We start from the raw sequence: 114,437 nt of genomic DNA, 5'->3' as shown, positions 1-114,437 counted from the left end.
TGATCAGGTGTTAAAAAACAAGCCACAATGATGCAGGCATACAATTTCAACGATTCACTCGTGCGTCAGAATTGGTAATGTGCTGCTACTCAGTGAAAGATACATACATGAAAGAACATCTCACACCTAGTAGGAACATCACACGAGAACATCACAAAACTCACCAGGAACAGCACGTTGAACACGTGCATAAAACACTTGGTCATGTCTCCACACATGGTTGTCTGATACTAATCCACACAGAAACGACACCAACAGATTCAGCACCCTCGATCACAGTATCCCCTTAACGACGCCCTGCTTCTGACACACTTACACTGACTCGTGTCTACCGCGCATGTACCGGAGGTGTGTTTATTGTGAGGATCACCCGAAACCCACTGCGCATGATCAGTATTTACACGACTGACAACACCCGCCAGGCTTTCAGTTCACCTGCGGGTACAGTCAGCGTGACCTGACCCGTGTGTGATATGCAGTAACAGTCACGGTACTTTTTTAACTGCTCTAATGCCTGTGTCGACTATTCAAAACCGGTTTAGGCGCGAGGCGGGAGAGTCGGTATTTTTATACCACAATATATATTGAAGCTGCCTCACACTTTCACTATATTTAATCGGATTTCTCTTTCTTAGGCTTGGAGCAAGATCGGGTTTGAGAAATTATAGAATTTTGGGTTTTTTTTCAGTACTATTATTGTTGGTTAGCTACCATTAACATCACAAATAATGCCGCCGTAACCGTGCTTTGTGTCTTATGCTGTCACTGTATTGTCACATCAATATGCATATAGTTAATTTTATTTTATACTACTGAAACAAATTAGGGGATATTGGATTTAAGAGATTGATAAGATTGCAGATGACGAAGCCAAGGAGGAAACACATGACGAAGCGAAATTAAGGCAAAATGTGACGACGTGTTCCATTAATGTGGAAATGTTTCATCTGTATGGATGAATAATACTTTTTCTCATATGCATTGTCTCCTACTTCTTTAATGGCATATCCTACTTCTTTAATGGCATATCCTACTTCTTTAATGGCATATCTCCTACTTCTTTAATGGCATATCTCCTACTTCTTTAATGGCATATCTCCTACTTCTTTAATGGCATATCTCCTACTTCTTTAATGGCATATCCTATTTCTTTAATGGCATATCTCGAATACGAATGCATTGTATATTACAACTATTCACCCTAATGTACACGCATATGCTTGTTTCCTACCCCTATGGCGAAAAATAACCAGCGTCCTGTATGTCATATGTGCCTCTATCACTTTCACCTTGCAAAAGTGTTTCTACTGAAGTTGTTACAGAATTAAACGAAACGTTAGAGAAGAGGACACTCACAGATGCTTACATTGTTTCACTGCACAAATGTACACGAACAAAATGGATAATGAAATAATTATTACTGTTGATTAAGAATGTTACATGACTTGATATTTGTGCAAATCTAGGTATTGGCCTCCTCTCGCGCGGGTTATACAAAATCTCACACTGGTTTCGTATTAGTCGTACACCTACGTGTGCAATAATCTTAAATATTTCACTGTTTATCAAGCTATAAGTTACAACGTGCGTTGAGTTATACTTTTGCAAATATGTATCACTCTTTAATTCGTTAAATTAGAAATTGAAGAGTCACATTTAATTAAAAAATATTCTACTCTGACATAATTACCCATACGTAACAGCTCTCCAGAGAAACAGAACCTTAGATAAACGTTACAGCAAAAGATGGGGGTAGGTTTAGATAAGTAAATGTTTAATACAACAACAATGTGTCATGTTACCATGGATACGTGGTCTTTACTTAAAAACCCATGGAGGAATTGGGGAGTAAGAGGAAGTGATGCGCGTGTATGTGTATTTCTGTATCTGAGTATGGTTTCCCAGTCGGACTCAGTTCTGAGTGTTATGCTGGGGTTTGGGTGGTGCGCATACGCTACTTGGCCTCTGACAAGTGTTGGGAATTAATCACAACTCGGTGTCTGTACTGCCTTGTCAACGAGTAGGTGGTTTTATTGTTCTTGGGTAAAACGATTGTCTAAATGTTTCTGGTTATAGTTCCTAGTTCTGGTCGTGTTGGGTTCCGAGTTTGATGTTTTGGTGCTGCCTCTAGTCCGCTTACTATCTTGTAAAGTAATACAAGTCTATGTTCCCTGCATCGTTCGTTCAGTGGTTTTAAGCCAATATCGTCTAGAATCTTAGTGACACTACTGTGTTGTGAATAGTTTGATGTTATGAATCTGTACTCTCTCTAGAGATGTAATGTCGACTTGATGATAAAGGTCTGATAAAGTTCAGAAATATTCCAGTAACGATCTTACAAGAGATTGATAACCTCTACTGTTTAGTGTCCTGGGGCACTGACGAATCAGAAAACCGAGGATTGAGTTTGCCTTACTGACAGTTTCATTAATATGTGTACACCACTTCAGAGCATTACTAATGATTACACTTAGATAAGGATTACCATTAACTTCTTCTAAGATGGTATTGCAGCGTAGATAGGCACTTGGAGCATTTAAACTTGATACTCTAAGAATAGAGTACTTCTTGGCATTAAAAGACAGTCCCCATTCCTTGGCCTAGTGTTCCAATGAGTTGAGGTCCGCATGGAATTGATTGTGATCCCCAGATGTATTAATACCTCTACAGAATAGGCAGTCGTCCGCAAATAATCGCACTGACGATTTAATGTGTAATGGCAAGTCGTTAATGTGAATGACGAACCAAACTGGTCCCAGACAAGTTCCTTGTGGTACTCCGGACATGCACTGAAGATGATGCATCTCCGTCTACAAGGCATTTAGGTCCTGTTGTTAAGAATGACTTAATCCATATTAATACATTGTTATTGACGCCGTACGTAGCTCTCCATTGATAGGGAATGTGATAAGGAGCAGCCATGGGGTCTCCTAGAATCACATTAGTCTGAGCTGTGTTTTCAGTTGCCATCAACGGGTCTCCTTTACAGGTTCATGTAAGTGGTGACCAACTATACCATAATCTTTATATTTTCCTGAAAATATATAGCTATTAATGAAATTTTGAAATTCTCTGTACTTTCATAAACAGACTGTATGTAAATGAATTGAAGCTATCTGGACCTACATCAAAAGTATATTGAAGATCGGAAACTATCATCCCTTACATAATACTATTAATACCATGAAAGCCTATTAATAACCGCATACGTTCCCACCAAGTATCGCATTCCGTTTACTTGTTATCGTCGTCCACTCTAGGAACCAAGCGTTTATATGACATTTGTCATGTGACATAATGAGGACACACAGTAGGTAGATACAACTGTTCACCGTAATAACCCAGCTTGGTAATACTTGACATTAAATCGGAATGTAATTCTAGTGCTTGTGAGGGATTGTGTGTGATATTACGCCTCCTTCAGTAATATTATACCGACATGAGGAAACCAGAAATAGGTTATACAAATAAGTGGAATCGAACTCAAAAGAGCGAACGCTGAGCCGTTTGGCTATCCCCAGCGAGGGCAAAGGTAAACAGGATTATTATATTGGTAGTGCGTTTACATTATTCTTATGTTTTGCAGATTAGGATAGAATGCAGGAGAAAGGGTTTTGGTGATCCTGGCATAGTCAGGCTGGTAAAGCTCATCATCAGCACAGGGCCCTCACCCCCTCTACACGCAGCCCAGGCAGCGAATGGGACTTTTACCAGGAAACTGCCTAGTCGAACCCACCAAGAACTTTTCGGAGAATATGGAGGCTCCCCAACACTGCAGCCCTCTGCATTACCCAGATTGTCAGAAGGAGAACCCGGGCACTCTCCTGATATTATTACTATCATTATTTTTATTTATTATATGACTTAATGATAGTTCAAGTAATAATAATGCCCAAGACCAGTGTTGTGAGTTTGTGACATGTGATATAAGTGTTACACCGCTGTAACACGATACCAAGGTCAATGTTATCGCCGGTACAACTTGTACTGTGTATACCATCAGCCGGCCTGTCCTCCACACACTGACGTCAGCACCAGAGTCAGATAACACAATCACCTATACTAGTATATCACACAACCTACTAATATAATCCGGGTGTAATGACGTAGTGACGTTCAACAATGCCATGGAAACCGCGAAACGTCACACCCTGCCGTATATATTATGTATATTTTGTAAAGGACACCGTTTCGCAAGACAGGTTATTCCGGGAACATACATTAGTTTCACATAGAAACCCATTTTATACTAATCACTAATCGATCAATCCTCTTTAACTCTTTAATGTCGAGCTTTCAGCAAGGTAACAACAACTACCATCTTCGTCGAGTTTTGGTACGGCGTGGGCGGGGATCAAACCTCGACCTTCCGCTCTCCGGGCAGGTGCTCAGAATTTACAGTAAGCGAGAATGAGATTGTACTTCGTAAGTAGAATTCCCTCACAGCGTGGGACATCGGCCATTGGCTGTTAGCACTGTACAAGTGTGGGGAATGAAACCTCTGACGAGCGCACGGTTTAGCCTACTCCACTATAGCAAAAACAACATTCTATATGTATATCTGCATGTACTGTGATTGCTGATAATATCACTCTCTATGTAGCGGAAGATGAGAACAGACTGCTTCGTTTACTTCTGCTTCTGAGTGAGTGAGTGAGTGAGTTTTACTTAACGCTGTACCAGCAATGTTGCAGCTATCTGCGACGACTACGTATGATAGTATTCCCGAGCCCTCACATGTTTTTTTTTTCTCTTTTGTTACGACATTGTCTCGGGACGGAGGCTTGCAGTGTGGTGTCGGGCGAGTAGTTTTTCAAATTCGGGTGGGTTGATACAGGTGGGGTAACACCATGACTACTATTGTTACAGACACGTGGTGTCGTCACTGTTTACAATTATCCACTCACACTGCCTCACACAGACATAGTAGGTGCTAGAGAGCACTTTGTACGCTCTGTAGTAGGCTTTAGAGAGCCCCTTGTACGATAAGTACTAGGATTTAGAGATCTGTAATAGGTGTGTTAGAGGGCTCTTTGTACGGACGTAGTAGGTATCTTGTTATCGAGCCCTTAGTAGCATCTGTATTGGAATTACAGATCCGTTACAGTAGGACATGCAGTATGCGGACTGATGTGAGATATCGTAATGACACTGATGATATAGTCATTTTCACATGACATGTTATCTCGCATCAGAAAAGGAATTGATATGTGCATATAGATACTTGCAGCCAGAGTTTCGTTGTGAATTAAGGCTGAAAACAATCGAGTTTTGACCAGACAGTTCATGCCAGCGATTGATCCCAATAATCAATACCTATCAGAAAACCTTTTGTCATCGGGATACAAAATCAAACAGTGGGCTACGACTGACCACTCCCTCCATTTTGTTCTCCGTTACGATCAGCATGGAGCAATGAGACCAGCTGAAACAATGGATCGTGACCTAATCTCTTTTACTGGGTGTGTAAGGCCATGGACCTTCTGCATGTCCTTGATAAGCTCAAACACTATGACATAACTGAAACTCGGCGTCACACCCAATTTAACTCCCTCCCTAAACTGTTTGAACTAATTCGCGTTTATCTAACAGCTGACGAACTAACACCGCGTGTCGGCAATCCTATTTGAAGGTGTTACCTCGTCGAACCAGAAGTAATCTAACACTTCCAGCCTAGCTACAGTAACTGGGGAGGTTTGACAGGCATTACTAGGTGATAGTAACAACAGTAACTCGAATACCCACCGTGCCCAGTATTTCCACGACAGCTGTCCTATCAGTTAGAAATTTATGTATGGTCACCTTGGGATTTTTGTTACACGTAAAAATATTTGTTCGCCTGAAAATACAGGGAATGTATTGATACAAGTCAAAATAGGGAATTGTATTGGACCTCGCTGGTCAAGTGATCGGACATCACTGTTCAAATTTTACCGTTTCCGCAACATGTGAACAATGAAGCTTATTGAACGCTTTACTAGGGGTATTGAATGTTGTGACCTTGATTGAACAACTTCTGATCGAGTGGGAAAATTCAGGAGCACAAAATCCCTCAAAAGCTGCTATAATCTGTCCCAAATTGTGAGGTAAAATGTTCATTTTAAACCACACCACTTCACATTACTGAAATAAGCTAGAACACTACGTTCATTATACAATACAAACAAAATACAGAATCAAGATACTCATCAAAATATTCCACGATCCTGGTCTTGGATCGTGATGTCAGCGGTGCCATCATGTCACTCGGGTGTAGCAGCGGTTGTTACTGACAAACCGTCGGAAACAATCTGTAGAATACACTAAAACCTATACGTGAGTGGAAAGTTCTATCAGTCTGACTGACAGGAAGAGCCTGATAATGGACACATGCCCCCAATACACCCGCGAGCTCGTCTCTAGGCCTCCACCACCTTATCAAATTGAATCAGGTAATTGCTACATATGTCATATTTGGGATTTCACTTTCTTAGTAAAGTACGAATTCTAGTACTTTTTTTTTTCGGTTGAGTCCCATCCGGGATTCGAACCCGCACCCTCAGAGTCAGGCACCTAATCGCCAGCACACAAAGTCAGCCGCCTAGCCCGCTCAGCCACCGCGACTTCCAAATTGCTGGTAATTGCTGGTAACGACGTATGGTGTCGTAATCGCGTTCTGAAATAACGGAATTCGTCGCAGTTTCCTTTTGGGGTATTTTCTGTCATTATTATAAAGGAGAAATACATTGTGTCATCTGTTGTGCAGTATCATTCCCATGGATCAATGTGAAATCCTTATGCTAATGTTTACACATTGGATTTAAGATCTCAAAAATATGTTAAGACATCTAAACAACATCAATGATACTTATCAAAATGATGCGTATATGAAAAAACATTTCTGAGTGAAACGTGGCCGAAACTATTGTTATGAGATACTAAAGCCCCATTCGTGAATATGAAAATCACTCACTACAACAAACCACCATGATTATTTTATATTGAGCGTCTGTGCTAATCCCATTTATGCAAAACAGACTTTAATGTTCTTTGGTCCAACTGCCTCTGCTGCCACTGATATTATTATTATCATGGATTTGAACAGCTGCTGAACCTCATCAAAGCCCTCACATTCATAGTCAACATGCGAGAGAGAGAGAGAAAGAGAGAGAGAGGGAGAGAAAGAGACAGAGAGAGAGAGACAGAGACACAGAGAGAAAGAGAGAGAGAAAGAGAGAGACAGCAGGGACCCATTTCAGTGTGTTCAGGGGTTGACGGTGATAACGAATGTCCATGACCTCCATCTGACATTCCCACTAGAGATACTGGATCCTACCCAGTTGGCTGGATGGCGGGTGGAGGCTCGACGAAGGGTTTAGATGGGCAGACATACCTGATGTCATAATTTGAAGGATTTTTTCTCTCGTAAATATAATCATGATGTTGCTTTCAGCCTTTGTTTTCAACGTTGGGGATTACTTTACGTACACACTGGTATAATATCTATATTGATATGCTGATATTGACATATTTGTCAAGCGTGATCAGAAGCTGGAAAGAGGAAATATCTGTTCTCCAGGGGAGGCTAGTTAAAGATTTCGGATTGACCTAACATAACGAATGATAACTTGATATAGCATTATGGCTCTAATATTGTTAACGGCTTCTTTAATATGTCACGTTGACATATTTATCACGTAAGGTTTTGATGTAAGAGGGTGATCGTTATAAGACGAACGTACAATTATTTGGACGAGGTTGTTACGAAGGAAAGACGAAACACAACTTGTACCCATATAGATTATTTCTAAATTTCAGCATGTTCTTAGACGTCTCATGAGGTCTCATGAGGCATCGGTTAACCGACACGAAATTCCGCCATGAAAGAAAATATTTACAGTTTTAAAAATCCATTTATAAGAAAATACTTAACTGATCGTAATCTCTAGTGTTACTGTGACCTTCTTTCCTCATACTTACTTCCTTTTCCATATATGACAGTTGATTTAGTCTTTAATATAACATCACACAAGCCGCCACTGCTACACATCAATAAGAATATACTCATATAAACACACTGATCGTAAATTAAGAGCATTCACAAATGATACCCGTATGAATACAATGATCACAAACAGCATTCACAGATACTCATACTCATATGAATAAAATGATCGTAAAGAGCATTCACAGTTGAGACTCATATGAACTCAATGACCACAAAGAGCATTCACAAACAATACTCACATGAACACAATGATAGTAGAGAGCATTCACTCATGATAGTCATATGAACACAATGATCGTTACAAGCATTCACAGTTGATACTCACATGAACACAATGATCATAAAGAGCATTCACAGTTGATACTACTATGAACACAATGATTTAAAGAGCATTCACAGTTGATACTACTATGAACACAATGATTTAAAGAGCATTCACACATGATGCTCATGTGAATATGAAAATGGTTAAAGTCATTTTTCACTCGAAATATTAACTAACAGTTACTAATACTAGCTGGTATTTCTGTGCAAATACTGTATGCCATGCTGATGCATTATTTGATTGTAGAGAGACTTATTCCTCTGTGATATAATTGAGTTATTACTTGGTGTTACATTTGCATTACGTCCGTGTAACTACATTTCAATTAATCATGTACATCAAAAGTATTTCTTCACGGTTGAATTATCTTGTTCCATGAAAACCCGGATTAAATATTCACCAGTACACTGCCAGACATGCAGGCCTGGCGCTGGATGTTTACCTGTGTCAAACTAAAGCAGTCCTAGGTTTGCTTGTGATGTTTTCAATACTTCCTAAACTGAGGTACAAAACAGATTTCAAGTTTACTTTATGGGTTTTCAAATTATTGTTGAAATTACGAATGTAAAGTTTCTTTTGCACGTCAATTTATAACTATCAAGTCCAGTTTATGTTATCTTAGGTATCAAAGCAGTTCAAAACCTATCGCGTATTTTATTTAGCAGTCTACAGTAAAACCCAGCTGGATACCTTATAATCCAAAAGCAGATTCCAAATGCTTGTAATCCGCTTTTGACGCCGATTATACACTGGACTATAACGCTATTTCAATGAAGGTCGTTTTGTCTTAAATAAGCAGGAAACCCGTCTTCCTTCATAGCCTTCAACTACGTATTCCTGGTTTCTGAAGTATTCCTTGTTCAGAGCTGATAATCTAGCTGAGACCACTCTTCCTTCAGCAGTCTCTGGAATTAAAGTCGAACGAAAATGTAGAGTTAAAGATTCTTACTGTCGAATCAGCCGCTGACATTAGAATCCATGTCGAAACATCGCCTCCACAGAATAAAATATGTTGTATATCCATAATATTGTCATTATTGTTAAATAACAAATGTTATTGTTAAAAATTACTGGATTTTCAAAACGAAATGCTCCCTGAAACCATTGACCACGAACAGATGATTGTTAAACTCTAAACCTATGAGTTTGAGGATAGCCAAGACTAGTGGCCTGCCAACTAGCTGAAATACTCCAGGATTGGTCGCACTGACCAAACGACTAGGCAATCGATCATAATCGAACAAAATAGATTTTGGAGGTACTGTTTTTGGTGTTTGAATACTTAAAGAAGGAACATATCTCAGAAGCTGCCAATGTTTTTCCTGAGAAACTTCACTTAACCTGCTGAAAAGCCATGACTGAATATTTATTGAAGATACTGGGAACATTATGTAGCAAATTGGACCTTTTTATACTGGATGTTAAATTCTCTCAGTTTCTAAATAAAAAAGTAACAACCTGGACAGGAAAAATCTGAACAATGATGCTAACCATTTTTTTCCGTTTGATTACTGGTCTTTGGTAATGAACCAATCATCATTTGTGAGATTTCAGCAAGTCCCAACACTAGCCAAGACTGGGTATTCTTTTGCGCTGTCGATCTATATTTACTTACTAGAATTCCCACGTCATGAAAAATGTTTTGTGTCTGTGTGTCTATGTATGTGTGTCTGTATGTCTCTGTGTCGGCGTCTGTGTTCTAAGTGCATTTGTACTATTCACTCCAAGAAAGCCCATGCCTCTCTCTCCAGCACTGCGTACAGACGTATTGACTCTAAGCAATTAATCAATAATTCAGGGAATCTCATTACAAAGTTAGTTTTATGTTTCAGATAAAGAGCAGTTGCATTTTATAGATCCGTGCCCAAGTAACCAACGGACCTCATATAGCATATGTCACATTACATTGATACGGATTTCCTAAGGCATTGCAAAACAAAGACACCAGACCGACCGCACGACCCCTACACACCCACCTTCGTCTCTCATTACAAAGTTGCCGTATGTATATTCATCATTTGGGAAATACCCACAGGCGGCGATCCGGGACCCAGCATAGATTATTCAGGACTATCTTCACATGGTGTACCGCACTGCAGATACTGTTACAGCCGGTGTAGAACAGAGAAGATACTGTAACTACCACTGTTGATGGTGGTTGCTATATGACAGTCCTACTTGATATATGGGATGGCTTCCAACTGGCTGGTGCTCCCGTTGCAGTAGAGGCTTGAAAAAGGACTCACATGGACATAGAAAACTTTCAGTGACAGTTTGAATTCTATCGGAATTATTGTCTTAATATTGTTCGCTGTCACTTCGTTACACTTTTGTATACATTTCATGTGGACATATACAAAGGGGTGTGTAGTAATATCACAGTAACGAAGTTGACGATGTTATGATGTATAACCTGACGTGCAAAAGAAAGTACACGGGTTGTCTTTCTTTCAATAAGATAAAAATAGCGAAACCTTTTGATGAAATGGACAATGTATATTGAAGCACACTGCAATACACGTGTTTTATCAGCTAAATGACATTGTAATAGCAATCAGCGGTGTAGTTATGACCACTATAAGTCACAGATTAGTTTTGAAACAGAAGGAAAGTTTATTGACCATTTATTGAATATAATGAATAATGCCACATTAACATATTCAACAAAACTACTTTAAACTTAAAGGTTACTGCTTTGATGCACACGGAACCTTTTCTTACATTTTCGATAAAATATCAAATATCTTTAACACAGTGGAAGAAAATTTTGAGGTAATTCAGCGCAACTACAACCACGTAAGAATATGCCATATTTACACTACAACGCAGCAAATAGTATCACAATCCGGAGATCGCTCATAGACACTACTACTACTACTACTGCTGCTGCTGCTGCTGCTGCTGCTACTACTACTACTACTACTGCTGCTGCTGCTGCTGCTACTGCTACTGTTAGATGACACAATATTCATGCACTTGCGAAAGTTGTAAATATTTTAAACAAAACGCACAGATAATAAGAATAACCACAAATTTCCTGTTATGGAGACACCGTGTGAATTATGACGAGGCCATCGCGACCAGTGGCATTTTTCTGTGCTATTCTTGTACATGTAATAAACGTCTTTTCCTGTGAAACCCAAATACATCATATAAGCGCTCGCACCTGTGTTACACGTAATAGGTTATTGTGTATAACATGTTCTTGATGCCCTCCAGCATTAACTGCAACTACTGTCATGTCACCACAAAACTACAGCTATTGTTGCTGCTCCTACCACCACCACCACTACTGCTACTACTACTACTACCACCACCACCACCACCACCACCACCACCACCACTACTACCACCACCACCACCACCACCACCACCACCACCACCACCACTACCACTACCACTACCACTACCACTACCACTACCACTACCACTACCACTACCACTACTACTACTACTACTACTACTACTACTACTACTACTACTACTACTACTACTACTGCTGCTGCTGCTGCTGCTGCTGCTGCTGCTGCTGCTGCTACTACTACTACTACTGCTACTACTACTACTACTACCACTACTACCACCACCACCACCACCACCACCACCACCACCACCACCACCACCACTACTACTACTACTACTACTACTACTACTACTACTACTACTACTACTACTACTACTACTACTACTACTACTACTACCACCACCACCACCACCACCACCACCACCACCACCACTACCACTACTACTACCACCACTACCACTACCAGAACTACTACTTCCACTACAACTACCACTATTTCTACTACTACCACTACTACTACTCCTGCTACTGCTACTGCTACTACTACTGCACTACCACCACTACTACTGCTACTACTACTTCTACTACTACTATTACTACCACTATTTCTTCTACTACCACTACTACTACCACTACTACTACCACTACTACTACTACCACTACTACTACTACTACTACTACTACTACTACTACTACTACTACTACTACTACTACTACTACTACTACTACTACCACCACCACCACCACCACCACCACCACCACCACTACCACTACTACTACTACCACCACTACCACTACCAGAACTACTACTTCCACTACAACTACCACTATTTCTACTACTACCACTACTACTACTCCTGCTACTGCTACTGCTACTACTACTGCACTACCACCACTACTACTGCTACTACTACTTCTACTACTACTATTACTACCACTATTTCTTCTACTACCACTACTACTACTACTACTACTACAACTACTACTACCAGAACTACTACTACTGGTACTGTTACCACTACCACAACTACTACTACCACTATGACTACTACTACTTCTAGTACTACTACTAGCACTACTTCTATTACTACTCATGCTACTGCTACTACCACTACAACAACTACTACTACTACTACTACTACACTACCACTACTACTACTACCACTATTACTACCACTATTTCTTCTACTACCACTACTACTACCACTACTACTACTACTATTACTACTACTACTACTACTACTACTACTACTACTACTACTACCACCACCACCACCACCACCACCACCACCACCACCACCACCACTACCACTACTACTACTACCACCACTACCACTACCAGAACTACTACTTCCACTACAACTACCACTATTTCTACTACTACCACTACTACTACTCCTGCTACTGCTACTGCTACTACTACTGCACTACCACCACTACTACTGCTACTACTACTTCTACTACTACTATTACTACCACTATTTCTTCTACTACCACTACTACTACTACTACTACTACAACTACTACTACCAGAACTACTACTACTGGTACTGTTACCACTACCACAACTACTACTACCACTATGACTACTACTACTTCTAGTACTACTACTAGCACTACTTCTATTACTACTCATGCTACTGCTACTACCACTACAACAACTACTACTACTACTACTACTACACTACCACTACTACTACTACTACTATTACTACCACTATTTCTTCTACTACTACCACCACTACTACTACTAATACTACCACTACTACTATTAGAACTGCTACTTCTACTACTACTACCACTATTTCTACTACTACCACTACTACTACTTTTACTACTACTACCACTACTTCTACCAGAACTACTACTACTGGTACTGCTACTACTACCACAACTACTACTACCACTACGACTACTACTACTACTTCTACTACTACTACTAGCACTACTTCTACTACTACCACAACTACTACAACTACTACCACTACTACCACCACAACTACTACTCCTGCTACTGCTACTGCCACTACCACTACAACAACAACAACTACTACTACTACACTACCACCACTACTACTACTACTACTTATACTACTACTATTACTACCACTATTTCTTCTACTACCACTACTACTACTACTACTACTACTACCACCACTACTACTACTTCTACTACTACTACTACCACTACCACTACCAGAACTACTACTCCTGCTACTGCTACTACTACCACAAGTACTACTACTGCTACGAAGGTTAAGAGGTTAAACCTGATCCCCCATTCTTTACCGGCGTGATATAAGTGGAATAGTGTTAAGTACGGAAATCAACATCTTATAAACTGCTGCAATAACATCTTTTTGCTTCTTTGAATAAACTACCGTTGCACCCATTTAGCTATGTCATTTAAGGGCCCGATGTCGCCAGTTAAATTCTAATAGCTTCCTGTTCAGGTAATGTCCAAGGATTCTTCTCAAGATGCTGGGTCCATGTAACGTGTGCGTTAGATAGAATGTACAGATCAATTTGAACTTACATAGATGGGTTACTGATGACGTCATGAGATTCAGAGGAAGCAGCTGTTGAGACCGACAAACCGTTGTTACAGCCTGTGACGTATAATAAACGGAATTGACATGGGTATATATACAACCCATCTTCAGTGCACCAAAATAACATTAATAGACAATTATTTGCACTGGGCAATCCCCATAAAATTATATACATACTCACACCTCCCAAACCATGTTTTTTCACGTTACATTAAAGATGATGTTTCCCACAGAAAAAAGGAAACTTCAGGAGCAACACCCAACATTTTGGTCTACGCCTTGCCATACTTTCATGTACAGTTTTTCTTTGTTTGTTTGGTGTTTTCTTTCAGAATTAAGTGCAACCTTCATCACAAAACTATTTATCGGGTCGCTTTATTTGATGGGATCTATCCTCCATATGGCTTTGTTGTGAACACAGTTTGTTTCAGAGTGAGTTGATTATATAAGGATCGTATGATAACAGCTTAAATAGACCACCTATTATTTCTGCGTACACTCTAAAATACTGCCAGTCATGTCCAGTTAGGAGATGTGTCTTCAACATAATAACGGTTCCATTTCAGATTTGACAGAAGTACTTGGTGTCCCTGGTTCTCTCCGTCATACAGGAAGTATCTGATCATGGACATATTTACTCAGCTATATCTATTCTGGATTTCTTTACATTCGTTGCAATGCCTTCAGGGCTGCAGTGAACGGTAGCGTGTTGAATATTCATCTACCATTTATTTACCTGCTGTTTCAGTATTTGATGAAAGAGATGAAAGATCAGAAAAGGATTTGGCAGCCACACTGATGTCATGGCAACACGTGTTGGACTGGTGGTATAAGCCTCACAAACGGCTGTGCACTAAATTGATAGAACATGTGCACGTTTTGATTTCTTTTCGTAAAATAGCAGGTCTTATCGAAAGTTTACCCAACTTATCCCAGCTGAATGGAGAATCCGTAAACCTACAGAATATACACGCCAGCATATTGAAACTGCAGTTTGTTGTATAATCTACATCTTCCACGATCATAATGGGGTGTTCATCATTGTCAATACCAAACCAACATCTGATTGGCTGTCCACCGTCGTCACAGGCGTCTGTGTCGACAGTGTTCCTGATGAGACGACATCTGCGCCAATACTGATAATGAGAAGTGACGTTACAGACTGAAAATCTGAAATAGAGACGAATGGTCGTTAATGTGCGTCTTGGGCTCATGTCATATAAAGCACCACGTATAGCTCTGTTTTGAGGACACCAGAAACTGGCCATGTGTACCCATGTGGAGATTCGAACTTCGTGCTTTAACCACAAGGCTGCCCCCAGGTTCCGACCCCAATGATACATAACAGATAGGTTTGATTCCTTGTGGAAATCACAGCCTGCTGAAGTACATTGTGCAACAACTCTGTCAACAAACTCAAAGAGGAATCGAGAAGTTACAGTTTGGGAACCGAGTGATGACCATAATATCACGGTTTCCATGGCTGCTTCAAGTATCAGTGGTGTTAGGTTTGCCTAGTGGTCAATAGGTTCGCTCGTCACGCCGACGACCAGAGTTCGATTCTTCCTGTGGGCACACGGTCTGAAGTCAGCTTCTGGTGTCCCCCTGCAGTGATCAAAAGGGAAGATACCAAACCCTATATAGTTATATATAGTAGTAGCAATGTTCCACAAATTCATTGCAACGTCCGTTTGTCACATAGTTTCAAACCGACTAGTTTATCTTTCAGATAATAACGTAAAATAAGGTTTCATGTTACATGTATATGTGAGCTATAGCATCAGAAAACGGAACGTAACACTGTATCATTATTCGTACTTTAGTACCATGCCAGAATGTTTGAATTTGCTAGAAAAATGAAACATAAAAACATAAAAAATTATTTGTTCATTCATTTATTTATTTATTTATTTATTTATTTATTTATTTATTTATTTATTTATTTATTTATTTATTTATTTATTTATTTATTTATTTATTTATTTATTTATTTATTTATTTATTTATTTATTTATTATAAAATTAAGAACAGCGAATAGTACACAAAAGTGAGTGAGTTGAGATTTAAAGTTACATCCTAATGATTTCAGCCATATCGTCACTATATTCAATAGGAAACAGTAGCTAAAGGCAAATCCAAACCTTAATCAAAGTCTATGACAAGTTATGTAGATATGTCAATATGATCCATTGTCCTTGTCGAGAGTAGTTCATTTCTCTCTGGAATTAATCATATCATCGATTGACCGTCACATGTCATCCTTGCATGTACACTGGCCAAACCATTAGTTACGGGGATGCAGGGATGATATCAACTTTATCAGTAATACTGAACACTGCATTCCAGCAAATCATATTACAGGTAGAAAGATATTCAAAGCAGTTATAAAAAGGAATTCTTTTATTACAAAAAAATACAGGCAAAATACAGTCGAATCGAAACGATTTCTCAAATCTGTTTGAGCGGCATACATTTCACTGACACAAAGGGAACTTAAGAAATACAAAATGTCAAATTAGTTTTTAAATAAATTGACAACATAAAAATCAAATGAATCGATCATGTAAGGCAAGGAATATTATCATACTTAGTTTATCATGTTACAACGAAGAAACCAAATGCTATATACGGGAATAATTCCACAGGAGTAGCCTAAGATGACGTTTGTTACACACCTGTACCTCAATAGTGTATATGGGTATGGAAAATATCAAAGCTGGCGAATGACATCAATCAATAACGTGAGCAAAAACAACCATGAGTAAAAAGATCTACACCCCACAATATCGATTCTTGGTATTATCCAAACATTGGGTATATGAATGCTCAAACAAAGCGAAGAGATCTACACCCCACAATATCGCTCCAAACCAAGTGTTAGTGAATAATATCAATAAATAACGATGAAGTGTGTGAACAGAGATCTACATCCCACAATACCGTTTCTTGACATTGGATATATTTAAAAAATAATGCTCAATCAAACCAAGTTTCAGCGTATGATATCAATAAATAACGATGAAAAATGAAGAATATAAAAAAAACCCGATGACCCAAACATTGAATATTTCGATGCTCAAACAAATAAAACCAGTTGTTATTGGATGATATCAATAAACAAATATGAATTACATGCGTGAAAAGCAGAGACACAACAACATAACCTGAATACATGGGCCATAAACAGATTCTTCTCAAGAAGCCAACATATGGATCTATATATAATGTTCGTCAATGACCAATGAAGATGTGAATTGAAGTATATAATGCTGGATCAATTGATCATGATATATATTTCACATCAAAAACGAATAAGGATTTAAATAAATAGTAGTTTCCAATGGTATCAACAAATAACGATAAAACATAAGAACTGAGATCTGCACTCCATCAAGCATCTCCATCATCAGGTAAATCAATGTCCACGGATTCTTCTCAAGATGCTCAACATCTGGATCCATGTATCGTGTGCGTTAGACAGAATGTACAGATCCCTTAGATCTTGTGTAGTTGGGTTAGTGATGACGTCATGAGATTCAGACGAAGCAGCTGTTGGCACTGACAAACCGTTGGCGACAATCTGTAAAACAAACATCAATACACACTCATGCTACTACTACAAAAACATTCTATGAAAAGTGAACCTCTCCAAACCACATTACAATTGCTCATTTGTTGTGAAAGGAACGTCAAAGGCCATTGGTTTGGATCACTAAATGTAATATATTACTCCAACACGTCTGAGCTATGGCACCAACCCCTATCCTGGAGACAATTGACAATATTGGAAACATGACGTCATTACTTTGTTATTTGAGTATCATATCATGACAACTTCAGTGCATCATTGATAGTTGTTGATTTCATGTTGTCATCTCAAATTTGACAAAGATTGCAATTCTCACCATTTGTTTCACAGTGAGTTGGAAACTGTCGATTCTGGTGGACAGATGACGAAGTAGACAGTACTTGGTGTCCCTAGTTTCCTCTGTCATACAGGAAGTATCTGATGGTGGACATATACTGCCAATACAACGTCGTCTCTGGGTCTCATTCACCATCTGTTCAACTTGGATCAGGTATTTGCAGCTTACAGAATATATTGTCTGAAGTTCCTTCTGATGTGGAATGAATGGAAGAGTTTCAAGGTTATGTTTCTCTCTGGTACATGTCTTATAAATAGAAGTAATGTACGTGTGATTCGGAAACATTTCTTATCCTAACCAAACAATATGTTAACGTTTTAGTGGGTTCTTAATATTGGATAAAATGTCATGCAAAGACATTAATGAATCTTCACTTACCAAATCTTCAGCTGGTGTTTCAGTGTTTGATGAAAACACCAGCTGAAAGGACTTGGCAGCCACACTGATGTTTTGGCAACACGTGTTGGACAAATGGTAAGTCTCACAGAATGTTGAGCACTGAAATAAATACAAACAGTTACATTGTACTTCAGGGTAGATCAGGGTAAATTCAAGTTTAATACGGTAATGAATGGCGTTAAACTCAATTTTCTCACTATGTGCAACACATGATACTGAATAATCAAGGACACAAACACAAACAAACGGGTGCAATATCTCATCTGGATAAAATGTGGTATTTAATAACTTATCGACAAAGTAGTCAACTACTTCCAGATAAATGGAGAATCCGTAATAAACCCATACAATATACACACCAGAATATTGAAACTGCAGTTTGTTGTATAATCTACATCCCGCAGGATCATAATGGCGGCGTTCATCCTTATCAGTACCAAACCACCATCTGATTGGCTGTCCACTGTCGTGACGTCACCAGGTCTCTGTGTCGACAATGTTCTTGCTGAGATCACATCGGTGCCAACACTAATGAGAAGAGATGCTACACACAGAAAATCTGAAATATTGAAGAATGGTATTTAATGTGCGTGTTGATATAGCATTAAACCAGTGGCCACAAACACAACGTATAACTGAGATGAAACATCCAAACTCACAAGTTGATTCCATTGTTGTATGATATTTCTTGAAACTTGACAGAATCAAAGTCCAGTACACGTTGTTAGATTATTAAGTGTCAAGTTGTAATGGAAAAGAGTTACTAGTGACTCCAAGTGTACTGACAGTTACAATTAAACTAATGATGGGTCCTATTCAATGCATGTCTTTTATAGTCAAAATACTAGAAAAACCTACACACCTGTATTTAGTTATGAGACCGAAAGGTTCTCGCTGGGCATTCCCTGTTACAAACAAGTGATTGCTGTGGACAGGTAACTCGTGGATGTCCTGGACTGCAATCTATCTGGGTAGCCCTGTGATTGACAGAGTATCAATGCTGGGAGAGGTCGCTTGGTATTGATAAAACTTAATGTGAGCAGTACAATATCAAATGACGGAGTATTTAGTATTTTCACAGGTTTGCTTCTGGAAATATCTTCCTTACTATAAAGGTATTTATTGCAAAGTTTGCAACTGACCTTATCCACCCCAGAATATTAATATATTCCCGGGAAATGTTTTTGCAGCATTATCCGTATACAGCTCCAGGGGGAAAGGTAAAGGCACTTGCCCAAATTTGTTGCTGGAACGATTAAATATTTGTGTAACATTTTTTAGATCTTGGTCTCAACAAGTTATAAAGTATTACAAACGCATACAGAAAACAATCTTTTAAGCAAACAATTATGTCTTATCTACGAATATCTTACAGTAGATCTATTATTTTACTGTTGGGTGTGTTGTTGAGGAAGATCACAAGTTATTCCCACGTTTTCATCGATTTATTAATACGTTCATACACGTTTTGTGTATTGTTCGGTGTTTTGTCCAGATGTTTTCTCAGTGTTATTATGTTATTATTTCACTAAATTAGCTGACCATTTGAATGGCAGAGATATTTCGTCCATGAAAACTTGATAAAAGGAGGTCCTATGCTTTACTATATTTGCTGGTCACATCTTATGTCCAAAGATATGTTTGGTGTCTCTGTGTACAGAATGGTGAGTTGAAAGCTGGCAGATGAACCTGAAAGTATCTCTGATTTGTAAAAGTCTCAAGTGCATAAACATGATACAGGCAACAGTCATTGATGATTCAACATTCAAACTGACATCATGTAGGAATTTTAAGATCCAATGATCAAACTTTCATGATCAAACATTAACTGATCAAACATTAACTGATCCTTAGAGAATATGGGGCGGTGGAATAGCCTAGTGGTGAAAACTTTCGTTCATCATGCCGAAGATCCCCCATGTTCGACTCCCCACATGATTACAATTCGTAAAGCCCATTTCTCGTGTCCCCCGAATATTGCTGGAATATTGCCTAAAACTGTACTCATTCACTCACCTTGGAGGTTATTGATATTTGTGATTTCAGGAACAAATGTTCAACTACCTCTTAAAAACGCCACTGTAAGTAGTATACTGGTTGTGTTTGGTGGATATGTTTTGTGTTTCTTCTTTGGGTGGGGACAAAACAAACAAAAACAAAACAGACTGTGTTTGTATGCAGTGATAAAGAGCAAAGCAAGCGTCAGTGCTGTTCGTGTTTCAATTTTAAATGTTGTTTCTCTGTAGAGTAATGCAATAACAACAACCAAAAACGGAGGAATTATTCAAACACACCGATAATAGTGTTTCTTATTTGACGCCGATAATTGCACATGTTCTTAAGTATAGTGGACGTCCGTCACATAGGCCGATTAGCGTGGAGGTTCAAAGTTCAATATTTACGGCCTATCAAGCGGGAATATCAGGCACAGTATCCGCCAGGACTGGGATAAACCCTGCCAACCTCTCTATCACATTAGGCCTAAAAATAATGATAGTCACAACTATTTAGCCCATTTCTTGTCATTTCACTAGGCCAATAAACGTCCGGTTCTGTTCATATACAGACTTACAGGTTGTTCATCTTGAAATGATCAAATTGACATTAAAACATTGCGTGACCGTGTCACAGCTGCTTGGGTTTATTAATGTCAAGGGGTGCACCTTTGCCAGCTGACTGTCAACATGTCCAAACAACCGAGACAAGGTCGCGCTTTGATATCTCAGTGCTGACATATCCTTAGCAATTTCCACACTTTCTTTAATCAGTGAGTTTGATAGTTCCTATATCGAGCTTTTAGGCAGCGAGCAGAGGAATCAGATTCTGAAAGGAACTGACTTTGCGCTGCAAAGTTAGAAACCCAAGATAGCTTATGACTGTGAAACAGTTCAGTTAAAACATGAAATAACTGTATTGGGTTTTTATCTGAAGAGTTGTTTTCCGGGACAACTTCTGTAACGAATCTATGTATGCATGTTTCGCATGAATGCAACAACACCATTCTCTGCTCCCCTATTTAGTGAAGTTAACTCAACCAGCATTCTGTGTCATTTGACATCCCGGGTCATCCATATGTAGAAAAGCTCTGGTCAAGCAGAACAACCTGTAATCCATCGTTTCTATTTCGTTACAAAAAAATCATGTTTGTGTACAAAACTGAAACGCATGGTCGTACATGGTTGTGAAGATAAATATGAGTTCCAGAAATTTAGTTTATATAACTCGGTTTTATAAAACATCATAGAAATAAACATAAAGTAACCAAAAAAAACATTCATTAGTTCATTTAATGACTTTATATCGTGTATTAGACTATTTATGCATTAGGGTTTTATCGTTACTTTATATTTATCCTAACAATGATAGTATTTTGCTAAAGATCTATTATTTCAGACTGATTTAATGTATATAGAATGATTCCTATCTAATAACATTATCTGATGCACCGGACACCATCCTTTACAAAGCACAAGAGGTGTCCCATGTATTAAGATCAAGAAGGACGGTGGGGTAGATTTGTGGTTGAGGCGTTACTTTGTCACGTTGAAGACCCGGGTTTCATTCCTATATAGGCACAATGAGTGAAGCCCATTTCTGGTGTCTTCAGGTGTGATACTGTTTGAATATTGCTAAAAGCGGCGTAAAACTAAACTCACTGAGACGGTTACTAAGATAAAACCGTTTCATTTCATGCTGTGTGTAAGTATGAGTCACAGTAACTATAAGTTTTATGCGTTAGTGAGCTGCAAGCATCATCTGCCCCTCATTAATCGGCTCATGAATACGACATAGGTGGTGCACCTATTCCTTCGAAGGTACGTTTCTGAGAAATGAGGGAAACACAATTTCATGAAAATATAACTGATCACCCTTCCGTCAATCGTTCCATACTATTCCCTTTCACATCCTCTTTGTTTCTGTTTCAGTCCTGGTAATTTTCTAAACAAGAATCATAATCACTCCAAATCTGGGTCCCCGTTTTCCATGTGCGTGGGCTAAACGGGACAGGTTGTTTAAATATGTCAAGGTGTAATATGACAACAAGTGCCGTCAGATGCAACACTTCGCTGAAGTGTGGTTGGTCTCAGGCTTAATCTGTTAAAGAAACAAAAGCGTTGTGAAAAATGGGATCGGTTTCCAAGTTCATTGTAAATATTTTCAAGGACGGCGTGGTAGTCGTTCCCCACGCCGAAGACCCGGGTTCGATTCTCCACATGGGTAAAATGTGTGAAGCCCATCTCTTGTGTCCCTGGTCATGGTATTGCTGGAAGATTGCTAAAGCAGCGTAAAACCAGACTCACTATATATTACATGTTTCAAAAACATTATCCTGAAACTATTCCTGAATCCAACAGGCCCTTTCATAATACATCGGCTCTTCCGTCACTAAACATCAATAACGTCACTTGTCAATGAGCTCTTGTTTCGGAACTAACGTTATATGTTTCGAAACCTTTTGTTTTGTGGTTCATATTTCTATGCTGATTCTGTTTAGGGATGGGTGTCGACATCATTGTTTTTTTTTATGTAATTCTATTTCCTGCTGTTTTTCCTCTGCCCTTACTTCTACATAGCAAACATCATCCGAGCGTATATGTCGAGGCAAGAGATTTTAGAAAACGAGCGATACGTTGAGGACTTTTGTATCGTCCGTGTTCAAGCCAACGGAGACAAAAAAAAGGATTTAAAATAGGTCAACTCATCATTCAGTTGGTAATGTTTTAGATGGCTTTGGTCAACTTTTGACAACACGTTTAATTCAGGTCTACTCTCATTAATAACACTGAAGGTGAAGTCGTGTTGTCAGTTGGTAGATGACTTGTAGAAAACAGAAAATACATATAGAAAGTAAAATACAAGATCCTTGTATGCATGTTTACCTGGGCTGATCAAAGCAAAGTCGTCAATCATTCAGGATTCATACTTAGATCTTGACTTGACCTGTGTTGGGATCAACCGGGATTCGAACCCACAATGGATAGGTTTCTTTTGTCTGCAAGGGGAGCAACCCTGCGCAGCGAAATGAGTGGCCTTAGACAACTGGGCCACCATGACACCTCGAGGGAAAGAAGTGACTGGGGATTGTTTCACTTTGACAAACAATCTCACTGTTTCTCTGGTAAGTCAGAGAACAATTGGAAAAGTGGTGGTATATTATAAATTTGCATTTTAGTTACTGTGGAAATAGGTAAAAGCCGATACTATACATCTATTAAAGCATAAAAAGCATAAAAGCATACTGACTCATACTATCAACTCCTAGTTTGCTTGTGTCATGCCTGGTATGTTACTCAAAAATACAATTCACTGTCTGATAAGATTTAGTTCAAATCAATAGTTTTCTTTCACATACATATTATGTACATGTACCAAGAACTTGCAGGGGTAGAGCTAATTATTTATCGAAGAATGGAATGGGACGATTAATGCACTCAAGTTAAGCTAAAATCGAATGTGTTATTAAAGGGGAAGATACGAAGTTATATATAGTAGTAGTAATGTCCCACAAATTAATTGCAATGTCCGTTGTCACATAGTTTCAAACCGACTCCTTTATCTTTCAGATAATATCTGAAAAAAAAACAAGTTTCATGTTACTTACTTACTTGCTTACTCACTCACTCACTCACTTATGTATGTACCTATTTATTTATGATAAAATTAAGAACAGCAAATATTCAACAGGAGTGAGTGAATGAGTTGAGATTTTAAGTCACATCCTAATTATTTCAGCCATATCGTCACTATATTCAATAGGAAACAGTAGCTAAAGGCAAATCCAAACCTTAATCAAAGTCTATGACAAGTTATGTAGATATGTCAATATGATCCATTGTCCTTGTCGAGAGTAGTTCATTTCTCTCTGGAATGAATCATATCATCGACTGACGGTTACATGTCATCCTTGCATGTACACTGGCCAAACCATTAGTTACGGGGATGCAGGGATGATATCAACTTTATCAGTTATACTGAACACTGCATTCCAGCAAATCATATTACAGGTAGAAAGATATTCAAAGCAGTTATAAAAAGGATTCTTTTATTACAAAAAAAAAAATACAGACAAAATACAGTCGAATCGAAACGATTTCTCAAATCTGTTTGAGCGGCATACATTTCACTGACACAAAGGGAACTTAAGAAATACAAAATGTCAAATTACTTTTTAAATAAATTGATAACATATAAATCAAATGAATCGATCATGTAAGGAAAGGAATATTATCATACTTAGTTTATCATGTTACAACGAAGAAACAAAATGCTATATACGGGAATAATTCCACAGGAGTAGCATTAGATGATTTGTGTTACACACCTGTACCTCAATAGTGTATATGCGTATGAAAAATATCAAAGCTAGCGAAAGACGTCAATAAATAACGTGAGCAATAATAAGTATGAGAAAAAAAAGGATCTACACCCCACAACATCGATTCTTGGTATTATCCAAACATTGGATATGTGGATGCTCAAACAAAACAAAACAAGACAAAACAAAACAAGTGTCAGTGAATGATATCAATAAATAACGATGAAGTGTGAGAACAGAAGCGATCTACACCCAACAATATCGCATTAACATTGGATATATGAAAGTTCAAACAAAACAAACCAAGTGTTAGTGAACGATATCAATAAATAATGGTGAAGTGTATGAACAGAGATCTACATCCCACAATACTGTTTCTTGGCATTTAATATATTTAATGAGTAATGCTCACTCAAACCAAACCAAGTTTCAGCGTATGATTTTAATAAATAACAATGAAGAATGAAAACAGAGACAATATTGCTTCTTGATATTACCCAAACATTGAATATTTCGATGCTCAAACAAATAAAACCAGCTGTTATTGGATGATATCAATAAACAAATATGAATTCCATGCGTGAAAAGTAGAGACACAGCAGCTTAACCTGATTGCATTGGCCATAAACAGATTCTTCTCAAGAAGCCAGCATATGGATCCATGTATAATGTTCGTCTATGACAAATGAAGATGTGAATTGAAGTATATAATGCTGGATTAATTGAGCATGATGTGTATTTTACATCGCCATCATCAGGTAAATTAATGTCCACGGATTCTTCTCAATATGCTCAACATCTGGATCCATGTATCGTGTGCGTTAGACAGAATGTACAGATCCCTTTCATCTTGTATGGATGGGTTAGTAATGACGTCATGAGATTCAGACGAAGCAGCTGTTGGCACTGACAAACCGTTGGCGACAATCTGTTAAAAAATATCAATAAACTCTCATGCTACTACTACAAAAACATTCCATGAAAAGTGAACCTCTCCAAACCACATTACAATTGCTCATTTGTTGTGAAAGGAACGTCAAAGGCCATTGGTTTGGATCACTAAATGTAATATATTCCTCCAACACGTCTGAGCTATGGCACCAACCCTTATCCTGGAGACAATTAACAATATTGGAAACTTGACGTCATTACATTGTTATTTGAGTATCATATCATGACAACTTCAGTGGATCATTGATAGTTGTTGATTTCATGTTGTCATCTCAAATTTGACAAAGATTGCAATTCTCACCATTTGTTTCACAGTGAGTTGGAAACTGTCGATTCTGGTGGACAGAAGATGCAGTAGACAGTACTTGGTGTCCCTAGTTTCCTCTGTCATACAGGAAGTATCTGATGGTGGACATATACTGCCAATACAACGTCGTCTCTGGGTCTCATTCACCATCTGTTCAACTCGGTTCAGGTATTTGCAGCTTACAGAATATATTCTCTGAAGCTCCTCCTGAAGTGGAATGAATGGAAGAGTTTCAAGGTTACGTTTCTCTCTGCTGCATGTCTTATAAATAGAAGTAATATACGTGTGATTCTGAAACATTTGATGGCCTAACCAAGCAATTTGGATAGTTCATTGATCCCATTCTGGGCCCATTCACTCACACACTTATCAATCCATCTATCCATGACATCTAACGTGTTAGTGGGTTCTTAACATTGGATAAATGTCATGCAACGACATTAATGAATCTTCACTTACCAAATCTTCAGCTGGTGTTTCAGTGTCTGGTGACAGCGAGGAAACATCAGAAAAGGACTTAGCAGCCACACTGATGTCATGGCAACACGTGTTGGACGGATGGTAAGTCTCACAGAATGTTGTGCACTGAAATAAATACAAACAGTTACATTGTATTTCAGGGTAGATCAGGGTAAATTCAAGTTTAATACGGTAATGAATGGCGTTAAACTCAATTTTCTCACTATGTGATACACATGATTCTGAATAATTAAAGTATACGACTCAAAAACAGAAACACAAACCAAAGGGTGCAATATCTCATCTGGATAAAATGTGGTATTTAATAACTTATCGACAAAGTAGTCAACGACTTCCAGATAAATGGAGAATCCGTAAGAAACCCATACAATATACACACCAGAATATTGAAACTGCAGTTTGTTGTATACTCTACATCCTCCAGGATCATAATGGCGGCGTTCATCCTTGTCAGTACCAAACCACCATCTGATTGGCTGTCCACTGTCGTGACGTCACCAGATCTCTGTGTCGACAATGTTCTTGCTGAGATCACATCGGTGCCAATACTGATGAGAAGAGATGCTACACACAGAAAATCTGAAATATTGAAGAATGGTAATTAGTGTACATCTTGATATAGCATTAAACCAGTGGCCTCAAGAACTACGTATTACTGAGATGAAACATTCAAACTCACAAGTTGATTCCATTGTTGTATGATATTTCTTGAAGCTTGACAGAATCAAAGTCCAGTACACGTTGTTAGATTATTAAGTGTTAAGTTGTAATGGAACAGTTACTAGTGACTCCAAGTGTACTGTGACAGTTACAATTTAACTAATGATGGGTCCTATTCAATGCATGTCTTTTATAGTCAAAATACTAGAAAAACCTACACACCTGTATTTAGTTATGAGACCGAAAGGTTCTCGCTGGGAATTCCCTGTTACAAACAAGTGATGGCCGTGGACAGGTAACTCGTGGATGTCCTGGACTGCAATCTATCTGGGTAGCCCTGTGATTGACAGAGTATCAATGCTGGGAGAGGACGCTTGGTATTGATAAAGCTTAATGTGAGCAGTACAATATCAAATGACGGAGTATTTAGTATTTTCACAGGTTTGCTACTGGACATATCTTCCTTACTATAAAGGTATTTATTGCAAAGTTTGCAACTGACCTTATCCACCCCAGAATATTAATATATTCCCGGGAAATGTTTTTGCAGCATTTTCCGTATACAGCTCCAGGGGGAAAGGTAAAGGCACTTGCCCAAATTTGTTGCTGAAACGATTAAATGTTTGTATAACTTTTTTTAGACCTTAGTCTCAACATGTTATAAAGTATTACAAACGCATACAGAAAAAAACTTTTTAAGCAAATATCGATTTGTTAATACGTTCATACACGTTTTTGTGTATTGTTCGGTGTTTTGTCCAGATGTTTTCTCAGTGTTATTATGTTATTATTTCATTAAATTAGCTGACCATTTGAATGAGATATTTCGTCCATGACAACTGGATAAAAGGAGGTCCTATGCTTTACTATATTTGCTGGTCACATCTTATGTCCAAAGATATGTTTGGTGTCTCCGTGTACAGAATGGTGTGTTGAAAGCTGGCAGATGAACATGAACGTATCCCTGATTTGTAAAAGCTCCACCAACTGCCAAATTTCAACTATACCTTGAGCAAAGCTGATAAACGTCTCAAGTCCATAAACATAATACAGGCAACAGCCATTGATGATTCAACATTCAAACTGACATCATGTACGAATTTTAAGATCCAGTGATCAAACTTTCATCATCAAACATTAACTGATCAAACATTAACTGATCCTTAGAGAATATGGGGCGGTGGAATAGCCTAGTGGTGAAAACTTTCGTTCGTCACGCCGAAGATCCCCCATGTTCGACTCCCCACATGATTACAATTCGTACAGCCCATTTCTCGTGTCCCCCGAATATTGCTGGAATATTGCCTAAAACTGTACTCATTCACTCACCTTGGAAGTTATTGATATTTGTGACTACATCAACACATTTTCAAGCACCTCTTAAAGACGCCACTATAGGTAGTATACTGGTTGTGTTTGGTGGATATGTTTTGTGTTTCTTCTTTGGGTGAGGACAAAACAAACAAAAACAAAACAGACTGTGTTTGTATACAGTAATAAAGAGCGAAACAAGCGTCAGTGCTGTTCGTGTTTCAATTTTAAATGCTGTTTAACTCTAGAGTAATGCAATAACAACAACCAAAAACGGAGGAATAATTGAAACACATCTCATAAAAGCCACACCGATAATAGTGTTTCTTATCAGACGCCGATAATTGCACATGTTCTTAAGTATAGTGGACGTCCGTCACATAGGCCGATTAGAGTGGAGGTTCAAAGTTTAATATTTACGGCCTGTCGAGCGGGAATATCAAGCACAGTATCCACCAGGACTGGAATAAACCCTGACAACCTCTCTATCACATTAGGCCTAAAAATATTGATAGTCACAACTATTTAGCCCATTTCTTGTCCTTTCACTAGGCCAATAAACGTTCGGTTCTGTTCATATACAGACTTACAGGTTGTTCAGCCTGACCTGATTAAATTGACATTAAAACATTGCGTGACCGTGTCACAGCTGCTTGGGTTTATTAATGCCAAGGGGTGCACCTTTGCCAGTTGATTGTCAACATGTCCGAACAACCGAGACAAGGTCGACGTTTGATATCTCAGTGTTGATAAGTCCTTAGCAATTTCCACACTTTCTATAATCAGTGAGCTGCATATGGTTTGATATGTCCTATATCGAGTTTTTAGGCAGCGAGCAGAGGAATCAGATTCAGAAAGTAAATGACTTTGCGTTATAAAGTTAGAAACTCAAATTAGATAGCTTATGACTGTGAAACAGTTCAGTTAAAACATGAAATAACTGTATTGGGTTTTTATCTGAAGAGTTGTTTTCCGGGACAACTTCTGTAACGAATCTATGTATGCATGTTTCGCACGAATGCAACAGCAACAACATTCTCTGCTCTGCTATAAAGTGAAGTTAACTCAACCAGCATTTGTGTCATTTGACATCCCGGGTCATCCATATGTAGAAAGGCTCAGGTCAAGCAGAACAACATGTAATCCGTCTTTTATATTTCGTTACAAAAAATCATGTTTATGGACAAAATTGAAACGTATGGCCGTAGATGGTGGTGAAGAATTATTTGAGTTCCAGAAATTTAGCTTATAAAACATGATAGAAATAAACATAAAGTAACCACAAAAACATTCATTAGTTCATTTATTCATTCATTTATCTTTTTATTCATTTAATTAATTTATATCGTGTATTAGACTATTTATGCATTAGGGTTTTATCGTTACTTTATATTTATCCTAACAATGATAGTATTTTGCTAAAGATCTATTATTTCAGACTGATTTAATGTATATAGAATGATTCCTATCTAATAACATTATCTGATGCACCGGACACCATCCTTTACAAAGCACAAGAGGTGTCCCATGTATTGAGATCAAGAGGGACGGTGGGGTAGATTTGTGGTTGAGGCGTTAGTTTGTCACGCTGAAGACCCGGGTTCCATTCCTACATTGGCACAATATATGAAGCCCATTTCTGGTGTCATGAGGCGTCATACTGTTTGAATATTGCTAAAAGCGGCGTAAAACTAAACTCACTGACAGGGCTACTAAGATAAAACCGTTTTATTTCATGCTGTGTGTAAATATAAGACTGTTGTATTCGTCAGTGAGCTGCAAGTATCATCTGCCCCTCATTAATCGGCTCATAATTACGTCATAGGTGGCACGCCTACTCCTTCGAAGGTACGTTTCTGAGGGAAACAAAATTTCACGCAAAATATAACTGATCACATTTCATTCAATCGTTCCATACTATTCCCTGTCACACCCTCTTCATTTCTGTTTCAGTTCTGATAATTCCCCAGTCGCATTAATGTTTCCTTACATGTGTCACAATATCGTCGTGGCAGTCACTCATTATATATATTATAGCCACCCCACAGTTGGCTCCCCGTTTTCCAAGTGCGTGGGCTATAGGCGACTGGTTGTTTAAATACGTCAAGTGTGGTTGCAACTATCTCAGGTCTCTTCAGACTGACAGTATAGTTGATAACAGGACTTGTAAATAGGTGCGCAAGACGGATGTGGTCTTTGAAAACAAAGAGTGGCAATTGAGAAATAGGGGGTTAACGACTTCGTCCAACACCATGAAAACCGTGGCATGATTTCCCCGTGGATAATGTAACAGAAGTACCCCCTAAGCTTCGCAGAGACCCTAGGAACCCGCACGTCCGTTTTAGCGCAAGGATAGTTTTGCTGACCAAAGTAGAGGAAAGGGGCCACAGGAAACGCATCATTTCCATCCTCATTCGTAGGAAATACGCTGTTAGGCTCTAGTCACGCCCCCTCCTATAGTATAGGTATGGGATTAAAGGTAGTTCCAAGTCTGTAGAACACATCGACACTTTCCTATCAGCAGCACAACTAAGGGACGCAGCACATCGATGAGACTAGACTCATCACGGGGAATGATTTTCTCGTTAAAAACAAAAATATATTACCACTGATAACTAAATTTACTGTAATGATGTGAAATCATTAGGAGATTCTCCATATTGAATTGTAAGTGCACGTCTTTGAAGGTGGGAAAGATGAGTAATAACTCTTCGCCACAAATGACAACGCCAGAGACCTGATGGTCATCAAGGCCCGTTCAACCACTAACATACATGTATACGAGAGGGATAACACTACTACTAAAAGGCGTACATAAGGCCGTATTACCCGCGCATGTAAGATATTTATCTTACCGCCATATTAAAGGTACGAAAGATCCACTTATTTTATTTTGATGATCGCTTCCGACTATGTGACATTTAAACGAAATGGCGTCTGCTGACTGGACTTTAAAATTAGTTAAACATATTCTGACAACCTTACAACTGCTATACAAAATGGTTGAATATATTGAAGTTCAGCGTGATACTGAAACTTATTCAAGTGCCACTGACCAATGAAACTAAAGTATTTCACATGAAGGTAAGATAATCTCGTTTGCGCACCATATACACAATATTACACGAGATCCATGTATACATGGTTACCTGTTCTCTGTTCAGCTAAGTCATCAGTCATTCAATATTTACATGTTGACCGACCGATGTGGGGGGAAACCCACAATGGACAGGTTTCTTTTGTGTGCAAGGGGAGCAACCCTGCACAGCGGACTGTGTGGTCTTAGACAACTGGACCACCATGACACCTGGGGGGAACGAAGTGATTGTGCTTTGTTTCGTATGTACTTTGACAAACAATTCCACTGTTGCTCTGGTTAGTCAGAGAACCAACGGAAAAAGGTAAAAGACGATACTCTGGCTATTATATCTATTAAAGCTATTCTACTCATTGTACATACCTCAATCAATAATGTTAACGAAAAGTTTTCATATTGTTAATAACTTCTCTAACAATATTAACAGGTAAGCGGCATAACGAACGTTTTTACTAATTTAAGTAATGATTACTTTTGACAGTTGTAGTACACCTTTTCGCTGCCAAAAATTCGTTTCGTGCCAAATATATAATGAAATACGGTTCAGAGACATATTTCGTTTCATTTTATTGACAGTTCTCCGTCAGAAAGGTACTGGCTATTTAAATTCCAAACAGCAGATAAACAAGGACTACTCATTGAAATTGTATTCGGGTCTCTCTCCATTTTGACAGTTCTACACAACGTGTGCAGCTCATTTCTTGTGTCCAGCACCGTAATAATAGTTGGCTTATTGTTATGATTAAAAAATGCCATTTAGAAAATGGTCAAATGGAACATACGTCATATTTGCCATTACACTTTCTTAGTAAAATACAAATTCTAGTACTGTTTGGTTGAGTTCCATCCGGGGTCCGAACACGGCCATAACAGGTAGCATTGTGAAGATTCAATAGAGCATTACATTTCTCTTTGGAATTATTTCACTGGCTGACTATTACATGTGTATTTTGCACTGCACTGGCCACACCATTAGTTGCTGGGGTGCAAGGATAATACGAACTTTGCATGTTGTACTGAATGCTACATTCCAGCCAATAATACTACAAATGAAGACATCACATTCGCAGTAGTAAAGGAAACATTTATTATAAGAAAAATACAGACATGGTCTATGAGACCGGGGGGATCGCAGTAAAACACTTTCTCAAATCTACTTGAGACAAATACAATACACAGGGAGAAAGAGAACTTAAGAAATAGTTACAAAATGGAACATTTGCTGTATAATAAATTGATAACATATCACTCAGATGTATTGATCATGTGAGTAAAGTTAATAACATAGTTACGTTACATGTTGTAATTCAGAAATACAATGATATAAACAGGAGAAGTCCTACATGAATAATATAACATGACTGTGGTTACACACCAATACTTCAATACTGTGTATAATTCTTAAAAGATCCAACCTAGTGTCAGCGAATGATGTGAATAAATAACGATGAAGCATGAGAACAGAGAGCTACATCCAACAATATTGCTTCTTGATATTACCCAAACATTCAATAAATGGATGATCAGACAAAACAAACCAAGTGTCAGTGGATGATATCAATAAATAATGACTATGTATGAGAACAGAGATCTACACCCCACAATATAACTTAGCGATACTACACAAACGCTGGATAAATGGACGCTCAAACAAAACCCAACCAAGTGTTAGTGATGTCAATAAATAATGACGAAACATGAGAATGGAGATCTACATCACTCAATATCGTCTCCTGATAATACACAAACACTGGATAAATGGATGTTCACACAAAACAAAAGGAATGAATTCCATGCGTGAAAATATAGAGACCCATCCCCATAACATGACTTCATGGGGCAAATAAGGATTTGTTTCAAGAAGCCAGCATGTGGATCTATGCATCATGTCCGTCTATGACAAATGAAGATGTGAAGTATATAATGGTCAGTTATTGATCCTCATATATTATACGTCAAATCGGGTTTTTTTCCTTTCCTTTAAATATAAATAGTAGTTTCCAATGGTATCAACAAATAACGATAAAACATAAGAACTGAGATCTGCACTCCATCAAGCATCTCCATCATCAGGTAAATTAATGTCCACGGATTCTTCTCAAGATGCTCAACATCTGGATCCATGTATCGTGTGCGTTAGACAGAATGTACAGATCCCTTTGATCTTGTATAGTTGGGTTAGTGATGAAGTCATGAGATTCAGACGAAGCAGCTGTTGGCACTGACAAACCGTTGGCGACAATCTGTAAAAAAAACATCAATACACTCTCATGCTACTACTACAAAAACAGTCTGTGGAAAGTGAACCTCTCCAAACCACATTACAATTACTCCTTTGGTGTGAAAAGAACGTCAAAGGCCACTGTTTTGGAATCATGCAGAACGTACGTTATTCCTCCAAAACGTCTGAGCTATGGCACCAACCCTTATCCTGGAGACAATTAACAATATTAGAAACTTGCTGTTCTTGCTTTATTATCTAAGTATCACATCATAACAACTTTAGTGGATCATTCATTGTTTCAGCGAACACCCTAAATTTCCTCAAATTGCCATTCACACTCTGTTAGGAGATCTGTTTGATGTCAAATTTGACAAAGATTGCATTTCTCACCATTTGTTTCACAGTGAGTTGGAAACTGTCGATTCTGTTGGACAGAAGACGAAGTAGACAGTACTTGGTGTCCCTGGTTCCATCTGTCATACAGGAAGTGTCTGATGGTGGACATATACTGCCAATACAACGTCGTCTCTGGGTCTCATTCACTATCTGTTCAACTTGGATCAGGTATTTGCTGCTTACAGAATATATTCTCTGAAGCTCCTCCTGAAGTGGAATGAATGGAAGAGTTTCAATGTTATGTTTCTCTTCGGTGCATGTCTTATAAATAGAAGTAATGTACGTGTGATTCTGAAACATTTGATGGCCTAACCAAGCAATTTGTAATGGGGGATAGTTCATTGATCCAATTCTGCACCCATTCACCCACACACTTATCAATCCATCTGTCCATGACATCTAACGTTTTAGTGGATTCTTAACATCGGATAAAATGTCATGCAACGACATTAATGAATCTTCACTTACCAAATCTTCAGCTGGTGTTTCAGTGTTTGATGACAGCGAGGAAACATCAGAAAAGGACTTGGCAGCCACACTGATGTCATGGAAACACGTGTTGGACGGATGGTAAGTCTCACAGAATGTTGTGCACTGAAATAAATACAAACAGTTACATTGTATTTCAGGGTAGATCAGGGTAAATTCAAGTTTAATACGGTAATGAATGGCGTTAAACTCAATTTTCTCACTATGTGATACACATGATTCTGAATAATTAAAGTATACGACTCAAAAACAGAAACACAAACCAAAGGGTGCAATATCTCATCTGGATAAAATGTGGTATTTAATAACTTATCGACAAAGTAGTCAACTACTTCCAGATAAATGGAGAATCCGTAAGAAACCCATACAATATACACACCAGAATATTGAAAGTGCAGTTTGTTGTATACTCTACATCCTCCAGGATCATGATGACGGCGTTCATCCTTGTCAGTACCAAACCACCATCTGATTGGCTGTCCACTGTCGTGACGTCACCAGGTCTCTGTGTCGACAATGTTCTTGCTGAGATCACATCGGTGCCAATACTGATGAGAAGAGATGCTACACAGAAAAAATCTGAAATATTGAAGAATGGTATTTAATGTGCGTGTTGATATAGCATTAAACCAGTGGCCACAAGCACAACGTATAACCGAGATGAAACATTCAAACTCACAAGTTGATTCCATTGTTGTATGATATTTCTTGAAGCTTGACAGAATCAAAGTCAAGTACACGTTGTTAGATTATTAAGTGTTAAGTTGTAATGGAACAGTTACTAGTGACTCCAAGTGTACTGTGACAGTTACAATTAAACTAATGATGGGTCCTATTTAATGCAAGTCTTTTATAGTCAAAATACTAGAAAAAACCTACACACCTGTATTTAGTTATGAGACCGAAAGGTTCTCGCTGGGCATTCCCTGTCACAAACAAGTGATTGCTGTGGACAGGTAACTCGTGGATGTCCTGGACTGCAATCTATATCGGCAGTCCTGTGATTGATGTATCCTGTATCAATGCTGGGAGAGGCCGCTGGATGTTGATAAATCTAAATATGGGCAGGATAATATCAGATGATGGAGTTCCTTGTATTCCCATTGGTTTGCTTTTTGAAAAACGACTGGTCTAAATATCTTCCGTATAATAATTTTGTAAAGTTTGTCAATGACTTTATCGACCTCTAAATAATAATGCATTCCCGGGAACTGTATTTACTACGATGCACGTTTACATCTCTGGAAGGGGCTCCTAATGGGGGAGAGGAAAGGGCACTTGTTCGTATTTGCTGATGGAACGATTAAATGTTTTTGTTGTTGTTGTTTGTTTTTTTTTTATTCAAACGCTTAAATATGCGTATAACGCTTTTAGATCGGACAAAATAGGCAAAGAGTGATGCTTCGTCATCGAATATGGTTTACTGTATTTTACTTTTATTGCTGGGTGTTATTGACAGGGGTCACACTTTTTCCATGTTTTCATCAATTCTTTAATTCGTTCGTTGGAGTCTTGTGTAGTGTTCGGTATTTCGTTCATATAGCATGTCGGTTATATCTTCTCGCATTTATTAAGGTAGCTGACCTTCTGATGAAGGGTGACAGAAATATGTCGTCCATGAAAACGGCATAAACGAGGTTTGAGGCTATGCTATCCTATATCTGCTTGCCCCGCCTAATGTATGATACGTTCGGTGTCTCTTTTCATAGAATCGTGTCTTGAAAACTGGTAGATAAATCTTAAATAAATCCTCCGTGCACCCCCTATCAAGTCGAAAATAGACCACTTAGTGTTCTTTGAGCAAAGCTAATATACACCCCATGTCCATGAACGTAATAGAGTCATTAATGATACAAGATTCAGACTGCATCATGTAGGAATTTTACGGTCCAGCGATCAAAGATTGCTTGATCCTTAGAGAATAGCGGGCGGTGGAGTGGCCTAGTGGTGAAAGCGTTCGCTCGTCACGCTGAAGACCTGGGTTCGATTCCCCACATGTGTACAATTCGTGAAGCTTATTTCTTTTGTCACTCAAAGTGATGTTGCTGGAATATTGCTAAAATGGCTCAACTTACTCACGTTAGAGGATGTTGATATTTGGCATTTCAGGAACATATTTTGAACCACGTTTTAAAGACGTCACACCAGGTAGTATACAGGTTGCAACTGGTGAATATGTTTTGTGTTTCTTCTTTGGGCGGGGACAAAACAAACAATAACAAAACAGACTGTGTTTGCATATAGTGTTCATTTTATTTTTTCTCGTGTTTCTACTTTGGACATTCACAAAGTAATAGTGATGTTTGTGTTCCATCTTTAAATGTTTCTCTGGACAGTGTCATCTTTCTTGTTTCTCTGCAGAGTGGCACACTGTTACTTGTGTTCGTATCCACATGTTCTTAAATATCGCGGAAGTTCGTCGCATAGGCAGATTAGCGTGGAGGTTCAAAGTTTAATATTTAAGACCTCTCGGTTGGAAAATATCAAGCACAGCATCCGCCAGGATTGGGGTAAACCCTGCCAAGCTATGTGTCGCATTTAGCCTAACAATATTGATTGTCTCACCTTGTCATAATAACAGTCACAACTGTGAAGGCCATTTTTCGTCCTTTCATTTTGCAAAAATATGTTCGTTTCAGTTGATATGGTGACCTAATCTACCGTTTGTTTCGTTACAAAAAATCAAGTTCATGTGAAAAATTGAAACACATGGATTTATGTAAGTTCGAGACGTTTTAGTATTTGTTTTTGAAGCCGACATGATTAAAATAGATATAAAGTAACCATAAAAACATTCTTTCAATTATTTATTTATATAATTGATTATACTATTTATGTATCACGTTTTTAACTTTACATTTCTAGAGCAGTTAATATTCCATCAATGATACTATTTTGTTAAAGGTCCATTATTTCGAAGTGAGATGATTACAACAAAGGTAAAAGTAGTGATCACTATTAATAAGCGGTAAACATCCGACATCTTGCCGATGTCAGCTTTGGTGTTCGGATATACGAGGCAAATTTGTATACATTTTGATGTTTCTTTAGCAAAATTGACCGTTCGGATACGGAAACCGAACATTCGGATATACAAGGTAAACTGTCACCAGAAAAATTCTGTTTTTGTGAAGAATGTTCGGAAACCGGGGTATTCGGATATCTGAAATTCGGATATACGAGGTCTGACTGTACTAGATTATCTAATGAAATTATCAAATACAAGCGACTTCTGAAAACGAAATATCGGATGAGGGACTGAATATTTTTCACGACACCTGAGAAAGATATTGAAATGTGTGAAAACAATTCAGGTAAAGAATTTATATTATATGCCCGTCTCCATAACTGTATATTCTGACAGTGTTTGTGGAACTTTGGACAATTTGATATAAGCCTCTTAGTCCACGAGAGTGGATTTCGTTTAAATAATGCATGGACCATGTGCGCGCACGCACACACGCACGCACGCACACACACACACACATCGTTTATTACGTTGAATGACGTTTCCATGTAGATTCTAACATCGTTATCAGGCTAAATGTGAATACAACCTAATAGTGAGCAGCTTTATAAACATGATATGTTGTGACAAACAGCGGACTAACATTAACAACAGCATGTGATAGAATAAACAAGTCGTGTACATACTTGGCAGAGGCCAGTATGGAACTAAACCAACAAAGAGCACTAGTGATGAAGTCAATTACGAGTGAAATTAAGTAGTAACAACAAACAGACACAGTTCTTAGATAGTTTGACTACTTCTTCATAGGCCGATGGAAGTGTCTTTGGACACTACTGACCACAGGTTTGTGGTGGCGGATTTCGATGGCTTCCAACGGTTTCCTTTTTGTGAAGTCATGGTTTTTGGTTGACAGGACTTCGAATTCGTCGAACTTAATCGATGAGTGGGGATTTTTTGTTGATTGTCTGAGAGGGCTGATTTGCTGTCTGTCTTGGCTGTAGATGTGTATTAAAGCACTATGACTGTTTAAAAAAACAATTAACGATAACAATGCACATATGCATATTCACATCAAACTTCGCGCTAATGGTTTAAGTCTCTATCATGCATTTCCTCTAGATCAAGCAAAGAATATGCGAATAATTCCAGGGCCTGATTTTCGAAGCTCTCTTAGCGCTACGACAGTCGTAAGTGCCATACTTACACTAACATTAACTTAGGAGTATCTTAGCGCTAAGTGAGCTTAGAAAATCCATGCCCTAGTTGTGTCCCTACCGTTCACGTTCAAACAATCTCTCTGGTTTTCTTGTCATTCGGGGAATACAGAAACAAAAAATATTAGAACTATTGCAAATTGAGAAAGGTGTTATTTGTATCAAGATCAAAAGGTGGTAGGTGGCCTGTTAAAGTGTTCGCTCGTCACGCCGAAGACTCGGGTTCCATTGTTCACATTGGCACAACGTGTGAAGCCCATTTCTAGCGACCTTCATATTGCTAAAAGCGGCGTAAAACAAAACTCATCAGAAGTACTTTATTTCATGTAGTGTGTATGATCAACGTCTAATGTATGAGACTGAATACTGTTTCATGCGTCAGCTGCAAGTATTAGCCAATCCTCATTAATCGGCTAATGCGACTTACGTTGGGCACCTATTCCTTCGAAGTTACATGTTCCTGAGAAATGGGGACAACAAAAATTCATGGAATGTGACTGATCACATTTCAATTGTTCCGCAGATTTTCCCCGTTCCCCTGACATCACGTCCTCTTCGTTTCCGTTTCAATCCCTAATTTCAGCGAATTAATGTTTCCTTGCATGTGTGGCAATATCATCATAGCATTAACTCGCGAGTTTCTAAACAAGAATCATAATCACTCCAAATCTGGGCCCCCGTTTTCCATGTGCGTGGGCTAAACGGGACAGGTTGTTTAAATACGTCAAGGTGTAATATGACAACAAGGGCCGTCAGATGGAACACTTCACTGAAGTGTGGTTGGGACTATCTCAGGTGTCTTCAGACTGACAGTACAGTTGATAACAGGACTTATTAACAATCGCAGGGCGGATATAGTCTTTGAACATGAAGAGTGGCAATTGAGAAGGCTAAGGCGTTCGCCTGTCTCCCCGAAAGCGGTGCTTCTTCTTCCCCCCGTGCGTGGCTAATGTAACGGAAAGTACATTAGCTAAACTTTGAAGACAATCTAGGAAGTTCACGTTCGTTTTCGCGCAAGGATAGTTCTGATTGATTTCGCGCAAGGATAGTTCTGATTGATTTCGCGCAAGAATAGTTCTGATCGGAACCCCGGAAACGTATCATTGCCATCCTTGTGCGTAGTCTATACACACAAGAAAATATGTAGTGTAGGGTCTGGTTAAGTCCGTTCGTATAGTAGAGATAGGAGTTCAAAGGTAGTTCCAGGCGAGAGGAACACATCGATACTTCCCTGTCAACAGGACGGATATTCAGTCCATATTCAGCAGATCCTTAACACAACTAAGGGACGTATCACACCAATATGCGACTAAACCCATTACAGGAAATGATTCTCATTAAAAACGGAACAATTTACCATTGATGACTACATTTACTGTAATGATCTGAAATTACTGGGTGATTGGCCATATTAAAAAGTAAGTGCGATTGGCACTTTCTTGAAGGTGAGTTGTGAGAGATGAGTAAGAGCTCTGCAGCACATATCACGACGCTAGAGACCCGATGGTCATCAAGGCCCGTTCAATCGCTAATACAAATGTATATAAGTCTCAAATCTATATTGTATCAAAAATAAATCAGGGATATGGCAACAAGTTTCGATCGTCACGCCGAAGACCCGAGTTCGACTCTACATAGGTACATGTGAAGAAAATTTCTGGTGTCCAACATCGTAATATTTATTGGTATACTGCTCACTGCGGCGTAAAACGTAACTCACTCAGAGACAACACACACCATGCTGAAATGTTGATCACATTTTAATAAATCTTATACAGAAGGCAATTACAAAAGCTAGGTCTGAAACTGTCTATATGTGTGACATATTTGTAAGTATGTACACTTGGGAGGCATTAGAAAGTTTCACAGTACCCCCTGATTCAAACAACGGTTAACGTTACGTTCTCTGTACATATAAACAATGCATAAACATATATAGAAAATGGTAATCAGTTAACTATCACGTGACGCCCATACGTCATTGGTTGAGTACACTATGTTCCTCCACCATCTGTGAACACATACAGCCTGAATGTTGTGTAGTAACTATAATTTAGCCAATGAATGAAGACATGTCAAACAAGAGGAATCCCACCGATTGCTGACCAATGAGAGCTCCCGTTACATCATACACACGGGTTTCCCGTGCAACACACAGCTATCGTCTGCTCTGCACATTATTTCAACAACCGGTAACGGCAGGATCGAAATACGCTGTGTGCCGACTGGGGTATTCACAGGTGATGGAGGAACATATTGTACACAAAGCCTGTGAAATATCAAAATTGTGTAATAGAGTATGAGAATTAAAACAGTTTCACTGAGGTGAAACCTTTTGCCCTGGGTCCCATTTCTCAAGGACATCGTAACCACTGACAAGCACTGAGCTACGATCCCTTTGCAAAACAGGGCAGTGGAATGAACTTTTGCCACATCCTATACACGAGTCAAGTTATATAAAAAAACTGCTTATGTTAAAGCCAGTAATACAAAATATCGCCAATGTTAATCTTCAGCGTTCATAAATTAGGCCCTAATTACCTTAAAGTCTGCCTATATTGTCTAAAACCTCGTCCACTGTACACACCGACACATCTAGGTCGACTCAAACCGTCAAACTCAATTAATTAGACCATAATAATTCAATGTGTTTCAATAAGTATTAGCTATTAAGAAAATCTGTTGTATGTGCATCCGAGTCTCTCTAACAAAACACGAGTAATGTTGTCTCTGTGACTGTCCCCGAATACACAGCGCAAGCACTCACTACAAGGGTTCCAGAAGGATCCAAGGCTGAGCAAGTTTGATTGAACACCACCTTGAACAGTATTTCAGTAAACAAGTGTCAGCCTCGATCCTGCTTTCTGTCACACATAATGAACATGAACCTACTGCCTGGCTTGAGACCATGTCACCATGGCACCAGCCCCATGTCATTTTCATTACTTTGTAATTTTGCAGTATTTATTGGTAGTGTGCAAAATGTTATTTAATGGTGTGTTGAGTTTAGCCCTGCAAAATGTTGTTTCACGGTGTGTTGACTTTAGCCCTGTTTGGCACATTTTTTCACTTATCACAGAGTCATTTTGATGTGGGAAGAAACATGACAATAACTATTTTTCATCTCTTTCGTTAACCCATGAGCAATAGCATGATGCTGACAGACCAATGTGTACAATCATGGTGAAGATCTGAACACAATAGATCCTGGAACAATGGAGCTAACTCTGGGCACTGAACTTTAGAATTTATGAACACCTCAATTTTTTATTTATTTTGAATCCCACCCCCTGACGTATCTAGTTTATGAATACTGAATGGAAACCAAAACATATTGCTCAATTAGGTTAGTGATTTCTACATCCACAAACAAAATCAATTTTCTTGACAACTATCTCCCTAATCTAAAACAACAATGTAGTGATGTTCACATGTTCATGAAACTACAATGGTCAAATACATGTCACCTCTTACCTACGAATATAAATGTAAGGGGAAAATGATATTGTGTCTTTTATTTAAAATATATTTATCCAACAAAAATCCTAGCACCATGAAGTCTATAATGTAGTTTGCTGATAGGACTTGAACACCTGTTAGCCCTGATACAATAGTGGATGATACCGAGACAAACCCTCAACAAGTTATCATCTGTATCAATTATAAAGAGTAACCAAGTTGAATAGCTGAATATATAATACTTAAATAATATTTAACAACTTCCATTTGCTAAAAAATCATTCTGAAAGTGAAGAAACATGACAGAAATACAAACCACCATCTGTAAGATAGAAGCGCTGTCAAGTTCATAGATAACACTTATTAGAATTAATGTTATACACTACAAATATATCGATACTCGGATGATGATATAAGTTCATAAAATATTAGAGTAACATTTTAGAATCAAGATATTTTTAAATTAAATTAATAATAACCATGAATTCTTTTAGTCAAAATGGACACATAATACCTATAAGACTAACATAATAATTGCTTTGACATATTTCCATTTATTTGAACTGCTTGTAAATTATGACTTTACTAAAAAGCATACAAGTTTTCTAAATGTTAAAAATCTTCAGCCCATCAGCAATTACGAACATCAAGTGAAAAACATGCGTAAGATAGATTTTTTAGATCTACAATATATTCAAGTTGAAACTTGGTAAACTAAAAACCCATTGCATAAAGTAACAAGAGTTATCTCCCTTGCATTAACAAACATGAGCGTTTGAGCTGTGATCTGGATTTTAAATATCCTTCAAACAGAGAATACAATGGGAATGATACCTAAACACATACATATACAAATCTATGTGAGTTTATCCTAGAAACATTGTCCTGTAGTACAACAGATGTTTGGTTCAGTGGGCTTGGTTTCTATTGCAAACAAAAGGATTTACCCATATTTAGTTTCACTGGGACTTCATCTACACCATTGCAGGGGACACCTGAAATGGGCTTGACATTGTATCCATGTGGGAGCTGAACCCAGACCTCATTCCTTAGGAGCAAACACCTTACCCACAAGGGTACCCCATCAACCCCATCACAAAGACCTACCCTGGACACAAGTTCTGTCTAATACATAACATGCTGTATTAAGTTTATGGCACTATTCTTTCATTACAACAGACGAACGGAGAGGCCAACAAACAGATAAAAACACATGCAAATTCACTGAAGACTTAAAATTTCAACTGCAGTGAGGTTACCATTGAACCAAAGAATAACAGATACTACCTAATAAATATTAATCTCACAATCCACAAAATGATTCTTGATGAAGAGAATTGTTTCCTTAAGAAACAAACGACTACTGAAATAAAAGACACACATAAATGATGTGATATTGCAAATTAAAATCTTAAGGTTGTTTGAATCAGGGCGAATCTCCATCCATACTGTTAAGACACACCTACCAATGTCTTTAAATACATACGCGGTTCGACAACTTTGGTTGCCTATTTCATAGACCTACATATATATGGTAAAAATAGAAATTCTTCCATTTTACTTTTGTACATAGTAATGGCACAAGTCTTCATACAATTTACAAGTTGCCCTTCAGGAAATTAGCCATGTACAACGCTGAGCTTTCTCTAGAGGCGCTATCACCCAGGTTAGTACAGAGGGGTTGTGACGCACGGGAAACTTGCAACTGTCTGCCGATTTGTGGCTGCTGGGTCACACCCCTTGTCCAAGGCACCCAATCACAGTTCTTCATATATACAGCACGGATTTGGTGATGTATGGAGCTTGGATAAAACAGTCTGGCAATGTCTGCATGGAGCATGTTTCCAAAACCACAACCAAACAGACAGGGGTAACTATTCCAGGTCGTAGGCATCACTGCTTGTAACTTCAACTGGCTTTCTTTGTCAGATACAAAATCACAGCTAAAAGGCCTCCAAAGGAAATCAGTGACGAGGCCTGAAGGATGTGTTTAGCACTTTTTATATATACGCCACAAAGTCTTGAGTTGTCTCCCAAAAAGGCACTGTGCTACCAACAAGGCACAGGAGATCGTAGCGCCGTCTATCAAGACCACACTCCCGTTCACCACTCAAAGAGTCGTCTCCCCTGTTTCCATTATTTACATGTCAGTGTTTTTATGTACAATTTATTCATAAAATACCATTATAAAAAGGCTATTCCTCTATTCATAAATATTGAAAACTTTTAAAAATTTGAATTTTGAAATCAAATTTCTAAAGGAAATCTAAATATAATTACAATATTCCTTTCAGTATTCATATAAAAAGTACCAACCTATAAAAAATAACCTACAATTCAAATGTAACTCTTCGGAGAGGAGGAACAAAAGACTGGCAACAGATGAAGATGTCCTAGGTGGACAAACATCCAAATTGGAGGTGAGAACAATCGATGATTGTTAGTGTCACAACATTGTGATGGCATATTAGTCTGTCCAATCACTGTGAGGATAGCTCTATCAGTCTTGTCACAACTGGTTATTGTAATTTGATGTAGAGTCTGGACTGGCCGTAGTGTTCCTGCCAAACAGTCGGTCCACTTCTCGACTGTGTTGTCTGGGACCGGGCTCAGGCGTGTATGTGAAGGTGAGTCCTGTCGCATAGATCACACCGTCGTTACGCACAAGGCATACTGGCACCTGCACAAAGAGAGCATGTCATTAGATATATTAACAATATTAAAATCAATTTGAAATTCAAAAATCTCAAGTTGCAAGGGCAGAGATTGTAAATCAACTTTCTTTGTGATATGAGACAAACAAAATGTCAGAAACTCGAGTATTCAAAGTAAGATCAACTGTGAAAAGGGTTGTGAATGAAATTTCTAAAATTTGACTCCAAAAATTCATTACTCATTGGGCCTTAAACAGTATTAAGTTATCCTACAGTGTGTCATTAACTCCCTGCCTCTATTAAAGAACGAATTAACTCACAATTTTTACACTCTTTTAACCATTACATATGAAAGACTTGTGATAAGTCTTAAGTGGAACATCAAATTCATTCTTAAAAAACGTGTGGTTAATTAATACCAAGCTATTAAAAGTTGCCAAAAAGTAGTCTGCTTCACTCTCACCCGCTAACAAAACCACAGACAGTTTGTCTGTGGATGGGGTGATGATACTCTGGCCAAGTGCATTTATACCTACTTATACTTGCAGCCACTGACAGCGTCATTGTAGACCTTCATGTTTCAGCAATGCAGTTTAAAACAACATTCATGCTTGTTTGAAACTTACATGTAACTGTTGCCTGACCCACTTCCAGCCGGCACGGAAGGCAGAGATGTCAGGCACAACACACAGCATGCTCTCATCACTCCTGAAAACATCAACATAAACATCATCAGCATCACAGTTTACAACTCCTGCACGAAGTCTTGAATCTAGCAGTCTCTTACATTAAGCCCCAAAACAATTCTAATGAAAATGAACCAGTGTCGGCTATGAGATGCAAGGTTACCGTTAAACTACACAAGGTGAAGGTCACGAACCTGAACATGGTCTCAGCTTCAACATCTCCAAACCACACTTTGAGAGCAGGAGTAAAGTTCTCTCCATTGAGTTCCAACATTGCAACATCACCACCTCCATTCAGCTGAAACAGTAATGTCCACAACATTTACATAGGACTACTTCTTCACAACACCATCCTAATTATAGTTGACATGAGTTATCTAACTTCTCACTGCAATCAGAAAGGTTTGGTTTGGGGAAAGAAAGGGAGAGAAGAACAAAGCAGAAGGCAGGAGAGAGCTGGCTTTAGACAGCTTTGAATGAGACAAACAGATACATGTGGCACTCTCAGAATATTTCAATCAAATGAGAACACTGGATCCTGGTAATCCTAAAGGGTTTCAATTCTACATAGCAACTGTAAGCACATAGCAATAGTGGAGTGTACTCACATGTAGACTGTGCACAACTGGGACAGGAGTTAGAGGGTTTTTCACCGGACCCATTCCCTCAAAGAAGGTGTATTCAGCCTTGTCCGTGCTGATGATTGTCCAAGATGCACCATCATTAATCATCTCCTTGTTTGGTTCTTTAGGACATGGAGTTGCCTGCAGGACAGGAACATGGCTGTATTTAGTATCATAGCACTAACACATCACTGTCACCTTTAAAGCAAATGACCATAGCCTATAATGCAAATGATTAACAAAACACAGACAAAACCTTGATAATACTGAGCTCAACACTTATGTGATATAACTTTGTTGTTATCTGTAATAATGCCTCCATTTCCTCATATTCACAACTGTTTGGTCTGTGGATATGAGACTGAATAGCAGTCTCTGAGACGCAGCCCCATATTTCACTTTTTCATCCGTTTTTTGAATGCAACCAAACATATGCTCAGCCCTTTACTACTTACCTGGAACTGTATGATTCTTTCCTGAGACAGGCACAGGTACATCCTCTCTGTGTCCTTCAGGTAGAAAGAACATTTGTGCAGCTGTGACACGGGGTCATCCGCATCTAGCAGTGCTGTCTGCTTGTCTACCTTACGGATTATCTGAAGACACAATCATTGCTCGTCACTATCACATGGACACCTGGGCTGTATGCTGAATTACTTGGAAATACCACAGCTCTGACCTCATCAAAGCACACACAAGACATACACATACACTTGTTGCGTATTTTTGTATTACCTGAGACGCAAATCGGTCTACATGGTTTTGTATGCTTTGGCTATTAACCAATCAGAATTCAATAAATCTACCTCAAACTTTCATATTTATAAGATTTCATATCAAAATTCGTTTACTGTTTATTCCAGCATTTGAAAATATTCCAGATATCTTGTGAACACTCCTGCCAAAACAACATTTAACATAACAATCCTTTCAACTGCATTAACAATTTGAATATATAGATACTTCTTAAGGATTGTGCATTAACAATGATAGCAAAAAATTCCTAACCATTTCTGATGGTCAAGCAGAGATTAACTGATTTTCAATCCTATCCGATTCATCAAATGATGGGACATTAGGAGCAAAAAGATTACCATTGACATTGATTTGACCTTGTAAACCCAAATGAAAGGTGATTTTCTGAGCTGAGAAACTTGACTAACTCAAAACTTTAGGAATGAAAATCTTTTGTGACACAATGCAGCTCCCTGATTCAACACTGTGGCCACTGAATCATGAATCATCTAAATGGGAACTGACCAGGCGGGGCAGCGCCATGCCCGTGACGGAACAGACCAGTTTGACCGTGGAGCCATAGTGGATGTAGCCATCCCTGACGGTGAACTCTTCAGACTCATCCTCATTGTCATCCACTGAAACAGTCAAGAATGGGAAAAATGAGAAGCAGCGTTTGTATGGTTACTGTCCTTACACAGCAAACTGCATCCACTTGCAAGTAGATGTCCCTTGTATCCCTGTTTAAGTACAAAGTAACATGCCACAGTTTAATACTGTTCTCCCAAACTGTAGAGTTTGCTGATTCTCAATGATATTCCAGCAAAATGATACTGGATTGCCAATAATTCAATCTGGACCATACACCAGATGTTAATGAAGTCATATTGAATCGCATCGTGGGAGTATGATGTCAGACAATCAACCAAGTAACTAGGTCAGATCAAGTGGTCCATCCCTCAGAAGTTGCCGGGAACTAGTCATAACCAAGAGTGAGTGAGTGAGTTCAAATACGACCTTGCATCAGTGTTATTTCAAAGCAGCAAAGCCATGTTTACACATCCACCATAAATACAATTTTCATTTCAAAGCAATTCTTATATTCACACGAGCACTGTAATGTTATTTTCAACTGAATATAGTGTTGCATCAAATTAAAAAATCATAAATATCCCAGAAGTCCCATCACATAATCCTAGAGTTCTCGGTGACTTACATAAGTGTATTGTAAAGGCTCCCCACTGCGTAGAACTTGCATGGAAGTTGCCATTTTCCACATGGAGGTAGCGAGTGCTCACAGTCTGGGACCTCAGTCGGTTGAATAATGCAACTTTGGTCCCTGAAGCTATACATACTGAAATAAACAGAAAACAATAAACTGCACACATTTACTGAATTAGAGGATATCAACACCAGCACTAAACACTATCATCCAATTTTCACACTTTAAGACCAATCTGATCTGTTGAGATGCGATAAGTTATCTCCCTTTAACCATCATCACCATTAAACCTTGAATGTGAAAGAAATTGTTTCTTTCACTGCAGCTTGGAATACCAAAATATGATACATCATTTCTGAAGACATTTCTCATAACGCACATGCTAAATTGGACACAGAGTAAAATCTTGTTTAGGAGACAAAGTCTGCTTCCCAAATCTTACTTGACAGACCATGAGGACTGTTTAAATGTCACATCTGACACAATTAATCAATTAAATTATTAACATATTCCACATTAAAAAAGGTGTATACAACCAACAGGATAGTTAATATTTTCCTGACAACATCTCTTGCGATTGATCATTTTGCCAGCCAGAGTTGTACAGGTCAAGGATCATGTGACAGACAGGGTGATTGAGAAAGTTTAGTTTTACGTAGCTTTAAGCAATATTCCAGCAATATCACGATGGGGAGCACTGAAAATGGGCTTCCACACTGTACCCATGTGGGAATTCAAACCCAGGTCTTTGGTGGTATAAGCAAACGCTTTTATCATTAGGCTAGTCCACCGCCCCGAAAGCCAGTAGATACAACGCTGGATAATTGAGTGGTATAGAGTGTGAGGCTTTTTTTGACATTCTTTATCAATGTTGACAAAGTTTATTCTCAATGAATACATGAAAAACTGTTTTAAGAAGAACTATTGGTAAAAATAAAAAGACACAACTTACAATCTGCATTTTTAAGTGACTGCTTTTTCTTTGAGGGTTTTGAGATGACCTTTATCCTTTTACTGTGGAACAGCCCAATGTCTTGCCCATTTCCATGAAACATTTTCACAGATAACATAAAGTGTTTTCTCTTATCAGAGTCCGATATATACAAGGTTTTAGCTGCACAGTAATTCTGAAAAACAAGCAGAAGAAGACTATGTAATGAAATACCACTTGAACATGCATGACAAAACATGGCACCACATTCTAGATTCACCAGATCTAGGTTCATTATATTTTCAATACAGATTCAATTCTCAGTTATGTGTAGAAAAGAAGGACGGATACAAATCTTACAAAATAGACACTATGGGGAGATCCAACCCTTCCTAATGGGTGAATGAGTATGGTTTACGCCACTTATAGCAATATTCCAACAATATCATTGCAGGGGACACCATAAATGGGCTTCAGACATTGGACCCATATGTGGAATCGAACCTGGTCTTCAGCAAGACAAGCAGATGCTTTACCATTGGGCTACCCCATCTATTCAGATAAACTGTCCCTCCTGAATTTGCCAAACCTAAAGTTCTCTCTCCTGCTCCAACTATTCTCCCCTTTCTTTGTGTCTTCCTTCCTCTAAGTCTCCCCACTCCCCATTCTTTACGTCTCCCCCTTCCATAAGACACCCGTTTTGATGACCCCCTTCTCCTGAATGTCCTCTCACCTTGCCCTCAAGGTTGAGTTGTACCATCTCCTGGTCGGAGTTGCCGATGCCCATGAAGGCACACACTTGTGTGTCCTGTTCCGATGCCCCATCTTCCTCCATCTGCTGTTTCTTCCTCTTCCACCCATTGCCAAACAAATATATACATGGGGGTGGGCAGAAAAACCTGCACAGAACAAACACACCATCACTCAACAGGCTACATTTTTTGAACTGATAAATCTACACAGAGGACAATACAAAGTATTTAATCACTGAATTAATGGTTGATGCTACGTGCAAAAATCCTTGCATTCATATTTTATGAAACCATTACTATAAAGCAAATGGCTAGCATAACAGGAAATGGGCTTGAATTTCTAAATCACTGTTTGTTTGCTTGTTTGCTTTTCCATGCTTGTTGTTTAACACCACAGTCAGCCATATCCCAACTACATATTGGTATGCTGTAAATAATCAATTCTTGACCCTACAATCCAGTGATCAAAAGAATGAGCAACAATTTCTGTCGCTGTCAGCAATATTCCAGCAATATCATGCTGGGGACACCATGGGCTTTACATAATGTACCCATGTAGGGAATCAAACCCAGGTCTTGAATGCGATGAGTGGACATTTTAACCTCTAGGCTACCCCACCACCCCAAACGATATCTTAAATTTAAAGCATAGCACCTAACCTCAAAGAGCAACATGTTGCTTGTCATGTTCAGTCTTGATTTTTGAATGACTATTATCAATATAATACATATTTGACAAGCAGTAATATCACCCATCTCCCGGTATAAGAAATTGTATGACCAACAAGACAAACACATCCCATAACCAAGCAATTAATAGATAGTTAACTTGTCTTACTACTTACCTTTTCTCGTTTCCGTACGATTTCTGCGCCACTTTGGCATGTAGTATCACAAGGATCTGATCTCCACGATCTCGTAAGTACTTCCTCATGTTCTCCCTGGAAGAAAACATCATACTACCATCACATCTACAAAAAAAGGTAGTCATTGATACCCTATTTTCAGGGTCCCGTGATTTGTGTTTTTTTAACATCATAAAAGGTATTAGTTCATCTGCCCCTAGATGAGACAAGACAATCCAGTGACTGATCATCATGAGCATCACAGTGACATCACATCTACCTGATACGGCTTGTTTAGTATGACAAACAGTATTTGTCCATCTGTCTTAAGACAGACAAGACAATCCAGTGACTGATCATGAGCATCACAGTGACATCACATCTACCTGATACGGCTTGTTTAGTATGACAAACAGTATTTGTCCATCTGTCTTAAGACAGACAAGACAATCCAGTGACTGATCATGAGCATCACCTTCAACTAGGATCAAATGCTGTCAACAATCCCCTGAGTCTCGCCATACATTCCTTCTATATCTTGCAGACACCTCTTGCCCTAAATTTACCCACAAAAATTGAGATTATTGTTCAACCAGGTTCATGAATGGTTATACGCTTGTAATATGAAACAGACAATACTGTTCATGTATCTGAAAAAGCTAATGAAATTTTAACCCCTAACACAAATAAGAATATGTTTTACCCAACATGTTACTCCACTGTCTTGTGTAGGAGCCAAGGTTTGTACTAGCATCAATACAATCCTTAGCCTTTCTAAACACATGAATGAATGTTGTTTATGACCTGAACAACACTTTTCAGCTAAACATCTGCTTGATTCATGGATTTATGGAAGATTCAAATGATGATAAGAACATTTTGCTGTTCAAAACTCCGGATTTTCCTCCTTCTCTTTCTCTTCATTGATTCTGACATCAGTGAAATACAAGTCAGCCCAACAAAGTCACAACGTAAGTTGCTACTTGAAAAACGTGTATTTGCAGAATTTTTTTTTTATTACGCATTTAAGACTTCTGCAGCCAAATACTATCTACAGGTAGATCAAGATTAAAAATTCCCTTAACATCATGAGTGTGTTATTTGAGTTTATAGTCACATCTGCCACATCTCAGCCCTAAGTCACGTGATAAAGGTAATAAATAGGTGTCAATAGTAAAATGGGAAACGCAAGTATTGTGCTTTGGTCACGATAATGTCCAACATTGGAAACAATGTAACAGTGATACTAGATATAAATATATAGAGAGCCTGCTAACATTGGCCTATTAGCCTTATATCCCTGAGAACTTGACAGCTACTCTGCTACTCAGAGATAAGAGACTGGTCCAGTTTCACACTGGGAAATTACAAAGGAGGAACAGAAACACTTACTTTGTTAATTTCATGTCTTGAAGAGCACTGAAAAAAGAGAGAACATATTCCCATTATATAAGTAAAACTGGTGACTGAATCAGTTTTGGGGAAGTGTAAATCCTAAACAATTAAAATACTTTGGCACCATCAGTACTGCTACATTAACAACTGATTATGTTTAAGTCATTTTATACACAAGGACTATCACAGACATGGCCATATGCATGACATGCTAGAGCTACAACCACTCGACTAATCCACAGCTTTGGTCCCAAACAAGTGAGTGAGTTTTAGCACAGCCTTGAACACTATTCCAGTTACACATCGGTGTGTCAGTTTCAGAGGGATGAGTGATTGAGTGAGTGAGTATACTTTAACGCCGCTTTAGCAATATTCCAGCAACATCACAGCCTGAGACACTAGAAACGGGCTTCACACGTTGTACCCATGTGGGGAATCTAACTCAGGTCTTCAATGTGACGAGCGAACGCATTAACCACTATGCAAACCCAACACCCCTTCAAGAGGAAGAAAGTCCAATGTGATGCAGGACTTCTGACAAAAGTGCACAGCTTGGGGGCTGACAAATCTTATACCATAATTAGGATGAGCTTGTATCTGAACACATCACAGGTTTCTGGCCTGCACCTCACCACTGTCAATAATAAACTCATACAATACAATGCAATTTTAAAAACACCATCAACATAAGGCGTACCCTGCTAAACTTGCATGTTTACTACCTCAAAATAATACTACTTAACAAATCATACGCGAAAGAGAAAAATGCATATCATCCAACAACAAAAATTAAAAAATAAGACTATCAACAATCCTAACAAAGGGCTTAATTACTTTTGCTTTCAGCTATTAACCAACATGTGTGTGCTTTAGTGTAGAAGTTGGCAAACACATTATGCATCACAGATTTCACATGGACACAATGTCATACATGTTGGACATGTGATACATCTGTGATTGTGACGTAGGGTGTCATGACACCCTTCACTGTTAAACTGGACATGATGTACACAAAGCAGTTGAGAATGATGACTCAGTTGGATCATGTCTTGGATGACTCTAAAAACAACATTGTCCTTTCCATAAAATGATTTTCAGTTTAAGTCATTGTGAACAGGAGACACAAACCAAAACCGGTCCATAAATATCAAAATTCAACCTTGTTGGATAAGTAACTTTTGAAACAGATGATATTGTTCATGGGAACAGCTGACTGAAATAAATGAATGAATGAATGAATTCTTGAAGCCTATATGTTGCAAAGAGTACCCTGACAGTTGACTTCCCCAATTCCATTTCAACAAATGATGAGAGCCCATACCAATCACAAATCATATCACTTTTCATCTTCACCAATCTATTGCCAAACTAACGATTAACAACAGGACAATAGTTAGCCAAAAATGCCTCTCTATTTAAAACTGCCTTCACATATGATATATACAAATTGCAAATTGTTAATTTAAGGCAGTGATAAGGAGAAAACAACAAAACACGAAAACTAGTAGGTTCATATTTTCATATATCTCAAATATGTGTGAGTATTGGTTTTACACTGCTTTTAACAATATTCCAGCAATGACAGAAGGGGGACACCAGAAATGGGCTTTACACATTGTGTCCATGTGGGGAATCAAACACTGGTCTTTGGCATGACAAGTGAACACCATCACTACGTGGCTACCCCAGTAACCTGAATCAAGATATTAACCTTGACAAGCTAACACACAACCTGCTGCCTTATCCTACAGAAGGCCAAACTAGCTCAAGTCTTACCTTGGAGGTGAGGGGTTGTTGTAAGCTCCTGTGTGTCTGGGGTCCACGTCACCATGGTGCCGCATCATGGGGGGTGAGGGGGTGGGTAGTGGGCTGGGTGGGGCCTGCATGGGATGGGTGAGGGGCACTAGCCCCATGGGGCTGGGGTTGTGGAGGGGCATCAAGTCACCATTGATCTTGTCTGGTGGAGTCAAGGAGCCTGTCATTAGATGATGGCTTCCATCTGAAATAAAAAACATCCGCATAAGATTTACACAAATTCATAGGTTATATAGGGCAGCACAAATTCGGAATGTTATATAAGTTCGGATGTAGGTTAGAGTTTCGGTTTGCACTGATTATACTTCTAGGATTGGCAGCTCCCTTGCTCTTGCACCACACGTTTTTCCCTGTATTTCGTTTTGCTTACAATTGGCGCTGAGTTAAAGATTATTACTTCCCAAAACTTCATCCTTTGAAGTTACTGAGCATCTTCTTTGCAAACTGTATCATGCAAAAATGTTCACATGTTGACACATCATGTAATATTCACACTCCAAAACCAAACATGACAGTATAATTACTATATGTCTGAAAGATTAATGAATCCAGTCATCAAGAATTATGTTTGGTTTCAACTCTAATACTCTTCCACGTCGAAAATATACTTCAGAAGCAGAACCACTGCAGTATTTCAAATTAATACAATAGATGTACAGGAACCAGTTTAAAGAATCTTTCAACAACAAGGAAAAAACAACGTCAAACCTGAATTTGGAATAAAGTCCCATGAGGAAAAAGCTGACTGGCTGAGTCCATTCCAATCCATTTCACCAAATTTCAAGAAAAAATTATGTATCAAAACTCTATCATTACTGCACTAACTCCCAAATGCTCACTGCAAGAAAATCGGACCAAATGATCAGCTTATTAAATGCACTGCTTCATATAAACACAATTGATCAAGTCTGTATTGTCGACAAAAAAATTCTTCACTGGTCAATTATCTTTCTACCTGGTTTAAATTCTTCAGAGAACACCACTACAAAGAAGACCTCTGATAAGATCAGAACGATCATTGCATTCCAGGCTCAAAGCAATTAGACCTAGTGAGAAAATGCACATCTGAAACTTATAATCAATTGGCAGATTCACATCACCCAAAATAAATGTATATAAACATACAACAGTGGACACTTTCTCACAGCAAAATAGTTATTGGACAAAAGCAGGAGTTGAACAACCACACATGCTTCAAGTTCCCACACTATCTTCGATTCTGCACACAAATCTCAACGAAACTACGACAAAAAGACATTGATAGAAAGAGAGAGACAGTTCAGCACTGAAGAGCCATATGGAGACATTGCCGACGACAACAAACGGACAACTACACAGCTGCCCTCTCCGTTGTCCGTCTCAAACAAAAATTTTACCTTCAAGAACATAGTGCTGGAAATCCTCATAAGGGAACTCAGACGATGTGGACATCATTTTGACGTTCACTTTACGCCAGTTGTGACACCCTATGCAAACCAGGAGCAAAAATATCTTGTCGATATTTTGTACGGATTTCGATTTTTCGAATGACTAAGTTATCTGCAAAGGGCCAGCACAGAGCTGTGGGTTTATCAGGTATTGACATTTCTTGTGCATCTGGTAGCGGGGCAAATTTTCCCACACCTCTTAGGCCTTCTCCTTGGATACTGTCGTCTAATGCCTGCCATTTACGACAATCTTGGCCTCGTCTACAACCATGCCATATATTGTGGCTGAGTAACATTAATTGTCATAATTAAAATCATACAATGGATCGCTGCTTTCAAATTGTCTCCTTCAGGATGGAAAAAGGAACTCCCTCTCAGAATTTTCTCATATGCCTTGCTTCCTGATTGATCCTGTTATGGTTTATTTATGAGTTCTGCAAGTGGCAGTAATTATAGTTAATCAATAGTTCGTGTTGTTTAGTCACAATTAATACTTGCAAGCAGAGCCTTTGAAATTCTAACGATTAGCCGGTTCACTAGTGGAGAATAGCAAATTTACACTGGATCCAATGGCAGTAATCTCTTCCTGCGCAATGGAGATGTCATCCGTTTGGCGGAAACATAAACTGTCAAAAAAATTATCAATGACTAGAAATTGCCTGTGATAACACTGAAAGACACCGCAAAAAAACAAGCATGTGAATTTGAGCGGGCAGAGTTAAAAACATTCAATTAGAGTTTGATCAATAGAACTTTGTTGTGTGGAGATAGTGTTGGCCTTTGTGGGTTATTTCGTGTCAACATAATCTTAATCATTATTAATGTGATGAATTAAGTTTTACGTTGTAATTATCATTAACATTATTTCTAACCTGGTACATGTGTTATTAGCATCATGCACAAAAATGAGCTCAAATTATGTCAGCAAGAAAGTAGTCACGAAAAACAACCTCATGAAAGAAATCAATTGAATCTTTCTTCAGCCACACTTTTTGGGGGTTAAATGTGGGAAGAAAAGGAGCTACAGAGCTGACAGAAATTTAGAGCTGACAGAAATTTATTTGGTCAATATGTCAAAAAAATCACTGCACATTATTTCTTTAACAGTCTTAGTGTTTGATTTGTATTTGTAATTTGTGAGATTGGGAACTGAGAATGAAAGTCGACTGGATGTTGATCCAATTTCTCGGGGGTACTGATGTGGACCAATGATCACATGACATCTAGCCAGACAGCACAAAGAACAAATGCTGTGGCTATTATTATCCAGACATCTCTATATGTTACACCATCCTGCTCGCACGGAAAATTGAGAACATTCTTTTGATATCATCAGTATGGTTTTACAAGGCACAAAATCTTGCAGTAGACACTTTTAAACTGATATAGCCATTACAACTTACAGTGAAATTCTGCTGGACCAATGTAGAAATCGTACGCACCGACTGTTAGTTTCCAACATATATGCAACTGACTGTTCTACACTGGTAAGGAATCAAATATTCTGTTGTTATCAATGTCAGAGATCGAAGTCTTGGAATCATCTAAGTCAACTACAACACGAAGCACTGACCCTAACGTCAGGCCTTGGATACTAGATGCCAAATGAGACAGATCCTGGAAAATCCTTCCAAAATATTTGCAAACAGGTAAGTTATTGAACAACAGACTAATAACTAAGCTGCTCCCAGCACACACAATCAGCCATATCCAGCTGACTTCAATATTTAAGGGTTATTAATATGAGAGTTGTCTGTTCCCTTCCTTGAATCAGTGCATATTATCAAGACCAGTAATAATATTGGCACTGAAAGCCACGGTGCACGGGCATGCTCCTTGTGTATACAACTGAATAGATGAACAATTGTCAGTAATTAAGGAACAGACTCGTCTTTAGGCAAATATAGAGAGTGACTATGGGCTGGTGTTGCTTATGGCAATATTCCAGCAACATCACAGCATGGGACACCAGGAATGGACTTCACACATGTGGGGAATCAAACCTGGGACTTTGGTGTGATAAGTGAATATGCCTGATATAAAGCAAATTATGGGAGGGGGTCACCAGAGGTGAAGTGGAAGAGAGTTCCAAAGCACATCAGAGAAGTGTTTAAAGTATATTGCACTGAACGTCTTTAACTTGTATGGCGGTACTGAAAGAATGACATTTGTGAACTGAATGATCACCTTGTTACTAGTGGTTACGCATGTCAAAACAAGGAAGAAATCTCGTTCATTGGAGGGATTTACCTGAGTCTATCAGGCAGGGTATTCATTCACTGCAGAAAGACATGTAAAACAATGTGAGAATGTAGGCCCTGCCTACAACAAATTAGACAGCAGGTCAATTTTTATCACACTGAGACTTAAACTTTGCTACCTGTTGCCCTGCTGTGGGGCTAGGTGGAATGTCTGACCACCTTACTGACAAACTTCTATTACCAAAACAGCAAACCATCTTTCCGGACAGGGAAACAGTCTACAACTTGTACAACAACTTGGTTAGATAACACAATGTCTACTATATTTTCTTTCTTCCAAACTTTCCAGTGAGTGAGTTCTGTTTAATTCTGCATCAGCAACTCTGCAGCTTTTCATGACGAGATAAAAACTTGTCAAACTTCTCGCTATCACACTGAATTAAAGGAAGGTGATGTAAGTTCATGATGACTTACTTTTTTCTATCATTACTTACTGTTCCCAAAACAAATGGACTGGTTTAGGTTGCAAAGATTCACTATTCACAGAGATGGAGAAATACATTTGAGCTGACGTGTCAAATCTCACAGTGAAACAGACAGTGCTGCTTAGACTTGCAAATGGCCATGTCAAAGTTGTCATTTTTGAAATCCTTGTTTAATAAACTTGCAGACCTATTTCATAATAATGATTCCAGCAGCTGGCCTGTGAGACTCACCACATTCCACAGCCAGTTGACACCATCAAGGAGTCATTGATTCACATTTCTACAATCAGCTTGCTTCATCACAGACAATTCTGAAATGTCACCACCAATGCTTAACACAAATTGAAAACATTTTTTATATCAATCTAACCAAAGGAATTTACTTGGTCTATTTTCTACAAAGTTGTGAGGACTTTGGGAGTGAATGCCTAGCGTAACACAAGACTGATCAGGTAAAAAACTACATAATTTGTAACTGTACATGGGGAACTACTGAGCAGTGAGAGAGCCTACCTACCATGTGGAGTGGATTCCTAGCATATCAGACCCGTGAAGGTCCTGGGGTAGAATAGGTCTTCAGCAACCCATGCTTGCTATAAAAGGCGACTATGCTTGTTGTAAGAGGCGACTAACAGGATCGAGTGGTCAGACTTGCTGATTTGGTTGGCACATGTCATCAGTTCCCAGTTGTGCAGATCGATGATCATGCTGTTGATCAACGGATTGTCTGGTCCAGACTCGATTATTTAAAGACCGCAGCCATATAGCTCGAATATCGCTGAGTGCGGCATTAAACTAAACTCACTCACTCCTAGCATATCATGTGGAGTGCCTATCTAGCATTCCATGTGGAGTGTCTTCATTGCAGACCATGTGGAGTGCCCTCCTAGCATAAAATGTGACTGAAAGGAAGTACCTACCTAGCATACCATGTGACTGATCGGGGATTCCGACTGTCACCGACGATGTAACGCCATTGTGAGTGTTGTAGGGAGCGTGCCCTCCAAGACGCTGATCCCCATACAACTGCTCCTCTTTAATATAACCATTGAGGGGCGTCACTTTCCCATTGGATAAATCTACTGGATTGTCTATGTTTCTTTGCGCCATGTGGCCATTAAAGCGGCGTTGATTAGTGTTCACACAAGACACCAGAGGGTGCTGGGGTGTGACCATGAAACCGGCATTCTGCTGCGACGAGGTGAAGGCCTGGGCGCCCCGAACGGCATACTGGACTCCATTCTGTGTCAGAACTTGCTCTTCGAGGTTCAAGCCATACACACCCTGAAACAAAAAATGTCCATTTGTAAAGCAACCATACATGATATTCAAATAGATTTAAACTAATGTCTGGACTATACAAACAGTGGGCAATAGCATGAGCAAAGAACTTGAGTGTGGGTCAAGGACCAAGTCAAAACCACCTGATCATTCAACAGGCCCTCAAGATTACCAGAGAGCACACAATGAAAGTCAGTGGGGTCTTGGAACGGCACTTAGAAGTGATACACACAAAGGCTAAAATTCAAGGAGATCATCTTCTATATTTGAAGAAGATGTTTCAGAGTATATTCTTGTTCCATCACCTGATGAAGAAGTTGAAAAATAAATTCTTGCCTTCACACTAGAATTACAGCAAGTGACTCTTAATGTTGCCTATTTACTGTCAGATTACAGCTTGATAAGTGAGGAAATTCCAAAGCGATGCATTTGCAGGTTTTAGAAGTTCATCACTCTTCCATTGATAGGACCATGACAATGTGTACACTATGATAAGCCCTGATGCAATCAGTTGTATCTTGGATTTATCTCATATAAGATCATTGATTTCTCTCGGCAGGTTAGCATCTCTCCTCAGTTTTCATGATGCTTCACAAGACTGGGCCACCTGTTGTCAACACATATGCTTGCTTGGTTCATGCAACATGTAGCAATGTTTCAGCTCTATGGAAGCAATTCTACATTAAACTAGTCTTGGCCAGACATTACACTGATTGACATCACACGCACGTGAGTGAGTGAGTGAGTGAGTGAGAGAGAGAGAGAGAGAGAGAGAGAGAGAGAGAGAGAGAGAGTGTGTGTTTTACGGTGCTTTTAGAAATATACCCACAATACTACAGTGTGGGCAACCAGAAATGGGTTTCACACTATGCCCAGACAAGTAAATGAAAATAAGAACATGAATAACGTCCAATACTTACAAAATAGTAAGTTCACATTTGTTCGACAGTTGCTTTTGTCCCCAAATATGCTTTTACAGCTCTTTGTTCTCCATCTCCTTGCACAAATTTGAACATTCATTCTGCACTGTGGCTGCCATTAATAATGCAGCATGCAGATGATACATCCTCAAATTTCAACTTCAACATATGAAAGAAAGGTCTAAAAACATTTATCAGTTCATGGATGATATTTTCTTATCATATTCATGTTATATTCATTCATATTCCAGTTTCTTTTCACAATGTCAAAATTTGACAAAATACTACTTTTTTTGTTCTACAAGAACAGTAAAGCATACTTCATTTATCACTACAGACTCTTATCTACTACAACAGTGTTATGTTTAAAAAAACAAATGTTGGATTTATTCAACTCTTCTAGCATTTATCACAATTTAGATATAAAAATGATTTATCCCATTACAGGAAGGAAACCTCCTTGAATAGGTCATAAACTTAACTCGTATTAAAAACAGCTGGAATAAAAAAAACTTCAAACAAACATATTGTTAACCCAAGTACTTTGTGATAAGGTGGAAAAAACACTAAGCAAACAAAACATAACCTGTCCATCACTTTACAGCAAAGGCTCATTTTAGATAACTTGATCTTGAGTAATTAAAAGTTGTCCTGCACAGAAATAAAACTTTTCATGTTTGAGTTTGAACCAAGCAGGCCAGAGGTTGATAATAATAACCGACCAACCTGGTCTTTCTAGCAAGTCATAAATGTTGCCTGCATAACTACATGATCTGCATTTGATTCCATGATCTGCTGCAATGATTCATGTCAATTCATCGAAACTACGATCCGTGAAGGTCCTGGGGTAGAATTCTTTAGAAATGAAAACAGGCTGTTTGAAGACCTCAGCAAGTCTAGGTACTTCTTTGATGTGTCAAAACTTGGTGGCTTTTGTTGATAGGCAAGTTTGGTCACTATTCAAAAGAAAAGCTCAACATTATTTTGTTCTTGTGAAACCAGTGTTAGTTAAAGATGTCTTTGAAGATTACATAGACCAAGTTTTTTATGTTTAAGTTGTCATTAGAACTTCATCAGTATTTTGGTACTTGGGATTTTTAAAATATTCATTAGCTGATTATGGTGAATTCCTAACCCAGAATTTCCAACTTTGAAATGCTTTCTTATGCAAAGTGGTAATATCCATTAATCAAATCATTAATCTCTGGCTTTTAGCCAATGCTGATCAAGTTAAATGAACCCGTGAAGGTCCTGGGGTAGAATAGGTCTTCAGCAAACCACGCTTGCTGTAAAAGGCGACTCAGCTTGTTGTAAGAGGCGACTAATGGGATCGGGTGGTCAGGCTTGCTGACTTGGTTGACACGTGTCATCGGTTCCCAATTGTGCAGATTGATGCTAACGTTGTTGGTCACTGGACTGTCTGATCCAGACTCGATTATTTACAGACTGCCGCCATATGGCTGGAATACTGCTGAGTGTGGTGTTAAACTAAACTCACTCACTCATTGAAACTCCAGCCTGACACCTTGGTTTCAATTTTCGATAACCAATTTAAATCATTTCAACTCGAGCAGTTGACTGGCTGATGCCTTGCTAATTATCCAGTGGGAACTGTCATTAGAAGTCATCACAAAGTTAGCATTGGATTTCACACTAAAAATGAAATCTGAATCTGTATTACATGAAGAATCAAATCGAAAACTATCAAATAGTGGGTCCAACATGAGAAATCAAATGGAGATGTGGGTGAATTGTTGCATTCCTAATGTACATTAGCCCTTTCAACATTTATGGGGTACGCGGGAGGATTAAGAACACATACTAGTACATATTTGCTAAGTCTTTGTGTCCATCATGGTCATAAGTGTGATGACTGGTAGTCATGGCAGAAATGCATCTTTCCAGAAAAGAGAAAATGTGATGCTCAAATTCTTCTTCATGCCTGTGGTTTTAAGCTTTTTTATTTTGTTTTAACAATATTCCAGCAACATCATGGTGGGGGATACCAGAAATGCACTTCATATGTGAGGAGTCATACCCAGGGCTCTGGTATGATGAGCAAACACTCTTACTACCAGCCTCAATCCAACCCTAAACTAAACTAAAACCCAAAACAACTGAGGCTTTTCCACATTCTATGTAAACATTACATATATGTACAATTTTATGCTCTGTATGTCTATTACCCTCACTTCTAGTTGTAAATAACTGCTGGCACATTTGTCTCTGTCAATGACCAAACATCAGTATCCCTTCCATCCGCCCCCTACTGTAACGACACATGAAGATCCCAGTTAGAACTGGCCTTCAGTAGCCCATGCTTGTCCTAAGAGGCAACTAATGGGATCGGGTGGTCAGGCTCGCTGAGTTGGTTGGCACATGTCATCATATCCTTATGCGTTGATTGATTTTCATAATATTAAAAACTGGATTGTTTGGTCGCAATTCGATTATTTATTGACAGCTGGAACATTGCTGAGTGTGATGTAAAACAACAACCCAAACCACTAACGGGATCGACACAAGAGCCATAAATGAAGTAAATTCAGATCTCAATCTCCCAATCTGAAGTTGAAATGCAGTTCTTTGATTCTGTTTAAATTCTAACCAGCTGGGAGTCTAGTTTCTACAAATTGTATCCATGTATCATGAAAGTCTTTTAGTAATTGCCCACATTACTATATTAATGGCCTTATCTGAAGCATTAAGCTGAAATTATCATTGTCTTTGGCATTATTGCCTGCATACCAATGAATTCATTTTCATTTGTATAAAATTTTTATCATGAAGTCAAATATTTAGAGTTCTTGATCACAGTATTCCTGGATAGAGTGTGTAAGCTGATCTGACATTAATATTTCATGATTAGCTTCATAAAAATAAATGTGAATAGAACTTTCTACATTCTGACGACAGAGACTCTTATACATAGCGCAGTTACTATGTCCAGTAATATGAGGTCAGAAAGATTCTGTAATAACAAAACCAAGGAGTGGCAGCAAGTCTGGACACTAACAGACTGTAGATTCTGCATAGGATGATTGACAGATGTCTTTGTTCATTTCACACCTGTGTCAAAATCTAACCAACAGATGTTAGGAAATCAATCGCAAGAACAAAATGTCCTTCATCAACTTGTTATAGCTGAAATATTACTGATTGGCACAAAACAACATTCAGCCATGCTAAGACAAAAAAAATGTGATTATCTATAAAAATTCTGTGTGCTGCCTAATTTGCATGTTTAATGCCTCCCTCAGTACTATGTTAGCTTTATGACGGCATACATAGTTTAGGTCAGACAATCACCCAGCGAAAAGGGAGATGAGAGTAACAGAGCTACAATCTTCCTGGTGTGGGGATGAACACACGTCAACAAGTGAAACATCCCTTTGAAATTAATCTTGGTAATCACACATCCCACATTTCCTACTTGAACTAGGATAGGATGCCTTATCACCTACTGCGATGTTCACTGGACAATTACTTGTGTCATACATGGACCATCCTAGTTGGATCACAAGATTCATAGCTGCTTATTGTTAACACTGCATATGTTATCTGCTGTCAACACTGCATATGTTATCTGCTGTCAACATTGACTCAACATATACATGTACAGGGTTGGAAAAACTGACTCGACATGCTAAGGGTTGGACAAATTCTTCAAATGTTACATTTGTGATAATGGGTTATGGTTAAAAATTAAAATTCAAAGTACAAATCTCCACTTTTTATGGTTGCGCCCATCTGAGATGTGAGTCAAACCTGTCAAGGCACACATGGTGAGTTTTTTTGAAGTTCTGGATGCATCTGAAACCTAGAAGTCCTCGAGCTTGTATATTATATTCATGGAATGTGTGTTATCTCATAATACTACAAACATTAATTTTCACCACTTTCAAAAAGGCCTTATGCATTCATAGAATAAGTTCAACGGATATGAAAATAATAATATCTAATTTTCACAAAAAGATTGAGTTAAGTTTTATGCCATTGTTAGCAATATCCCAGCAGTATCACAGTGTGGACACCAGAAATAGGCTTAATAGATTCAACCCATGTGGGGAATTGAACCTTGATCTTCGGTGTGACAAGCAAACTCTTTAACCTCTAAGCCTCCCTAACTGTCCCTAAATTTCACAAAGTATTGCAGTTCCTGAAATCTGCCTGTAAACAAACATTCTAGACTTTGGTAGTTTTCAACTTTTCAAAAAGACCTGTTTCAGGGTCTCAGTGAGAGAGAGATAACAAAGCAATTTCCTAAAGTTTATGAACAGTCTCTCCTGAGCTTTAGGATCCAATATGGTTCCCTACCTCAAATTATAAGACTTAGGGTTTCCTTAAAGTTTATGGGTACCATAAGGAAACAATATTTAGACTTACAATTGAACTTAACATAACACTTTCATCAAGACAGACTAGACAAGTTGATTTAATATTGCTCATTTATCAACTCCAATTTCTTTATATTATTTTCAGCCAGCTAGGAACCTGTAACATATATAACTGTATTTCTTCATGTATAGCCATAGGCATGTTGAGAGTGTTAAGAAACATCCAATTACAACAGTTTGAAAAAAACCTACAAGTATGGGTATGTAGCTGGAGGCCTTGTGGACTTGGATTGAAACCTGTAAAACTACAATTAATTGTGCTGCTTTGTCCACTTTGCCACTAACAACTGCATGACCTTGATCACCTTTTGATGTGGGTCTCACCATGAGAATCGGTTGTGCACATCATCAGAAAATATAAGCATCCCAATCCCCAGGTGAGTAACAATTTGAATTTAAGGACACCTGTAACAGACATTCATAAGAAGGGCAACAAGCCCTTCAGGTTTGCTGTATCTATAATTTACAGTTGTCCCTTGACAGATGTTACTGTGCATGGACATCGGGTAATCATGGTTTGTAAAAGCTTCGATCTTCAATGCCTTTTCAAAACATTCACTTGCTGTAAGGATTATTCTTGTGATGTTCAAATGTACTTTACACAGATGCAGTTAAAGATGAATGTTGAAACATAAACACTTATGAAACTTTCAAATTTAGTTCAGCCTACTAGAGACCATGTAGACATTTACTGGCCTAAAGCAAAGCCCTTCATTACAGTGGACCTGACCTTTGGTTATGCACCTACATGGTAGCCAAGAAGGGGGAGTAATTGCACAGCCCCTGGGGTGGCGCGGGAACCAATCTGCCATAACTTGCCTGGGAAATGAGCCTGTGACACTCAGTGAGCATGTGCAGAAAATGTTCTCACCATCTAACTAGACTGGTGAGACCTTTGACCTTACCAGGTTGCGTTCACCAGCTCAATTGATGTGTGTGGAGATGGTTGAAGGCTCTGCTACTGTTGTGATATGTGGGACACGCTGATGAACACCATAGTGGTGGTGTGGTGGCCCACCAACTGCAGCATGGATATGTCACATAGATTTCTCACAGCTGTTTCATGTCACATTTCACCTGTTAACTAGGTCACTGTGATTTAGCCAGTTTAAAACTTTCGTCCACCTATTCCATTGTCAGTCCTGTTTTTAGTGTTTTCATTTGTGGGAACATGAGAGACATCTTTTTGATGTTGGAATAATATTCACGGTTCTTCTCCATCAGGACATTCAAAAGCATTCAAAGGGCAAAAACGTAATTGCTCTTTATACTTTAACACGCTTTTGAAATTCAGAAAACCAGGACCTCTTCAGTTTATGAAATTAATAACATTTTTATTCAGACTGGTGAGAAATATATCACAGAAAACTCACAACAAAACCAGTGAGTGGCAATTACTGAAAGTAATTATGCTGGACAACCTATCTTTCGCTTAACACTACATAGCGGAAAGCAGCAATGCTCAACTTAATAGGATGCCCATACGGTAGCTACTTTGAACCTTTCAGCTTGAGAATTATGGGATCAATCCCTGGCTGCATGTTGCTGAGGTTCAAAAGTTTATTTAAAAGCCACTTGCCACACAGTAAGTGACTTCAAGAAAGTAACTTGTCCTGACTAAATTTCCACTTGCTCTTTTTTTACGACATGATCATGATGTAATTATGAAAGAATAAATCAACAAGGTATTTTATGTTAATGTTTGGTGGACTATTTAGTGAAAAGTGATAAATACTAAAGAAAGATAACTCTACTTTATCAATGTGAAATTTAATAGCTACATTTTGAGCAGATATGAAATGAAATCCAGTTTTATTTGCAGTTTGAAACCGTAAGCAGAAATTATCTTGTAGTCAATGGACTAGTAATATACCATTATTTGACTGCCCAAAATAAAAACTGACATGTCCCAGGCATTGGGCCATGAGATTTTTGAAGTCCTGATGTAGTAACTAAGATAAAACAAAACAACAGAAACATCACAGGTTCAAAATGTTGAATGAGTTTCTTATCTGCCTGAACCTATTTGTTTCCAATTAATCGTTTCATAGCATCAACACCTTGAAAAAAGCCAGAGTGCATGGTGCAAGTGTCCAACAGAACGCTCAGCTCCATGGTGCTGTGTGACCGACATTTACTGCATTATGTCCTGTTTCCCATGGATGTATTTTGATCACACTGATGCATATGAAATACTTGGAAGACCGTAAACAACCTACACAGTGTTATTTACAACTAATTTATGGTAATTACATCAGATTACGACAATATCAATGATGGTTTCATAAATGGAACTGCAAATGATTATCAACAATATTTAACAAGGATAAACACCAATTCACACACTTATAGCAAGTTAGAAATTCTAAACATCTTTGGGAAGCCACAGAAGTAATCACGAAAGAACTACACAACTTGATTAATGTCAAATACAAATAATCAAAGAAGGAAGACATAAAGCGGCAACTTCATCAAAAAATAAATATAGCTTCTGCAATTAACAAAAGACATATCCATGACGAAACAAATCTTCTAAATATTAACAAGGTTTATTTAACTTGAGTGAGTCAGTTTAGTTTTACGCCGCACTCAGCAATATTCCAGCTATATGGCGGCGGTCTGTAGATAATTGAGTCTGGACCAGAGAATCCAGTGACCAACATAAACATCAATCTGCGCAATTGGGAACCGATGACAACTGTTAACCAAGTCAGCGAGCCTGACCATCCTGTTAGTCACCTCTTACGACAAGCACAGTCGCCTTTAATGGCAAGCATGGGTTGCTGAAGGCCTATTCTACCCCAGGACCTTCACGGGTTCATTTAACTTGATCAGCATTGGCTAAAAGCCAGAGATTAATGATTTGATTAATGGATATTACCACTTTGCATAAGAAAGCATTTCAGAGTTGGAAATTCTGGGTTAGGAATTCACCATAATCAGCTAATGAATATTGTGAACATCCTAAGTACCAAAATACTAATGAAGTTCTGATGACAACTTAACATCAATAACTTAGTCTATGTAATCTTCAAAGACATCTTTAATTAGCATTGGTTTCACAAGAACAAAATTATCTTGAGCTTTTCTTTTGAATAGTGACCAAACTTGCCCATCAACAAAAGCCACAAAGTTTGGACATAATTGAGGCCAATAATTGTATCACATCAAAGAAGTACCTAGACTTGCTGAGGTCTCCAAACAGCCTGTTTTCATTTCTAAAAAAGCCCAAATCAGAAAATAAATTTCTTGTTTTAGACTGGATGAACAGCATCAACGATGTCAGTCTAAGTGAAATTACTAGATTAATTGAAAAAACAACTAGTACATGTACCTCTATTTTTTCAGTCTCAGTGGCCAGGCCTGCCTGTGTTATCTGCTGTTACCAGGGACATTATTTACATAATTGATAATAAATTCAGAGATGACATGTGCATTTCACACATCAAAGAGCATTAAGAGAGGATGGTCAGTTTTACAATCAAATATTATGTAATGTTAAAATACATGAATTGAAGAATGCAATAAGAAAAACAACAACAAAAAACACAACAATTTAGAACTAAATGACATTTTTCACAGTTCATCTGCAATAAGTTTAAAAACCAAGTTAATGAAGATATTCCTTAGTAGAAAACATGAATGAGTGAATGAATTAGGTCTAGTGACACTTTGAACCATATTCCAGAAATATTACTGTGGGTCAGTGTAATGTGAGAGAAAAACTGAAAGTGCCACAGGTCAGACATTCACTTTAGTGAAACCCACAAGCATTGTATAGAGCTGACAAACCTACAGTGAGTGACTTGGGGTTTACCCAACCTTTAGCAATGTTCTATCAGTATCAATGGCGGGGACACCAGAAATGGGCTCATAAATGTGTACCCATTTTGGGAAGTGAACCGGGTCTTCGGTGTGAAGAGCGACCACTTAACCACTTGGCTACCCCATCGCCTTGACATACCCAGAAACATTGGGATGAACAGTGATTCAAACTCACAACAACAAGTTTTGGACATGCCCAAGGGAAATAACCCTGGACAGTAAATTGCACCACTTGACACGACTGAGCTACAATCCCTAGTACACAAAGCAGCCCTCTTAATCAGCTTGTATGTATAACATATAACATCACAGTTCACATATCCATTCCCATTTGGGCAATTACCCACCCTATGAATAAGGATAAATTTATCACTTTTTATTTTTACAACACACACCTGGTCATGAACAACAAACAACTGACAAGAACTAAGTCCTTGAGCAGATGCAGACCCTCAAGAAACGCAGGTGAAACTGTTACAGATAGTGAAATCTTATCAGCATCATACAGCTGTACATGATCCAGCTCTGGTCATCGCAGTAAGGTGATAGTCCTTGACAAGCCTGAAATATTACTGGATTACAATGCCTCTCTTTGATAAAGCCCAGGTCAGTAAGCAGTATACAGTAGAGCTACAATCACGTTCTGTACAGGGCAGTCATTACAGGCCAGGGTATGTATAATGATGGGCCGTGTGGCAGCTTCAAAGGGACATAATTATTTCATGATCACTGCTGTAATTCATACAACTTCAAAAGAGATCATACATAGTTCTCAGGCACCGCCCATTACTTATACAATATCCTGGGATCCAAAATAAGTTTGCCGGAGCCAGTTCTTTTTTTAAAAACAAGCAGCACTAGTGAAGATTCAGAAATATAAATGCAGAAAGGGAAAGAAAGAAACCTTTGAACATTTCCCACAAAACCACAGGACCAGTTAGTGGACAATAATTCATGGTTTTTATCTGTACTTCACTGTTCCAAACTAGAAATCGCAGACTTGGTGGAAAAAATTCACTGGCCACCAAGAACACTGCAAGAATATAATTTAGTGGTGCTGATGAATTTTCACAAGCCAGAGACCACAGGATCAGCGTAAATTTCAACAGTGTAGATGCATGAGTAAAGCATGAAACTAACAAATGACTTATCTGAATTAATTTTTTATTACCCTTTGGTCTGCTTGAAAAACATTGTTGAAGAAAAGATGTGACATGTAATTGGATCAAATTTAATATATGTCCCTTATCAGCATTTACAGCAATATAATCACATCAGTGTATGGAAAGCTAGCACATCAGCACATATTTGACATCAGAGTGGCTACTTCCATCTGTGTATGTGTATGTGGAAGTGAGAGTTCTGTATTTTGTGCCAGCATGCAGTGTGACAGACCATATTAAAAGACACGTGGATAGGATATTTCTCATGAACAAGCTAGGGAGCAAATGCATCTGATGTTCACGTTGCCAGATCAATTCCTTCTTTAATTACGTATGTAAGTCATTTAAAAGTTTACTCAACCATGGCATGTGCCCAAAAATATCAGACCTGTTCAAAACAAGGTCATGTTCACACATGTAAAACCAAGAGAAGATATAATACTGATAATTAAAATGGAAGCATTGCTCATTACTGGGATTAAATCTGGTATTAGGACTCACAATCGGAAGTGTGTCAGGCACAACTATGCAGATGGAATTGTGATACCAATCTCTACTGACATTTCCTCCAATGTTAATACTGAGCCAAGCTCATCATGCTCACAGAAGTAACACAGGGGTTTAATGTCAAGCTCAAGATTTCTGACTAGTAAAGCAGCATGCATTCATGTGTTAGGCTGTTGGTACTAGTCTAAACGTGTCCACCAGTACTAACTGATTGACATAATAATGAGATATACATCCCACATCTAAACATGACACACTGACTCCAGACTATTTTTCCTTTTGTGCCCATAATGGTGAGTGTAGGCAAGGAAACAACAAGCACCATCTTTTGAAGTCTTTTGGCATGTCTAAGACTGAACCACATTCACACCTCAGGCAGTTTCTGAACCCACTATAACATGGAAGCGATCTTGCAATGCACAAGAGTAAGTGAGTATTGTTTTTTGCTGCTTTTAACAATACTCCAGCAATATTAGTGGAAATGGGCTTCACACATTCTACCTATGTGCGGAATCAAACACAGGACGAGCAAACACCGTAACCACTAAACTAGTCCACCACCACAATGCATAAGAGACAACTAAGACATGATCTTCTGGTCCTAGACTCCCTTCAATCTGACTCCTAAAACAAGACTCACTTCTACCTGACTACGGTTTAGATACAGTCTCACAAGAAACATGATCTGATCCTGTTCTCATTGACCCAGTCAACTTAAGCTGAAAACCAGACCAACATATGGTCAACAGACTAGATCCCTGCGACTACAGAATGATTGACAGACATCACAATCAATTGACAAGTGTCTGTCACTTTCCTACACAGCCCTTATCACATAATGCACATTATATTTATGGAATCAATAAGACAAATATCAATATTGCCAAAGAAATAATTGGCATTTGGAGCTATGGGATTAAAAACCATCAATTTGTGTTCTTTCAAACACTAAGTGCACATTGAATGAATTCGAAGCTTCCTTATAGGATCGGTTTTTTGTGCAAATTGGTCCTCAGATGTAATAAGTTCCATCTATCACCTATCCATTGTCCATTTTACATTAATACTTTTCAACACTGTCATGATCTCTTTCTTAAAGTATTTAATCTTAGAAAATGTACCCAAACTTCAAAGAATTATTAAACAAATGAATTCTTTCCTTCAGTATCAGAAAAACAAGGACATTAGTCAAGTAGAATTTACATTTGTTTATTCACATACTATCCACCCAAACATATTTTTTCACCTAGACTCTACTAACAATGTAAACTTTAACAAATGCAAAGCTAACTTACAGCAATTGAAAACAGTTTGCTTCAGCTGGAGAAAGCATTAATAATGTACAGAGAACAATTACTTCAACTAGCAGACTGCAAGGCTGATATTCAAGCAGACTTAAGGTTTGGTAGGCTGGGACACTGATTTTTATTTCAGCCATGAAGAACAAGGTACCATGGTGCACATGAAGAACGAATTTCAATGTTGTACAAAAAGCATGAGGCAACTGCAGCATTCACAAAGAACAAAATACTATGGTGTTCATAAATAATGAAATACTGTGGTGTAATACATGAAGAACAATGCAACAATGCGTGTACATGATGGGAGATACTGGGTGTGCACTGAAGAGCACTACCAAATAGTTCAAAGGACAATCAACGTTTTACTGACCATATGAAAGGATTGAGTGGGTGTGCTCATGCATTGTTCTACAGACATCATGTGACCTGTGGGCAGGGGAGACTAAAGTGATGTAGTTCCAGATAATCACTTCCGTCTAACCCACAATCACCTCACAATGACGACAAAACCAAACCAATAATAATATCTTGGTCAAATCGGTTACTGGCAAGTCTGCACACGTCTTTCTTGTAGAAAGTGACAGAAAATATAGACCATGTCAAAATGCCCAATAGTTAACGCATCATCTCAACAAATATGCTTTTCTGACGGTTTATGTATGTTTTCATTATAAAGTCTATTGAAATATTATTGTTATATTGTTGGGACTTGTCTTGTCAAAAACAATCTCCCCCATCCCCATTCTCAGCTTCAGCAGCCCCTACTCAGCTTTTCTTCACCTGTTTGTGAAAAAAATTCCAAAATAAACAGACTTGAACCCCATACTGGACTTATCCTTCAGTATTCAATCTAGCTACATCATCCCCAGACAAAGAGTGGAGGAAATACAGATTGCCTTGGGAGAAGGGTATATAACACCCCGACACCTTCAGGTAACAGTATTCCTTTCAGCATTATTGTTATAATTAACTTCATTTTGAGGACTATATTATGAGACATAAAAAGTTCATTAATCAAAATACATGTAACTAATCACATAATGTGTTCATTACGCTGTCACACATGCACGTTATAGTTCAGTTTTTCAAAGAATTTCAAAGAATGTCCAATAATATGGGAGAAAAGTATTGATATTTCTTAAACTATACAAAACAAATTATCCCGATATAGCCAAAACAGTTCAACAGTCAATCATATAATCTTTGCCTTCTCACCAGCATAGCAGTTCAACTCATACTGTGATTCCTATATAACCCTTGACAAAGAAAAATCTACTCATTTACAGTCCTAACAAACATTCCTGCTTATGCCAAGTAAATCCATCTCTCATGATGATATATAAACTGTTTCACATAATACATTAAATTTGTATGGACAAAAAGCCTCATTTTAGTTTAAGTTTGTATCAAGATCTAATCATTAATTTAGTGTGGCATTACTGGTCATTTTCAACAAATGAATGCATGGAGGATTGCTGAACACTGTAAAATAGCACTTTTAAAAATTCATGGCTAACTCTCACCAAAACCAAACAGGTTAAAAGTAAATAATTAACATGCTTTGCCAGATGGCATTTCGTTCCTTTGTTTCTGTAGGATCAGCTGAATTTATTTCTGTTGGACATGTTTACGTTATGGAGATATGTTTACATATTAAACGTTTTAACCTCTCCAGAAAACAACGATGAGATAACAACTGATCAAACTATTCTATCTTTACTGTATCAGTTGCCTGGAGAAAAACATTGTAAATATGAAGAACATTCATGTTATTCCTCTGAATAGAACCTGCATATCCATAATACTGCACTGTAAACTAAACATTCTTTCCTGCTTTGTCAGTTCATCCAGTTACTTTTTCATGTATAAACTTTACTTAGATTCTACATTTACATGAGTGTAATCAAGTGCAGTTCTTTAGTTCTTGTTACACAACATCTGACAGCAGAATGACAGTGTATGAAGACTACTCATTCATACAGGTACTCTACTCATTCAAATTACTACTCATGAATGTTATGTAAACCAGGTGATATATTGGTCCTAATTAAGCTTGATGGACAGGTGTCAGTTTATGTTCCACTTGAGTAGTTCATGGTCCTTTTAAGTAAAACTAATTGGTTTATGACAGCAGTTCATGCTGACTGAGAACAACTTGATTACTATGGATGCCCTTTCACACAGCTTTTCCCTTAAATACCACTATATGTTAGAATCGTGTCAATTACAAATTATAAACATTATTTTAAGATCTGAATAAAAATAAACTTGGTCACAAATAAATAAACAACACGAGTAGCTATGAGCATCGAAAATTGCTGCTTAAATGAAGAAAAAGAGAAAGAGTAAAAACAAGTTGTAAAATCATCAAATGTGAACAAAAAGACCTGGTGTGGTTGTGTACATTGTTTGTTAAGAATGCAAAACCAAGCGAGATGCACAGTATGGCTACCCCTCTGATCAAACAAAGGGGAGCCAGGCTCGTGGGAAAATTTGCTCATGCGTCAGATTGGACCACTTTAATATGCATCAGGATCAGGAAGTGGTTTCATACACTCCCTTTCCTATTGACAATTCATCTACAAACTCATTTAAGCCATAAACCTGATGCAAGACTTGACAAGAAATGAAGTTAAAATCACAACAAATGCCTACCTGTGACATGTATCCACCATTCTCATTCATGGTGAAAAAATCTGCCACTGGCTGCTCTGCCAGTGTAATGAAAATTAGTCTGTGGTTGTAAAATTTACTCTAAACTCCTCTTTTGACACTAATAAATGATCCAGCCTGCTTTCTGTGTCGAGTGTAGGTACTCCTTTTGAAACACATAAGTAGAGATGTTCCTCATGGGTACAGTACAACAACTCTACTACCAGTTATCGCGATGCTGGTACTAAACTTTGAAACGGACACTCGTGGGAAAATACAGTTGTAATTGACATCGTGAGAACAATGATGGCCGGCTGTGCCGCCCTTTGCTAACCCTCCCCCGGTAAGAGAAAAAAGTGCACGAAGCAGAGCTGAAAGTTTCACTGAGACCTCAAGTCACACTTGGACAAACATATAAACGAAGTAATGACAGAGTAATCATTTCAAAGAGATAGGACATTCAGATCCAAGCTGGTAAGTATTCACTTTACGTAGGAGGTGTAAGGAAGAGCCAGTTTCCCAAGTTCGGGACAAAGCCCATTGGTACTTTCCTTATATGGAAAGCAGGTGTTCCCACGGCTAGTCAGCGTGTTTTGGTCCAATGGATTTTGATAACAAATAAGCCATAAGGTCGACAGACCCCCAAGTTAGCTTTCCCCGTCAGTCGGTGTAAAATAATTTGACAAGAAGGAGAGCAAAGACGTGTAAAATAGGTCTGACACAATTCATTCAAAATGTAGCCCAACGACTTGCAAAACAGTGGCAGAAATATTTCGGTATACATGCATAACAATTATAGCAATTATGCCTGCAACAGATGCAGTAACCAGTCGCAGGTGTATACACCATGCACACCGATTATATATAAAACAAAATGCAGACGTGGTATCACTCACCAGTTCATAAGGACAACGCCGCACTTAGTCAAATAATTTGTCGAGTCGGGACTCGAGTGAAGTCCAGAGCTGTTTGACAGTTTACCGAAAGTCGGAAAGGTTAATTCTCCCTCATGAAGGAAGGGCATGTAGCGTCACAACTCGATTTTCATCTCAGACAATAATACATCTCGAAACCGTCAACGCAGTAGCCCGATATTTCGTGGCGTGATATTATAAAGATATAACTTTTTCCAAATTCAACTAGAAAGTTACAGCCAATATGGCGGACATTACATCTGCCCATGCGCTTGTTTTGGTTCCTACTTCCGGTCGGGATGCTGTGAAGTCTGGGTGTTAGTTGATATTTAGTACGCAGATGTGAGCGAATTTATGTCAATTCGTATATATAAGTGACAGAGTCAATGTAGGTCTGAAAGTAGTTTGCTGAGAAATGTCTTCAGGCAATGATCAGAGTCCCAGAAAAACTACAGAGTGTGGATCGGAGATGGAAGCAAGCCAGACCCAATCTACAAGTGACAGTTCACCCCAGGCCAGGCCTGGCAGTGATCAAGATGCAAACAACTCCAATGTGTCAATGCTGAATGAAAAACCTAGTACTGAGAATCCTGATGAAGCAGGTGAACACAGAAAACTTCTATCAACTTGTAACTATATAATGTGAACCTGAACCCAAACTGAAAGATAACCACATTACATTATAAACATGATATTGTTTCTGTCACTCATGTCAGAGGTGTTCTAACAACATGCTTATGGCTGTTTCAAACGGTATAGTATGAACATTAGGGTTACCCTTTCCACATATTAGTTCCTACATATCTATCTTTGCACTGTAATTTTTGTGAGCAGGAATTATGCTCACATAAAGTACCAGTTGTATGTGTACATATATAAATATTTTTATACCAATCCCTATACTGTTAGCTTGGTGCAAAAATCAATACCAAGGGACCCTGTTGAATTGTGATGTTGTATAGATGAAAGGTAAACGTCTCTATCATATACATAGCAGTTCTGGCATTATAATTTATGTATTAAGGAGGGATAGTATTTTACAAAGAAAATCTACTTCCACCAGCCCAGAGAGTGATTGGCTTGTTGGAACATCCCCATAATGCTCTAACTTCTACTAGCCCTGAAAATACCTTTAATACTGAATCATATCAAACAAAGACAAATAGCAGTATAGGGTACAGAATGTGAATGACAAGGACAGACGGAGTACAATTTTCAGTCTTTGAAATTGAGATTTGTCCTCATAGGCAATGACATCATGAGTCTCAAATATTCAGTATTTAAAGGTAATTACAAGACCTCCTTGAATTTCATGCTTAGCTTCAGCACATTTGAACACTTAAATTTATTTTTATTTCATAATGCAAAAGGACTGCAAAGTGCGATTTCTGTACCAAATGGGAATTTTTTTTTAATGTTTTACTCTGAACAGATACTTTGACACTGTATATAAACATTCATATGTTCAATTCAGTTTTGTAAGTGAGACAGACGGTGGGCCCCATCAGAGTGGCACTTAGTGTGAGTAGCAAGGGGTGACCTGTTTCGTTCTAGGTGAACTCAGACCGTTCTGCAATAGCTCTGCTGTGAGGCCCTGCAAGGCCTCAACGATGAAATAGTTGGCTAAGGTATCCCCCTTGTCTTCCTCATCAGTTATGTAAGATTAAGCTCTAAGAGTGTTACAATCACCAGCAGCTGAGGGGGTGGTGTTAATCCAACTAGGGTCCATGCAGGTAGCAAAGGTATTGTATGGTGATCTACCTTCAGTTGTTGGCGATCTATAGCCCGTGTTTTATATTGTAACGTCCTCTATAGTTAAACTGTTTTATAATTAATTACTAGTTTTAGATATCTATCTGTGATAATCTAGTTGTTTTACTGTCCTTTGTTGACATTTTTACCATTCCTTATTATGTACAATATTAATGGTTCTCATCACGATATGGCTGAAATATTGCCGATGTGAAGTTAAATATTAACTCACTCTCTTTTCCTGTTCATTGATCCTTCCATCAGTTAAGACAAAAGTAATCTAAACAAAGTTTCCTAAAGGTTGAATCAGCATGACTTTTGAATGTTGTAGTTCCTAGTTTGAAAGTTCATTTACATTAACTTACTGCAGATATAGGGCTGAAGACTGGCTCAGAGCAGGCCCTGATAAATTGTAATAGTCCTGTCATCACTGTACTATTCTTTTGTTGATCTGCAGTACTTTACTATCAGGGATAATGCCTATGTCCCAGAACTAAAAAATGTAGCTATTATTTACCAGTGAATTTTATTTTTCAGCAAAATCTAGTTCTGAAGCAGCTAAACCTGGTGCAGAAGAAAGTTTGATTTCACTTGAGGCAGATCAAAATGGCACACAAGCGAACAGTACAGGACAAACTGAGCTCACACCCATGGACCAAACTGGATCTGATCAAGCAGCAGATAGTATGGACATTGAGATTGATGCACAGCCAGAAAATGTAGAGTTACCTCCCACTGATAACACACCAAATGTGGAGTTACCTCCCCTTGATGAGAAAGCCGCAGCTGAAAAATCAACCTTGAAAGAAGGTGAAACACCTGCAGCAGATGCAGCCTTGAGCAATGCTGTAGAATTGCCTCCCACTGATGAATCGTCTGGTGGTGAAGCTGGCAATTCTGCCTCCGGTGCTAAAGATGACTTGTCAGGTCAAAGTGTTTATTATATTAAATGGATTCACTACAAACAGAACAAAGTGCCAATTATAACACAGAATGAAAATGGACCCTGTCCTCTCTTGGCAATAATGAATGTTTTATTGTTGAAGGGCAAGGTCAAACTTGCTCCCATGATTGAGATGATCACGTCAGAACAGCTTATGACATATTTAGGGGAGAGTATCTTAGACAGCATGCCAGAGGTAGGTGACAATATTACATTAAACAAACAATCATGAAAATCACTTTATTAATGCTTTTCATTAAAATGAGTCATAATTTTTTAACACCATCATTTATATAGGATCTGGGGCAATGATATGACAATCCAAGCCTCTCAAGAAACCAAATACTATACAGTTTTATATGCAATATGATAAAAGTTATGTCCCTTGGAATATATGCTACTTAATACTCAAAATGTAAGTGTGAAACATCTAATGCCAAGGGAAAGTTTTTGTTTTAAAGATGTGGATTTGTTTCAGATTATTTAGATAGAAAATGATGTACAATTGGACTATATGTAGTCTTTGTTCATTAACATCATGTCAAAATTGAACAAAATTTTGAATCAAAACAAGTTTGTTTGCATAGAAATGACTTTTGCAAGATGACCTATTAACCTCTGAATGTGATATTTCATGTAAAAATCCTTGCAGAAAGTAGTAGTGTAGAACAGGATTAGAACTGCTGAGTAACTACTGTTAAGTTTTGGTTTTATCAACGTTATAACAAATTTTGTTCACTACTGTTCAATGTCAGACAACAAATTGAACTTCTAGTGCTTGTTTAAATAACTATTTAAAATGCTTTAGCAACCCCACAGACACCCGTTAGTTTCGGACACTGATTATGATAAGCAGAAATGTTGTTTGACTTTTTTTTTCAGACTTCCATTGAGGCAAAATGGGAAACCTGATCACTATATTTATGATCATGCTTAAAAAGGCTTTGATTTCTTAATATCAAGCACATTAAGATTAGCGTGGTATTCCTGGAAGAGTAATAAGTATTGTTTCCTAGTTGTGATCAGTGAATACAATGCATCTTTGTGAAGCTAAGACATATGAAAGAACTGAAACACGAAAGGTATAACTCCAGTTTCTAAAAGATCAGCCTCAGTAAAGACCATCTATTCCAAGTACTTGACTACTTTAGTATGAGTCTGGTTGAGATGAACTTGAATAGCAGATCAGATGGGATGGCTAGTCTTCACATCTCTCATGATGCTGTCTGAATATTTCTTGTTTTATTTTCAGAATCTCTCCGAGTCTGTTCGTGCCAACTACGAGCAGAATATGCAAGATGCAATGTCTGTGATGTACAAACTCCAAACTGGCCTTGATGTCAATGTAAAATTTTCTGGGTAATATGTGGAAAGTTTCCTTTTCTTGCATTAATCATTTACGTACATCGTATGAACTTAGTAACTAAGTGATTACTGAGACAATGAATTAACCACTCACTCCATGACTCATCATTTCACAAACACCCAACCAAGTGTTCTACCTTGCAGGGTATCAGACTTCGAGTACACTCCTGAGTGTATCATCTTTGACCTACTGGGCATCCCCCTTTACCACGGCTGGCTGGTGGACCCCCAGGACCCGGTGTGTACCTCTGCAGTGGGCACATGCAGCTACAACCAGCTGGTGGAGAAGATCATTGCACAGAAGAGTTCCGACAGGGAGGAGACAGTCACTGAAGGTGAGAGGAAGAAATGCTTTCTCACAAAGGGAGATATGTGGGGTAGCCACATAATTAAAGTGACTAAGTGTTTAATGTCATTTTAGCTAATTTGGACTTTTGACTGATTCTTTACCGAATGTCATAAAGGTACCACTAACATGTTATTATAGTGTTTTCCCAGGATCCAAAAAGTACAGGGTGACAGAATTTCAAAAGTTAATCTTGCATATAATTCTTAAAGACTCAAAGAGCAGAGTTATTTCACTGAATTTGAAATATAAACTTAAGACCAAGTGAAAAAGGCAATGCACAAAATAAAAACGTCAATGTGCTGCGCCCTGCTGAAAATGCCCAGCAGAAACTCTATTTTAGCAATGTTGTATAAGAAGTTGATAATAGAAGTGTGACAATATCACTGAAATGTCCGCATAACATTTGTCCTGCACTGAGAAACTGTTATGGCTCTGCCAACAGCAGAGTCAAGATTACGTTTCATAGTCATGGATTCTGCTTTCTTTTTTGTAGTATTACAGTATGCCATTTTGTCATTGAATAACATTTGTTGTGATTGAAAATCTGTGTATATTTAAATTTAAACGATAATCACAGAAGCTTCTTAATGTTCTTTACCCAATATACCGGTTCTTCAAATAAATATTGCAGTATACATGTACTAGTAATACCATGCAAACCTCCTAACAAAAGATCAACATGCTGTATTAGATATGCTAAAAATATGCTGATAGTAGTTGGATGGAGAGAAATGTTGAACCTGCAGAACATATGAGTACAGAGTTACCTCCCTTCAGTCATCCATTTATAATGTGCCAGATATCATTTATAAGGTGAATGCTGATGGCACTAACAGTCAAAGCAGGCATATTATCAGCCTGGATACCCTAAGCTGCCTGTTTGGTGCTAGAAGGTTATAGTCACATGACTTGTTCCACCTGGTACCCATTTTCTGCAATTTTGAACAAACTCACTTGACCAAATGTATTACATGTGCTTCGTTGTGGGGTAGGACTGAAGTCCTAGAGGCTGTCAAACACAGTCACCCATCCAAGAACTGTCCTAGCTCAACGTTGCTTAACTTCAACTGATTTGTGACCTGAGCTCCAAGCACAGCACCACACACTACCACACTTGTGCCTCTGGCAGACTGTACAAGTAATTGTACAAATGTTGGTTTTATAGCAACACCCAACTTATAGTAGTAGTTTGCGAATTTATATAGCTCCAAACATTGGTACAATGTGTGAATCTCATTTCTGGTGTCCCGCACCATGATTTCCTTTAAGTATTGCTAAAAGCGTCATGAAAAAATATTCACACTCACCACACCACGGTCTGACAATGTGTGTGATGGAAAGATTGTTGATGCCACAGACATGTTTTGTGGGCATGTTCAAGAGCATTTTGATATCATTAAAGATTCAATAGGACAGCAGAAAAAGACAAATACACCTTTTATTAATAAATGTATACATAAAAGTATAAGTGGAGTGGAGATTTGGAGTGGAGATTTATCAGAAAGTATACCTTAGAGATATATGAAGGAACACTATTTCAGCACCCAGATTTGTTGTTTGGAATATGAGCTTCATATTGAATACCACATTGTTTAGCAGGAGGCCATTTTCATGTGTGTTTTCCAAAGCGTTTGTTTGAGTTTTACCAAAGTTTAAAACAACTTTTAATTGTCTTTAATATGTAATTTGATATACAAGCATCTCAGAAAAGGAAATCGATCAGAATAAGTGTTATGTCCTAAAGGGATATGATTTCAGATCTAATATAGCAAAGATTATCATTGTTTAAGAAGCAATAATGTCAGTGTGTATTTTTATTGACTCAAAGTTTAAACTTAGGATATATTCTGTGCAACTGATATACATTAGCAGTTAGGTCCCGGAGTAGAATAGGCCTTCAGCAACCCATGCTTGCCATAAAAGGCGACTCAGCTTGTCGTAAGAGGCGACTAACGGGATCGGGTGGTCAGGCTCGCTGACTTGGTTGACGCGTGTCATCGGTTCCCAATTGCGCAGATCGATGCTCATGTTGTTGATCACTGGATTGTCTGGTCCAGACTCGATTATTTACAGACTGCCGCCATATAGCTGTAATATTGCTGAGTGCGGCGTAAAACTAAACTCACACACTCACTCACTCACTCATTAGCAGTTAAATATCCCTGAAGAAAAAGTGATATGTTTGATTTTGTGTAACATTCTATTTCAATGCAAGTTATTTGGTTGGATAACTAGATCCTCTGGAAGACGGGTCAGTGTGCAGGTGCAGACTGCATTTTGGATCTTCTTTGTGTTGTGGTGTGAAAACACAAATGCAGCCACACACACACAGTGGATGCACTGCAGTCAAGGGGAGACTATCATTGAAATCAAAATGTGATTACCTCCCCTTGCATAAGAACGCAATCAACATGGGGACGCATGGGCATGAAAACGTTTATAGTTGGCAAGGACTTCTGAATGATTTGAGATCTTGGGGCTACAATCAGTTTACAAGCATGTGATATTGTGTGTCTGTCTTTCAAAATCATTTGACTCTACATGTTTGTTCTCCAGGTAGTAAAATACAAAATAGTGTTGCATTGACTTTTGTAGTGAATTTATGCATTTGAAAAACTATGCCCTCACCAGCTATTCATATACCATTCCATAAAGGTGGAGAATATTCCATTTTTGTGAGCATACCACTAGCCAATGCCAATGTCTGTGATAAAAAGTAATATATTTTCATACAAATGAAACATTTCCTAAGGAATGGAATGAAAAATTGTCACATTTTCACTTAATTTCTCTTCATCTGTTTCCTCCTTGGCTTTATCATTTCCATTTTATCAATCTTGTAAATCCTGTATCCCCTACTTTGTTTCAGTTGTAAGTGTGCATGTGTGCATAGTATGGGCAGAAAGCAGCAGTAAGAACAAAAATGTTACTACCTGCTTCTTGGAGTACAGGAATACGAAACAGACTGACCCCAGTTGGACAAAGTGTCACCTGCTTTAGAATATCAATGGTTCCGATGAATACTGAAAAACCTGGTCAGTTTTAATTACAGGGTGGATGCACATTTCATAAGAAGCTCAAAAATCGATTGTTCATTGGTGCCAAATGATTTGGTCTGCGCTGAAGGCTCCCTTTGAAAACTGCCTGTGAATTATATGGACTGATTCTGATCTGGTGTTGTGTAAATTTTGGCCAGGTGAATGAAGCTGAGCCTAGCTTCAGTGTCTCCATCTTTCAGAATTGTTCACAGGTTTCTAACTGTATATGCATAATTCAATAGAGCTACAAAGATTTTTTATCAGTAGAATGGTCCTCATGGCAATTTGTTGTCCGTGATAACTGTTTGAGTGTGAGTGAGTTTAGTTTTACGCCGTTTTTTTTAGCAATGTTCCAGCAATATCTCCACAGGGGACACCAGAAATGAGCCTCATACATTTTACCTAAGTGGGAAATCGATTCATGACGAGTGAATGTTTAAACTACTACAAGCCATTTGGGTTCAAGTGAGAACAATTAATGGTTTAATGACTCTAAATCGGGATACGTGCACAAAACATAAATAAGACATATGGTCCTGAAACCTGTTCCCACCACTCTGTAAGGCATGAAACTAGCACAGTATCACATGGTGGTTAATCAACTTTTTTGATCGATCATGAAATGTCATATTTCAGATCCTGTTGGATACAGAGGTTTCAGGACCAGGTATTTCATTTATGTTGCATGCACTTATATCTATTTTAAATTATTTAATCATTCATCATTCTCGTTTGAACCCAAACAGACTATAGACTACGCCACCATTCCAGAAAGGTGTTTGAATTTTAAATCCAAATATCAGTATGAATCAGGTTGTATGAAATCTATGGTGTGATAATTTGGGTGATGTTTCAGCACTGGTGGCAGAGCAGTTTCTGGATCGTACGGCCTCCCAGCTGACCTACTATGGTCTGTGTGAGTTGAACACGTCTGTGAAGGAGGGGGAATTGTGTGTCTTCTTCAGAAACAACCATTTCAGTAACCTTTACAGAGTCAATGTGAGTACCAATGATAATTACTATTCTACCATGACTTTAGTAAATACTGGATTGTGATTGGTTAATCAGAGTCAATCAGAGGTATATAATCATGTTATATTCCTCTGATTTTCCCAAACATTATGTATTTGTTTAAAATCTGAATAAGGCCGTTATGGTAGAAATGAGATAAATGTATTGTGTTGGAAAATCAGAGATTATATTAAGAAATTATAATAGCTCTAAGTTTCATATTTAAAACCTCACGCTACGCTTTCGGTTTTAAATCAGATTTAGAGCTATATAATTTCATTATATACCTCTGATTTTCCAAGACAGTATGTTTATGTGATTGGATAGTGATGATCTGCAATGACAACATAGTGAATTAGCATGGATGTTTTTTGTAGTTCTTGTCACAAAAGGGTTTTGTTGTTTTTCTTCCGTAATGACCACTAGTGGTCTATGTATGTTCAGACTAATGAAGATCCAAGTTAGAATAGGTCGTCTGCAACCCCTGTTAAGAGGTGACTAACAGGATCAGGTGGTGAGGCTAGCTGGATTTGTTGACACATGTCATCAGTTCCCCATTGGACAGATCGATGCTCATGCTGTTGATCACTGGATTGTCCAGTCCTAACTTGATTACTTACAGGCTGACGTCATATGGCTGGAATTTTGCTGAGTGCAGAGAAAAACTTAAAGGTCACATGCAACGTAAAACACAACTTTGCAGATTCTGATACCTTTTGATATGCACTTACCAAAACAAATCATCAAAAATGCCAATTCAACCTATTAAGTTGAAAAAAATGCTATGAAAAAAGCCTGCGAAATCGGAGTTCAAACGATTCACTAATTTTCCCTCAGCACTGGGGGGAAAAGTGGTTTCAACAGCTGGTTTCAGGCAGCTTAGGGTGGCCAAATATTATGAATTCATGCCCATTAATTTATATATTGAGAATGGCTGATAATAGAACTGGGTTTCAAAGTTTAGTCAAGAGATACAGATTCCAATGTTTGAGTAGGATATGAATCTAAATTTTAAAAAAACCATGTTATTTGTGTAAGTGCTGTACATGTTCAAATAGATGTAAAATCAAGCAAGAATATTTGATGGCGAGCTGTCACTCAAAATGGACCTGTACCTTTACAAGGTCAAATATATTTTTCACCTTGCCATCCACAATTTGCACCTCAATACGAATAAGTGCATTTATGATGTGCTAAACGCCATCCATTAGGTGAAAGGTCATTAAGCTTAAAATCTCACTATTTTTACCTCGGATAACCCAAGCTGCCTGTGAGGTGCATGTTCAATAGTCTACCAGGTACCCGTTTTCTGCTGGGTGCACAGAAGCAATTTTGACCAAACTCACTTGCCTAAAGTGAGACCGCATGTGTCATGTACTTACTTGAAGTCTAGAAACTCTAGGGAGTGGAACTGCCAAACGCGTCACCCTTTCAAAGACTTTCCAGGCTCAATATAACTTCAACTGATTTGAAACCTGAGCTGTATGCACAGGACCACACACCACCACACTATGTATGTCAGGAACTGATGTTATGTAGTACTTCATGAGATGTACAGTAATGTAAACAGGAAATGGAGGTTTCAGGATAATTCAGGTGGTTGATATATCTGGAAAAGGTCAGATACGTTGTTTCTTTTGCGTGAGGGTCTTTTCCGGAGAGCAAGCGATGATGAATCAGCAAAGAAAATCTTTAATTAATGCACATGATAATTCACAGCAGGTCTCATGTTTCCCAATGTTAATGGTCCCGGGGTAGAATAGGCCTTCAGCAACCCATGCTTGCCATAAAGGTGACTATGCTTGTCGTAAGAGGCGACTAACGGGATCGGGTGGTCAGACTAGCTGACTTGGTTGACACATGTCATCGGTTCCCCATTGCGCAGATCGATGCTCATGTTGTTGATCACTGGATTGTCTGGTCCAGACTCGATTATTTACAGACCGTCGCCATTTAGCTGGAATATTGCTAAGTGTGACGTAAAACTAAACTCACTCACTCACTCAATGTTAATGGTGCTACAGTTTCCTTAACAGAGTTGTGTCCCTTACATGTTCAGGGCAGTGGTGTAACCTTATGGTTAAGGCGTTCACTCATTACACCGAAGACCTGGGTTCAATTCCCCACTTGGGCACAATGTGTGAAGACCACTTCTGGTGTGATATTGCTGGAGTATTGCCGAAAGCGGCATAAAACTAAGTTTACTCACTCACTGTGACATGTACCAGAACCCTATAATTATGGGTTGAAATGAGCTGAAAGAGCTGCATATCTCAAGCTGACATTCTATGGTATAACTGAAACACTGTTCCAAACACTCACTCACTCACTCACTCACTCTCACTCTCACTCACTCACTCACTCACTCACTCACTCACTCACTCACTCACTCACTCACTCTTGATGCCAGCCAGTAATGTATTGCCTTGTGTGTAATTCAGCATAAATTAAACCATTATTCAAATAAACATAATAACATATTCTTTGTTCGAATATTTTATTCATTTTGTAAAATGTACATGTCAGGGGTTATGAAATATTTACACTTTGTGCAGGTATATATTTTTTGTTTGTCTACTGTTTGAATAAGCTACTATGAAATCTGGAAAAAATAGTATTTATACTTTGTACCTGTTATTATTTTATCATCTGCCTTGACACACAGTCTGTCATATTTGATGTTTGGGAATTGTGGAGAAGAAATTGTGAATATTGTACAAATCATTTGATGGAAATGAGAGAACTATGTATCAAATAATGACAAACACTGTTATGTCAGTGTTGTAGGAACTTGTTATATGTTCGAAGTTTGACAACCAGGAAATGATGACAAAGTCTGGTACATGCAAAGACAAACTTTTCACTTCTAGATGGCCATAAGTTCAACCCATCAAAGTTTAAAACAGTGTTTGATTGTAACTTGAAAATTCCATCACTATGAATATGTACAATGCTCTTGGCACTGTGGGCCCAAATCTGTGCATGAACTTTGTGTGAAACCTACCTCTGCCTTATGTTGAAGTATTGTGTGGATTAGATGTCCATAAGCTTATGGTATGTGTTGCACAGGACATACTGGTGTGTAATCTGTGTGCTTGTTTGAACTAGTGGTTAAAGACGGCAACAATGCTGAATATTGGCAGTATGTATTTACAGTTAATGGCATAAGAAACATGTGGAAATTGGTACATGGGATCAGTAATTACTGAGTAGGTTATAAATCTTGATAATTTTATATCAAATATGAAGGAAAACTTGTGATTTCGGACTTGGTGTAAATTTGAGAAGGATCTTATTCTGCCACTACCACTACTACTACTATGGCTACTTCTACAACCAGAACTTCTACAACTACTGCTGTTTCGGCAGTTATGCTGCACTGACCCTCTAGCAGTGGTTTATCTACCTTGACATGCACCCTGCTGGCACAGATATCACACACATATCGTGTATGAGTCTCTTTGTCAGAGAAAGGCCATTCCCTGTATCACGTGTGTCATTTGAGAGACACTTCCAGAATCTTGTGAAAAGACACATTTAGAGGGTCTCTTCCTCATGCAATCTGTTACAGCATCTCATGTGTACGTTTCACTGCATCCCATGTGTATTTGTGTTAATGCATCTTTTGAGGTCAATCCCTGTAGAGGTCTTTGAAGGCCAGTCCTTAAACTTGTGAGAGTTTCGTCTGTCTTTGCACTTGATGGTGTATTGGTGTTATTGACTCTAATAAAGCATCTGTTAGTGCATCTGTTGCTGCATCTGTTGGTTTATTACTGCATCTATACATTGGTGTAATTAAGGTACAGTATTTATCTGTGTATCTCTTATTGCATATCTTGGTTTGTCTTTGCATCTCTAAGTGTATCTGTTGGTTTGTCTGTGACTGCATCTCTAAGTGCCTCTGTTAGTTTGTCTGTGACTGCATCTTTAAGTGCCTCTGTTGGTTTGTCTTTGACTGCATCTCTAAGTGTATCTGTTGGTTTGTCTTTGACTGCATCTCTAAGTGCCTCTGTTGGTTTGTCAGTGACTGCATCTTTAAGTGCATCTGTTGGTTTGTCTGTGACTGCATCTTTAAGTGCATCTGTTGGTTTGTCTTTGACTGCGTCTCTAAGTGCCTCTGTTGGTTCGTCTTTGACTGCATCTCTAAGTGTATCTGTTGGTTTGTCTGTGACTGCATCTTTAAGTGCCTCTGTTGGTTTGTGACTGCATCTGTTGGTGTAATTGAGTTACAGTATTTGTGTATCTCATATTGCATCTGGCAGTTTGTCTTTGACTGCATCTCGAAGTGCATCTATTGGTTTGTCTGTGACTGCATCTCAAAGTGCATCTGTTGGTTTGTCTGTGACTGCATCTCAAAGTGCATCTGCTGGTGTAATTTAATTACAGTGTTTGTATATCTGTTACTGCATCTGTTGGTTTGTCTTTCATACTGCATCTGGCACTGTATCTGTGTATCTGTCGAGGTAAACACGGTCACAGGAAGGTGTAGGTTGTGGCTGTCAGTAGCAGCAACGACAGAACCAAGGGAGACACTTGCAAGGCTGGCGCTGCCGATAACACTGAAACATGGTGGATAACACTTTGATAACAATATTAACATACCAGGAAGTACTTTAGATATTGTGACTTGCTACGTACCTACATGATACCATATTTCTATGATGGATGACATGTGCAAGCATCTTTTGTTTTGTATTTTTAAGAAATCCAGATGTCTCCACACATGGCACATTACAATACTGTGGACAGCAATATGACAGTACTGTCAAAAGTGTAACAATACTGTCGATAACATAGCAGTACTGTCGACAACATAACAATACTATTGACAACATAGCAATACTGCTGACAACATGACAATACTATTGACAACATAGCAATACTGCTGGCAACATGACAATACTATTGACAACATAGCAGTACTGCTGGCAACATAATAATACTATTGACAACATAGCAGTACTGCTGACAACGTAACAATACTATTGATAACATAGCAGTACTGTTGTCAACATAATACTATTGACAGCATAACAGTACTGATGGCAACATGACAATATTATTGACAGCATATGACAAATATGACATTATTAGATTGGCCAAGCTATAGCCCTGACCAAAATCCAATAGAAAATGTTTGGGGACGGAAAGCAGTACAGCTGACAACATAACAATACTATTGACAGCATAGCAGTACTGCTGGCAACATAAAAATACTGTCGACAGCATGTCAATATTGATACAGCTGATGAGCATTTGAATATAAACATTGATGATGAAGGACAATGGTTTGAAATAAGATGCAAGATACTTATTCTGTAGTTTTGATTAAGAAAAAGATATTGATGTAGTGTCTTTCAAGAAAGATATTAGGTCTGCAGTGATTCAGCCAGGCATAGATTCTATTCAGTTTTGAATATTGTACCCTGCATTTAATCAATTTCAGTTTGATTCTTCATACAAGTGAAAAGTGTTAATAAACAAAATCTGACAAATATTTCTGAAATGAAAGAAGAGGTGGTCCGATAGTGGGACAGCATGGACCATGACTTTCACACTTCTTTGATCAGTAGTATGCCCCGACGTACTGAAGCCTGCATTGCTGCCCATGGTGACCTGACAAAATATTAACTGGTCACCGTCTTTGAAGCTGGACTTATGTTTTACTAATGTTCACATTTAATACTTGAGTAATAAAAAAATTACAATATTTAAATTCTCAATAATTTCTGGTCATACTATATGAAAATTTTGTTACTGAAGATATCGTACATTAAATTATTTTATCTAAAAAATGTTTTAGTTTTCTCACACAATAAACAAATTTAGGACCTTATTCATGGTCTGTTTTCAAATTATGTTCGGGAAATTATGTTCAGGAAATTATGTTCAGGAAATTATGTTCAGTTTTCTTAATAATCCATGCAACAACAGACACTTCTGCTCAAAGTTACATCTGATATTTATCACTAACTGATTGATAGTTACTTTATGATTATCAATCTCTATGATCTACACTGATAGCCAGCCCATCTTTCACTGTTAATCAATTCATCCCTGTCATGACAAGGCCCTCTATACCATCATTGTTTTTAGTGCTGTACAAATCTGTTTGGTTCACAGAAAGTCACACCTGACACCTTAGTTTCAGTTGTCAATAACCATTACCACAATGTCCATTCGTTATTTTTAATATCTACTTATTTCCACACAGTCAGAACATAACGGTGAGCAGATTACTGAGGTAAGATGAACATGAAACATGAAGGTTGACGCCAGATTAATTATTCAATGAGAATTGTTGTTAGTTGACACTGCCAAGTTGACAATGGATTTCACATTAAAAAAAGCCAACTCTGAGAGTTTTCACTTGTATGAAGAATCAAACTGAAATTGATTAAATGCAGGGTACAATATTCAAAACTGAAAAGAATCTATGCCTGGCTGAATCACTGCAGACCTAATATCTTTCTTGAAAGACACTACATCAATATCTTTTTCTTAATCAAAACTACAGAATAAGTATCTTGCATCTTATTTCAAACCATTGTCCTTCATCATCAATGTTTATATTCAAATGCTCATCAGCTGTATCAATATTGATATGCTGTCGACAGTATTGTTATGTTGCCAGCAGTACTGCTATGCTGTCAATAGTATTGTTATGTTGTCAGCAGTACTGCTTTCCGTCCCCAAACATTTTCTATTGGATTTTGGTCAGGGCTATAGCTTGGCCAATCTAATAATGTCATATTTTGGGTGGTTGTCCTGCTGGGGAATCCCCCAATTTCCACAGAACACATGAGCAGATGGAAGTAAATGTCCCTCGAGAATGTCTGTGTACCGCTCCCTGTTCATATTCCTTTCAAATACACAGAGGGACGTTGCCACTAACACAGGTGTGCCATCCTACATGTTAAATTTCAGACTGTACTTTGGGCACTGGTGCAAACATTTTTCAGATTGTTTTGGTCCAGAATTTCAGTGTATTAGGAAACAGCCACACAGAACTTTCACCTGAGAAAGTAACCAGTTCAGTCTTCACTCCTTTTGGTTAGGTTTCATGACCTGTGATGGAATTACTCGACTTTTCTGCCAATTTATTGCATGCAGCTCAGTTCTAACTGCCTTCTTGCAGACAGCCACAGTTCCTGTATCAGTCATATCCAATTTTCTTGGCCTATCTGCAGTTCCCTGTTGCTCAGTGCTGTATCCATTTGCAATATTTTTCAAAACATGATAAACAGTGAAGAGAGGGATGCTCGTTCTACTTAAATTCACTTTACCTGATCTGATGTCCTTGTTATAATACGCAAAAATCAACTTCCTCCTCTCTAAATCATGCATGGTGAGGAGTACTGAAATTGTCATCTGCTAGGAAGTAAACAAAGGGGGATAACTCCTCATAAAAGTGGGAAAAGTGTCAACTGAGTTGTCTCCCTTGAATGAAACCATGTACTTGATAACTGGTCAAGGTGGTTTATACTAGAAATCTAATTAGACATATCCCTAAATTCTCAATAATGTCTTGTCATTCTATATCATTAATAATGGGGGAGTAGGGTAGCCAAATGGTAAAAGCATTCACTTGTCATGTCCTGCATACAATACACGGATACAATATGTGAAGCCCATTTCTGGTGTCCCCTGGCGTGATATTGCTGGAATATTGCTAGAAGCAGTGTAAAACTAAAATAGCTCACTTCAGTGTCAAGATGAGCACAGTATAAATGAAATATCTGTACAAATAATGATCAAAAAGTTGGTACACCAGCACTCTCCCACTTGGGACATGTTGTCAGGTCTCACCTGTGCAGTTAAAGCTCTGTCCGGTGTAATACTCCTTCTGTCTCCGATATGCTTCTGTCGATTCCCCTTGACACTCCCCTACCCTCGGGTCCATACACTGCGAGAAGGCCTCGAACACACTGAACAGAAAAATAAACTCAAATATTTGTCCCCGAGAATCGAGCTTCGCGCATCTTGGTTGTAACGCACAAGCAAATATTGAATAAAGGACTCGTAATAATTCCTCCAGCCTGACCACAAATCCAAACAATGCCTCTTCACACCAGTATTGTTTTGGAATGCGCTACCTCTGCACTGCAACTGCTGATGGAACCAAAGGTCTCATGAACATTACACAATGGCTATGCTACAGTTAGCTGAGAAAGAAAAACGTGGATTGTTTTTTTTTCAGTAATCTTGGGTCAACATCAGGTGGAGACCTTTTTTCAGGTGCTGATTGACACGTTTCATGATCGTTCCTCGAGGGATTGTCTTCAGGTGAATGGAATGTAACTTGTTTAATGTTGACATTCTTGAAACTTTCGTGTCGCGGGCAACATGTGGTCATAGTGTACAGTTGGAATTGACCTTTTACTCTACACTCCTTTCACATTTCATCCTTTCCTGTCACACAGCCCCATCCCCAAACCCCCTGCCCACCCATCTCTAAAAGTATGGAGCGATGGGGTAGCCTAATGGTTAAAGCATCTGTTCGTAATGCTGAAGCTCTGCGTTCGATTCCCCACATTTACACAATGTGTGAAGTCCATTTCTGGTGTCACCTGCCTGGTATTGATGGAATATTGCTAAAAGTGTTGTAAAACTATACTCACCTACTGACACTAAACTATGTTGTATCAGAACTAAATTTTTTTTTACCATTGTTATTTTTACACACTGTCTACATCAACTTTTATGAAGTAAACCAATTTCTGTCTTATGTTAAGAAAAGCTTGTTCAACATCTCAAAGACAGGTCATTTAATTCAGTCTAATCAGTCATATGGGTTACATTTTGAAAACAGAAATAAATACTTAATGACACATATTCACGTAAAGTGAAGTGAAAGTTGTCTTTTGAGTTCATTGTTTTGGCCCTACATCATGTCCCTGTGAGCAAGGTATTTTCACAAAGATTGTTCTTTTCTGGCAGACTAATCCATTATGTCTGATGTTTTCTGAAAAAGGTGAAACCTGGTATGCAGAGACAGCTTTTTATGATATAATAGTATGTGATGACATTTGAACAAACCATGTACATGACTGAGTTCAGGAATGTTGAGAAAAACATGATTTGGGCAACAAATCCTCAACACATTTTCAACAAATTCTGAAGCAGCATTTAAAAACATTTAAAGATATAATACAGGCCAGTCATTTGATATCTGTATATAAACATGATTCACTGAACAAGGCACATGTTTAGAAATGGTAAAAAAGTGTTGAAAACTGACTGGGGAGTTCAGTCAGGGGATTGGGAGGGGGGGGGGTGTTTGGGGAAGAGTAGGTCCCCAGTATCTCTTCAGAGTTATCTAAACAAATTGCAGGGGTTTACCGGATGTCAAATCCTGCATGTTAAAGGCCAATGCACAAAAATTCTACGAACATCCACATTTTTATGAATGAATGTTGCTACTTCATAATTTGGTACTAGATGAAATCAATTTCTCTATGTGATTATTCAATAAATGCAATACCCAGTCAACCTCCATGTCTTTCTTTATCCAACAGCCTTTGAGTGTGAACAGTTTTACATGACTTGTTGAGGTGTAATGTTATCCTTTCTTCACATTTCTCCAAGACCACAATTTGTAGTTTGAATTTCCCCCAAAGTCCCGAAAAATAAATGCTTCATTGCCCCAGCATACCTATGGGTCCATATCTCTGTCATTGTCACACTATGTTCGCATCACTTTCGTGAGTGAGTGAGTTTAGTTTTACGCCACACTCAGCAATATTCCACCCATATGGCGCTTGTCTGTAAATAATTGAGTCTGGACCAGACAATCCAGTGATCAACAGCATGAGCTTTGATCTGCACCGATTGGGAACCGATGTAACATCAACCAAGTCAGCGAGCGTGACCACCGGATCCCATTAGTCGACTCTAACGACAAGCAGAGTTACCTTTTATGGCAAGCATGGGTTGCTGAAGGCCTTTTCTACCCCGCACCTTCATGTGTCCGCATCACTTTCGAATTAGTAGTATAAATGTTGATCAGACAAAAAGAAGAATTCTGATCAACAAGATGTCATAGCACCCCAGACGAGGTAATTCTGCAAACACAGAAGCCTCCAATATTAGATAAGGCAATGCCTGTCAACCATCCAACTGCCACTGTTTCTATAGCATCAGTAGAGAGAGGTTTGCTTTGGTCAGTATTGACCAGTGATCCCAGTGTCTAGGCCGATGTGCAAACTCTGGAATGTGTCTGACTTGGCAATCAGACCAAGCACAAACTTGTATGTAGATATTCCATTTTGGTAACTTTTGATTCAGAAAGGAATCCAATGGTAACATTTGATGGGACATGTTGGCTATTATTACAGGTCATTAATCATTAGCGAAAACATTAATCAGTTAGGCCAGGCCCATTTTATCATGTACTTTACCGATCTTTGTACTTAGAAAACCTCAGGAGGGAAAAAACGAAAATGAAGATCACAAGTCAGAGTCATATTCCTTTTAAATACTAAGAGTATTTTACTATTGGCAGTTTGTGAAGAGTATTATAGATCAAAAAAACAATCTAAGAACTTTTTTTTGCACTTTTCCATTTTGATCAATAAAAATATCAAAATTGTATTTTTTGAATGGTGACAATTCTTATTTATTTTTTCTTATTCTTGAAAACAAATACAACTGTAGAACATGAAATGAAATTGGTCTGGCCTTTACAGTAAATATGACAAATGTAACTTTTAACAGAAATTTAGAGAAGAAATGTGAGATTGGTGACCTTTTTTGTATACTGATTACTAACTGCAGCAGTGTTCTCAATATATACATCATAAAGCAGCCCACAAATACAACCTGAACATTGTATTATTTATGGAAACATACAAACTTTATTTCATTAATATTTTTTTATTTATGGGAACATACAAACTTTATTTCATCAATATTTTTTTATTTATGGGAACATACAAACTTTATTTCATCAATATTTTTTTATTTATGGGAACATACAAACTTTATTTCATCAATATTTTTTTATTTATGGGAACATACAAACTTTATTTCATCAATATTTTCTTAAGATACTGATTATGATTATGCCCATCAGCAATCTTCATCAGTCTCTTCAGCTGGCACTGTTGGTCAGCAACTTAATCTGTCCACACTCTAGAAAAATGTGGTTCACTTTAGTAAGCCAGACACATATTATTTCCTGTTTTATGGACACATTTGTCTTATTTTTCCAGAATAAGAAAATAAAATTAAAATTGATTTTCCACTCCAAAAATAACATTTTGATGTTAGTGTGATGTAAGTGAAATACTGTTGAAATCACTGTGAAACCTAAACTCACTCGACTTATTTTTAGTTGACTTAAACAAAGTATTTTGGAGTTAATTTGGAAACTCATTTTGTTCTGAAGGTGTTTTTTTAATTATTTCTTTTTCCTTACTCCCTTTAGGTTTTCTTAGGACAAAAATTTCTGAAACAAGATATGAAATTGGTCACGCCTAAGCTGAGTTTTCAAATCAGAGAAAATCACTGGTCAAAACAGATGACTTATGGATTGGTTAGTCAGATTGATAGAGATAATTGTACAGCATTCCTTCCAAGCCTCCCTCAGATGGGATTATCTACCTTTACCATCATGGCTGAAATATTGCCAACTGCTGAATTCAAAGCAACTTACGAGCATATGTGGGTATGGTTGCTGTCATGTCGAGTAGCAATACTGTTAAGCTTCTCCCTCTCATGTCGACACTCCTCCAGAGCGGTCAGCACGGTCTGCATCTCACAGCTGGTCACTACTGCAAGCACCAAGGTCAACATCAGGATCAGCAGTGTGAGGTTGTGTAAACCTTACCACATCGACAACACGTATTACTTGTGTACAGAATAACAGGGGTGTATACATTGACTTATCTCCGCCTGCTCTCGGCCAAATATGTCTGTGAAAGAAGTTAAGTTAATATTGTAAATGATGTAATTTGTTAAAGTTATGTAATGTTGGTGTGCATTTCTGCACCTAGGAAATGGAAAAAGTTTTTACAGTTACTTCCATGCTAGTACATTAAATTCAGTATTATATTCAGGGCAGTCTAGTAGCCAGGTGATTAACTCATTCATTCGTCAAGCCGAAGACCTTAGTATGATTTCCCATCTGGTGCAATGTGTGAAGCCTTTTGTGGTATCTTCTGCCATGAAATTTCTGCAATATTGGTAAAGGTGGCGCAAAAGTAAAACTCACACATTCACTCACTCACTCACTCACTCACTCACTCACTCACTCACTCACTCACTCACTCACTCACATTATCATGTTCCGTGATAAAACCCTTAATCAAATACAATAACATTTTTTCACAATTTTCCTGATATAGACAATTACATGAATCCTAGTATTTCAGTACTGCCTGCGATATTTGATTCCTGCAAGTCCTTACGTTCCAAGGCTAAAAGTTGTGCACCTTGCACCATGTGACACAAGGATTTCTCATTAACTGGAACTTTTCGAACAATGCAAAACTGATGGCTGTATCTTCACATTTAAACTCCAGAACAACTACTTTGGTTTTACCCATTGTCCACCCTGATCAACTTTTGGATCATTAAGTAATGCTAATGATGCCCCACAACTTATGCCACCCAGATATCACCATTTTCAAAATAGTTATGAACTTGAATTTGTCTGTGGGAAGTTTCTAGTAACAGGATAGGGTAAAATTTTTACGGAATGTGTGAAAAAATATCATGAATCACATACAAAAACATCATGCTTCCACTAAGACCAAGGTAATATTTGTCAAAGCTTATCAATCTCTACAGAATGTCTCATCATGTCCTAGTGATCATTTTCGTCAGTTTAAATATCTTTCAGGGAGAATGAATGGAAAATATTCAGTCTTGCATCACGCACTAAGAACTCGCTCAATCAAAAATGCAATTGTCTGGTCCTCCATGAAACTGAACAACCCAATCTGAACTCACTCTGAACCTAATATTATGAGACTGCCAATGCCAGTGATGTTTTTGTTTGTTGTATTACATGGCAGTCACAAGATATATATAGGTGTCCTTGTAGTATATCATAGTGGGCAAAAAAAGAAGAAATACACATCTCATCCATGACTGAACTCCTTGTGAAAATATTTTTGCCAGTGACAATGATTAATGGTTGATAAGATAAATCTTGCACAGCAGGAATTGCAGAATAGTAAAATCAGTAATTGCTGACATTTTCCAATAATTGCTCATGGCATGTTCTTCAGGTTGTCCATTTATCAAAGATGACAGGCTCTACATATTTTACTGACTTGGCATGGTGAAAAAATTTGCTGAACTGACACAGGTAGTTTTGGGGACAGCTCTTTGACATATGGTAGTCAGAGTAGTGTTAGAAATAGCCACTGGCCCATTAACCCTTGGCTAGTAAAAATCCAGTCTGGCTAGTAAATTGCCACAGTTACTGACTCAACTGTCCAGTGAATTTTCCAATGGCGATTTTGAAAATATATCACTCTCCAGCTTATTAAGTTATAATGCACTTTTAAATCATGCAAGATTGTGGCCAAATGAAACTGTTCATCACATTAGTAGCTTAATGAAACTAGTGTCATACTGACATTATCCTTTTCTCATCTGTTTTTGTAATCTTTCACATAGTTTCTGCATCGAAATTTAAGGCTAAAGAATTAATTTGTCAATTAGTAACTTTCAGTCATAATTGGCCTAACTAGCTAATAAATTCAGAAACTATTTTGCACACTGACTATTTCACAAGTAATCCTGTGACTGTTACCAATACTTAAATGTTTTGTCCAACAGTTGTTCACAAGAAACACAAAAAGAGCTTTGATTTATGATTCCATCACCCTATCATTTACTGTTTAGTTTCTTCAAAATGATGCTTAAAATTGATAAATCAATTTTTACTAACATTTACCAGTTGTATTTCAGTTCATGGCACCGTACTCCTTTAGCCATCTTCTATAATTCACAGTTTCACTCAGTTGTATTTTGTTTGTTAGGGTTATTTTGACAGTTAGGGTTTAGGGTTATAGTGAGGGCCTGATCCAATATGGTTGGAGGTAACCAGTGTAATGCATGTATACAGTTTCTTTTAGAAAGGTAATACCAACACCCCATTCAAGTTCTGTGTCAACACTAATTTGCAAGTGTAGTTCCCATGTTTTTCCAATCTTGTTCCTTTCACAGTATTCAAAATACTTAAGCTGTTTTGGGGCTGTTTATGATTTATGGCTGTGGTGATCACATGTGAAAATGACCCTCACCTTAATATTTATGTACTCCATGATATGTACAAAATCAGTGATCCCCTCCCCACTTCCCAGAATTTCTAGGCATGTGTTCTAAACATGTTCATGTTCAAAATGGCGGACACCCCCTTAATATCATTGTCACCTACCATCACTCCATCCACCTGCCTAGCCATGCATTAGGAACAGTCTCCTATGTTAATGTATGTGTGTTTAGTGAAATATTAAATTTTGTCATGGAAATCTGGAACTAAGAGCTTTTGCTATCAGGTGTTAACTGTGCCACTGGTCTCCTCGTACAAGAAGTTTTGAACCCAGAAGGTACTTTTATCATGCAGTTATATGACAAATTATGGGATAGAAACATCTCACCTCCAGACCGATCGTTTGAGACTAAGTGCAATTTCCGGCACAGATTTAACTGTGTGGTTTTGTCACAGTGCTAATATTGTACTTGATTATGTAGATGGTGCAGTTTGTTACATCACATGTTTACAAACACTCTGTTTGTTTGTGGACGTATTGCTGGGACAATATTGAGATGCCAAATAATAAACGAGGGTGCCAATTAAATGTTGTTTGTCCTAGTAGTTTGTTTGTTGTAGTTTGGGCTTTAGAAATTCCATCCAATTCATATGCTGTTCAGGAGTGTATTGAAATAGATTATATGTTGTGTTCTATCTTGTTTTAAACAGTGGTCATTTATAAATGCTTTTCAATGGCATTACTTTGCTTACATGGTTTGTTTTGATTTTAGAGAATGCTGAATCTGTACATTTGCTGTTTGCAGTGTGAACAGCCTGGTGTTGATTTGATTTCAGTATCTGACTGGATTTACTATTCCCAAAACAATAAGTAGTAGTGCGAAGGAAGTAAAAATAGATAGACAGTGGTATATCCTGGTACTGTTCCAAACCTTTATCTTTAAGCATCTTCAGATTGAGTGAAGTTAGTTGTACGCCACACTCGTCAATATTCAAAACTTATGGAGGCGATCTGTTTGTAATTGGATCTGGAGCTGACAATCCAGGGATCAACAACGTGAACATCAGTCTATACATTTGGGTGACATGTGTTGTCTAAAGCGGCTTCAAAATAGGAAAGTGAGTTAGTGCGTGTCTTGGGTTTTACGCCACTTGAAGCAATGTTCCAGCAAAATCATGGCAGAGGACACCAGATATTGACTTCACACTCTGTACCCAAATGGGGAATCGAACCTGGGTTTTCAGCATAACACACAATCTCCTAACAATAAAGAGCAAAATTAATCTTCTGTCTGCTTGGAGAAAGTCTGACAGATGTGATATGTTTTATAAAAATGTTCACTTGTTGTCTTTGTCATTGATTCATTTGAAGATTAGAATCACATATCTTGGGGATTTGGCATAGACCCATTGACTTCATACTCATCAATGCTGTATTGAGTGAATGATGCCTTTGCCTTTATCTTCCAACATTTCAGCTGAAATTTAATGATACCCTTGGTGACATATTCTTTCACACAGTCAGACTCTACATTATTATCCCTACTGCCTAGCCCTCTCTGTAATGCTAAAGCCCAAACCAAAGCAAGTTTAGATGTCCCCAGGCTGCCAGAATCTTTACATTCACTGGGGTTCCCTTTCAATTTAAATGGGTTTATATATTACAATCAAAAACATGTATATTTTGGGCTAAGTGTTAGTCTGTTGGTGACATTATGTTCAGAAGTCTCGTGACCTATGAAGGTCAGGGGTGGAATATTTCTTCAGCAACCCATGCTTGCCATAAGAGGTGATTCTGCTTGTCGTAAGAGTCGACTAACAGGATCGGGTGGTCAGGATCGATGTTCATGCTGTTGATCACTGGATTATCTGGTCTAGACTTGATTATTTTCAGACTGACGCTTGAATATTGCTGAGTGCGGCATAAAAGTAAACTCACTCAGAGGTCTCATTATGGAGTGGACTGTACCAACAGGTCTCACTCTTTCACTGACAGGTATAACTTTTGTATTTCTAGGCGTCAATTTACTTTTTGTTCATCTCTTAAAATGAATAGAAATTAGCTACTAAGAAATGAGTATTTTGGACTTTTTGTACAAATAAATAATTCTCAGATAAAGAATAATAATGATTAGCTGAGTGATGCATATTAATGAGATGGATTGACCCATTAGGATCAGGTTCATGTTGTGTTATTTAACTGTGTAAGGTCAAAGGTTGAAGTGGTAAACTCATTTGGATTGGGGTCCTATCCACCTAGACTGATTGGTTATTAGCTAATGCATGTCCTGTTTAGTGTCCAAGCAGGTTTCATTCTCACTTCAGCATCATTGACCAGTTATGGTCATTCCCATGGGTCATTGAGGTCATGTCTATAAGCTGATCTTCTAAAAATGCCACAGAAATATCTCTAAGGGGAAAAGTCCAACGTCAGTGTCGACAAATTTAGATACTTGTGCTGTGAGTCTTCTATACATCTGTTTATTTAAAAATCCAGACGCCTTTTATCCTAACCTCTGTTGATAATTATGCTGAATACTTACCTTGAATTAGACAACTGAGAGCAAGAACAACACAGATGTGGCGTCTTTCATCCCTGTAATCCATTTCTGACAATCACGCTCCCAATGTGAAAAGTTTGAAACCAATTTGCACCTCGTAAATCCTCTCACAAGGAATCCCCTTGAACCCGAAATTGGCCGCTCTCCGACCACGTCTTATGAGCCGAGAGTTTAATCTGGGTTTGCCGCTGGACCACAGTGTTGATTGTGTGTGTGTGGAGTTTAGCATACAACTGACACATGGAAACTATTTGTCAAACGCTCAATGGCAAACAACCCTGTTTATCAGCTGTTCAGGGAGAACAGGAAATCTAGATACCTGGTTGCACGGATTGCATCATATTTTTTATTTAAAATTATCTATTATTTGTTAATGGAATTGTTATTCTGTCTTTAAAGAAAAATCACAATAGAGATGTCTATGTTTTCTTTAATCTACCATGAATCATTTAAGTTGTTTATTTGTCTTGAAGGTGTTCTTCAGAGTAACATCTGCCTGTTAAAACCTCAGAGATTTGTTAGAAACAATACTCCTAATCAGGTCATGGTTTGTCCATGTATATACATCATTTACAAGGGTTTCACGGTTGTGAAACCTGTGCTAAACCCTTTAGTGATTCCAACTTGAAATAGCTTTGTAGCTCTTTGGTGTAAGTGAGTGTGTGAATTTAGTTTCACGTCGTACTCTGCAATTTTCCAGCTATGTGGTGTCAGTCTGTAATTAATCAAATCTTGGCCAGACAACCCAGGTTTCAACAGTATGAGCATCAATATGAGCACGTAGGATACGATGGAACGTGTCAACTCAGTCAGCGAGCCTGATCACTTGATCCCATTAGCTGCCTTTTACATCAAGCATGGGTTACTGAGTGAGTAAGTGAGTGAGTGAGTTTAGTTTTATGCCACACTCAGCAATATTCTATCTATATGGCGGCGGTCTGTAAATAACCGAGTCATGACCAGACAGTCCAGTGATCAACAGCATGAGCATTGATCTGCACCAATTGGGAACCGATGACATGTCAACCAAGTCAGTGAACCTGACCACCCGATCCCATTAGTCACCTCTTACGACAAGCACAGTCGCCTTTTTTGGCAAGCATGGGTTTGCTAAAGGCCTATTCTACCCCGGGACCTTCACTGGTCCATGGGTTACTGAAGATCAGTTCTAACCTGCATCTTCACAGATTTTGGTGTAAGAGGGACTTCATAGATCATGTGGTGAGACTTTGTGCCTGGGCTGCCAGCAGCCATGGATCATGGTTTAGACAGAGACCATATACCGATATGTCTCTGGTTCAGATTACCCAGTGTGTGCAACACTTGATTATATTCAGCCTGTTGACACGTTGCTGAAATATTGTCTAGTGTTGCATTGAACAAACTACCAAATAGTCATTGAGGAGTTTTGTATTGTTTATCTTACAACGAAATGGACATACGATTAGTGCCTCCCAGTCTCATCACAGATATTGTGAGAGTGGCACTCAGGAACACAACCCTTCTAACACTCAGTATAATATAGAAGGCTGCAGTGCTGGGGAGTCTCAATGTTCTCCAAAATGTTCTTGTAGGATTTGACTAGGCAGCTTGGGAGGAGTCCTATGTGCTGTCTAGGCTGCATGCCCTGCACTGATTTTGAGCCTAACCTGCCACGATTGTCCAGGATCGACCCACCCACTTTGTTGCTTATAGAAGTTTGGTTACTTTAATCTGTAATCAACAAGGATATGTCTGAGATTTATTCTTTTGTGTCAGTTTTGCCATTCTACAGTTCCAAATAGTGACTTCCCTACTCACCTTTTCTGAGATAGCTTTGACAGTTCATTTAAACCTCTATATAGTCTGTTTGTGAACAGTGAACCAATGGACATGCAGTATGTGATGAGCGTTAACTTTGACCAACCCTACTTGTTCTCGGTGTTTCATATAATGTGCATACCCCCTTGTAGCACAAACCAATAATAGCAATTTAAATCTATGATCGCTTCTTAAATAATTTTTATCTTAGGTTGAATAAAATTTTGAGAGTAAAGTTTTCAGTCAGCTTGGTAAATTTATGAAGATTTACAAACTGAATTCTAGTTTATTCGATTTCCTTTTTTGCTTAAAGTGAAATTCATCGATACGTTTTCACTGCAAACAGACCATAAAGGACACCACTGTATCTGGCTTGAAATAGTTTTTTGGAACTGCAAATGCTTCCACAATCCATAGAACAATAGCTTGTGTTATTAATTTTTCTCTCTTCAACAATTGCATGATTACATTGTCCTAATCTTGTCAATATGCATATCTTCACAGTATGATGACAGAGTTGACACCTTGTCAATCAAAGGAAAACTGCAGCCGATATTGACATCCCGTGCACATTTCAATTCCATCAGCATTACTGTTGAAATTAATCACCCTCCCTGAAATCTGTCACTGATTGTCAAAGTTTGGTTTCCATAAAAAACACTAGAAACCTGCTGTGTCATCAAGATGGTGTCTTTCAGTTGGACCTAAATGTGTACATGTTCTCTGTTATCCTGTGAACAGTGTTTATTAGCAAGGAGTGTTTTCACAATGTTTGTTTGTTCGAACTGCATGGAGAAACACTGTCACTAACATTGTTCAAGCTATCAAATAAATCACAGAGCTAGAAAACTGACATTTCAACAGATTAAGAAAATATTTCACACACCTTTGTTGGATAAGAAAGGATGTTGTCTGTCAGTCTTTTGTCAGAATGTCTTGATTATCAACACTCTAATTAATCACAGTAGGGTAAAATGCTGTATCCATGTTTGATCCTACTGATCAGACTCTTCCGTAGTCTGATCTTTTCGCCCTTAAGCATCATGTCTGTTTGAATTTGTGTGAAAAGCATACATTTAATATGGAACATATTTTTTGTTTTCATTGATCACATGTCAGTAGTGTTTGAAAATATTTAAGAGTATTTGTGTGGGACATGTTGGAGTCTTGTTTTCTGTTGATTTGTGTCAAGCTTCATGATTAAATGGACCACTTCCATGGTCTGGTGAACAGAACGTCTGCTTGGAGACCTGTAGAGGTCAAGGTTGTTGGTTTGATCCTGCCCATGTCAGATTAAAGATGCCTGGCACTTGGCATCAAAGGGTATAAGATAATGTGTGTCAGTGAAGTATCTTTGTTAAACACTGGAGCATGCTGTCTCAAATGGGTGTTGCTATAAAGCCTGCACTGAGTCAGGGCAAGGTCAGTCAGGAAATGTTTTGAAATAAATACAGCATACCTAGAATAGGACGGTACCATTTTACAAAAATACGATGTTCTTCAAAACTTTTGCAACTGATACTTCTGGAATATTTTCTATGTAGAAAGTAGATGACATTTTTTGAGAATCATTCTCACTATTTCAATGCACATTGTTTCTGAGGTTGATGGATTTTTGTATTCTCAAAAAAATCCCTAACTACTTGAGAGTAATAGTGACACCACCTCAGCACAAGATATTGTATCAGAAGACTGACAGAGCTCTTTTTCACTCCCAAACACAACCATGACCGCTTGGTCTCTGTACCAGTGTAAGATATTGTCTCAGGAGGACCTTCCATTATGTCTTTGCAAACAAATTTGCCTCAAGAGAATACCTCTAATGTCCAAGTAATCTTGTCCCCACAAAGTCACATCTCCAGTTAATTTACAGACAAACACCACATATGAATGGATCTTTGTGGCCACTGTGCTTCATTATTCTGTTAAATCGACCAGATATTCCTGTCCATGAGACCCATAAAACTGGCCGAGGAAATATGTGGTGTGAATATGTCAATGTTTCAGGGAGCCGTCTGCTTATTTATGCTTCTGTGAGACATGAGGTAACAGCATTGAGAAGATCTTCTCACAAACTGCCTGGAGTTTTCACATTAGGTTTAGGAATTTTGGCTTCAGCAGTTGTTTACTGTGGACTTTGACTCAACAAATAGTTGATGTGCTGCTAGATAATTAGTTCAGTGGACAGTATAAAAAGTATTGCATGCTTTGGGAGTCGCCGTGACACATTTATGAAAATTTGTCATGAGTAGATGAATGGTTTGAGGTGTTGTCAATATTCTGATGAATATTCAGAACTTATGTATTTTCCTCAGACACATGATGCATATTGCAATCAAGAGGTTAATAGCCAACTTATGACATAACATTGCAAAATTGTGGAAAGTATGTACTAAAACTTGAATTTGTTATGAACATAAATTTCTTTTGGCACACCATGCCGTTTATGTAGCGCATGAGATCCAGACTCTAGAACATGTGTGTCCGAGATGATAACAAGGTCAGAATGTGTCCTGTAAAATGTTACATTTGTAACCTGATTTGAAAAAAAACAAGAACAGTCATTCAAACCTTTTAGGTTCATAGTTTTCAGAATCAAAACATCTTTATACTGGCATTTTGTTGTTTGTGAAATGTTTAGCTCCTTATGGAAAGAATTCATATATATAATTCATGTCAGTGCTTTCATGTGAGTTTGTGTTCATATACATGTCAATCCTTGAGGACTTGGGGGAAATGTCATCAGAATAATCACTGGAATGTCTAGTCCAGACTCAACATCAAACTGCAATATTGCTGAGTATGGCATTGTAACAACAATCAAACACCTCTAAAGCTGTCATGAAAAAGGATAAACTTTTAATGGAAAATTACAAATTAATTCCTCAATTAAGATCTTAGTCAGACAAAGCAAGTGTAAACTTAAATATTTAAAATTTGTAAGGAATGTTGCTGTTTATTAGCTTTGCAAGGAAGAGTGTGGTGAGGTTTCATTTCACTGTTGACTAACTGCATGTCAGCTACAAATGTCATGCCAAAGGTCTCCCAATCTTGGTAGTATTGGAAATATTTGTGGCATGGACGACATACATGCTCTTTTGTGATATCAGCACATGGCTGCTTTGAAGCTTGCAGGGTTGTAGGCAGTGACATTTGCACTGCTTAAACACCATTGTTTTACCTGGCTTCCACTTGCTGTAGGGACACAGATTCTTCGTCTTTTCTTTATCATTATTGTAAAGTTCAATGGGAAGCCTTGGACCTGGGTTTGTTTCCCCATATTGGTACCATGTGTTAAGCCCATTTCTGGTGTTCCTTGCTATAATATTGCTGGAATATTGCTAAGAGCAGTATAGAACTATCCTCAATCACTAATAATAATGAAAGACAGAAATGTTGATTTCAAAATGATACTGTCAACACACATCTGTCAGATTCTGACATAAATTTGGCATCATAAGGTATCAAATTCCTGTCTTCATATGAGAAAAGCTGGATTTTTTGATTTTTTTGTTTTTATTTCTTCATAAAACTGTCCATGTCCTCAGACAATAAAACGTGTTTGAATTGCAAATTGCCATCAAGGTATGAACCTGTTTCTTGGGCTGTACAAGTTGGTGAGGTGTTACGTAACATTGACTTGAGTCATTACACAGCTGACGCCAAATGTCATCCCTAAAGTCCGGCTGCACTTAATGTTATGTACTCTTGACAGAGCAGCTGAGTTAGATGTTGTCTACTGGTGAGGTTTTGTATTTGTTACTAAACGGAACAGGGTCTTTCTGGTTGGCCCTGTTTAACAATTCTTAACTATCTAAAACATTTAAATAGATCTGCTTGTTTGAGACAAGTATGGTAAAACAAGGACTTGAGGACTACCACTTTGGAATGTACACAACAACCTTTTCAAAACCTTTTCATAATAGTGAAACAAAATTAATTTCATAACATTCTCATTAGTGTAAATCAGCAAAGACAATATGTTTGATTGGTCTATTTTCCTTACAAGTATATCAAGAAGTGATGACGATCTCAAATCGATATATGAATGACATAATGTTACAGGCAGCATTAAACCCAATCTTCTCAGATATTTTTCACAAAAATCATTAGCCTGGGCACCTGTCAACCTGTCAAATCTCATGTTCTGTGTTTGTCATGACCATACTTTCCATCATTTTATATACTGGGAGATATAGTCAGTGCTTTGCCCATCTAATTGTCTGTCTGTTAGTCCATGTACTCGGTTTGAATGAAAAATCTTTCAATGTTTTCAGGCTGTACTCTGGAAACTGTCAAAACTGTTTCCATATAATACAAGAAAAATATAAATGCCAAAAATCTGCAAATAACAAATGGAAAAACTTCAGCATCTCCATAATTTATCTGCCAAGTTTTGTTGAAAAATATAGAACATTTTTGTTTTGTTCTCTGGCAATAAAATGACTACAGAAAGATGGATGAATGGACAGACGAGGTGTTGACTGTATGCCCCTGCACAAGGGGTATAATAACGGAGCATACAGAGTTTTGTTAACAACTGTCAACTATTGTGTTGTCAACTGCCGAGTGTTGTGCTAACAACTGCCATCTGTTGTGTTTCAGAATGAGCTATTTTTGCTGGTGACAGACCAGGGCTTCCTCACTGAGAGCAACGTGGTCTGGGAGACACTGTCCAATGTGGAAGGGGATTGCCACTTTGTTGATGCCAACTTCCGCACGTACACCAAACCAGAGCCTGTTGGCAACATCACAGCGGGCAGTGTACCTGTTGGCAGTGATCAGCAGATTGACCAAGAGTAAGCAACGTTTCCTTTTTCCATATTAACATGCAGGGATCTCCAAACACCTCACAGCCAGACATATGATGTATCATCCTTGCTTCCTTTCTGATGAAAAGCTGATGTCATCACCGAAGTCTGGTGGTCCATTGATACATAATCTCCACTGCTAATATTGCCTTCAAGCTCTATGGTATAGTTTGGTGGACAACCAGGACTGGTTATACTGTGGTGTTTGTGTTAATTATTTAGTTGAGATGTGTGTATCCTCAGAAATTTTGAAAGTTTAGAAAATATTTTTGCATGACCACTGGAAAAAGTTTGAGAAAACAATTCATTAAAGCATCTAATGAAAAATGACTTAAGCCACCTATATGAACTTGCAAGTAAAATTTCATTGGATGTAGCATACTCACCGAATAAAGTCTAGATATTTGTACTGACATCTACTGAATTGTGTTGAGAGAGGACTAAAGACTTCTGTACAAACTGAGAAAGGCATCAGACAAGGCTAAGTCTTGTGTTTCGTTGTTTCCAGCTACCAAGTTGCCCTGTCTCTGCAACAAGAGGCCGAGTTACGAGAGGAGCCTGAGCCGGTGTGGGGACAGTACGTCCAGGAGAGCAGTGCCCTACAGATGGCAGAGTATGTTAGATTAACACATACTGTTTCACATCTCAGATTATCAAACTCCCACAGAGTGGCTTGATTATGGCAGTCCCAGCCATTAATGTTCAAGATCTTGATTTTCCCATTGTACAGATATGATTATTGGATGGCGATTGTTACACTTGATGCACATTATTTATGCCTGATGATTACATATGCTCAACGCTTTAAGTCAGTGCTAATAGCAGGGATGAGAATTTTCAGTGGATCTGCATGTGATCATGCTGGGTTCATTCTTGTGAATCTGCTGCCTTCGATCTGACACGAGGATCAGTCACACCCAAGTCCCAAGACTCATTTCATATTCATTCTTATCCCTGTAGGGGGGTTGTAATGCTGCCAACGGGCAAACTGAATTTTGAGAGAATTTCATACCAGAATGTCAGTTCTAGGATATTTTATGTACTGATTCTAAGAGCCATGTATTTCTATTTAAACAGAGCTGCTAGTTTTGACATTTCACATCTATTGACAATTTGTAATGTATGTATAGTCAGAGTTATTTTTCATGTTAGTACTTTCACAAAGGCCAGGAACAGTCAGAAAACTATGGCTGCTTTATAAAAATAAGCAACAATAATATTTTGCTGACACAAAGAGACATCAAAAATTGGTGTAAATGCCATTAAACTCTGTTGTTTGTTCTAGTCATGAACTTGCTCGCCGTCTTCAAGAAGAAGAAGATAGACGTGCTGCAGCTGCAGTCAGTGCAAGTCAGCAAAGAGCAGCACAGCAGCAACAAGGTCAAGGTCAAGCTCTAGCTCAAGGAGGTCAAGGCCATCCTCAAGTCGCAGCAGCAGCAGCACATTCCTCTAATGGCCGTCAAGGTCGAGAGAGACCTCGGGAAGAGAAAAAGGATAAGGATGTGAGTTACAGCAGATGTTTTAATCTAGTTAACACTAGCACGAGAACTGTTGACAGTCTATAGACTTCCGGTTGTAATATACATAAATAATATCAAATGCTTCATCAATATGAGATATCAAGGTAATTTATTCTTTACCATGTTTTTAGTCGTAGAATATTGTGTCATTTTTAATGTATAGGTAGATTTGACAGAATTGCTAACAGCTGAGGGAATGGTATAAATCCAGCTAGAGTTCATGTAGATAGCAAGTGTGTTGTAAGTCTCCATGGTCTCTAGTATAGTGATACCTTTAGTTGTTGGCAATATATAACCTGTCTTTATGTTGTATTGTCTCCTGTAGTCAAAAGTGGTTTTTTTTATCATGCTAGTTTTCCATCTATATCTATGATCCTTCAGTCATTTTACTGTCCCTTGTTGACAGTGTTATATAATTTGACTATATTTATTAAAGCTTTATTTATTATCAAAATCTTCGGCACGTTATGGCTGCAATATTGCCAATGTGATGTTAACTTGTAAGTCACTCACTTAATCTAAGATGAAGAGATTTTATTTATTCAATCATTTACCAAGCAAATCCTCAGGAGTAAGTTTTGCCATTAAGAATGTGAAATGCACATATTTGCGGTATGGTTTGAATGAAATTATATTTTGTTCTACTCATTTTCATTTTCAGTGTACAATATTGTGACACAACTGGCCCGGTTATGAAGAGAGAGCGACTGTGATAATCTCTACCATTCAAATCACTGCCGCAATCTCATCACATGTAAACAGCATTGCTGAGGACTTCTATAAAGGGAGAGATAACTGTAAAACATGTTTGTATACAGGGAGATAACTCTAAATGGTTCTTGCTCTCACTTTACAGTAGTGGGACTTTTTCTATCATAAGATGGTATGTATTTTCATGAAAATACCTGTCTACAATACCACCGATTGTCGGCCTATGAATACACCAAGGTGAAATATATTTATTAATAAACAATTTAGTTTACTGTTGTTAAAAAGAACAAATTTGCATTTGTTTTTTTTTCACATTGTAAGTGAAAAACACCATGTTGTTAGATCATTTGGCATCATTTAACCCATGATTACTGTTAAGTTAGTGTTTTTAAGATGGCCATTCAGGGTTCCTGCATTATCTACTGGTAAACACCGTAGACCTAACCAAACTGTGTCTTGCGGCTGTATCAGATGACTGAATGGTGCAGTTAAAACAGTAGAGGAGACCAGTGTGCGAAATAGTTTCCAAATGTTTCTAGCCAGTCAGGTTAGCTATGCCTGAAAGTGACCAGCCCACAAAATAATGCAGTAGTCCAAAATTTGAACATAGAGTCAGATTTCATCATTGTGCATGATGAACATTTTTATCATGGCTTAATCTTGCTTGTTTTAAAAGTGTGTTAGAACTTACCAAGTTGGCTGTGTTTACAAAACGACTCCATTTAATTTCACTTGCCAGGTGGACCAGTGACTATGGAGATTTACTGGTCTGCCTGGATTTTTACTAGCCACGGACTAGTAGGCAAGGGACTATTTCGCACGTTGGAGGAGAAAGTGGTTCTTTGGGACTGTGGTATATGTAGTAACCCTCAGCTATGTCTACCACTGTCCTGCTGTGTCTACTACTAAATGACTGCATGTGTTGGCCATTCTCTACTGTTGTCATGGCTACCTGAAATGGCCATTTAGAATCCCTGGACCATGTTTGCAGGAATCAATGTTGTGATTATTTTGAGAGTGACATTATGACACAAATGTTGTTGATTTTATACTTAGGTTGTTGATTGTTTGAAGTGCCAGTGTTTGAAGATTTCAAACGATGTTTCTGTTATGTTACTGTATAAAGGAAGAGGAAATGGTGGTTATGTAATATCATGTTCATTCGCTAGGATGAAATGAAAGTCAGTTTAATAAGCATAAAGCATCTATTTTACTTTGGTTAGATTTATGGAGGATTAGAAAAATTTGTTAAACATTCTAGAAGGAATCAAGCGTGGCAGACTTATGGTTCCTGAAAAAAGATTCTGCGTTAGATGGAATGAAACTCTAAGGATGAACTGTTTGTTATCTAGGAATCCTGTCTAGTAATGTTACTAAGGGGGATGAATGTGGGATGCTGGAGGTAAGAAGGGGGAATCAGTGTAGAATCTGGGTGATTATTTATGAAATTTTAGCTGTGGTATCTGTAACAGACAAGTGAGGGTTTTGTCTTGGACCACCATAAATAACAACAAGATGCACATTTTACAAACAACACTGTATTTCTTTCTCTTTTTAAATATTAATTATTTTTTGTCTTTCTTTAAGTATAATCAGTTGTTAGACAATATTTTCAGCCTTCCCTTGCATGCATTTTCCTTCAAAATATTGTGTAAAACTGGTGACAGAAAAATATTTGTTTGACATGTATATTGCTCCACAAGAAAGCAAGTTCTCTAATCCACTGACATCTGAGCAGTATGATTTCAGTTATATTGATGCTTTTAGTGCCAACAGTGCAACTAAACAGTATGTCCTGGTTATAAAAATGCCACCATTATTTCGCAAAAATTGATGTCATTATAACCAGGGTTGCGTTAAAATAAGAAAACCAGCTGTTGGTCATAACAGTCTCAGACATCAATACCTTATATAGATGTGAGATAACACATACATTCTTTACATGATGTCAGCAAGCATTTAACTGGACCTTCTCTGAGGAAAGATTTTGGCACCAACTTTGCTGCAAATGTTTACTTAATCTTATATGATTTCTATGCAGTAAGAGCAACTGCTTAGCTCATACTTCCTTCTCAAACTAGAACAGAAACTTCATAGCTGAGTAGTTATTGTAAGTGATATCTAGTCACGAGATATGATGGCAAATCCCATTGGTCAAATTAGGCTTCACAATGTATCACTAACCAAAACAAAATGAAAAAAAAACAATTAAATGTCTAAATTAAATCATATTTATTTGAGAAGTTTACATTTTCTGATTCATTAAGTGAAACAACTGAGCAAATATACCTGTGTCTGGAGAGTGTCTGTCTATGAGATGGAAAGAATTAACAATGTATAATTCATTATTGTTATGGCTGCAGTAAGGTTGTATTGACGGTCTTTGTGGTCAGGAGTGGTTTGGGGTAGCCCACTGGTTAAATTGTTCACTTGTCACGTCGAAGACCCAGGTTCGATTCCCTACATGAGTATAATGAACAAAGCCCATTTCTGGTGTCCCCTGCCATGATATTGCTGGAATATTGCTAAAAGCGGTGTAAAACTAAACTCACTCACTCACTCAATACGAGGATTTCAGGGTATGTACTCATTGTAGGCAAGTTTTCCAAAAGCAATACTTGTGATTGTGATTTCATTTTTGTTGTAGTCGTGAACTCCATGGAGTGTATAATTGAATTAAATGATCTAAAACTATACATTAATGACTTTATCTCTTCTTTGATGATTTTGACAGTGTCTCCTTTACGAGGCCGATGTTAAAATTAATGAGAAATGGCAGCATGGAAATGTTCTGAAAACTTTCGATGATGTAGAAAACTTGAAATGGAAAACTTTTTGGGGATTATTAGTGAATTTTGTTGTAGACATTGGGCCATCAATGTCCAGAAAGGAGATTCCTTGATAAATCCCAGGACATATTGACTTGAAGCTTGATGTAGATTTGCCAAGATCATCATCAGTCAAGAAGTACCAGTGCCCTCCTTGGCCAATTGGCCAACTCTGACCTCCAACCTCAAACCAGCGGTCAACATTGAACTCCAGCATTTTTCTGCCAGGCATGTTACATGTGTCTGGGAAGAGTCAGAGGTCACAGGTCATGTCCCAGCAAACATTGTCAATTTGGCTTTACATACCTTCCTATGGTGATGACCATCGAAAAGCAGATGGTAAATACAGCATTTAGATAATAGATTCTTGTCAAAAATCGGGTTTGATGTCATGTGAAGTGATCGTTAGAGAAAGCAGAACTTAAATATTAGAACCATTCACTGCCCAATCCTTGCAATGTTTTTATCAGGAATGAATAGGTAGAGTGTTTGTTTATGAATTTACTTGGTACCCTGAATCATTAGTTGTAGACTGGACTTGCTTGCATGAACAATCATTGACTTACTGGATGCAGCAGTCACCAGTCACAACCAAATAGGAAACTTAGGGTTGAATCCAAATGTGAACTGGAAAACTAAGATTTAGCTGAAATACGATCTGAAAAAGTCGAAATCTGCAAAAATAAGTAAGTAGAGAAATCATGCTATTGGCATATATAGAAGGATTATTTAATAAATGTGAGCTGGAAAACTAAGATTTAGCTGAAATATGGTGTGAAAAAGTCAAAATAAATAAATGAGTAAGTCAAGAAATACTGTGTTTGCATATACATGTATTTAAACATTTTTCTTTTCAGAATATTAATTGGAGAACTAAGATTTAACTGAAACATTTGAAAAAGTGAAACTGAACGAAAATGAGAGAGTAAAGAAATCATGCTATTTGCGTATATTTAATGATTTTCTGATGATAAACCAATACCATTTGGTATGAGCAATCATTAGTCTAATGAGACCAGTTAATGTGACTTTCTTTTCTGTCTGACATCACCAAGTATTACCATGTCAGAATGGTTAAGCTTGTTCCTGTCAAGCCTTGTTAATCTCACAATGTAGTTATCCTTTCTTGTTATTTTCCATAAATACAATACTTTTTATTATTTAAATAATTAATTACTCCTTCTTGCTCTTAACCCTACTGCACCTTTCCACCCAGCGTCATTTTATTATTTACCTTTCAGTTATTTTCAATCAAACCGGCATGATTTACAATTCAATTTCCTTGCCTTAGTTATTTCATATGTTTACGTAATTTGATGAAAATATTGTTTTGCATGTTTTGTTTTATTAACATTCATGGGTATTATATATATATATATATAAACATTTCCTTAAAACTGAAAATTGTATTTCTGCTCCAAATTCATCTGTAACTGAATCATCCCCAACAAACAAGAACATCCTTCATGAGGGTGATGGATCACAGTAGAATCTTCTGTTGTTTGCAGGAGATTTTGCTGAGATTTATCCAAGATTTGTTCAAATTTATCCCAGATTTACCCCAGTAGGGATCTTGGGTCCCAGAGTCTGATGTGTTTTTGGGATTCACCAAGTGTCTTAACGCCTGCTTTTCTTTGGGCTCACTTCCCACTTTCACAATACAAAGTAAAGAAAGTTTAAAAGGTCAGTCAAAACAGTAGAAACAAAACTTTGCAAAATATTTCATGCATTTTTAAAATTCTGTTGTTAGTCTTGTTCAACAGAAAAAACTGATAACAAAGCTGTATTAACGGATGTTATAATCTCACAATTTATAGGTCAGTTTAATGAAACCACAAAATCAACAAACATCGAAATTTATTGCAAGTACTTATGGTAAGCTATACGCTTTGCTTCCTGAGGTTTATTGAAATACCTTGTAACAGTGACACCTGTTTTTCAGTAAAACCATCAACCTGTATTCTTGCTACTTTTGAAGCTTTAATTCCCATCATCATCAGTACTGCAGAGTTGTATACACAGTGTTCAATTGAGATACACCTGGTCAGTCCTGTATCTACAGGTGAGATACACTTGATCAACTATGTGTATTCACAGGTGAGATACACTTGATCAGCTATGTGTATTCACAGGTGAGATACACTTGATCAACTATGTGTATTCACAGATGAGATACACTTGATCAACTATGTGTATTCACAGGTGAGATACACTTGATCAACTATGTGTATTCACAGGTGAGATACACTTGATCAACTATGTGTATTCACAGATGAGATACACTTGACCAACCTTGTGTATTCACAGGTGAGATACACTCGATCTCCCTGTATTCACAGGTGAAATACACTTGATCAACCCTGTATTCACAGGTGAGATACACTTAATCAACCATGTCTATTCACAGGTGAAATACACATG

At 38.1% G+C, this 114,437-nt stretch overlaps 4 protein-coding genes across 5 annotated transcripts in view; 1 reads left to right on the top strand and 3 right to left on the bottom strand.

Annotated features, from left to right (window-relative positions):
• LOC137261308 (CD9 antigen-like) overlaps positions 1-384 on the bottom strand; it is a 14,990-nt gene extending 14,606 nt beyond the window's left edge. Inside the window, exon 1 of the mRNA XM_067799037.1 lies at positions 165-384. Within this exon, the coding sequence (XP_067655138.1) occupies positions 165-218 (54 nt within the window). The 5' untranslated portion in view covers positions 219-384. The remainder of the gene's footprint in view (positions 1-164) is intronic.
• A 40,268-nt stretch (positions 385-40,652) lies between these two features.
• Positions 40,653-75,368, bottom strand: LOC137260614 (recombining binding protein suppressor of hairless-like). Of its 2 annotated transcripts, none has more exons than XM_067798207.1 (14): positions 75,083-75,368; positions 59,061-59,424; positions 53,989-54,211; positions 52,210-52,236; positions 50,818-50,913; positions 49,954-50,119; positions 49,242-49,416; positions 48,284-48,421; positions 47,593-47,705; positions 46,788-46,928; positions 46,318-46,473; positions 45,904-46,007; positions 45,650-45,731; positions 40,653-45,049 (listed from the first exon to the last, which is right to left on the bottom strand). In XM_067798207.1, the coding sequence occupies exons 2-14, from the start codon at positions 59,314-59,316 to the stop codon at positions 44,879-44,881; spliced, it is 1,848 nt and encodes a 615-aa protein (XP_067654308.1). In that variant the 5' UTR covers positions 59,317-59,424; positions 75,083-75,368; the 3' UTR covers positions 40,653-44,878. The 2 variants fall into 2 exon arrangements, with proteins under 2 accessions (XP_067654308.1, XP_067654307.1); XM_067798206.1 differs by lacking the exon at positions 75,083-75,368 and adding an exon at positions 74,190-74,514.
• Positions 75,369-75,386: 18 nt separating this feature from the next.
• On the top strand, positions 75,387-113,261 carry LOC137260612 (ubiquitin carboxyl-terminal hydrolase MINDY-1-like). Its single transcript, XM_067798204.1, has 9 exons — positions 75,387-75,702; positions 77,390-77,991; positions 79,048-79,154; positions 79,305-79,495; positions 83,404-83,546; positions 106,752-106,945; positions 107,466-107,570; positions 108,243-108,459; positions 109,139-113,261. The coding sequence occupies exons 1-9, from the start codon at positions 75,516-75,518 to the stop codon at positions 109,151-109,153; spliced, it is 1,761 nt and encodes a 586-aa protein (XP_067654305.1). The 5' UTR covers positions 75,387-75,515; the 3' UTR covers positions 109,154-113,261.
• On the bottom strand, positions 88,032-100,392 carry LOC137260613 (uncharacterized). Its single transcript, XM_067798205.1, has 4 exons — positions 100,329-100,392; positions 95,215-95,332; positions 91,368-91,486; positions 88,032-88,117 (listed from the first exon to the last, which is right to left on the bottom strand). The coding sequence occupies exons 1-4, from the start codon at positions 100,390-100,392 to the stop codon at positions 88,032-88,034; spliced, it is 387 nt and encodes a 128-aa protein (XP_067654306.1).
• Positions 113,262-114,437: the final 1,176 nt, after the last annotated feature.

The sequence above is a fragment of the Haliotis asinina genome, chromosome 14, assembly GCF_037392515.1.
Source record: "Haliotis asinina isolate JCU_RB_2024 chromosome 14, JCU_Hal_asi_v2, whole genome shotgun sequence".
NCBI classification, from domain to species: Eukaryota; Metazoa; Mollusca; class Gastropoda; order Lepetellida; family Haliotidae; genus Haliotis; species Haliotis asinina.
Note: the sequence above shows the minus strand (reverse complement) of the source record. Positions and strands in the feature narration are given on the sequence as shown.

Bases quoted from the DNA above. Each gene is read 5' to 3' on its own strand.
- LOC137260614 (XM_067798206.1), bottom strand. From the start codon at position 74,219: ATGAATGAGAATGGTGGATACATGTCACAG. The intron at 54,212-59,060 runs GTAGGTACTTCC...TTTTTATTTCAG, and splicing joins TCAGTCACATGGTATGCTAG to ATGGAAGCCATCATCTAATG. The intron at 50,914-52,209 runs GTAAGTGTTTCT...GTTTTCTTCCAG, and splicing joins CAAGACATGAAATTAACAAA to GGAGAACATGAGGAAGTACT.
- LOC137260612 (XM_067798204.1), top strand. From the start codon at position 75,516: ATGTCTTCAGGCAATGATCAGAGTCCCAGAAAAACTACAGAGTGTGGA. The intron at 75,703-77,389 runs GTGAACACAGAA...TTTATTTTTCAG, and splicing joins TGAGAATCCTGATGAAGCAG to CAAAATCTAGTTCTGAAGCA. The intron at 77,992-79,047 runs GTAGGTGACAAT...TTTTATTTTCAG, and splicing joins TCTTAGACAGCATGCCAGAG to AATCTCTCCGAGTCTGTTCG.
- LOC137260613 (XM_067798205.1), bottom strand. From the start codon at position 100,392: ATGGATTACAGGGATGAAAGACGCCACATCTGTGTTGTTCTTGCTCTC. The intron at 95,333-100,328 runs GTAAGTATTCAG...TGGTGCTTGCAG, and splicing joins TCTCAGTTGTCTAATTCAAG to TAGTGACCAGCTGTGAGATG. The intron at 88,118-91,367 runs GTGAGACCTGAC...ACCATGTTTCAG, and splicing joins ACAGAGCTTTAACTGCACAG to TGTTATCGGCAGCGCCAGCC.